Raw genomic sequence first — 144179 nt, 5'->3', positions numbered from 1 at the left:
TATTCAACAGTGGTTGTCTCCTTTTTATTGGTTTACTAGTCAATAAGTTTAGTTTCATTTGGGAAATTTTAGTTTATCAAAACTTTTAACTTAAAGCAAATTTCTAAGTTTTGGGGAACACACACACATGCATCCCACTCTGGACATGTGGTAAAATGGCATGGGGGCAGGTGACCCTAAAGTTGGCTTCATAGAGGTAAACATCACTCATCTCTAGTCAAATAGCATATTGCATTATCCTTAACTCAGTGGTTGGTTCAGACAAGACATATGGCTCAATTAGATTAAATGCTGGGACTTTTGTTTGAATTATTGGGAAAGTGGACCTCCTCATTCCAAGCAGGTGCCAAACTGGTAGATCACAAGCCTAAAGCTTCCAGTCATGGTACCTCAGCTACCACATTGGAAGAATGTGCTTAAGAATGCAGTCAGAAACGCAAAAGCAATGCTGAGAGATAGAGATGAAGCCAGCACTACACTTGAACTCTTAAAGTTCATGAATAAACAAATATTTCTGCTCTTACCCCCATGCAAGTCAATTTGAGTCAAGTTTCTTTCCTCACTAGTGGTATGCCCATTGTGTGCAGTGTGGACTTGAATACTGAAATAGCAGAGGTAAGCTAGGCAATCTCAGAACCACTGAGGCAGAGCAGGAGGCTCATCTGAATTTGACTTCAAGGAAGTTAGAAGGGATCTTGAACAAAGTTCAAGAAAGAAGAGCTCCAAGATTAGCTACAAAGAGCCTCACAATTTTACAATGTGCCATGCAACTTTTATATATATTATCTCATTCGATTCACAGCAACCATGTAAGCAGCAAGGGATCCATACACTATTTTATAAATAAGAAAGTCTTTTTCAAAGATGAAGCAGTCACAACCCCAGCAGACCCTAACCTAAGTTTTCTGACTATGCAAGGTTCCTCTGAAGGCCTCTGCCAGCTGCCCATGGGGCTCCTTTGAGCCAGTTAAGAAAACATGCTCTTTCCAGTCACTCACAGCCCCTTAGGGAGTTAGGCTGGCTGTTATTCTCCTTTTAGTCACAGAAATGACTGTCCACCTCTCATGCCAGTGCCTCTGTATATAGTAAGCCTGCTCACTGTCTCCTGAGGCTCTGGACTCTGTTACACTTACCACATTTCCACTTGGCTTCCTTTTCTCTTTTTCCTTTCATTTAGATTCTGTGTGCTCTTGTATTAGTCCATTTCTATTGCTAAAACAAAATGCTGAGCCTAGACACAAAAAAGAAGTTTATTTCATCCACCGATTTGGAGATTCAAAGGTACAGTGCCAGTATTAGCTGGTGATGAGGGCAGAAGTGAGCAGGGAAAGAAGCATTTATATATCAAGACAGAAATGCAGAACAGGGGAGGTCAGTTCTCTTCTCTAACTTCCTCTGTTGTGGGAATTAACTAAGGTTCCAGAAGAACTATCTTAATCTCTCCTGAGGCAGTACTCTAATGACCTCAACACCTCCCATTAGTCCCTACCTCTTAAAGGCTCCACACAAGTTGTCACCACCACCACACTCACTACCAAGCTTCCAACACATGAGCCCCGGGATAGTCACTTAAACTATACCCAATCCGTGGTGCTCCTCTCCTGTCTCAATGAGTCCATACGCAAAATGCAGTTGCCTAAAGGAAGGATCTCCAGCAAGCTTTTCTATCATGAAATTCCATTTAGAATCCTCAGCTGAAGTGGTAAGAAAGAACCACCTATGGATTTCTAGGCATCCCAACAGTGTTCCTAAAATCATCTCTGTGGATCACTGTGTCATCCATCTACCACTCACTTCCACTGGGTTAAGCCACTGAAGACAATTGGAATTGGAGGCTCATCATGGCCAACTACTGTCAATTTAGCATCCATCATTCTGTTTTGTTTGAGGTATATATTATTATTTCTATTTCAATAGTGGAAATGCCAAAGTCAGAGAAGTTCACATAAGGAAATAGGTTCACATAAGAGACAAATTTAGTTCTGTCTGTTCCTAAAGCCAGAATCTATACACTAGATCTCCCAAACACCATCTTTTAAAAATTTATTTTAAATTTAGTAGAATCCAGCAAAACAAGACATAACAAAGCCAATCAAAACAATGCAGCAAAATTGGTACAGAACTTCAAAGCAGGATATTAGGAAAACAACAATAGCTAGCATAGTATATCTTGTTATCTTCACAATAGTTGTCCATTTCATCGGGTATAGCAAAATCAAAGCAAAAACAAAATACAATGAGACCAATCAAAACCAAATGTTGAATAAAGCAAAACAATTAATCAGAACAAAGCAAAACAGTGAGGACAATATTGCATTTCAAAGACAAGATGGAAGGAAATCCCCCATATTTGCTGTATTGCATACTTCAAACACCACCTCTTAATTCTTGATCCTGTTTTGCCAGGTTCTATCCAGGACACTCTAGACATTCAGAGAAGTGGAGCTTTGATAGGAGTAGAGTAGAATCCGCACCCTCAGCAAAGCTGCCATCTCCGGCAGAAGTGGTAGCTCCAATGGAGGCTCCAATTGCATGGGCTTCACTTTCATTCAGAGTCCTTGCCAAATTATCCCCTCTCCATGACATGCTGGGTGCCTGCAAACAAGTTCCTTCACTCCCTGGATCCTAGATTTCTTGCTTACTGGAAGGGGAGTTTAAAAGTCATTTTTCTTCTTATCTAGTAGTGCTGTCGCAAGGGCAAAGAGAGTTGACATGTGACCCAAGGCCCATTCTTATGAAACAACCTCAGCTCTATTGGGTAAGGATTGTTTGTGTCTCTCTACTCTTACTATGGCTACAAGTACACTTTTAAATTATTGGCCTGCTTCGTGAAGCTACAGATTCAATAAAAGAATGCAGTCATCCTCAAGAATAAAAAAAAAAAAAAAAAAAAAACCTGTTCCCTTCTAAAAACTCCTTGCAAGAATAAAGCTATACTTGCCCATGTCCTTTGAGCTGAAGTCACATCCCCAATTATGTCGACCTCTTCATCTCCTTTGCAGGTGCGAGTGAGGTTAGATCAGGGTTATTGATGCACCGTTCCTATTTTAAATGCAAAACAAAAGAGACATCATTCGTCTTGAATGCAAAATAAAGCTCCAGTGCGTTTTTCAAGCTGCTAAGGCACAATTGGTCTAATATTCATTCTGTAACAAACAGACAAGCAAAACCTAGCAGGCTTGAGGTGTTTGTTTCCCTGTGTATGTAATCAAACAAACTCTATGGAGACATCTGCTAATCTGCTTTTACATGGAATCCTTAAATTTATATAAATAGTGCTGAAAATGAAACCCTTGTGTCCTTATAATATTCTGTCTTATTTATGGAAACTAAACTTCCTTAGATTTCAAAAACAATCACCAGTAACTTAACATCAAATGTGTAATAGCAAAAGTGTTGTTCATCATTTTTGTAGCTGCTGAAATAGCAGTGATCTTTAAAATAGCCTGTCCGCTAAAGCTTTGCATTTGCATAGGATCAAATCATAAATATCTGCTAGAAAGTATATGGCTCAAAGGACCTGTGCCAGCCTTCCAATATCTGCAGTTAATTTCCTTTTCATAATGGGGTGGTCTTTCTTTCCATTTGAAAAAAGAGAGTGACATTACTGAATCACTAGAATAATTGGTCCCCAATTTTCTTTAGATGATTAGATTAATTCTATAGGACAAATATAATTTCCACTAAGCTCTACTGTCTTGTTTCTTCCTTAAAGAAATGCCCATCTTTTTCACTGTCTCCACCCTCCTGACTGCATACAAACACAGGCAGCAATGGTTCGCTTTCTATTAAAGGACAGGTATTTTTTTCTCTGCACTTGAGAGCTCATCCTATCATTCTCAAGGCTTCTTTTCAGTGGGTGCCTGCAGGAAACTCGTTAGTGATACTGGTCGGAGGGAGGAGGTGTTTCTGTCTCTGTGGAATTCCACTTATTTTCCTCCCAGCCCTCAAGGCCAGGCATGCAGCTGAGTGGCAACCAAATTCACCATTTCCTTACAGCAGTACAAGTATTTACTAAGAAAAGGACGGGATAGCCAGTGCTAAACTCAGAACTGTGGAATGAACAAACCTGATGGCCAACTCTCAGCATGCTGAGCTGCCCTGGGTCATGTAAATGTGAGGTACCATGTAACTATTGGCTTAGCTAAGGGGTGAAAGCAGAGAGAAGGGGCTAAACACAACACACACCTGGATCTCAATCATGACTCTACATAATTGCTGTGGGACCTCAAACAAGCAAATTAACATCCTAAACATTCTTTTTCTGAAAACCCATGGCTGACATTCTCATGCTTCCATTGGAGATGAGGTAGTGTGCAAGAGTCGTGTGCTCACCACACAGCACATGGCATCCAGAAAGTGCTCAGAAACAGCAGAGTGAGGCAAGGGGATACTGTGACGCTCTGAGATGAGCTCTGGGCTTCTTGGAACACTGGTATTTTAAAGAATAAGGAGTAAGTAGGTTTTGACTCCTTTTAGTGTATAGATAGCTGGATCAAAGGCATTTTTTGGAGGCTGGGCATAAAGATTTCTTTGTGTTCCATAAAGAAGACACTGAGAAGAAAGCCCTGATTTCTCCCCTGGATCTTTCTATCACCAATAACCACCTCCATCATTCTGATTGACTTAAAAGATACATACTGCTCACTAATATTTGTCTGTTTGATTTAATGAAAAAAGCAAGATTGCAACAAACAAAACTGTGGGAGTATTCCAATTTGAGATATACCAACTAATTTGAATTATCATGAGCCTGCAAATAGCAGGTACTCAGTAAATCCTTGTTCATAAATGACACTGCTTCCTCCACTATTATGGATAATAATGCATGGAATACAAATTAGGTAGAGCATCAATTTAATATAATTACCCTAGATGCTAACATTTTTGCTCCCTGAATCCATTTTTGAGAGAAAGAAACAAATGATACCCCCAATGAGCTCACAGTTGACAGTCTTTTGAGGATGACTCACTTTCTGTAGTTTGGTCTGCAGTCAATTAACATTAAGCTAAAGCTCTTATGCCTTTCCCACTTCAGTTCTGGAAAAGCAGGAATTAAGATACAGTATGAGGACTTGAAGTCCTACTCGACCTCTCACAGAAAGGAAACATTCCACTGTGGCCCCAGGACTGCCTTTGCTAAGGCAGGAAAATAGATCCATGTATTTTCACACAGTGTTGGAGCTAGAAGTGATCTTAGAGGTCATAATCTCTAATCTCTTCTTTCATGTTTGGGGAAACTGAGTCCTACAGAGGAAGAAGGACTTAAAGACAAATAGCAACAAGCACTGGAACTCACCCAAGAATGCCTAATCTCTTTTCACTTCACTTATGCTAGAAAGATCTCTAGTAGTAAAAATGGAAGCCAGCCTAATAAACCAAAGTTACATAGATTACATTGGCTAGATTGCTGGTAAAATAAGGTAGAGGAAGTAGACTCTCCATTTCCCATGTTCTTTGATCACCTAAAGTTTAACCAAATACAACCACCATTTCTATTCAGTGGGCAGCTTCTTTCTTCACTTATGTGAAGGCACCCCAAGTTCTTCTTTCCCTTCAGAACAGCCATTTCCAATACAGGCTCAATTTCCATATATACTCACAGTTTACAAAACATTTCATTATCTTAGTAAAAACCGACCTCCTTCATCCTAAACTACAGATGACTGTAATTACTAGCAATGGCTGGTAAGTCTAGGGACTCTGTGAGAATAAATATCCTACCTAGCCTCCTCTTACATTCTCCATAGCAGAAATTCAGAAACAGTGTTATGGGCTCGCTGTGTTAGAATTACTTAGGAAGCTTTTCAAGTCAAACAGACTTGAAAGTTCCCTTGCTCCATTCATTGATACCCTAATTCAGTGGGTCTGAAGTGGGACCAATAGTCTGTGTTTCTTTAAAGCTTTTCATGTGATTCTGAGAATTAACTGAGCTTTGCAGCACCACACACAAGGCTAATATCCCATGAGGCTCCCATTAATACCTGCCAAATGACCTTTGAAGGGGGGATCTAAGCCCTTTCCATAAAACCAACAATTTTCTACACATATGAGAGTTTTTTTGGTTCAATTGCTAGGTTCTAAAACCTGCAGGGCATTCTCTTGTCATCTTCTCATTTGAAATCATAAAGGAATTAATCTCCTTTTTAGGATAATTTGTTACAAACTGTGCAGGTAGATGACTGGAAGATATTTAATCATTTATAATCCAGCAGAAGTTAGCTTCAGTGTGATGTAAAGGTATTAAAAATTACCTTTGGATCATTTGACAAATAATGTCAGAGAAAGAGGGAGAGAGAAGATGAAAGCTTGGGGAAGAGGGACATTCCTTTGCCAAGACCAAAATAAATTGCACCTACTCTATTATGACAACTGCTTTGCCTGAAAGAGGTTGAAAGGAAGATCATAAATAAAGATGTTCATGGCCAGAGGCCCAGGATCTGCCTGGAAGCCAGTGGCCAATGTTTAAGCACACTGCCTATTCCAAAGTTCCAGTATATATGTAAAGTTCATTACCAATAACTGGATCCATCAAGGTGACCTATGGCTAAGATCAATCTATTCACATATTGGGTGTGGTCAATTATTTTAATCACTTTTACTAGTAAAAGTTATTTTACTAACTAAAAAGATACTTGAAAGGGCAGAGGACAGTTAGTGTAAACGTCCAGGATTCTCATCACATGGTGAACTTGGAATAACATTATGGTCCCAAGAAAGATTCCCAGCCCAATGTATGAACCTTAAACCTGGTGAGATATTTGAGAGAGAATAGGTAAGAGGGTATTTGGTCTACACTTGTGAAAGAATTAGTTTATTTTGCCCAAAGGAGACACCACGGAGGTCAAATTTAGAAGCAAGTTGATGTTACATCATGCATATGGATAAGAGCTGTCGCTACTTGACTGATGACAAAGAAGACTTCTGAGATACATATTTTTTTAAAACCTGCTGGCCCTTTCTTGTCTCTAAAATAATAACATCACAAGAAGAGATGAGCCAACTGGCAAACATCCATTAGCAAGTGGTCCCAATGAGAACTGCTCATGTCCTGCCCCCAGAGACAATGTGACACTCTGCTCCCCAAAATGCCTGTTCAGCAAACCTTCCAAGAACTGTGTGTCAGCACCTTGGTATAGCAACGTCATCCTCATAGCAGAGAAGAGCTTAAGGAATTTGGATGAAATGGACCTAAGGACCTAAAGACAGGGCACGGAAAAGATTCATATTATTGTGTTATGTGCGCCCTTTCATGCACAATCAGGAATAAATGAAGTGGTAAGAAGCAAAAAGTAATTCTTGCCATATTTATCCAGTTGAATGCATGTAAGATGAGGGTTCTCAAGTTATATGAGCTTCTTAAAGTCAGAATGTTAGAGAAGGGGCACAGTTTTAGATATCTTCTTTGTAGGGCTATTCTTTCAACTGACTAAAGAGGAAACTGAGATCAAGTCAGAGGACTACATAAGTAACCAGAGACAAAGCTCACTTGAGAGTTCTATTATCTGAAATGCCCATTTTCTGAAATTTCATAAATACCATGAAAGAAAAAGATACAAGGGGTGAGTAGGTGGATGGATGAATGGATGGATGATGGGTGGACAGATGGATGAATGGATGATGGGTGAGAGGAGGGGTGAATGAGGGGATGATGGGTGGGAGGATGGATGGATGGATGGTAGACAAATCTCTGGCCTTAGTGCATAGAATAAGAGTGAAACACCTACAAAATCCAGCATCAGTTCTTGGATCAGCAGTTTCTGCTTTCATTAACATAAGCAGTGTTGTTTGGGAAGTGTGCAGGTACAGACTGAGATCGTGCCTGAAGAGAGACAATGTTAAAGAAAGGAAAGAGTCTGATGACATTAAAGCAATGAAATTCCAAAGTGAGAAGCTCCTGTGCTCAGTTTCCCAACTATTCTGTTGCTATATATCCCCACTCCTTTATTGATCAAATATAGTCTCATGACTGCACACTGTTAACATCTCCTAAATTTGTATCTCCAGCCTCCACTTCTATCCTGAATTTTAGACACACATCTTAACTGCTTATGCATTTCCCCTTAAATGTACAACAGATACCTTAAACTTAAACTTAACATGTCCTGGACTCTTAATATTTTATCCTCCACACCTGGTCATCCTACCATCTCCCCCATATCAGTTAATGGCAACTCTGCTCTGATGGCTTCAAACTTGGAATCAAAACTAATGTCAAATGAATTCCATTCATTCTCTTATGTTCTACATTAATCCATCACTGTACCTTCTTAGCTCTATTTCAGTGCAACAACCAGACTTCATAATCTCTTGCTACTGATGCAAATCTTTTTCCCAACTACCATGATTTGTTAGTTGGAGTCTTCCAATAATCCCCAATCCCTTTCCCCAGTTTTATCTTGCTTCTCCTCAGGATATCCTTAACATGTATTAGAGGGATTTTGTTAATATATACTATAGCTTGTATGATTCTTCTGCCCAAAAAGAGCTTCTCATCTTACTCAAAGAAAAAGCTAGATTCCTTAAAATAAATCACAATTCTCCACATGACCCAGATGCGCTCAGCTCCAGCTTCATCCTCTCCTTCCGACCTGCCAGCTCATGCACCTTCTTACTCCCCAACATGTCAAGCCTGTCTTGGACTCTTCACCCTTCTGTGCACTCTCCCTAGAGACCCTCCCCGCAATTCCTGCATGCCCAGTTTCACGTCTCCTACATATCTTTATTCCAATGTCACCTTCTCAGTGAGGCCTCCTCAGGGTAGAGTAGTTACAATTACAACATCCACACTAAAAGATTCCTAGCGCCTTCTTTTTCTTCCATACCCTATGGTTTCACAGGCAGTCCATATTCTACCCAGACGTACAAGTTAAATTGCCTCTAAAAGTAGCCACTTTGTCTTTCTTGGTCCTTTGCTTCCTTTTCATGGAAACTACCCAAAGTTATGAGGCTTGACTCTTTCTACGTTTCCCTGGAAATCGGGCACTAAATCCAGAGTAACAGGACAGAATTAAAGATATTGATTTGCTTAAATGAAGCACATTTTCTAACACCTAGTTTAAAGGAGAAAAATTTCTCCCTATGCTGTCAAGACACTCTATATTTTGTAGCCTTGAAGCAAATGCCAGGAGAATGTCATTTCTTTTGACTTTTTTCTCTTTATAATATTTTTATTGTATTTTAATTTACCCTTTTTCAGTATAAAAGCAGAAAAAAATTCTACCGTGGTATGGATAAATAGAGAGCTCTCTCTTCACACGCACATGCGCACACACACACTTCTCACATAACCTTCACAAGTTTATTTATCTCCTCTTTCTGATTCAGAAACATTTACAGCGCTGTTTGGGAAGTGTGCAGATACAGGCTGACATCACGCCTGGATAGAGACAACATTAGGGAAAAGGGTCTTATGACATTACTGTTTTGCAGGCTCATTCCTCTAGGCTCTTTTTGATTATTGATCATACTGCCACATGGACAAGGAACACACCCGTTGACTGGCAGCTCCTGTCTGGGCACCACCATCCAGGCTTCTCCCTTTTCTCTTTTTCATTCTCACACTTACCTCTTCTCCATTCATTAAGGAACATATTGATTCAGGAACACTTGGAATTGACTCTCAAAACTCTTACCTCATATTTTACATCTGTTCTGCTACCTACAAATGCAACTGTGTATCTCTATGGGTTCTAACTCCCTTCTCAGATGACAATAATTATTGCAACAATCTATTGTTTATTGAGACCTCAGACTGTCATACACTAAGAACATTCTAGTTGACCTTACTCCTTAAGTCAACCAAAAAATACCTTCTGAAAGAGTAAATCAGAGGTAACTAACAAATCATGGTAGTTGGGAAAAAGATTTGCATCAGTAGCGAGAGATTATGAAGTCTGATTGTTTCACTGAAAAAGAGTAAATTGAGAACCTTACAGTGAATGGACTCTTATTAAGATTAGGACACAATGCTGATTCTATCACCCATTCCTTCATGATGCATGATGCCGTTTGTTTCCCTCCCACTTTTGTTTCACTTCATTTAGCCCACAGGCATAGCTATAGTTGAAGACCGTGGAGTAGATGGCTTGTACACAGTGCAAATGTATTTCTTACAGTTTTAGAGGCCGAGAAATCCCAGCTTAAGGACCCAGCAGGTTTGGTTCCTCAAAAAATGGTGCCTTTTATGCATGCTCTCACAGCTGAAGGTGCATACGGACTCCCTCAAACCCCTTTTATAAGACACTAATTTCATTTGCCAGGGCTCCACCCTTGAGATGGAATCACTTCCTTAAAGTCCCACCTCTTAACACCGTCCCACTGGGGGTTTCAATGTCAGCTTTCTGGGAAACCAAACACTCAGGCCATACCTGAGTATGACTCTTGCTGTTATTATACTCCAGCCACACTGGCCTTTTTTCTGTTCTTTAAGCCAAGCTCGCCCCTATCTTAAAAGCTCTACATTATTTGTGACCTTTCCCTAAAAGGCTCTTCTCTCAGATGCCTCCATAGTGGGTCCTGGAAGTAGCTCAGGGCCCACTGCTTCTCATCAGGAGCCTGGCCTGACCACCCACACTTCCCACCACTCCCAGGAGTCAGTCTCTTCTACATTACCTCGTGTAACAAAAACCACAAGCAAGCCTTCTCTTCTTTACTGATTTATTTATCTTCTCTGTTTGCAATAGGAGACAATAATAGCATATACTTTTATGAGGAATAAGAGAACATAATTAAACTATCCCAAATATCTATGTGAGTGAACAAAATTAAAAAATTGAGGAATTATTGCTATTGTGACTATCATCACCTCTCACTAAGTAATGTTAAAAATTGTATGGGGATAGGAGAGAATAAGTAAGGAATCTCTCTGGTCCTTTAAGCCTTGATTCTATGATTCTAGAATCTTCCAGACTAGCTGGGCCCTGTACCCTCTCAGGTCAGGGCTGAGACAATGTGCATTTGAGTCCTCCAGGTCTTCCATCATGAGATGTCCCTTTCAGAGAAAAGACGTGGCCATCTGCCCCTGAAAACCTGACACTTTCCTTAAAACTGCAGTTTCAGGCATGGTAGCATACACTTACAATCCCAGCACCCTGGGAGGCTGAGGCAGGAGGATCCCAAGTTCAAACCCAGTCTGAATAATTGAGTACTTAGTGAGATCCTATCTCAAAGGGAAAGGTCTAAAAACGATTGTGAATGTAGCTCAGTGTGAATGCCCTTAACCCTCAGTACTATGTAAAAAATAAATAAAAAAATAAACAAACAAACAAACTGCACCTTAGAAGCACAGGGTGGGCACCTTCACATGCTCACATCTGCATTTGGAATCCTGCTTAGCTTTTAAAAGAAGGAAAAACATTGTTGATGGTGCTCTTATCAGATTGTGGTCCGTTAAGCTGTAGCCCCTCAGGTCCCTGCCTGCAGAAAACACAGTCAGTTTATTTCTTCTTTCTCGCGACCAATCGGACAGACTTTGAGGACCCTTTTAAGACATTTTGGGGTATTGTTTCCTAGCATATGTGGGCAGCATTACTCCTTCCGCCCCCTCAGGACTACTTAACAACATCAGCAAAGCAATTAAGCCCAGTTTTCAGGAAGACGCCAGCGGCTCTGCAGTGTCTGGTTGGGAGTCTCAGCCCAATTATTTCCAGCTAGTTGTGAACTGCAGAAAAGTGGACTTTACTTCATTAGAACTTCAGCTCCCACTGATTAAAAGTCGGCTGTGTTGGAGACAGTAAGGAAAAATGAAACAATTAAACTTGTCATCAATAAAATTGCTGCGTATTCCTCAACACAGGGCTTTACTTCTCTCCAGAGGAGTGATTAAAATGAACTGATTGAACTATAATTTGATTGACTGGAGAGCTTCCATTCATTGCATTGAAACTGAACTTCCACTTATTGCTCCTCTTAGCTTGGGACATAAAACCATCCTGCAGACCTGCCAGAGCCCAGTGACAGATGCCCAGGATCCAGCAGGTGCTGGCCCTGCCTGGGGACCAGCTAAGGCAGTGTGGCAGGCAGAAGGATTCCCTGCCTAAGACAGGCCCTGGTCCTGGACTCTTCACCTTGATGACAGAGGGGACTTTGCCCATGTAATACATAGTAAGGACTTTGAAAACGACAATGTTTGCTGCATCATCCGGGAGCCCTTCCTGGATAAGTCAAGAGATGTGACCTTGTTGGCTTTGGTGACAGAGGACAGGGTCTCAAGTTAAGGAATGCGGCAGCTTCTAGAAAAGCAAGACAATCGATTTTCTGCTGAGGTCTTCAGGAAGGAACACAGCCTTGAGGCACCTTTACTTTTGGCATGTAAAATCCAGGCTGGTCTTCATCTAATTTATAAAACTGAGATGTACTACTTCTGTGTTGTTTTAGACACTAAGTTTGTGATAATTTGTTACAACAGCAATGGGAAACAAATGCACAAATTCAGCCAAAGTCTAGCCAACATAGCCAGCATGAAACACTCACTCTGAGGCTGAGGGTTGGAACCAGATGCCAGGAATGCAGTGGCCTGATATGTGCGTGGTGCAAGTTCTCAGAGGAGAGGATATGGAAAGGACATACCTCATGCCCTGAACATATCACAGAGGAACTCCAAAGGGGGCTCATGGCTTGCAAAGTAGATTGCATTCCTCTTGTTTAGCCAAGATCCTGTACACAGCAGGTGCTCAATAAAAGCAAATCAATTTAAAGATCGATAAAATGTATGTTGAATGAATGAATGAGAGTTGAGTGAGTAAAATTGCCATATTCAAGTTTACAGTGTCAGTTCATTTTCAGTCACTGTGACAAAATACCTGAGATAAACAACTTAAAATAAAAGAGGTTTCAGTCCACAGTCACTTAGCTCTGTCCTTTCTAACCCTGTGGTAAGGCAGAGCATCATGGTAGAGAGCACATAGTAGAGAAAGTTTCCCTCATAGTAGGAGAGAAAGAGAGGGATGGAGAGAGGAGAGAGAGGAGTGGTGAGGAGAGAAAGTAACCTACTTCTCCCAACTGGGCCCCACCTCTAATAGCCCTTTAAAATAGGGATCTAATAGTGGATTAATCCATTTATGAGGACAGTCTCCTCCCAAAGGCCCCACCTATGAACACTGGCAAGTCTGTAACACATGGGTAAATAAATATATATATATAGATAGATAGATAGATAGATAGATATAGATATAGATATAGATGTAGATATAGATAGATAGAGAGAGAGAGAGAGAGAGAGAGAGAGAGAGGATGTGACAGATACTTCCTGTTACCTACACCCATCCAAATTTCTGTGCTAAATGCTTTTTTGGCACTAAACCTCCTATAACTCCCAGCAACTATCCAGACTGAGTATATTATCACTCCCACTTATATGTATGGAGAAGTAACTATAGAAAAATAAAGTGATTAGTCCAAGATCACAGAGGCAGATGTTGGGAGCTGTTGAAGCGGAATACATGTGTAGGGCTGCGGCATGGCAGGGGCTGAACTGAGAACAAGGAGAAACCTGGGGGGCGGGGGTGCAGGATGGCCACAGCTGAGGTTATTTGGTTCCAAACCCAATTAATAGGATGGTAGTTATGGCTGCAGGCATTTTGCTCCTGTAGCAGGATTCACCTGGAGACTTTCCCCTGGATAGTTCTCCTTAATTAGCATAGTCTGTTGCTTGGAGGGGTCTTTGAATCCCTACCAAGGTCCTGCTCAAGTTTGCTGCATTTTCCACTCTAATTCCTTCCTTGTTTGAATACTAAATAAATATGGGCCGCCCAGAAACAGCCCCTGTTTTGGCCCCCAGAGTCTCGAATTCCGCAGAGGGTTTTGATCCTCCTGGAGCCCTAAAATCATACCACTTGTCTCATTTATTTAAGCCTTAGCAGTATATTTAGCCAATCTAGGTCAGGTCCCCAATAGGCAGAGCCAAAATTTAATCTCTATTTGAGTCCAAAACCCAATATAAGGGAATATTACACTGTGGTCATGATTGCTTGAAAATGCTTCAGTGGTAGAAACATTCTAGAGAGTGAGGCAAAAGCAGTTTGAGAGATGTGAATTTCTTCTCAAGATTTCAAAGGAGATTCTAAAATGTCTAGAGATGAATAACTAGGGTGTGTATGCTTGTGTGTATGCCTGCTTATGAACATTTACAGAACTGTGCAGAAACTGTCACTGTGTAATAGACATGTTACCCAAGGAACAAAGTACTGCACACAGCGTGCCATTCATGCAGCGTCCCTGAACGATTGACGCCTGCTGCCATTTTCCACTAGATGAGAAATGTGATTTTAGTATGTCAGGCGACAGTCTTTAAAAAGCCTCCAATGATTCATATTTCAATGTGCATTTAATCCACCCTGGCAAACAGCCTGTGTGGGGCCTCTCCACTGCCTTCTTCCTAGCAACCAAGGCCTTTTGTTATTGCAGCATCAAATGGGCTCATGGTCGCTTTGTGTGTGGGACTCAGGTTCCTGACACCAGGGCCTGCCTCCACTCCAGCTCACTGCATTGAAAGAAAGATGAATCAGTGTGGCCTCTACCTTAGGACTGAGTTCAGTGTCAAAGACCCATCTTATTCATGGTAGTCCTCTAGCACAACAAGTGCATCACTTTTCTCAGAAATAAGGACATAGGGAGAGATTATCCTGGTGTTGGGACTGAGAGAAAACTGCACTGTTCCTCTCCTTAAGTTTGGGTTCCCACCCAGCTTTTGTTCAAGCCACCAAGGGACTCACCCTCTAGCTCCCATCATGGAAACAAAAGGAGGCACACAAAGGAGGGGAGGGGACTTTTGCTTCCTGAACTCCAGGTGACTCTGCACATAGATCTTGTTTCCTCTTTATAGATCACGTCTGTTCTCAGGCTTTCAAACAGCATCTCTATGCCCATGATTCCCAAGTTTAGTTCCCAGGCAAAATGCCTTCATTCAACTGTGCACCCTAACAGCCACTCCCTTCTTATAGATATCTTAAGTTCATCATACCCACCTGAGTGTTCTCCCACATGTGTAAATGGTGTTCTTATCTCAATTTTACTCATCTCAGGAAGTGGCACCTGTTTACCTGTTTTTCTAGGGAATTACATCCCTGTTCCCTTTCTCTACACCTAATATACAATCCATCAGCTTGTCTAGATGATTCTACTTCCTAATCACACTTCCAGCCCATCCATCTCCGTCCCCACTACACAGTGATCTTCAAAATACCACAGAGCCTCTTAATTGTTCACCCTGTGTCTATTCCTGGCCCTTACTCCAAATTTTCACTTCATAATGTTGAGTGATCTGTTTTAAAGCACAGATCACATACTCCTGCTTTTAAAATACTTTTATGGTTTCATTTTTCACTTGATACAAACTCCCCTAGTGATTGCTGTGGCTGCATTGTCCAGCCTGTTCTAACCCTGCTCCCTGTGCACCTCAAGCCTCTTATGCCCTCACAAACTCTGATCCAGGCACCTAGATCTTCTCATGAGCTCTTTTGTCCCCCATGGCATTATCCCACATCTGCCTGGAAAAGTCTCATTCAAATTTTCCCATAGTGATTCTTCTTCCCTGCAGCCTCAGAAACCCAGCCTTGCTACTCCTAGCCACATGGTTTACTCATTTCTCGTTCCACAAGTCCCAGTCCCTTCACATACTGCATCTCTATAGAACTTAGCACAATGCACTCCATTTTATTTCCCTATCCTTTATTGTCCATCTTCTTTTCTAGCCCAAAAGCTCCAGGTGAACTTGTTCTATGCCTGCAACAGAATCAATATTCAGTGACAACTTAGTTATTCAGTGTTTAAACAGTGTCAGTAAATGAGTTAACTGCCTAAGATCCCATAACAGGCAAGTGGCAAAATGAAGATTCATACTAACAGTTGTCTTGCCAAAGTTCATACCCTTAAGAGTGAATCATAATTTTAGGCCTCCGAGCTGGTTGTTGACAAAGTTGTGTGTCTCACTCTCTCCACTCACTGACACTAGTTAGTATTGCTGTGTTACCATTTTCACTACAAGTTTCAGTGTGAAAGGTAATCCTCTCACAGACAAATCTGAGGTAGAAACACAGGCATCCAATAGGAGAGATGTGGGGAGCTGGTATACCTAGGGTAGTGTCTTGGTTACTTTTCTCTCATTGCTGAGACAAAATACTTAACGCCCAAAATTAGGGAAGAAAAGGTTTACTTAGCTTAGAGTTTTGGGAGGTTTCAGTCCATAATCAGTTGGCTCCCAGCCAGGGTGGCATGGCACTGAGGCAACATTTCAAGGCACCAGCCAGAGCAAAAGAGAGGGAAACAAGCCTCTTCTCCTCCCTTATATTGTACACAGGCCACTTTCCCCTCAGGGTGCGTCCAACACTCACAAAATCTTTGTGCCCTCCTCCTGCGCACAATGAGGATATTTACAAAGAACCCTGGTTCCCTGCTGAGTCTCTTAGATAAACATCTGAACTTCTCAAGATGACACAGTGTATCAACAATCCACCCCTAGTCAACTTGGCAACCAGTACAAAGGCATACTTATTCTTAGCATTTCACAGCTTGAGCATTATAACACAGGTTTAACAATCCTTAAGAACCAGCATTAGTCTATCAACATTATACTACATTAAAAACATAATATTTTGTCCTTGGACCCCCAATGACTCATGCACACCACACCCCTTTATGCAAAAGGTATTTAGTCCATCTGCAAGAGTTGCCAAAGTCCTAACAGTTTTACTATTGATGAAAGTTTAAGTCCCAAGTCTCCTCCAAGATGTAAAGCAAATATTAGCTACAAGCCCCTGTACAAATGAAAACAAAGTTAAACACTTCAAACATGCAATGGCACAAGATAAACATTATCATTCCAAAAGGTAAAAACAGAGGGATACAAAGGAATGGGACCAAAGCAAGTCCAAAATCCACCAGGGCACACACTAAGTCCTGGAGTTCCCTGCTCAGCATCTGAAGCACTTTGGTTGTGATCTTCAAAAGGCTTGTGCTGTGGCTCCTTTTCACAGCACTTCTGGTGGTTTTAGCTCCCATGGCTTCTCTCATGGGCTAGCTTTGCTCTCTTCTTGCAGGTTTTCTTAGACAATCAAGGTTTCTGGCTTTTCCAAACTTCTGGGCTGCACCTTTGGCTTCACACTCACAGCTTCAAACATTGTCCTCTCAGGGACATACTGCCTGGGTCTCCAGGCCTTCTGAAATCGAGGTGGAAGCTGCCTTAACTTCAGAACTTGTGCATTCTGCATGTATCAAAAGCCAGCACCACATGGATGCTACCAAGTTCTGCTGCCCATTGGAGCAGTAGCCAGGCTTTCCTCCTTCTTGGATGTAGGGGTCAAGTGCTTGGGTCACTGAGCTTTCTGAACCTGATTAAGAGAAACAAATTTTTTATGTTGCCACCATTCTGGAACCTGGTACAGCTGCCATCATTTTGGAACCTCATGTGGCCTCTGCCACCATTCTGGACATAGCACTCTGCAGCTTTCTTCTCCAAGCAAAGTCTTTCACTTTTACAGTTTTTAAGCTGCAAAGCATGGGGACCCACTGCTTCCCATGAATTCCCTAGGCCATCTTTTTTATTTCTCTGTTCCATCTCAGCAATCAAGGTCTCAGCTCTGTCTTCACAGTTCACAGCTTTCTGGTCAAACTTGCAGTGTTTCAGATTATCCTGCTGGGCTCTCTGCTCTTGATTCAAAACATAAATCTAGCTAAACGCCCCCAACAATTGCCTTGTCATCGCCTCAACATTTGATGACCTTGAAATTTCTTCTGCCAGATTAATCAGTTTGCCACCACTGAATTTAGTCTCAGGCAAAGTCTCTGGACATAAGCAAAATGCAGACAAACTTTCTGCCAAACCATAATACATCATATAGAGTCCAACACCCAATGTAGTCCTTCTCAGCAGAAACCTCCTGAGCCTGGTCTTCTAAGCTCTGACCAGAATCTCCCATACAGAACAGCTTAGGCTGTTCTAGGGCTACCCTTTCAGATGACACCTTTCAACCTTTTCAGACTTTTTCCACAAGCCATTTCCAAAGTCTCTTGAACCACATGGTCAGTTATGGTCATAGCAATGACCTCACTTCTCTGGTACCAAATTCTAAATTTCTCAAGTTGATACAATGTATCAATCATAACAGGTAGCTTTATGGCATATCTGTGTTTTAAATTGTTGCCACCTATGACATGACATACTCACTTAAGACATACTCTGACTCCATGGTTGGCATTAGAACAGACATTTCCAAACATCTTTATATCGCCAGAGACTAAATCCTGAGTGAATGCAGCCATGAATACTTTTGGGCACTTTATGGTCATCTAGGGTAATGCTACAAATAATTTATGCAATCTGTGGCATATACTATTGGCCGACCTGACTTCCACGCAGCTGTGGGATCTCTCAACACCAGCCAGCAATGTACCTCAAGTATGTTTCAGTGTCTTTTCACTTCTTTCTGTACCAAAATGTTATTCAAAACTAAGGGACTCTTTAGCCACTGGCAGGTATATCCCAAAGGTACATGCTAGACAATAGTTCAAAGAACACTTTCAACCTGTGAGGGATGGGAGTCACTAGAATGATACTCTGGCTTCCTGTTTTCCAAAGGACAAGTCTGTGGTGTATGCCACATAGCTGCTCCCAGGAGCCTCAGCTGCCCACTCTGCTGGTTCACTCAATGATACTTTATTTTTCTGTTTGTTACTGGCTTTTTGTTGTTTTTCTCTCTCATTTATTCTGCTCCCTCACTGCTCATTTGAATCATCAACAGTTCAGCTAGTTAAATCCAACTCTGTCTCTCATGCTTTTCTTGAAGGGGAAGCAAAATGAAGAAAGACTCAAACTCCTCTCCCCATCACCCCTACTTAGTTAATCACCACCCTGGAAACTGCTGTTTCTTTGGAGCTCAAACTGAAAAAAAAGCCAAGTGTTAGCTCTGAGTAAATCCACCAAATGAAAAAAATTAGAAACACAGATCATGCAATGGGAAGAAACCATCCCAACCAGTCATCACCTTGACAACGGTCAGTGACCCTGAACTTCTGAGGTCATCACATTCTTTTCTAAACGTCCCTGTCCTCTTAGTGTGGCAGTTGAAACTTTTACAATTTGGCTCCACCTTACCCCACAGCTAGCCTTGCTCTTCTCCCTCCAGTGGTATCCCCTAAGCCCATGCTTATGCTCCTGAATATGGTTTACATCTGAATGTTACCCACAAAGCCTCATGTGATCATAGGAGAGGCTTTGGGAAGGTGACTGTATCATGAGTGTGTGATACTCCTCACTGGATTAATCTTCCGATGGGTTTATAGCTGGACGTGATGTTGGAAGGTGACACCTGATGAGAAGAGGCGGTCACTGTGGGCATATCTTCCTTTGATGCTGCTTTGTTTCCTGCATACCATTCTGTGACCTTTTTCTCCACTTTGGGACCCTAGAGCCTTATACCTCCAATCCCCCTTGCTTGGAAGTCATTTGAATGGGACCAGATTTATGGTTCTTCAGCCTGTGCAACCTTCCAGGGCCCCACACTTAGAAGGGTCCTGCACGTGGCTTAATGTTCTACTTTCTTATTTTTAAATTTTTACCTACTTTTTGAACAAGAGGCCCATTTTGTACTGCACCCTGAAAATCTCATAACCAGTCCTGTTTTCAGAGTTTGTAGGATGAGATTTGACTTTCAACTAATAAGAACCTAACATATAGGATTGTCAAGGAATTAGCATCTCACACATCAGAACAGAATCTTACTTTTTCATTCCTTATCTTTCACAGCAAAACATGTTAAAAGTCAAATTTGTATTATTTTTATCACTTTTGAGAGAAAGAGAAATCGTTGCAAGGCTGCCTCTCTGCCCATTTCTTTAGAAATTTGGGAACCAGGGGCAGAGTTCATCACTTGAGGGCCACATATTCCCAGATACCATTAAATGGGGGTTATATTTGTGAGGTACAAGGAGAAGAATTCCAAGAATACTTTTCCATATCGCCTTTGTTGAGTCTCAACATCTTATTTTAGTATTTTGCAGGTCTTTAAATACCCATGGTTTATTTATGAACTGAGGGTTATTAACTGTTTGAAACTTCATTAAGTCCTTCCCTGGGGATAGTCTCAGCTGAGGTCCTTTCAGATGATCCTTCCCCAAATATCTGTCTAATTTAGATTTAATAGAACAGTTTATTTTATGTTGATAAAATAATAATGAATTAATAAAGCCTTCACTGAGACTTAGGTAACAGATACATAATCTATCGTTGTTAAAGCACCATGCAAATGTTTTTAATAATCAGCCTTTAATATGCAGCAATCCAGACGTAAATCCAGCCTAAACACACATTTGGAAATTCATTTTAAGCAGTTCCTTGGTTTCTTACAGATGGGAAAATCTTGAGGCTAGTTGTACAGTGGGCCATCTGGTATCCTTGACTCCCTTAAAACCTAGAAGTGATGCTAAGACTTTAACTCAAGAAAGATGGAGAATTCACTGTTGGATGATACCCCAGTCCCTGTCCCCAAGATCAGGGACTACAGATTCTTTCCGTTTCTGTCATATGTCTTCAGAGGCTCCATTCATAAAACAAGTCAAAAATCTTTCTAACCTGGGACTTCCAAATCTATGTTTATTTAAAATATTATAAGGACCACTACTGAGTAACTTGCAGAATGGAATGCATTGATAATTAAATTTTATCTGCTGTTTATTTCCTGTCTATCTCAGGCTTACCCTCCACTGGAGTTTTCCAGACAGGAAAACTACTCCAAATATTTAGCCCAAATATGATAATAAAAGCTACCTTTTGTATCCTTTCCCTGTACCTTGCCATTAAAAAGATAGGTACACCGATAGCTAGCACTTCCAGTTATCTTGAATTCGTGTAAGAGATTATATCTTAGATTGGAGTTTTTATGCTCTTAGGCAAGTACTTAGGAGAGCTGAAAACAAGTTGGTATGTTCAATCCTGAGGACTGAATTGGTTGAACATACCAAAAAACGTTCAAGAAAGCCACTTCTATTTGCAGAGACCTAAGGTATAACCAAACCATCTCTGTCATCCATTGACCAGTTTCAGTGTCTGAGGCTCCCACCATCCTCACACTGCTTTGGAGTTAGCTGTAAAACCAAAAGTTTAAGAGAAGTAATGGATTTGAAATCACAAGACCAAGTTTAAGGCCAACACACCATCTTCCTAGCTGTGTAATGGGATGGTCCCTTCCCTTCTGTGAGCAAAAGAGAGGAAGCTAGATTTCATGAACTTGAAATGCTCTTTTAATTTCTGCCTTCTGGCCCAGGGAATAGAGACTCTTGATTCTATTAGTTATATTTGTTTCAGCCCTGATGTGTTTGCTAAATGGGGAAACACCTTGGAAAGCAGAGAGTAAATCAATGAGAGAGCAACCACTACTACAGGCTACTGTAAAGCTAAGTTGATTGGAAGATAAGGTGGTGCCAAGAGGACAAATTGTAACCACAGTGGTGTCCCAGTGAGGGACACCAGAGGTGAGGGACAGAAGGATAGAAGGGGAGAATGACAAAGGATGCCTTAGTCCTTGAGATGGCCTTTTGTACAGGAATGACCTCTGGTCACTGGGAACAAAATGTCCCCCAAGCTGTAAGACTCATCCCAGAGAATCATGGGCATCCAGCCTCAGACAGTTGCTTAAACTCACTTTGCCTTCACATCTTCATCTGGAAATTGAGAATAATACTCCTAAAACTATCGTGAGGATCAAATGAGTTCATGTAAGTAAAATCTCAATGTGAATTTGCTATCATCATCACTATTATCCCCCCTTACCTCCTGCGTTACTATTTTAGGGTTAGTTGAAAGAAGAGCAGGGAAACAAACCCTAACACCCTTTTCCTACAGCTACTGCCCCTTTAGTATTTCTTTTTCCTTCATGCAGATCTTGTCATCTCTCTGTCTGTCAAGCCAGGGCCAATCTCAAGGCACCATAAAAGGGATTTATAGCCAAGCTGGCAAGTCAGCCTGCTGCCTCCAAAGGGGGAATTTTATCCATAAAGACTTTGAAATTCTAAGGAAGAAATTATAGCATCAGCTCTTAGTTCTGCAGTGTCTCCCTGACACTTTTCCAAATGTGTGTATGCACAGATGCACCTGCACACGCAAGTGTTTCTGAATGCATATATACACATAGGAACATGTGTTCAAGACGTAAGTACTGTTATATACATATACAAATACTCAGCAAGAGACACATAAATATATGTACATATGCATTTTTACAGATATATGTGTATACATGTAGATATGTTGATAAGACTGATAAGAGAGACAAACATGCACATGTATGTGTACACAAATAAAATGCCACTTGGTGCAGTCACATTGTCACAAAATATACATTTGTGAACTGGACCATACGTTTGGCACCTTTAAGAAACAAAGAATGTAGAAAGCCATTTCCTAAGACATAATTCTAGCTCAAAGTTGACACTGCTGATTTATGGCCGTGCTGATGGCCCAGAGTGAGGGAAGGAGACAATTCAAAGGAGCAGTGCCCTGCTGCTGCTGGGAAGGTCCATCTGTTGAGACTTGGAACTATGCAAATAGACTCTAGAAGCCAATGGACCTGTTATACACAGGAGCTCTCAATTCCTTAGAGCTCTTAGTCCAACTCAGCTCTCCTACCAGCTGTAAAAAGAAATTCCCAAAAAGTTTCTAAAGACCAAGGGGAGAACCCACCAAGAGTGTAGCAAACTATCCAAGCTGAATTTACCAGGAATGGGGGTGGGAAAGGAGGTAGCCAACGAGCAACACCATGACCCTTGGACTCTCCAGTACAGCCTCTGCTTCTTCTACAAGAAAGCTCCACCTAGGGAATTTCAGCCACATTTCTCCATGATTTCTTGACTTCAAAACTTTCATGGTTCCTTGATCCCAGATGCCTTCCCTCTGCCCCTCAGGTTAGGGTAATAGCTCTAGGACCAGCATCCTCACATGGCACCTGTTGCCTTCTTGATGATGACTACTACTACCTTCTCAAGGAAGACCTCAGAGCTACTACTAAAAGAAAAAATGATTCTAAGTGGTAGAGATGACCAGGATTGCTGGCCCCGTTGAAGACAGGCTGAAGCAATACACATTGCAGGCTCTACGGAGACCCACAGGAAAAGAAAAAACATAGCTGCAAGGGAACTGTGCCCATTTTGACCCTCTAGGGTGACTCACAGAGTGACAGCCTCCCAGAAACTTCCCAACTTATCTGCCATATTTTACCTACCACTGTAGAAAGTCATTTGTGGGAGACCTGCTCCAAGTAGCATATTTATGATAATGGGCTGTTACCAAAAGGAGAACTTGTGGGACAAATAACTTTTGATGAAAGCAGTCTGAGATATCAGCTGCCAGTTTAAGGGACAACTCCTATAAGCAGCCTACTTTGATCCAGCTTTCCTGGAGGCTCGGTGTTCTCTGAGTTCCCTGAGTACAATGCAGAATTTTTGTCTTAATTTCATGGCTACTTGAGGTTTTTAAGAAGAGTTCATTTATTTGTATTACTTATCTTTTTATCCTCAAGAGCAGCATGGAGTCAGACATGCAGCAGATGATTAATGAGTACAAGTTTCATGCATACATTCAGTGAGTGAATGGAAGGCAGCCAGTGTCATGGAAAAAGTATGGGCTTTGGAACTAAATAATCTGGGTTCTCACCCTGATCCTACCATTGTTAACAGTTGTACTTTGATAAATTTCCTAGTTCTCCCTGTGCCTTCACTTCCTATCTGTAAACATGGAACAATAATAGGGCTGTTATAAGGAATAAATGAACTAATATGTGCAAGATGTTCAAATAGAGGCTACTTTATAGTAAGCACTCGATGCATACTACCCATTACTATCACAACAAACAAGTCTAATTTCATTTCCATCTGGACATTATCAGCCATTCTGAAGACTTCTCCACTAAATCAAAACCACCATGGAAAACACAAGAAATAACTGTACTTGCCCTTTGGGTCTTGGAACAACCCCTCCTCAGGACTGAAACACTGCCTGTTTAGGCTGAATGGACTTTATTTACAAGGACCTAGTTAATCAAGTCTATCTGTAATGTAAATGTGCTTCTCATTATGCTAATGCAACCACTAGACATGCAAATCCATAAGCATTTGCATGCCTAATGCAACAGTTCTTGTCCATCCTGTTCTGTTGCTATTTACTATCTAGTTTTTATGACTTATGGATTTCCAACCCTTTAAATTTATATCAGCGCCGTGACATATCTGCAAGCAGCGACAGTTTTATGAGCACTAAAAAAGCTGCAACACACCACCACTAAATACTAATGACATAAATGGTAGCTGTAATGGCCTCTATTTTTATTACAATACCAAACCTCAATATATTGCAATTACCTCTGCACTCAAACCAGACCATGCCACAGTGTACAGGAGCCATGCTGGTGTTGGAGAGAGAGACCAGCAGGAGTTTCCAGTGAGGAGCTGAGGTCAGCAGTAGTAGCAGGAATCTCCTCTGAGCATCCCAGCAAATCAGATGTAGCCATCCACTTTGTCATCTCCAAAAGAGGAAGAACGACATGCAGAGGAAGCCACAAGGTCTACCCAGCCCCACGTTCAACAGAGTCTCTAACCTACTATGTGACCCTGAATGAGCTTTCCCTCTCCGGGCCTCAGACTCCTCATCAGGAGGTGTAGGAATATATATATCTCTGAGGGAGCTTCCAATTCTGACATTCTAGGACTGATGCTATGGAAAATTGAAGCTCAAGAGGTAGCCATTAATTTTCTCCAGAATGAAAATATATCCACCAGGACATTTTTATGCCTGGTTTTATAAGTTCTGATTTTGCATCTTAAAATAATAACACCTTGAATTTATTTTATGTTGCTTTCCATCTAAAACACTTTTCTGCCTGTTAACAACATTCATTCTCAGTATCCCCAGAGAGCCATCCTTTCTACTGCACAATAGAGAAACTGAGGTCCAGAAAGGGAGAGTCACCCAAAGGTATAAAATATATCATGGCCATCATCTGCATTAAAGCTCAAATTTGATTGGTATCCTGTTAGTCCACTCTCTCCAGCAGCTGCCCCCTCTAGGACCTGAAAGCAGAATGACACATTCTTTGTACAATGAGGACAGAAAGGATCCAATGCCTTAAATTCCACCACCTCAGTTTTGTTTATCTCGCTCTTGAATCGCATGTCTGTGAGAAGTATATCCCTAAACAGTTGTCTATCACTATCTCAGGGTGGACCAGTTTACAGCATTTCTTTTCCCTGGGGCAGGTAGTGAAAGCCATCCTTGGTGAGCAGCTGCAGGCTGCCTCAGTTTAGTATGCAGGCCCACTTTCAGGGCACAGGAGACTGGGGTGGGAGATATTAGCTGGTCAGAAAACAGCAAGAATACAACAGACTTTAGAGAAAAAAAGAAAGTCAGTGAGACAAGCTGCCCAGACAAAGGCCAGCGCTCCCTTCATTTGCCCCTGGCCTGTGACCTCTTCTGGGATAGATGGAGTTCCACTGACTGAACCAGGAACTCATGCAGAGAAGGTGCTTGGCTAATGTTTGCTGAATAGCATTGCAACACAATAACTTCTGATCATTATCCTCTAAGGCCAGTGTAACCCACCTAGAATTCAGAGGCATGGCTAGCACTGATTGAAAGATGATGTTAGGAATTGAATTCACTGTTAAGGTCTTAACTCCCAACCTGACTGGAGATAAAAAGTACAGGGAAATGATTGAGGTTAAATGAGGCCATAAGCATGGAACCCTAAGCCAATAACTGATGTCATAAGGACAGACACTTCCATAGAGGAAACACCAGGTGGCCATCTATAAACCAAGGAAAGAGGTCTTAAAATAAGCCAAATATGCAGACTCCTTGATCTTGACTTCTAACCTTCAGATTCATAAGAAATAAATTTCTGTTGCTTGTGCCACCCTATCTATGGTATTTTGCTACAGAAGCTTGAGCTGAGTAAATCAGGCAGGAGAGACTTGATACTATGTTTACCCATGGGCTAGAGAGCTGATGATCTATTGCCCAGAACATATTTGGGTAGGAGTAGAGTCGTCATGCAGTGAAAGCACTCTTGTAAGGTAGTAGGTGTTGGCATCACCCTGAGTCACACTCGGGTATACCTTTATATTCTCTATTTAGAGGCCACGTCAGATGTTCACGGAAGAATTCCATGGGAGGCTTGTCATACATTTCCTCACAGCAAAGAGAAATAATTCACCAACCAATGAATCACTGCTGCTGGTAGCAAATTTGTAATCCTGCTACCACTTGGATTTGTACCCTCATGCCTGGTTCTTCTTTGTGCCTGCTTTTGTACCTCTAAACAAACCATCAGGATATGTCAGTGTTACCCTTCTCTAGGTACTTTGCACAGAATGTTTGCATAGCCTTATACCAATTGAACTGTGATTAACTGGATTTGTCTTCTATGAGTGTTATAGTAAATTAGCATCAACTGGGTGGCTTAAATTTTTTAAAATTGCATATTCTTTCACAGTTCTAGAATCACAAAGTCTGAAGTCAGGGTGGCAGCAGGGCCATGCTTCCTGTTGCCACCAAACTTGAGGATGGGCTCCTCCTTTGTCACCTCCAAATCCTGGTGTCTCCTTTGCCTGCTCTCTGCTTCCATCTTCTCATGGCCTTCTGTCTCTGTTCCCTTTCTTCTTTTAAAGATACCCATTATATCAGATTTAGAGCCCAACATATTGAATACAGCTTATACTATATATAGTTTACTACCTAATTTGCTGTCATTATCCATTTTATTCCAATTTTCAGAGCAGAGACTATGTTCACAATGCCTCACTCAGTAACTGGCACAAAACTCATATCTTGCTCTCCTTCATGTCTCTGTGTTCTTTTCTTAAAAAAACAAAACAAAATACCAGTCATTGGATGTAGATACTACCCAACTCATGTATGATAATGTCTCAAGAGCCTTAACTCAATTGTAACTATAGAATCTCCATTTCTGAGTAAGTTCGCATGGTACATATGGGGAGTTAAGACTTGGACATGTCTTTTTGGAGGATACTATTCAATCCACTACCCTTTCTAAACATTTTTATCAAATTCACTTTTTATCAGTTCACTTTTTTCATTGCCTTATAATAGTCACAAAGCTATAGGTTTGATGTGTTCACTCTATTTTCCTTTAAATCCTTTTGAATGTATTTTAAAAGAACATGAAACATTGAGAATAACAGAATGAACACTTGTGAGTCTATCCTTGGCTCTCACAAAATTTTTTATTACTTCGCAGTATTTATTTCAGATTCTTTTTCTTTCAAAGCATAAAATATCACAGGAATATGTTAGGCCTACTTTGTATGCCTTCAGATTTCACTCTCCTGCACAGACACTGCTACTTATTGAGACTAATATGTATTCTTACTATTCATATTTTTATATTCTTGTAGCATTAATATGTCATATAACATACCTCATACATAATCTCTATGTGCTTTACTCTCACATAAATGCTGTCATGGTACTCTCTTTATTCTGAAATTTGCTTTTATCATCCAACATTATATCCTTTTGAGATTTATCCATGCTGATACTTGCACCTCTAGTTCATTTACTTAACTAAAAGTTGTCGAATGTTTTCTGTAAATACCTAATAATAAATATTTCTGGTTTTGTAGGCCCCATATGGTCTCTCTCAACTCTGTCATGTAGTGAAAGTACCCAGAGACAATGTTAATGAGTAAGAATGACTTTGTTTCCATAATTTTTATAAATATTGAAGAGTAATCTTCACCAGTTATGAAATATAATTTTTAAAAATATTTTTCAACCATTTGCAAAAATAGGTGGTTGATGGTTTGGATTTGGCCCAAAGCTTACCAACCCCTAGGTTAAGTGAGATCTAAGTTGCCATCTAGAACACAGAAAATCTCCACACACTCTCACTTATCTCTCTCATAATCTCTGTGGGTGCAACAGGACCCTCCACCACCTACTGCTTTGGCAGCTTCTGGGCCTTGGAAGGCCTATGGGCAGATATGGCTCTGCCGGGTTCCCTCTGAGTAAAAAACTAAGCTTCGCTAAATGGAGGTCTATATCTGAAGACAATGTGGATATAAAATTTTAGAGAAAGATTGATTCTTCAACAAGGTGTCTTAGACGTCTTCAAAACCCACCCAGCATCACATATAGACAGTTTTCTGATTTACAATTTTTCAACTTAGGATTTTCCAACTTTATAATGCTGCAAAATAAATGATACACATTTAGTAAAAGCATTATTTCAATTTTGATCTTTTCCTAGGCTACCAATATGTAGTCTAATGTTCTCTCAAAATGCTCGGTAGTAGCAGTGAACCACAACTCCTGGTCAGTCACACAATCAGGAAGGAAAACGACTGGTACTCTACAGTGTGCTGTGTTATTAAGCTACAATTTTCAGTACATTTGGATGTACTAAATGTATTTTCCCATTTATGCTATTTTTCACATTACTATGGCTTCATCAGGATACACCTCGTATTAAGCCAAGGAACATTTATAGTAGGAAAATTGCCCAGTAAACTCTGGATAAAGAGCAAGACTGTTGGTACCTGAATCATATCTCCTTATGGGCTGAAATTTTTCCATTAAAAGGCCATCTCCTTAGTTAAGGCATTGTTCTCCAGCACAACAGAGTTTATTGATCACAGATTTTGGCTTCACTCAGGACATTTTTGGTGGGCAAAAAAACTCAGCCCATATGGCTTAAAAATGGAGTATTGTAACAAAAGGATCCTATAGGTGGAAAGTTCACAACTAGAAGCATTTTCATGTACTGTTAGGATGAGAAACTCAATCAGTATCACTAGGACATGGCTTTCCTCTGTATTGCTCAAATCATTTCCTTCCCTGCTAGTGTGATCACTTCCGATCCCATAATGCCTGCTAATAGCTCCAGATCTCATTGGCTTCAGTGTAATCATGGAAATCAGTCTGAACCAAATATTGTGTACAGGAAACTCAAGACTCTGATTGGCCAGTGCACAATCACATGCCTGGAGATAGAGAAGAAATAGGCTCACCTAAAGTTCATTGTTATGAGTAATAAGGGGATATCTTCAATGGAAAACTGAGATCTACTAAAAAGGAGTGAATGGATTGTTGGACAGTCAAAATGCAACAAATATCTATCTGACATGACTTTCTTTTACAGATAAATGTCTGAATGATACTCTCCATGGTCAAGAAAAGGAAAGATAGTCATTGATCAAAGAAGAGAGATCTGAATGGGGGCTCTGGATCATTTCCCAAGGATATGTCACTGACAAGGGAGGCATGTAGTCCTGGGGACTGGAGACCTGAAAGGGACTAACAAAGTTCTTAGCCCTACCATGTTGAGAAGTCTCAATAATGATGGCAGGCAATTAGGTGTGGGGAGAATAACCTTTTCCAGGTGAAAAATCAAGCTTATCCTTCAGGATGCAGCTCAAAAGTTACCTCCTGGATATGCGGTTCTGATATGGGTCAGTTCTGACATGGAAAGAACTTGAAAGTCGTCACTCCTATCCTGACAATAATAAAGAGCTGATAAAACCGAGTATTTTCTTAGATCCATTAAAGAGAGGTTGCAGGGCAAACTGACTGTCCAAAGTCTACAAAGACAGGCAAACACAGAGACACAGCCAAGATCAGCTCACTCTGAGGGAGCAGAAGCCACTGTATGATAGTAAGAAACTTGAATGGTAATTCTGGTGAGGTGCAAGAGTATGAATGTGGATTAGCTTCAGAGTGAGAAAATCATGGGGAGGAGCACATTATCAGTTTGAAAGACACTCATACTTTCATGTCTTTCACCTGCAGGAACCTCATCAGATTCTCATGGTGAAGAAAAAGAAAAATTCTTTGTGGAAAAATAACCATTTTGAAATATGTCCATCACAAAGAACTGTTTCCCAGTGGAAGCTTCATCTTATACAGGCAGAAGGCCAATTACTCAACTTTAGCTACCCTGTCTCACCTGAGGGTGGAGGTTAAGGGAAACAGCAAATGCTTGTGAAGGTCTCAGCTCAGAGAGGCAGACCCCTAAAACCCTGAGACACAACCAAGAGATTATAGAATGCCTTCCCTCCTCAAATCTAAATATCATGGGAACAGGACTCTGAGGTAACAACAGGTTTATTGCAAAAGAGCTGCAAGGCTCAGATTCTATTTAAGAAAAGTCAAAGATAACAGTTCAGACCAAAACAAAACAAAACAAAACAAAACAAAACAAAACAAAAAAAAACTAGAGGAAGCTTCTAGAATTTATGACTAGCAAACGTGAAATAGAGATCAACATCTAACCAGATCAGATCTGTATAAAATCTCACACTAAAGGCCCACTTACCTCAGTTCATATTACCAAATATATTGCATCCTGCTTTAACAAAGATTACTTTAAAATAGCTACAATTAATATAATAAGATCTCTAATGGAAAAAGCAGACAACATACAAAAGCAGCCAGGTAATGTAAACAGAGATGTGAAAAGTCTAAAAAGAATCAGAAGAAATGCTACAAATGAAAAATTCTATAGCAGAAATGAAGAATGCCTTTGTTGAGCTCATCAATTGACTGAACAGGGACAAGAAAAGACTCAGCAAGCTTGATTGAAGTTCAAGAAATTGCTTAGAGTGAAATGTAAAAAGTAAAAAGAAATGTAGAAAAACAAAGTAGAATATTCAAGAATTGTGGAACGATTTCCAAAGGTTTAACAGACAGAAATAGAAGAGAGAACAGGAAAAGAAAAAATTATTTGCATGATCACCAAAAACTTTCCAAAATGATAGGCACCAAACTATACATCTTGGCAGAACAGAGGAACATCAAGCAAGACAAATAACAAACACTCTAAACTTTGGCAATCATATTCAGTCAAAGACAAAGAGAATATCTTCAAAGGAGTCACAGAAAAACAAACACCTTACCTACAGAGGGAAAAAATTACAGTAGTTTTCTCATCAGAAACCATGTAAGCAATGAGCCAGGAGCAGCAGAGAAACCATGGCAAGCAGAGAGAAAATCAAGAAGCTGAAGTGCACCTTCCCATGAGGCCTCCAGGTGTGCAGGCTGGAAGGCAAGAAGAGCAAACCTCTTTTGCCCCCTCGCAAAGCAGTGGGCTGATTTGGAGGAACTTAGGCTGAGATGACAGCAACTGAAGTAAAAATAAATAAATAAAAAGTTAATGCTTGTATTGTTTGATTGACTTTGCAAGCCTAAGGCTACTAGTCTGGACATCTTTTTGGAGGAAAGCAATATGCATAGTAGCAACTGTGGGGCATTTCCTTCTGTCTTGTTTTTGAAATCCAATGTTTTATTCCACTGTACTGTTTTGTTTTATTCCTATATCTAGTAATCTGAGCAACTATTTTAAAGATAACAATATGCAATATAACAATCATTGTTAAACTCCTTATTACCTTGTTTTGAAAACCTATATAGCTATTATTGTTTTTTGTTATTGTTGTTGTCATTTTGCTTTTGTTGTTTTTTGATTTATTTATTTCTTGATTTTTCTTTTTCCTATTTAAAATAAAAATAAGCAATATATGTAATGTAATAAGGACAGTGTCTAGCATATTACAAATCATTTATAAATATCATTTATCATTTATAAATTTATGTATAGCATATACTTACAACATCTATCTATAACACATACATATACATTTACTCAATAAAATGTATTTGAAATGAATTTATATATTGAATTTATAGAGGCTCCCAAATATCTTTTCAATGAATTCCATTCCAAATTTAAAACAATAAAAAGAAAAGAAACCATGCAAGCAACAAGAGAGTAAAGGAAAAGATTTAAAGTATTGAAAAAAATCTTTACCAACCTGGCATTTTATAGCTATCAAAATCATCCTCCAAAAGTGAGGAGAAAATGAAGACTTTCTCAGACAAAAATCCAAGGGAATTCATTGCCAACATATTTTCCCTGTAAGAAATGATAGGAAAAAAAAGTTCTTTAGGAACAGGGAAAAGTATATAGGTTAGATTTATGTGATGAAAGGGAAAGCATCAGAGAAGGGAAAGATAAAGGTAAAATGAAATCTTTTGCCTTTCTTATTACTAATTGAACTTACAAGGAAACATTCAAATCTCTAATAGTAACAGTGTACTCTGTGATTATAATATACGGATTAATAGCATATGAAATTAGTGATTATAGTATATAAAATTAATGAATGTAATTTTGTAAGAGGTAGAATTGGAAATACCCTCTTTTAGAGGATTTGCCCTACCCATGAAGTATTTATTATGTTACCTGAAAGAATATTTAAAGTAGTTGTAAAAATTATATTACAAACCTTAGGGCAACTACTAAAACATTTTTAAAAGAAGTATAATTGATATGCAAAGAAAAGAGAAAATTAAACAATATACAGTACAATACTCAATCAAAAACAAAGAAGAAAGAACAAGAAGGAGGTGCAGAGAATAAGCATAATGATAAAAAGCAAGGTAGCTATCAATTAAATGCTTCAAATGTGAAGAGTGTATGTACATCAATTAAAAGACAGAATTATCAGAGTGAATTTTTAAAAGATCAAACTGCATGTAATTTAAAAGAAGCATACTTTTTTTTTCCTTACTGGGAATCAAACTCAGAACCTTGCACTTGCCAGGCAGGTGCTGTGCCACTGAGCTATATCCCTGGCTCAGAAATTCACTTTATATACAAGTATACATATAAGTTAAATGTAAAATATTAACATACTATGCATTTCAAAATAGTTTTTAGAAATATTTTAAAGGTTCTCACCACAAAGAAATACTGAATATTTGAGGTGACAGATATGCTACCTAGAGTGACCACATTGTTCCTAGCAACATTTACCAACTAAAAAGAAAACAAGAATAAAAATAATGCTTTCAAGACAAAAACGTTTTAAGAAATAAATGAGCTGACCGACACCAAAGCCAGGCAAAGACACTACAGGGAAAGAAAATTATAGGTCAATATTTCTGATGAATCTGGATACAAAAACCCTTAAGAAAATACTAGCAAATCTAAAGCCACAGCTCGTTAAAATAATCATATACTATGATCCATTGGGATTTATTCCTGGCATAAAGGATGTACAACACAGAAACTAATAAATGTGATATCCAATGTTAATAAAATGAAAGGTAAAATCATTTGGTATATACAGAAAAAACATTTAGTAAAATTAAACACTTTTTCATGATTAAGACTATTAAAAAAGGTCAGAGATTTAGCTCAGTGGCTTTAAGCACCCGACTGGCAAGTTGGCAAGTACAAGGTCATGAGTTTGACCCCTGCTACCAAAAAAACCAAAAGACTATTAATAAATTAGGACTAGAAAGACTATACCTCACCATAAAAAGACCATATGTGACAAGCCCAGCGTTAATATCACATTCGGTGTTAAAAAGCTGAAAACTTTCCCTGTAAAATTAGGAACAAGATAAGAGCACACGTTTTCCTACTTCTGTCCTAATCAGAGAAATTAACAAGAAAAATATGTAAAAGATACACAAATCAAGGAAGAAAAAGAATTTGTAATTGACATGATCTTTCACATAAAACCTTACTGTACCTCCCAAAAAAAGACATTCAGTAAAATTTCAAGATATAAAATCAGTACAAATATCTGTTGTTTCTCAACCCAACATATTATCTAAAATAGAAATAAAGGAAAAAAATCTCATTTACTATATATCAAAAACCACAAAGTACTTAGCAGTAAATTTAAATATCCAACACTAAAACCTAAAACATTGATGAAAGAAATTAAACAAGATATAAATAAATGGAATCCAATCCTACATTCATGGATTGAAATATTTAATATTGTCAAAATTCTCACACCAACCAAAGAAATCTACAGATTTAAAGCAACCCCTATCAAAACTCCAATGATGCCCATAAATTGTACAATTATTATACATCAAAAAAAACAAATGTATAATTAATGTCAATAAAGTATATTTTAAAAATTCTAATATACCCAGAAATACTAAAACAATTTTTAAATTTATATAGAACCATAAAAAATTCCAAGTGGTTGAACAAATTTTGAACAAAAATACCAAATTTGGAGGTACCACAGTATCTAATTTAAATATAATACAAAGCCACAGTAACTAAAACAGTTGGGAGTTAAAGAGATCAATGGAACAGAACAGAGTGCACAGAAATAAACCCACACATTTATAATCAAGTGATTTGGAGGTCACTAGTGTGTAATTGAGAAAAGATAATCTGTTCAATAAATGGTGGTAGAAAAAACTACATATCTACATGCAAAAAGATGAAATTGTACACATATCTTAGACAAATAAACCAAAATGAATTAAAGGCTTATATGTAAGACTTGATACTGAAAAATTACTTAAAGAAAAAACTGGAAGAAATCTCTGCAACATTATCCTGGTCAATGATATTTTTAGATATGAATCTGAAAGCACATCTGCCAATAACAAAAATAAACAAATAGAATGATATTGAACAAGAACAAAATCTGCACAACAAAGAAAACAGTTTAAAAAATGAAGAGACAACAGAATGGGGAAAGTGTACATCTGATAATTAATATCGAAAACATATAAGGACTGAACTCAATACCAAGAAAACAAATAGCCTGATTTTAAAAATGAACAAAGCAACTGAACAGACATCTCTCAAAAGACATGCAAATGTTCAATAGGTACATGAAAAGATGTTCAGCATTAGAGAAATGCAAATTGTAACAACAATGAGGTATCACCTCACACCTGTCGGGATCACCTTTATTTAAGCAATGAAAGATAACAGGTGTTGGAAAGGATGCAGAGAAAAAAGAACACTTATGCATTAGTGGTGAGAATGTAAATTAGCATTGACAGTATGGAATGCAGTATGAAGGTTCCCCAAAAAACTAAAACTAGAAATACCACATGACCCAGTAGTTATATATCTGAGTTTATAGCCCAAAGAACCTGAAATCCACAAAATTCATGTTTCAAAGAGCTATCTACAATTCTGTTTTCATCTGCAGTAGCCAAGATATGGAAAAACTCCAAATGCCCAATGAGGCACTAATCTATATGAATGGATTTAAAACATGATATTTATACACATGATATTATACACAACAGAATATTATTCTGTCTGGTTTGAGTACTTACTCTGTGGTACCATGGTCCCTAAAAACTTCTCAGTATTCCCAAACTCTCAAAGGTTCCACCTCCCAATACCATTTCCCCAGGAGCTAAGCCTCCAGTTGCAATGAACCTCTTGCAGTGTACATGTAAGTAAGTCATTGCAGTTTCTAATACCTTCAGTAGGAAGAACCAGGGCTCATTAGAGAAGTGACTAGGTTTAAGACTGGAGCAAAAAATATTCAAGATGGGCCTGGTACATCTTTATGTGCCCAAAAGTAACAAAGTCCCAGAAAATACAAACATTGAAGGCGAGATGTCAAGTGGACACACTGCCAACTCAAAGACTGCCTGGTGCTCAAAGACAGAACAAATTGAGCAACAGAATAATAACCCGATGTATAAAATAAACCGCCAGAGACTATAGTGATATAAACAAATGATTGAATAAATAGAAAAGAGCGGAGTCAGCCTTGCCAAAGCATTTAAAATAATTTATGAATCTGGCAAGGAAAGAAGGAAAAATAACTCTTCATTGTTTAAATGTAGGCTATATAAACTTCCTGTCAAAGAATACAGTATGGAAAGTACTGGAGGTTAACCTTACCATGGAGGAACCTGACAAACACTACCTCACTCAGGTGACGAAGGTCAGGATACATAGTGACAAACATGTTGGTAGAGTATACATTTGATTAATGTGATGAAAAACACAAATATTTACTTCTAGTCTTCTTCCCCCAATTCCACAACTCCAATCAAATCATGAGAAAAATATTAGACAAATTAGACAGATGGGCATCCTATAAAGTACTTGACAGTTTTAAAACTGCTGAGGTCATCAAAAACAAGGAAATTACTGTGAACATCACAGTCAAAAGGAACCTAATGAGATGTGGGAGCTAAATATAATGTGGGTGAGATCCTGGGATCCTGAATGAGAATAAGATGTTAAATAAAACTAAAAAAAATTTTTTTTTGACTGAAGCATGGAAGTTAATGAATCATAATATATTAATACTAACTTTTGATTATGACAAATTATCATGCTAATCTAAGATGTTAATAATAGGGGAATCAGGTCAGGAGGGCGTGTGGGAATCCTGTGCTATCTTTCAAGACCTGTAAGTCTGAAACTGTTCTGAAAAGTTAAAGCTATTGAGAATGGAGTCACCTCCTCCCTGAGGCCCTCAACTTCCACCAAGATATTATAAGATTTTGGGCACCTCTTTCTACCATGATATGGGTGCATCTGTTCAGCTCTACTCCATCTGTCCCTAAGTCACCCCAGCTGTTATCATTTGAAAAAAAGGAGACTTCCATCTTCTGAGAATTATTCTGAAGAAAGCAATCTCTGCTTGCATACAGATGTCCTGGTCTTTTCCTGAAACCACCATGATCCCCAGCTTGTTCCCATCTCAAAGCACATTGCTGTCTCCACTAAGGGACTCGCCTGTCCCCTTTTCACGGGGCATTTTTGGCACAATCCAAGTCAAAGTTCCAGAAACAGAGTCCAGTGCAGCCCATCTCCTCATGCCCCGCTGTCCCCCATCTCCAGCCTGGGACTTGGGGTCTCTCTTGCCTCACAGGGGATCAGTCTCTTAAAATGAGGAACATCATCTTTAGCCTGGATTGTTTTCCCCACCTGAAGCATTAAGTAGTTCTATTTTTAAAGTCCTTGGTTTTTCTGTCTCACTCAGAAGGTGGCTGATGCTCCAGGACTCTGCTCAGGATAAATGCTATATCTTTTGCTCTTCCCTCGCTCCTCAGCTTTTATGCCATTGCCAATACTGTCCTCCCCCTGGTGCTGTCAGGGGAAACTGAGCTCATAACTCTTCCAGGGAAGGCATTAGAAAGAAAGAAATTAAGTTCAATCAAAGTGTCAGGCTTGAATTGTTTGTGTGCTTGGGTGTAGCTGAGAGGAGCTTAATAAGACCCTCTTCTGGGTTTCAGTATTTCCCTCCCCCACCCACCATTATGTAGCCCCTTCTGGATCCTTAACCTTTATTAGGTGACAAGAGGAGCTAATCAAATAAACAAGTCCCAGTAGGAAGTGAAGCGAACTCTACAAGAAGCCAATCATAGAAGCAGCCTCAAGAGGATAGATTTGGCAATGAGAATGACCAGAGACAGACAAAGAGAGAGAGAGAGAGAGAGAGAGAGAGAGAGAGAGAGAGAGAGAGAGAGAGGAGAGAAATCATTTAAATCTCTAAAACAACAGAAGAGCTTTTGCTCGGAGATTTCCCTGACTCTTGTGCTTCTCCTTGGGGCTTCTTGACCTATCCGAACAAAGGCCCAAGTTTATCCCTTTAGCTCAGACCCATCCTCTGGCTTCCGGACCCTGATATCCATCTATCTACCTGCCACTGACATTGGATTTCAAAGGATCTCATACCTAACATGTCCCCCATTGATCTTACCCCCACCCAGTTTCAGTTCTCTACAGGCAGTGGCAGTGCTGCCCATCCTATAGCATGACCAAAAGTTTTGGAGAAATCAGAGACCACCACCCATTAACAATCCTCTCTTCATCTCCGTATCATTCACCACTAAATGCTAAGGACTTAGTTGCCACATTTCTCTCAAGTTCGTCTAATGTTCTTAACTTCACTGGCCCTATCATTGTCCAGCTGCTTTTATCTCTAAGCCTGATGACTGACTGTCCTCCTGTGTGTGCTCCCATCTCTTCCCTATCCAGGCCTTTCTCTTCCTACCAGTCAGCTGCTATCCTGCAGATGTAGAGACAACTGTGGCTCCCTGCTTTAAATCTTTCAGCAGCAGCTCACCGCTTTCGGGGGATCACTGCTTTCCGAATGAAGACCTAAATCTTCACCCCGGCCCCCAGGTTTGCATGATCTGGAGTTCTCTAGCCTCATTTGACCTCCTTTCCCATCCTATTTTGGAGCAACCCTGACCTTTCCTCAGACCTTCTAGAGCTTCCACAGATGAGACTTTCCACAGTAGGGGTTTTGCACACACTGTTCCCTGTGCCTGGAATGCTGTAGGCACTCCAGCTTTGGCCTAATTGCTACCTTCACATCTCAGCTCCAAATCAGATTCCTTTATGGCTCATGGTTTCTTAAGTAGGCATTTCCTCCATAGCATTTGCACCTCTTGGGTAACTATGTAACTCTATGTATGATTAGATTGCGGTTTGCCTATGAGCCTGAGAGCAGGGACTCCTGTGCCTGGCTCAGAAAAACTTAATCATTGTGTTTTACATGAAGGAATGAGTTCTCCTAACAATACTAAGAAGCAGATGTTTATTATTGTGATTTCTATACAATACAAAGATACTCTGCCACTTATCCAGGTTGTACAAACTGTAGCAGGGTCAATATTTAAACAAAATTTAGTTTTCTCTAAAGTCCATACTCTCTATCAATCAGTTCTTCATACTGCCTTGTTCCTCTGTTCGTGGGAACCTAGAGGCTCTCCTGACTAGACACTACCATTTGGGAGAGAAGTTAAGAAACCACATCCAGGGATTGGAAGAATATATAGAAAGAGTACTTACATTGCTGACCACCCAATTTCAATGTGTGCACAAACACACATATATGCTCCTTTTGGTTTTACTAGTAATAACTAACACTCATGGAGTGCCTACTATGTCATTTCAAAAGCTGCTCCACAATCCTGAAAAATAGGCATTATTATCATCCTCATTTCTTCAAATGAAGAAATTGAAACCCAGATAAAATAAATAACTTGCTAAAAAGTACCCAGCTGATTAGAGGTAGGATGCAAACCTATAGAGCATGACCCAAGAGTCCCTATTTCCAGCCATCACTTCAATCTGAAAAACAGCAGTGACTCTCCCACTTACAGCCTAGTGTGGTAAATATCAAATTGTCCAGTCCTCCTCCAGATGAAGGGCAAGCTTGTGATGCAGTCCTCTCTTTCCAGGAATGTGAAGTCTTAAAGCCTAATGATAAAAGAATGAATATTACTATCTTTGATGCATCCCAAAGGTGGGCTCCCCAAGGATCGGTCATCAGCTCCTCTTCCTTGCCTCTCTACTGCATGGCTGTCTTTCTCCCTGCTTTCCCCAACACTTTCCTCTATCTTTCCCTTTGTTTCTGTAAGCTGTCCCAGGGCATGTGAAGAAATTCCTTTTATATTTAAAATAGCCAATTTCTGTTCCTTGCAACCAAATAATCCTAATAGAACATCAAGCTGAGTCTCAAATCAACAGACCCTGGACTGGGACTTTTGATGCCTGGTGTCAGGTTTTCTTTTACTTAGAAATTAATCTGACATCCTAACAAAAAGAGGGCAGTAGCTCCTGACACAGCAATAACTAAAAGAGGTGATGAAGGGTGGGCAGAGTCTTCTAAGACCATGCAGGGACAGAGTGGGGGTGTCGGAACTGCACAGCCCAGGGAGGAAGGGTGGGGAGACGAAGCGCTGGTGCTCACATTTAGAGGGACAAGAATGTCTAAATATGGCAAAGGGCAAGAAGGGACAGCAGACTTTGGCAGCATGTGAGGCCAAATTAAAATGACAAGAGTCAGGTGGGCAGGCTCTCCAGCAGGTACAGTTGATACAAGGGCTCTTGTGAAGCTGCCTTCATTATCCTTGCAGAAGCCAGACAAAAACACAGTGTGCTGCAGTAGGCTGTCACCATTAAGGCAGAAAGTGAAGGATGCAGCCACCAAACAGCCGCCCAGGCATCCTATTGAGAAGTAGATACTTTAGCCAACACGGGCAGCTTGCCCCTTTCTCCTGCAAAGCAAGCTGATGCTAATTATACCTCTCAGATTGTCTCTTCAGGACCATACAGTCACATCCTTTGTATAATCAGATTTCATTATGGGAAGTAATAAGTAACCCTGTTCTCCCACCTTCCGCTTCACCCTGAACACTTTGAACACTACACACAGATGCTGACTCTACTTGGCGGGTATTGAATCACGACCTCCAGGCCAGAGCCCAGGCCAGGTATCAGGAGCAATGGTTTGCAAAACTGGGCATGGCAGAGGAAAAGGTGCTCAACCCATGGCAGCAGAGATAGAACAGAGGAGCTGAGGAGACAGATTTACCCTTTCAGGTGACCAACTCTAACCAGGCCACATTTCCTAACAGCAAGTCAGCTATGTACTCATCAGTGCACTAACTGCTATGAGTACAGCAGCCCCATGATCTAATCACTTCCCAAACACATGAGACTATTAATGTCAGGGTGACACTAATTCTAGTAAAACAGATACATGTCTCTAGTCTTAATTTTTTTAATCCTTCTCTCTACTTTATACTCTTTAGTTAGACTATAGCTAGGGAGGCTCCATGTCTGGGCTCTTCCCTAGAACTCATGGTGCAAAGGTAGCAGTGGGTATGCATGCAGTGACTGAGAGGCAAGGATTGTCAAGTGACTCTTTGATTGGAAACACTAGGTTACCCACATATTTCTTTTGCAGCATCAGGGTAGTTGGCAGCCTGAGGACACATCTTTCCAACAACTTTAGACTACCTTGCTGCCCCACCCCACCCCCCCCCCCGCACGCCAGCCACCCACCACTGCATTCTCCTCTCTTGGGAACACACAAGGAGCTTGTGCCTCTGATCCTTCAGCCTTCATGCTTTTCTCTGCCCTCATCTTGCCACACATCTCTGTTCCAAAGCTTAGTTACACTCCCAGGGATGACATCCTGGCTGCTTGCACCTCTGCCTCTGACCAAAGGCCCTTTGCTCCTTATTCTCTCATTCATGCTTACGTGTTGCAGGATAGCTTCCACCAGAAAAATTCATTATTCACAGCTAACTGCAGTTTTCCCTAGCCCAATATTGTGATTCAGCTGAATTAATTGTTCTTAAAACAGATGATAACAAGTAAGAAGCCCAGCCCTTTAGCATGGGCTGAAAGTCTAGTTTTTCTAGCCCTCATCCTTGACCTCATGGTTACCAGCCTATTTCACCTCAGTATGACTATGGCTTCTGAAGGGTGACTTTTTTTTTTTTTTTTTTTTTTTTTTTTGGTACTAGAGATCAGACTCATGACCTCACACTTGCCAGGCAAGCCCTTATGCCACTGAGCTAAATCCCCGGCCTGGGTGACATTATTTTTGATGGGTGACATTTGTTTAAAGGCTCCCTCAAACTTCTTGAGCTGTTGAATGTCGGGGTCACTGAGGAGATAGCTCTACCCTGTTGGAGGAATATGATTAGAGTGATGGTTGCCATTCAGTCATTCATATATGAAGTAAGCCTCCAGCTTCCCAGGGCCTCCTCCAAACTCTGGGAATAAAGTGAGACACACAGCAGAGCAGCTCCCTGTCCCTAGGGAGGGAGAGAAACAGTAAACCCATAAGTAAACATTTCTTAGGGTTATGACTACTATATAAAAAGTCACTGAGGCAGTGTGATAGAGCTCAGCTAGCAGTAAAGGAAGCGACTTGAATTAGAGTCATCAGGAAATGATGGCATCTTATCTTAGATTCAAAAGGAGAGAAAAAGACACTCAACAAGTGGAAGGTAGGTGAGAGTTCTTTGTTCCCAAAGGATCAACATGTGAAAACCTCCAGCATAGAAGACAGCTTGGAATTTTCTAGAATTGAAGAAAAAGGCAGATATTGCAGTAGAAGAAAACAGTAGAGGAGATCACAGAGGTCAGCAGGTCCCAGTCATGCAGTCCTTGTGGCCACTCTAAAGAGGCTTGGTTCACCATGGGTTGTCTTACATGCAGCACTCAGGGGAGACTGAGAAGCACATTTTGGCCCATTTGGATTCAGAAAGGCCAAGAGAAGATTCATGTCACAACACCAAGAGCTGGTCATTAAATGTTTTACTCTGTGTACTGGAGCTAGAAATCAGGATTCTGGTGATAACTTCAAACTAGAAACTCTGCCATGAAGACATTACCACCACTCAGAAAGTCTTGCATTCTGTTGACCTCTAGTTGTCATGGGTCTGTAGAGGTTGTACAGTTTCACTCCTCAGGGGACAGGCTTATTTCTGCACTCAGCCTGGATTCCAATTTCTTATGACAGAGATAAGGACACATTTTGGCAATCAAGGAAAACAGCTGAAAACTCCAGAGCCTCAAAGAGCACCACTGTCAGTCACTGATGCAGGAGATGATTTAGTCCCACATGCTGGCAAACCTGCCAAACACGTTCCCATAAGGAAAGCATCAAAAGTCCAGAGGAGGAAGAAGGAAAAGCACCAGACACTCGGATCTCGGATCCCACGTGAGGATGAGCTGTGAGTCGGCATCTACAGCTCAATTGGTATTGCTAATGTGCTCTCTCTCCCTCAGCATCTCCAGAATCAGTAAATAATCCATCTACCTGAAATGAACTCCTTCAAGAAGAAGAACATTGCTGAGACCTAAATTGACCAACTTTGATCAAGATGAGTTAGTAAAATAGCAGGCTCCTCATCAGCTTCATTTTAATACCATATTTGGTGCTGCTCAGTCATTATAAAATCATCTGAACTTCTCAGCAAAGTATGCATTGGGGAGTTTATTTTTTAGTCTCTCAGAATACAAAAGAGTCTTTCTAATACAAGATCTGGGCAGATCACACAGCTTCCTTTTAAATGAGGAGAAAGAAATGCCCAGTTGCCTCTCTTTTGTTAGTAATTCCCTCTTCCCTCTTTGAAAGTTTCTCTGAAAGTGTGCAGTAATTTCTGATGATGGAAGAAAGGGCTCCTGACGCCTCACCTGAGTAAGCAGGTTACTGCTGGCTAGCAGAGCTTTCCAGAGATCTCTTTGTTGGGCTGCACTCCCAGCTGGACAGTGAAGCTACGGAATAGAAGGGATTTGGGGAATCCTTGATTTTCTTTAGAGGAAAATAGCTGAGCCGGCTCCACCTCTATGATCTGCAGCAGAACTTATAACTGTGAAGGGATTGCAGAGTTCATTCTGCTTTCAGCTAGAACAGAACCTCAGTGGTCCTATGACTACTGTGAGTAGGGACTTACCAGCCCCTCCACTGGCTAAGGCTCCAGGTGGCTACCATTTGCACCTGGCAACCTGCTAGACTTCACCAACTCATTGCCACCACGGGATACCACCATCACTAAGGCCTTCAGTACCTATGCATTGCTACAGACTAAATGGCTTGTTCCTGGATTCATGGAGCAACCAAGCAGTATTGAACAATATTCCTAGATGCTGGAGGAAATGGGAAAATGTTCTTTAAGAAAAATGTTCTTTAAGAAAATGCCTTTAAGAAAAATAAAATATAGGACTTGACCTGTAAGATTCTCATAGCATGCTGGGCATATTGGGATGGGGCAAACAGTATGCAAAGACAACTTCTGTTGAGGGTCGACCCGAGACAACAGTTACAATGCAATTCCATCCTGAAGTTTAGGAGTTTTTTTGATGAGGACCTAGAGAAAGACACAGTGCTAAGCCTGCACTCCAGAATCTCACAGTCCAGTGAGTCCCTCGAAAGTACCATATTTACTTAGGAAATACTTCTCATGCTAGCTGTATTCCAGACACTCTGCTAGGCACTTGGAATATAATTATAAACAAAATAGACAAGGCAGATACCCTTGTGAGGCTCATAGTCTGGTGGGTCAGGCAGACATGCCCACAACCAGTAATCCCTCCATCCAACTGTCCACCCATTCATGTGATCAATCATCTATTCAAGGAACATGGAAATAACATCTCCTGCCCTTGACACTGTGCCAAGTCCTGGGTACACACTCCTAGGAACACAGAGTCCAGGGCCAAATCCTCACGGAGCTTAGCACCCAGAAGAGTGGTGGTCGGGGCGTAATCTGACAAGCAGAGTTCAGGTTGCCAGCACAGGGGAGGCCTTAAAGAACAGGTAGAGCTTAAGCAGAACCCTGAGGTCAGGTTGAAGTCTTCTCAGATGAGAAAGAAGTCTATCTTTGGTCCCTGACCCTATGCTCCTTCCCAAAACTCTTCAAAGCTCAGCAAAGGAAGCAGTGATGTCTGTCTTTAGGCTCTAGACTGCAGCCACACAACTGGATCTAGATCATAAGAAAGTGCTCCTCCTTGATACCAGCCATACTGTCTCCTCACTACTGTTGAAGTATAGGCAATCATGTCCATGTACAGCAACACATCTTCCCAGTGAGAAGACCTAGCACCAAGCCCAAATGTCCACTCACACATCTAATGTTGACTTCTTTATTGTCACTGCTCACTGCCACCAAGTGTCACACATCTGGGACTTCTGAAATGACTTGAGCTCAGAGCAAAGTGAGAAGAGGTAGGAGTAAGATGTCCAGGAAGGTTCCACTGCCTGCTCAGGTCAAAGAGGACCCCCACGTTAGTATTCTTAGCAGTGTGTGGGGATGGGTGGGGAAACAAGGACTGAGTGCCAGGTACACTTTGGTTTGGTTGGTAACACCATCACAGGGCACTTTCTCTGTGCCAGCTATCTTGGGAGGCCCTAAGCCAAGCATGGTGAAAAGCACGGTTACTGCATTGGAAGGGAATGCCTTCCAAAGGGACACAGAAAGCAAACAGGACTTGTGCTCCAGTGGAGGAGCATGAAGACAAGCAGAGGGTATATTCACCCACAGCGCCCCATGCAAGTGCTGAGGCACAAGCAGCAACAGAAGTGACAGTAGAAGGCAACTGGGGCATAAACTCTCCTACTCGGTGGCTGATGGAGGGGCAGGGAAGGAATAAGTGTTCGGATCCTCTTCCCATATGTGCATTCATACTCACGGACTCTGTGTTCCTCCTCCTTCCTGGTTTCAGTTTCCCCCTCCGATGTGGGGGTCCAGCTAGGTATTCCCTTATGTTCTGCTTCTATGACAGTGTGACCCTCATATCTATTACTCTTCATTATTATTAACACTTTTTCAGTATCTAATCTCTTGGCCAGTGCTGAGCATTTTAAAATACCTTTTAGCAAAGTTTTCCCAACTACTCTGCTGTGAAGACCTTATTGCCCCCACTTGAAATGAAGAAACTGAGGCTCGTGAGAGGATGACAATCTCTGTACAGTGAGATTCAGAAGCTTTTGTACTGGTCCCCTGGGCAACCTTTCTTTTATCCATGGAATAAGCTCAATAGAGAGAGGGCCTGAGCCTTCCTCTGGATTTGGGCTTCAATTCCAGGAGATGAGTCCCCCAGAGTGGGTAAAGTTTCCTATTTTGTTTGAATGCCTTGGGGAGTGACAGAACTTGACCAAGCTCCTGCTTGGAGGTGTGTGACTGGGTGAGGGGAAGGATTAGACTTAGGGACAGACCTGCAATTGGAGGAAAATGTCCTGTGAGGTTGCACCAGGCCTTATCTGCTGTCAGCTGGCCACTAAAAGCTAACGTAAGCCCCAAGGGAGAATCTTGCCTCTTACCTCTGCCAGCAGCCTCCACTATCATCCCATTAAGGTAACAATTAAGAAGCCAGCACAGGCTCCACTCCATCTAGGTTATTATTTTCTCATTAAGAGCTTATTTGACCCAATGCATCTCGGAAGGTGTGGGAAGGCACGCTTCCAGCTCCACGAACATGGGAAGTGGCTAAATTGGCAATGCTGGGCAGAAAGCAGGGACCCTCACCTACCAGGCTCAAGGAACACTTGGCACAGTGTGGAGAACCAGGCAAAGAAGCCAACTTGTTGGATGTTAGGCATCAGGAGATGCCTAACATCCCCTAGGCCTAGCTGAATGCTGAACTCTGGGAAGAATATATCCAGTGGACAGGTGAGGAAGAAGTAACCAAGGTGATGCAGGCTGGGGAGGAGAACTTCAGAGAGTAAAGCTGAAGGAAAGGATGGTCCTGAACCCCCTCCAGCATGGTGGGGAACCTATGGCACGTGTGCCATGGCCAGATGTTTGTTGTCATTGGAAGCTCTAAAAAAGTTCAGCATCACTGCGCTCGAGGATCAGATCTAAAATAGTTTACATTAAAAGAAAGCAGGTGGCATTAAAAGAAAGCAGGGCTCCAAGATCTGCAAGGATAAAGAGAATTCAAAGCATTAAAGGAAGCCATCATGAGGTACAATGGTCCTCCTCCCCTCCAAATCTCTGGTTTGGGCAGCAAGGTGGTACAGATCCTTTTTTCTCCAACCCTGTTGATCTCCAACACACTAGTCAGAATCTGAGGCCCTCCAGTCTGGACCCAAATTTTTCTACAGTCCAGCCAAATGTGACTCACTAAGCCCCACCTCCCATTTCTTCGCCCCAGAGGAGAAGGAAAGGAGGTACCTGCTGTCCTGTGTTAGGCCCTTGAGAGGAGCTACCCACAGCCCAACACAGGCTAATGGGAAGCTCGGGCCTGAGAATGAGGGCAGTTTGGGGGATGTAAACCCCCAGAACCTTTAGGGCAGAGACACCATTTGGCACTCTCAAGGGCTTGCCAATTTGAGCTACCACTGCCCTGTGGGCACAAAGCAGAGTGGGGAACAAGTCCAGCTCCAGATGTCTCTAAACAAGATGTGGTTGGAGAACAAGGAAGGGTGGTGATCCTCAGACACCAGTGCTGGTACTGTGTGCACAGGCAAGTGTCCTAGAGGGAGCACCTTGAATTTCACAGGTATTCCGTAGGACAGAATTTTGAAAAGAAAAGATACTTCAATTTCCAGGACAAGAATAGCAGGTGTGGAGATCCAAAGATAACAATGGTAAATGTATCCATCAAATGGCAGAGGGAGGAATCAGCATGCAGAGGGAAAAAAGGCTGCAGCTAGACTAAGAAGGGTCTCCAGTGCCAAGTTCAGGCTTTGAAGAGACAAGGACTCTCCTCCAAGAAGGCAATCAGCTGGGCCAGGGCAGAATTCAGGAGAACCTCTCCTTCCCATTCCTCACTAAGGCCCATTTGCTTTGACTAATTTCACCCTCAATGCCCCAGAGCAGGGATTCAATGTGCCCCAGTTCCTCATGCACATCTACCCCCCCAAAACACACACACACACACACACACACACACACACACACACACACACAGTCCGTGCTCCAATCAAGATCACAAACCAAGGCAAAAGTATCTGCCCGCTTCAGGTCCAGGCACAAAGAATGGCTAGATGTACAGAACAGAAGGGGCTTTTTGGAATTTGTCCCTGTCTTTATAGAAATAGGCAAACTGGGGCCCAGAGAGAGAGAGAGAGAGAGAGAGAGAGAGAGAGAGAGAGAGAGAGTGAGAGAGAGAGAGAGGGCATCAAAGTCACCTAGCTAGGACACACCCTGCTGGTCCCCTAACTGCTAGGACAACAACCCTATTGGTCCTGCCCTCAGGAAGAGGGGAGAATACACACCCATAGCCTTGTGAGCTCTGGAGTGATGCAGACTCTGCCTCTGTGCTGCATGACTACACAGCCCAGCCAGCCTTGAGCCTCCCACCTGCAGGGGTCTCTGCTTGCCTGGAGGGTGGGCTCTGCACTGAGGTTCTGTAGGCTTGAGGTCCTTCTACCACCATCAAAGAGTCCCCAGCGTCTCCTTCCCCATAGAAAGACCGCAGGCCATGTGTTTCTTTATGAACAAAGAGTAATTTTTCTTTTCAATTCCTTGAGGACTCTCTGTTCCTCCTCATCCACACTTCTTTTGGGACTGACTGAGGAAAAAGGGAACCAGCCATCGGGCATGAAGAAAAAAGCATTCCTAGCCTCACCACAAAGTTCCCACATATCCCCAAGGACCCCAGGCCTCTGGGGCTCCAGGAGTCCCCTGAATTGCAGCTGCAGAAACAGAGCCTGGATTTCAACCCAGAGCCCCTGCCCCACTCAGGAAATCTCTAAGTCAGGCAAACCGCAGAAATAAATCTGAGCAATGTTGCTTATTGTGCTCTTATCATTCTTCCTCTTCCTCTTCCTCTCTTCTTCCTCCTGAAGCCAGTAATTCAACCCTAGATCTCAGGCCAGGAAAAAGCCCCTCAGAGGGACTAGAAGCAGAGGAACCCCATCGACCAAGGATCCTGCCCTTTGTCCCGGGTCGCCACCCACCTGCTCCCCAGCACCCAACCTCCCTGCTGCAGCCCAAGTGACTGGATCAGGCTTCCAGACTTAAAACAAAGTCGTTTATTTCAATTTTGCTTTCACATTATATTCCGATACAATCAAAACTCCTCTGGAACCTCTCCAATAAAAGTCCTGCAAATGAGTGCGATCACAGGTCCAGGGTGCTGGGTCATTGGCAGGGTACTCGGGATTCAGAGGCATTGGTATAAAACATACGCTGCTTCAGGAATTGCAGAGCAGACGAGGTTGGGGGACATCCAGGAGCAGAAGGCGCAGGGAAGCTGCCACTCGGGCAGGCTGGTTTTGGGTTTCTGAATAGGAACGATTCCTATGCATTTGGAATCCGAAAAACCCAAACTTCACTCCCAAGCCGGGAGCCCCATTTCTTAGGTTTGTGCCAAACAAAGCAGGGTGCACAGCCGAAGCAGGCCTGCACAGGCCTGGCGAAGGCAGGAGCTCAAACCAGTTTCACGCCGGCCTTTGCGCCCGGCCTTCCTGGTGGAGTTGATGAGTCCTGCCTCTCTCAGCCTCGCCCTGGGCACCCTCAGTCCCCAGCTTCACCATTGAAGCCTGGGAAGATGCGGAGTTCAGAAAGCTGTTTCAGAAAAATAAAAGTCCCGCTTTGACTTTATTGGATTAACGCAAAATTAAATCTTGGCTATTCACACATATGGTACAGGGAAAGAGGACGTGTCCGGATGATCCTCCTGGGCGGTTAGCAGGGCCACAGAGTACGAGGGCGTTGACAAGCATCAGAACACCAAGCAGCCTTAGACTCACGACCACTCCGAACAGGACACAGAAATAACGGGAACACAGCCAGTTTCCACTGCGAAGAGTTCTTTGTGTACAAATGATATATATTTATGTATATTTTAAATCAGTCACCAGTAAGGTGAGTCCTTTCTTGGCTAACGGGCAGCTGAGGATACAACATATCTTCAGCTAATTAACTCGAAATGTTTTAAGAAGAGCAATACTTGTCAGATTTAAACTACTTTCCCCATTCGGAAACAAAACAAAAAACTCATCCCCTCTCCAAACTGAAAAAGGGGAAGGAAAATGATTGGACTTCAGTACGTGGAAGGATTCAGAGGGGAGGACAGAGGAAATATTTCACATTATATAGTTAAATACAAAGTTTCTTTTAAATAAATCGCTAGGAACATGAGCATGGGAGTAAGAAACAATGACAAGGCAGTCTCTTTTCTTGATTACTGCAACTGGATTGGGGGAGGCGAGTTGAGTTTATTTTTGGAAACGGGAGTGCGCAGAGCTAAGCAGAATTTACTTCTAACAAGGAAACACACCAAGTCGTCCAACCGCCGGTGCGCACCTGATTACCCGACGAGGGTGGGGAACGAGTGGGAAGTTCCAAGCGGTGCGGCTTTCTGGCCTTCTTACTTTCAGTCTTTGTCTCTCGCCCGCCTGCCTTTGCCCTCTCCCGGCCTCCATCCCGGTTAGGAGCCAGTCAGAGGGGAAATACGAGGAATCCGGAGAAGGTCGAGTACTTCCAGCCCCCCATTAAGTTTCCCCGCTCCAGCTTGAGGTATGCTCGGTCGCCTTTCTCCATTTGGATTAGGACTCCGTTGCTGGCGGCCTCCCTGGTCACGTCCTGGTCCCCAGCGAAGGCTGAAATCACCGGCCACCCGTTTAACATCAGGCTCACCTGGAAAAAAGAAAGACCCGGTTTAGAACGGCGCGACATGGGGAGGGGGTGGCGCGGGCGGCGAATGCGGAAGCCGGTAACTTCAAAGGCCTCAGGGAGCGGTCTAAGGGAGAGTGCTGGTATTTGCAGCTTACAGCAGGAGGTGCGGTGGAGACTAGAGGCCAAATAATTTGGGTGAGAGGAAGCATCTGCTCCCCAACTCGGGAGTGGTCTTCGACCCCAGTTTCTCAACTGCGCGCGCGCCTAGAGAACCCAGCTGCATTATCCAGTTTAGCGAATCGCAGGTGGCTGAGACCTTACAAGTCTCTCCCGCTTCCCCCAAACCCAACGAGAAACTCAGGCAACTCTCCTCCCGAAAAACCAAAACCAAACAAGAAAAGGAGGTTCCCCTGGTCCTAGCTGCTGGGACGCGGTGGAGAAGCCTGGAGAACCTTAGCGAGGCTTCCACCTGATTAGAAAGCGCGCAGCGAGGTACGCGCGGCTACATCTCCAAAACGCTGGCTCCATCCCTGCCCAGCTCCAGCCCGCGCCCGCCGCAGCCTGCTTTGCCCTTGCGGTGGCCTCGCCAGACCAGAGCCAGGTCACTGTCTCCAGTGGCAATTTCGGCTTCTGTCTGTGCTTAAAGGACATCTGGGCGTCTTTGGGAACACGAAAGCACAGAGTGCTGACCGGGACAAGGCTGGAGCTAGGAGAAGTCGCACAGTGCAATCTCGCTTTTCTCTCTCCGCCCTTCATCCTCCAAGGCGCTAAGCTGCTAGTTCAAAAAATGGAAGTCACCCATAAAAAGGGATGTCCCCAGGCCACCAGATTAGAGGAATGGGACCTTCCCGGGGATGATGGCGAGAGAGTACAACACACCTCTCAGTCCCGGGGCTGCGGCAAGGGGTTGAGGGTATTGGTGGTGCCGGGGATAGCCCTATGAAGCTTACAGAAGATAGGGCTGTCTGTGTGGCTAGCAGCAGATGTCACATAAAGTCTCGGGAGTCCCCTAAGAGAGCCGGGGAACCTCTTCCAAGGGGCCCAGAAGGAGGAAGTAGAACCCTCTCTGGTGATGGAGGTGGGTCGTGAGAGCCAGCAACTGAGAAAGCAAGGGACAGTCCAAGCTGCAGAACTGTGAGACTCTCCTTTCTGTCCCTCCAAGCTACCCGGGTACAAGCAGCTGCCACTTCTGTCCCCCACCTCCACAGATCGCGCGCACCCCCGCGGTAAGCAGTCCCCTGCCAGGGCCAGGCCCCGACCTGAGGTGGCAGCTGACCTGAATAGTCTGTCTGTTGTAGACTTTCACCACGTGGAAGTTAAAACTGTAGATCCCTTTGCGTGGGGCGATGAAAGTGCTGCGTTCGGAATCAAAGTTGTTCCCGATGTTCACTAGCACCTATAAGGAAATGAGAACGAGGGGAGGAGACCCGAGTCAGTCCCAGCTGCTTTCCCCGCACCTCCGCGCCTCCGCGGAGCTCTTGCAGACCTTGGTCATCCGTCTTCCGCCGCTGCTTACCCCGTACCCCACATCCGATGTGCACCCCGAGAAAAGTGAGCTCACCTGGTCGAAGTAGATGATCATGGTACGGTTACTCATTTCAGACGGCTCGTGGTTGGTGCTACGGATGGCAGAGAACGCCACCTTGGCGCTGCCGGAGCGCACGGAGATGCCCAGGGCTGTGCCAGTGGGATCGGACGTGGGATTGGAGTCACACACCACCAGGCACTTGCCCTCCAGCACGATGGGCTCGGTCTCATTCTGCGCGCGGGCCGGGCCTGCCAGCCACGCAGCGCCCAGCAGCAGCAGCTCCACGACGCCCCGCATCGCGCCGCCGGAGCCCACCCCGCCCCCCGCCCCGGGGGCTGCTCGCGCCAGCCACCCCCCGCCCCAGCCCCTCTCTGAAGCCCCCTCCTCAGCTCGGGGCGCAGCTCGCCGACGTCTTCTGGTCACTCCTGCTGTCACTAGCGCTCCGGGACAAGCGTCCCTCGTGGGATGCTCCGGGAACCCCGCCCGGGCCTCAGGGGTGCAGCGGCTGCCCAGCCGCACTTGGATGCATAGCCGCCGCTGCTGTCGCCTCCTGCCCGCACCCGCCGCCGCTGCCGCCGCTCTGAATTATTGATGCAGCGGACGCTGCAGCCGGAGCCGGGCGGAGAGCGCGCGCCGGGCACAAAGGCGCGGACCACGGCCTCGCCCCGCCCCCGCCACCAAGACCCGCCTCCCTCAGCAGTCCCGCCCCCGCCCCGCCTAGGCCCCGCCCTCCAGCCAATCCTGGCGCGCCGCGCTCCCCGCCGGGCCAATGACGGCGCTGTCCGCGCGCGGCCACCTGACCCTGGGCGCCGTTGTTATTAGGCTCGGGAAGGCTGGCGGCGCGCGGCAGCAGGGTTGGGCTCTGGCCGGGAGTCGACCGAGGGAGCGAGGGCAGGGAGCGCGCCCGCGCGTGCGCGCGCTCTCGCGCCGGGTCCGTCCGCCGCGGCCGCCGTTCGCCCGCCTAACGCCTCGTGCCCAGGCCTTGCTCGGCGTCGTCGGCCCTTCCTGCGCGCCTCCCTCGCCGGCCCTCAGGTAGGCGGCGGCGCGCGCCAGGGTCACGAGCAGAATCGCAGAGGGCTGAGCGGCGTGCGCGTGGGAGCGCGGGGTGGAAGGGGAGCGCCCCCAAGCGGGCGCGGGGAGCGGGTTGGCGGCAGGGGCGAGCGCGTGCTGGGGCATCCCGGGTGTGGGGTGCGCGCGCGGGGCGGGGCCGCGCTGGGGCTCGGGGTGGCGCACGAGACGCGGTGGGGACCCGGCCGCGCTCCGACCCGGGCAGGTGTCTTTGGGTGTGCGCGGTCCTTTCCCGGCCCCGCCGGGCCCGGCCCGCGGCCGCCAGGACTAAGCTGGGCCTCTCGCCGTCCCCCACCTGTCGAAGCTCCTGTTCTGCGGACTCCGGGGTGTGATGAACCTTCACTCATTCATTCATTCATTCATTGACTCGATCACTTATTCGGGGTTGGTCATATGAAGGGCCCAGCGTTGGGCTGGCCGCCAAAATTGTGGTGGAAGCAAAGGGGATGAAGCCCCTTACAGACCAGCGTGCAAGAAGGTGACAAATACTGAGGCGCGGCACTCGGGCTCATTTACTTACTACTGCTTTTTCTCTTTTGCGCTTGAAATATTTTTCTTCAGTACTTTTTACGTACTCTGCGCCTTTTCTGCATGCTTCATATCCTAGAGTTCCTGTACATTATTGCTGCGAATATAGACACCATGTCCTGTGATTTATGGGTGACCTTCCAGGGTCATCTGGACCATAAGTGAATTGTCCCACTCGTACAGTCACCCCCCCCCACACAACACACGTATTTACAAGCGTGAGAGTCAAAATTCAGCGCCAGAGAAAATTGAGAGATTGAGACTGAGACTCACAGAGATGGTCGGAGGAAGGGCCCATCCTAGCCTGGGTGTTGGAAGGCAGAGATCTGAAGGATGAACTCGGCCAGCAGATCTGTCCGGTCAGATAGTTCTGGACCCTGGCAGAGGCCGGCCAGGATGCTGCCTGCCGAGCTCTTCTGGTCTGGTCGCTGCCGCGCCACACTGAAGCTGCTGTGTCCGCCAGACTATAGCGTGCTGCAGGGGGTACCCAGCGCGAGGGGCACTGGGAGGCGGGAGTAATGGGGCTGCTGTACCTTCCCTCCACGTCGCGGGGCTCATCCAGGGCAAATTCTTCCGCCTCCTTTGGTATGCTCTCCCCAAGCTAGTCCTCAAATCCCCAACAGCCACGCCTGTCTGCTTCTCTGTCTCCTTTGTTTCTTCCAGACTTGATAGGAAATGCTATCTCTGACCCCACCTTCATTCTCAGGCCTACTGAATCACTGAGTGGGCAGGTGAAAGGAAAGGGGTTGTCACTGCCGAAGAGGCAACAGTAGGAATGAAATGAAAATCACAAAAAATATTTTTCTGACTCTTGTCTTTGAGACATCACCAGAAAGCCCTGCCAGCTGTGATTACATCTAATGTGAGAGCGTGAGCTAATATAAGAGGTGAGAGCTCAATCATGAACCTACACCCAATGGAGCAGCCAGGAGTGGCAGCTCTCTCCATGGGAGGCACCCGGAAAAGCACCCATGGAGAACAAGTCTTATACTCTTCCACACACATGTATGGAGTGCCAGTCATGTCTGCCCAGCTGCAACCAAGAACAAACCTGGAACCTGTTTTCTCAGAGCAGCCAGCAGGGCTGAGATTACCTTCAGGGAGGTGGTTACCTCCTGTTCTTCTTCTTGGTAAGATGATGCCCATCCCTGAGCTGTCATTTGTATTTCAGTGACCTCCATCTTGTCAATCCCTCTGTGCCTTTCAGTCAGACCTGTCAACCTACAAGCCTGTTGGATCTTTTTGCTTATATATCCTTGAGGTATGACTAACCTGCCAGGTCCTGCTTTTCCTATCCCAGTGACAATGGCCATGCCCACATAGATGTGCTAAATCTAAGGTGCCCACACCTAACCTGATTCTATCTATATGTCTTCCTATTTGAGCCATTCTCTTAAGACTGTTAGCAATTTATAACAGCTTCATAGCATATCACCCAGGGATTAGTGAAGGATCACCTGTTTGATACTGTTTATTCTTTCATTTAATGAATAACCATCAAGCCCTGAAATATGTAGCCTCCACATTTCTTCCATGAAAGGGAGATTTTCTATCAATCACCTCCCCCCCCCATTCTCCCACCCTTTTTCATGGAGTGTGTATTCAAAAATAATGAAGAATAATTATGTGTTAATAGTCCCAAATTGTGAGGACTAAAGCAGATTATGTATAAGAAGAGGAAAAACCCATTAGAAACTTCAAAAGCAATCAGGTTCATTTTTAGGCTTATGTTTTGGAATGAGGATCCTTTTAGCTGCAAGAGACAACACCAATTCAAACTGGCTTTGAGATTTTACTTGTTAGATGCAAAAAGCCTTGAGTAAATCTTGCCATTGAAGACATGGTTGGCCCTGTCAGTCAAAGTTACCAGCATCTCTTTCTAGTTTTAGCTTCATTTTTAGACACCCTGTTTCAGTATGCTAATACCTTAGAGGTAGTACTGAATCCTAGCAAGAAAAAGAAAGCACTTTTTTTTTTTTTTTGGTCGGAATTTTCAGTTGGAGTTGCAGAATGATTCTTATAGGGGCAGTTGTAGCTGCTTACTGTCTTTGAGGATGGAGAATGGAATGTTTGGTTGACTAACCTTCAGTCTGGTTTCCGTCCCCTGGGTAAGGGGTTTGGTATTAGCTGTACATGGTCTGAAACAGAAGGACTCTTCAGAGGAAACTAGAGAAGGGATGCTCGGCAGACAGAAACCTCGATGTCTCCCTCAGTCCTGCTTGCAGGTTTAACTGCAGTACGCTCCACACAGTGAGGATGGTGATGAGGATGATGGAGGAATAGAAGCCATAGATATACAAGTTTGTGATCTTCAGGACCTCAGCTACGCAAGACCTCAGCAAAATAGGAAATCAGGTCTCTCTACCATGATGTTATCTGAAGTTAGCTTTAAGTCTGTATGTACCTTATATAGTAAGACCAGATAAGTCTAAATCATCATAACATTTTAGTCTAAAAGATTTTTTGGCAATAGTCTGTTGGAATTGTTTTTTATCTTTTTATTTTTTTAAGTTCTTAGGAAGGTGAAATTTTCAGTTCTTCTGAACATATACTTAAAATTCCTAATTTTGAAATGTATTGGCTGTAGGGTTTAACTTTCTAAGGCTTTTCAGGGTTGAAATGCCAGTATAATATTAAAAGTCACTTCTCTGAATCTTTTAAAATAACAAAGATTTAGGGAACTATAAGATTACAAATAATGAATTTATACTGTTGCTATTACAGCTTTTCCTTTTGGCTTTCAATGCAGTGTGACATTTTGGTGAAGTCGAAGGGTTTTTTTCCTCTCCTCATGCTCTGAGTGTCCCACCACAGTGCATTCTGAGAAGTGAATGTCGCTGAAACCTCCGCGGATGTCATTTTCATGGCAGCAACGCTCACTTCCTACCCTGCACCCCAGGAAAACGCAGCAACCTCTGGAGAATAAGAGTGTTTTCAGGAAGAAGAAAATATTCCCTCACAGGATGTGAAACAAATTCACCTTTTTATTAAATCAAAATGAATTTGCTGATGTTTATACACATCAAACAGGATTTATCACTTTCGTTGTGTTCAAAGGCCCAGACAGTGCCATTCCCTAGGGCTCGGTTCATTTGTTCTTAAAGCAGAAGAGATGGTCACTTTGTTCTGAGGATTGTTAAATTTAGGATATCAAAGGGCAAGGTCATTTCTAAAGCTATACTATAAAATATAGGAATGATTGTAAATTGTACAAAGTATGAAATACAGTAATATTTTAACTTTGATCAGAAACTCTACCTTACTAGGTGTGTATTTTTTGCTTATTCACATTCATGTTAAATACAATGCTTTTGCTGTTTAAATTTTAAAAGTTATGTTTAAAATTTAATCTTGTAATTGAATCCTTTTATTAATGCATGAAAAAACAGGATTTCTTTATAACAGAGCCAGGTTTGTGGGAACATTTTGTTTCTTCTTTAAAATTTTTTCTTTTGATCATAAAAAATCAAAGAACACATTTAAAATATCTTTAGTTCTTATGTTAATACCAAATTATCTATTTTCTTAGTTTGTGTGCAGAAGGAGGTACTATCTGTCTTCTCAAAAGATGCTGACACCATTTTCAAAATGACGCCTTGAATAGGCTGTGGTTTGTGCTGGTAAGAATTTTGTATGAAGCTGTTATTCAAGTAGAGGGCATTAAGATCAAAGGAGAAAACATTCAAAAAAAATTTTTAGCATTTACACAACTGCATGGGAGAGAAAGATAGATAATATCAAACACTAGTCAGAATTTTTCTAAGAAGTAATCATTTGTGTGCTGTTTAGGATGGTTGGCAATAAGGACAAACCAAGGTTTAGTCAATTCACCAAACATTTATGGGGTGCCAGAATATACAAGACTCCAGCCTTGATGGTTGGTGGGAGTAAGCAATACAGACGTGAATAATATCCACTTGCTCCTCTTCCTTTTGTTCTACTAAGAAGGCTTCTTGAAAGTGTCATTTTGGATAATTCTTTGTATTTGTTTATCTTATCAGAAGACAGCCAAAATCTACACATACATGTGAGATTAATAGATTAGGGACTATTCGAACAATTAGTACAGGTACATACTGTACTTCAAATGCGTTGATATTTATCAAAGAAATTCTGTGTCATCTCTGGGTGGCTGGATTAATATTTGTGGAAAGTTATTACCAATTTTAACAGGAATCTCAGGGAAATTTTCTGTATTTCATAATCATTGATGATTGTACAAAGACTTCCCACAGTTTAGAAATCTCTGGAATGAGGTCTTAGAGAAAAATCTTCTAACTAGGGGATTTATTGAACCATGGGCTTTCAAGTCACCTGAAGGACAATGAAAGAAAAAAAAAATTGTAATAGAGCTTACAGTGAGGAAAATGCAGAAAAATAAGGGGTGATAAATTGTAGTTTTAGAAATTTTAAGGGGAAATATCTCCAAATGCTATTTTCTATTAGACTTGCAGAATTGTCAGAGAAGTGTGCTTAGCCTTTGCATCCACATCAGGCCTCCATGACAGACACGTAAACGGCACAGTCTTATGCACTGAACCATCCTACCTACTCTTCTTGCTCCTGCTCTGGTGGCCAGTTGGGTCTGGCCAAGGAAACATATCAGCAAGAGATCAGAAATGAGGGGGGAATAGAGTATATTCTTCCTTCCGTCCCTATGTCAACCAGGTAGTGTGATCCCTGTATAAGGTCTCCTTTCAGGATTCTATCTCTTTCCCAGCAGACCTGCTTCTCCTGCTGAGCTCCAGCTCACACTCTAGCAACACTCTTTCCTCCTTTTCTATTTTCTGCCTGGGAGTGGGAGGCTGTCAATCTGTGACTTCTCAGCATCTCATGTTGTGCCCTCTGAGACAGCCAATACCTTTTCTTTAAAATCTCTCTATTTGAACAAAGTTTAATTCTATTTCCTCTTGGGAACTCACAGATACACTATATCAATAGAATAGCTTACTTCATCTTCAGAACCAATACATTTGATACATTTCCTGGGACCCATTTCTTTTCTGGAAAGCATTAATTGTGTAATCATTAGTTGTATCATACAGAAAATTTCACTATGAATGAAACCTGAATTATTACCAATTCAGATTATTTCATGACATCACCAAAGTTATGTACCTCAAACAAATGTATTCACCATAGATTTTAAGAAATAACTACAGGTAAACATAAGTTTAAGTGGCAGTTTTAAGAATATAAAAGTTAAAATATTAGAAATATTTTTGAAGTAGCAGATGCTAAAATTTCCAAGTAAATTTCATCCTATTCTTGTGCAGCACAAAATATATTAATATATTAAGAAATGACATATTATTTTATGAATTCATAAGCTTATTTTAAGTATTTAAAATATGAAAGCATTAGCAAAATGTATTTGATTATTGGGAAAGCAAGACAACTGCTAATATTTTAAGCTTGTAAACTTTTATCTGTGCATATTCTAAACAAATAAGGATTTTTATTATATAAAATATGTGATATTTTAGATTTTAAAATAACAGATTGGAAGCAAGTGACAGTAAAGTATATTTTACTGTTTAGACACTTGTGAACAAATTCTTTTCATCATTTAAGTTAGCTATCCATTTTATACCTATTGTCCTGTAATGTTTGAGGCCCTTAACAAAATAGTACTAAAGGCAACATAAAGCAATTAGAAAGCAATCTTTAACAAGTAAGCCATCTATATATAGCAATAAAAGATAGAAAAAATCAATGAAAATATCTACTCAATTATTGTGTTTCCTCATCTAGAAGACTGGGTGAATTCCTATTTCCTCTGGTTGTTGTGGTAACATACTATATGCTGTAACAATTTGAAATAATTATAGGTGCACCAAAATTTATCTAGGCTTTGTCACCATTTTATATAATACCTCACTTACAATGAAATTCGCGCCCATATTTAATGTATCAGTATCAAGATAGTAGGATATTTTTGAGATGATATTTCAATAGCCTTTTTAGGTAACAACTAAAATTCTGGAGTACCATGCACTATTGAACTATTCTTATTGAATCAACTGCCTTCTTTTTACAGAGGCAAAGGCAGGGTAAGTTCCTCTGAGACAGTGCACACAAGACAGTGGTCATTGTATAGTGGCTCTAAAACCAGAATGGAAGGAAGGGCTAACGTCCCAATCCTGTGCTTGTCAGATAAGAGCACTACTCTTGGTTCCCTCCTTGACAAATAACAAGCATCTACCTTAAAGGCTTATTGTAGAGAATGAGATCATCCATGCAGTTATCCTTAACTTGGCATGGGCTGACCAACACCTGAGCTCTGCTGTCCTCAGGTATTCAGGTAGCAGGAATGCCACAGTGTGGTCCCAGGTGTGTTCTCCACTGCTTTGAGCTTGCTCCAGGTGTGTCCTGGGACCGGGTGAGCTCACTCTTGCTCAGACAGTGTCTGTCTTTAATATTGATAGGTATGCTCCACTGAAAATTCTTGCCCCCTAATTTAAAACAAAGACTACTTGTCTACCTCGGTAACAGGATGGGCACAGTTGGCACAATTTCACAAAAATACCCCACACTTTTTTTCTGAACTCAACAAATGTGTATTGACTACCTACCATGTGACATTTTATTTGTCATAGGATGTAGATGTGTCATAGGTCAGTGAACAAAGCCAGCAAAACATCCTACTGTCTTTAAAAAGGTACCTGAGAAAGAAGCTTTGTGGCAATCACATTTTTCTCTTTATAAATCTTACTGTTCTCTTCCTATGTTAAATCACATTAATCAGGGTGACCACCTAACACAGGCAACTACACAATTATAAGGGTCCATGATTTTTTCTTTTGAAATATCCTTTAAAAATACCTCACAAATTAGAATTTGGTTATTTTCTATATGACATGTAAATTATTTTTTCATTTCCAACTAGTTTAATTGGAAAATTAGTATTACTTATTTTATGTTGTCATTTCTGTTCTAAGTGACTTCAAGGATTTTGAGCTCAGCTGCCTGTAAATTAAAGGTGAAAACAGTTTTGATTTTGCGTTGGTATATGTTTCACTTGAGAGTGTTTTCTAGGCATTAGTCTATGAGAAGTTTTAAAAATAAATTTTGATATGGCCTTTATTCCTTTTTAAAAAAAAATATTCAATTTTAACATGTACTCTCTGAGAAGAACTTGATACCTGCCTGACTTCCTGGTTGATCATTCCTTCCTTCCCTCCCTATATAGTGAATCAAATCTTGCCAGTCTGATCTCACAACACACAGTTACAGTCACAGTCTGTATGCACACCCACTCTGGAGATCTTTGTTTTCTCTCCTGTAACCGTTTGAACACCTTTTGTATCTCTTTTCTCAAAATGAGTACACACTCCTTCCCACCCCGCTTGGGGAGTGGGGAGGGACACTCTGACATTGTGCTTGTGTAAACATAATTGAGAGCTTGCTCTGTCTCTTGTATCTTCATAAATAATTTTTTTGTATAATGCTGGGACAGTAGTTCTTTAAATAGAATATTCTTCCATGAAAATCGCCCACAACACTGAGAGTACACCTTGCCAAAGCGAGTCTAAAATATGTGGTGCATCTTCAGCATTGTCCAGAAGCTGAAGTTAGGCATCTCTGGAATATCAAAAACAAATTTACAACAGTTCATTAGTGAAAGGAATCATGAAAACAGTGTGCCGCCATTACCCGGAGAAGAAACAAAGAGCGCAAATGTGAATTTCTGAAGCTAGAGGCCTTCAGAGGGCTCGCATTTGTTCTATAGAAACTCACTTGTTTTGAACCAGTGGTTTTTTTACAGCATGTCTCACTGTGAAACCAAAAGGCTGTTTACACTCTAGTCAGAAAGTATGTCATTGCTTCAGGATGATGCATGTTAGGGACAAAGAATGAAGCTCATAAAGAGATGGGATGTGGTGGTCTGAAGAAATGACCCTACTGCAAATTTTATTTTTCTTTTGTTTCCTCCTGACATTGTTGCAAGATGCAACCACATTTTTTACTAGAAGATAAATGTGGAGACCTAATTCAATATGATTATTCTAACTTATTATAAAGGAGTACATGCTTGCTTCTGTCCAATGAGATGAAAAATATTTGGGGCCTTTCATGCTATCTCCATTGCCCACTGAAGTATTTCAACCAAAATATATTTCTCCATGTTTTTGAGACAATTTCCAAATGATTGTCCTCAAAAAGTATGATATTAAATGTGGGAAACATCCAAAATTATTTATGATGTATTTTTGAAATTATAGTATTTCTATAAACTGTATTTAATAGAAGAGACCTGGGACAATGTATATCAACAAACTGCTTTTTTTCCTTTGATTAAAATTATTATTTCTTTTAACCTTTTTTGTAATTCTGGTATTGTCACACTCACATATCTCAGTAAACGTATTTTAATAGTTTTCTCAGATGCTTAAAGGAGAGTTTCCTTTTAGTGATATTAAAATTCACATAATTCTATTGGTATCATCAAGGCATGTTTTTCCTCTCATTCAGTCTTGCAAATTGCACATATGGACGTGTGTAGAAGTGCCTCTCAGACAGGCCCTTGTTTGCTTTCATGCAAATGTTTGTGATTAGAAGTGGAAATCTTTTCTTTCCAACACAAATACATCTTTCAAAAGTAGTTCTCTTTTGTGAATAATTTTTAATGTCTAAGCAACAAGTATGCTTTTATTATGTGCATTTCTCTAATCAAAACATCTTTGGAGGGCTGGACCCAAAGGTATTTAAGAAAAGAATCAGGTTAATACCATGAGAAAAATATCTTGTTTGTAAACCTTTAACCATTGATAAAACACCCTTAAGGAGCTGGCATACATGTGGGTGGCTGGATTGAATAACACATTTGACAACTGGCAAAACAAAGCAATAGCCTATATTTACAGAATACCATTTACTGCAAACCAATACACCTTTCTTAAACAAATTCAATTCACCTCAACATGAAACTTTCAGATGTGTTTGGGTGTCTAAATATTCTATAGCAGAGGTAACCTGATCGGTCCAAGATCATCAGCTGGCAGAGGTGGGGTCATTTTCTGTCTCCTGACTCTAAAAACTTGTCCTCCTTCTCCTACAACACCGTCCCTCAAAAGGCGTTCTACTCACTTAAATTACAGTGATATAGTGATGTAGCTAGTGATTAGTTCGCTCTAGTTTAACCTTAATATGACTGGATTATTTTTGTTTAGGCAATGAGATTTAGTTCAAAAACTTCTTCTAATTATTTATTAGTGTATGTTTATGATACATACTGGTTACATTTGTCTTAAAAATGATAAACGTCTTCAATTTTTTCTTCTTCATCCTCCTTTGTCCCTAAATGATATTCCATATGTATTATTACTGCCAGAAACAGATTATAGACTTTTCTATAGGTGTTAACATGACAACCATTACATTTCTACTTTTAAAAATTGTTACAGAGATGAACAGAAAAAAAGAAGAAAGTAAAAGAATAAACTACAAGTAGTTATATAAGTAATACATTTGTGATCTGACATTTGAGAACTGAAAAATAATGTGTTACTGATATCACACTACTTAACATCTCAGTTTTATATAAGATAAAATGCATATGGCTTAAACTTGGACATAACATAATGACAGAGCATCTATTATCCTCACCATTCACACCATTCAAATGTTTTAACTGTAGGAAGAATGTCTGCTTTATACTGAGTTAAATGACATTGTCTATTGTAGATGTGTGCAATTTACCAATATGTCCTTTTAGAAAACATATTCAGATAACATGCTCAAAATCGTGACCCTGTGCAAAGTGAGCCAATGGGCTTAAATGTATAGACTGTACATTCCAATTGGAGATTCAACAAGGTTGGATGATCTAATGAATAATTTTGTTTCCTTGTCATATTTAAAACAATATATCCAATATTTTTAAATCCCATTTCACTGACATATGTTACTGTTTCTTCTCCATCACTTAACAAAAGTCCTTCATTCTGTTAACCCCTCTTTGTGCCTATCTGTTTGTTTTTTACAGTGACAGGGTCATTGTTTTAACAGGTCATAGGAGATCACTCAGAAAAGAGCATCCTTTTTGTAAACACCAACATCATTTTCCTGTATGTACTCTGAAACATTATTAATTTTCTTTAGGCAGTAGGTTCAGATTAGTGCTTCTGAAGAGTTCCATTGTATATTATACAGATAGGGAGTCCCTCAAAGATCATGTTTTGGGGGAGAAACAGCAAGATGCCAAAGTTTAACCTAATCAACTACATTCTAAAACTTCACCATGACTTTGAGATATGTAAGATTTTGTTTCAGATGTTATTTGTTTTATTTTCCAAAATACATACTTATCTTCATTTTATATTGGCCCATTCACATGAAAAATATGCCTGAAGCCAAGCATGATGATCTTTCTGTCTTTAATACCAGCACACTGGGAGGGGGAAGCAGGAGGATCTTAAGTTCAAGCGCAGTTTCGGCAGTTTAGGGATTTAGGATGACTGTGTATCAAAACTTAAAAAAAAATTTTAAAGGCTGTAGATGTAGTCCAATGCAAAGGCCACAAGAATGTGGCTAACAAAAAGCATACCAAAGGTATTTTATTCGTGCCATCAAATCTGTGTCTATAAAATTATTAGTTTATAATGCTTGATATTGGCTTGACTATTAAATTACATTTCTTTTGTTTAAAAATTCTATAAATTAGAAATGTGGGAAGTTATTATTTAGCAGACCAAAGGTAGTTCAGAGAATGACAACCAGAGTTAAAAATGAAAGCTACCTAAAATCATATCCTGTCTTCTCCGCTTAATGTTTATTTGCCAAATAAAGTTCAGTTTACTCTGAATTTTATTCCAGCAGGCATAAAGTTATAAGGAACCTTGGTTTTAATATAATTCAAAAAAATGTAGTTCTGTAGGTCAGAATACCAATTTTATCCTCTTTACAAAATACAAAGAAGACTTTGTCAACCAGAAAAATCTAGAACCTGGCAATTCAAATACCATTCAAAGCAAATATTTAATCTAATAACTAGAATTAAATGTTAGGCCCCAGGGTAGCTCAACATCCACTAAGCAAGTGTTAATAATAGGATGAGTCCTCTGTATTCAGAGCAAAGAGAATGTAACATATTTACATATATAGAATCTGACTTTGGCTGTCTGAAAGGGCTTACACTGTTTCGGCAAGCAGAGTTTACTTTCAATGCGTCAGACATCTTCACAATATTTTATACTTTGCAGATTGCCTTTCATAGCTAACTGTACAAAGTACCATGTTTATTTCAGTTGATCCTTGAACTAATCTTATAAACAAGATACCTTTATCTTATTTTACCGTATTTTCTTTGATGAGGAAAGCAGGGGTAAATAGACTGCCCCATGGAAATTCATTCAGCAGAGATTTTCCTGTGCAGTGTGACTCAGAGGCTGTTCTTAACCAGGAGCAGCACCTGATGCAGGAGTGCCCCACATGTGCTCACCACCAGCTGCCTGAGATGGCACAATGAATAGTAGTATCTACAGTGCAGATTGCAAAACTGATGTCCAGGGACTTAGGTAACATACTGAAATTGTGAGGCGATCACATCAGCACTGGGGCTGTCTGTAGTCTTGACACTCGACAAGAAGAGATTCTCTTTCCTATATGACTGCCACCACCCAGAGAAGCTGTGCTTGATGCATTTGTTTCTGGTTTGGAATTTAGCACTATGTGAATCTCTTTTGTGATGTGTGCCCCCTCTAAACCGTGCCCCTGTGACAGGATGGCATGTGACACTTTTCTACCTGGTATCCCTCTGTCCCCACCCGCCACCCCATCAGAGCTGGCCTGATGAAAAAGATGATGTTTTGGTCACCAGTGATTGCCTTTTTCTCTGCCTATTGTCTAACAGGAACACGCCTGCCTTTCTCCTTTTTTAATTAGTACCCTTATATTCTAAAGCACCTCCCTACCATAAAAATAGAAAAGGAGCTGTGAGTCATTTACACTTTAGCTTAAATGTGCTTCATAACTTTTCCCAAAGCAATTTGTGCTTAACTCCTCTTCTCTGGCTGCAGAATAAAGGTCTCTGGGTTGCACCGATTCCTAAGCCAGTGAGAATGAGCTGAGAATTGTTGTTTTAAATATGAGGACCACTAGAGATCTATTGCCTGGAGATGCGTGGACCCTCAGCTAAACACCTGTCTCTTCCTAACTCTCTACCTGAACCAGGTGAAGTCCTGTCCTTCAGCCTCATTCAACTTGTTGGAGATCCGGAGAATATTCTCCATCCTTCTGTGATTACCTGTTCTTTTATTTTTCTATGGCCTGCAACATGGGGACTGAACCTCAGTCCCCTCAGGAGCAGCCACGGATTTAAAGTGCAGTTCTTCTGCTACCTGTGACTTACTGGTATCCAGAAAGTCTGCATATTATCCACACATGTCCGTGTATGCATGTGTGTAAGACTGCAGACTCTGAGATGGGTATTTGCAGAATACCTGAAAAGTTTCAGAGTCTTACTTTAGCCCTCCTTGGAGACAAGGGTTGAAGTGCAAGTGTTTTGTTTAGGAGATAAGTCTGTGAAATGCTGGTAAGAGACAAAAGTGAGATAAGGAAAAAAGACCGTCACAGGATGTATTAGTAAGCCATAATACAGTGGGCAGCCCATCGGGGCCCTCTGGCAGTAATACTGAGGCTTGTGCCTCAGCTGAAGATTTCACCTACAAGTTCCCTTCAGTCAGTGGCGGGAGTTACTAATGTTCCCTCAATTCCAGTGTGTTTCTTTGGGTCATAGAAGGTCATAGAACTTTAGTTTCAGAAAACTCCTTCAGGCAGAGATGCAGACATCTGAGGTAGACATTACTGGAACCCCTGGAAATGGTGAGATCAGAGGGCTGTGGGCAGAGCTCTCCTATCCCCCACTGAATTGTGTTAGGTGGTGGAGGAGTGCAGAGGGCCTGGCATGATGTGACTGTTTTCAGTGAGGGCTTTTCTATCAACACATGACAAAGGATTGAAATATTCACATCGTCAGAGCAGCCTAGCATCACTGACAGTTGTCACAGATGTAGAAAACTAACGCTAAGTAGGAAAAAACTATAGCAAAGCAGTTGATTTGACTAAACAAATAAGGTCTCCTGGGGTCATTGGTGTGAACTGTGTATTATTAATGTCTGATTACAATGCTACACAATAATGATTATGTCAGTCATTATGTATCAGATTAACTCTGTCATAAAATTTATGACAACATTAAATTTCATGCACATGCCTGGCCTTCATAATTTATTGCTTATGTAGCATGGTTATGACTTCAAAACAAAATCTCTAAGACTGTTGATTTGACAGCTAGATTGGTTATCCATGAGTGCAGTTTCTCCACTGTTTTAAATTGTTCATGTCACATGGTAGTGGTCACTAACATTGCTGCTAACACTGCCACCAGCACAATTTCACTTGCCCAGTCATTGTGACTGAGAAATTACTCCCTTCTCTTTACATGTTCTCTTCCATGGGTCATTGACTGATTCAACCAACTTATATTTGACTGCAACCATGTAATCATGTGTTGTAGTGCAGATCCAGCGGTAAAAAGTACCTAGTTGATACGAATTTAGACATGAACTTGGACCTTATTCCACCCTCAAAGAGGTCATACTCTACTAAAGGAAGACTCACACTGTATTGTAAATACTAGTTTAAGAAGAAAGCAAAAGTGAATAAAGGACTATATATGTTCTGTTTCCCAAGCTGTGGAGTAACAAAGCTGTTCCTGTGTTGGATTTCCAGAAAACATGTATAAAACTACTATTCATCATTTTATGCTTTCAGAAATGTGTAGCATTGTACAGTAATACTGCATGGCCTTAGTTTAGTGTACAAGCTAAGAATTGGATAAATGAAAGCCATTCACTGGCAAAATCTAAATGTTTTCTTTTGCCAAGTGCACAGAGATAGTGCCTTTTTAGAATCCAAGTCTAAAGTTGTCGTCATAGCTGAGGTTCAGACGCTTCTTTTAAAAAACAAACTAGAAGAATTTTATCCTTTACATCAAAAGCAAGTATTATCCAGATTGAGGCCAAGCCAGACATATTTTTGAAGTTTTTAAGTTTATATAAAAAGGAGGTATTGGAAGCTCTGGCTTGCCTTTGCTTTGATTGAACTTGGCAAGAGAAGTCAGGATTAAGGATGGAGAAAGTCAACAGCAGACAGACTAGGGAGAGGGGTAGTATCTGTCAAGGGTCCAGGGACATTCCCAAGATTCTAGTGTGGATCTGGCAGGAAGTTAGGTAAGTCAAACCACATCATACAGATGCTTTAACATAGAGACAATGTCAGTATGAAAAGAATTTAAAAAGCCTAATTCTACTTTTTCTGAAGAATAATGTTTCAGACAACCAACCTACAAATGTTTCAGATGAAGATATAATTTAAGGTTGTGGTATATCCAACAGAAATAAAATAATCCTGCAAATAGCAGTCAATTCATGGCAGTCAGCTTTGAAACAACCTCATTCCTGCTTCTAAATGAAGCAGCAATCAGACACAAGATACCAATTTAGACAAATGCATCTACTAGCACATCAGTAGTAATAGATATGAAGGATGGGGACATGCCTAAAGTCAATGCCATTTTTCTTCCTCCATCCAAAACCTATGCTGCGTGATATTTTTTCTATATTATACACACACACACACACACACACACACACACACACACACCCCACATGCTCCTTCAGGTTGTATCCTCTGACCATCTTGGAACCCTTCCCTGCTTTCCACATGTGGCAGGACAGCAACCCATCCTTTGCATCTCCTTAAATGTTTCTCAGATCTCTGTCTTCCCTCTCAACCCCATCACATCTGCTGCAGACATAGCCCTTCATGGGACTCACGGGCTTCTCATTTCTGTTCTTCCTCTTCTCCCTCCTCAGTCCATCTTTTGATCCATGTCAGTGGCTGCTCCTCCTTTTCTGGACACTTTAGAGTTGGCCTTAGCTCACTTTCCTAGCCTCTTTTCCAAAAGGCTCACCTTCATTGATATGACAGGCAGATTCATATCTTCATTATTCCTTACATATTCTTCTCTCTGCCCACCTCACTGCTTCCTTGAAATGTTCTAAAACTCTTTCAACAAAATTGATCCCTTCTGTATCTGTGTTCCAAAACCAAGTTTCCATTGAAGTGTTTATCATATTGATCACAGTCATTTACTTGCCATCTTGATTAACTGTGTAACATCTAGCACAGCAATTTAAAGAGAGTAGATTTTCAACCATTGATTTTTTTTAAACTTATGATAAACTTATCATAGTTGAGTGTTTTGGGATGCCAGACTCTCGGGGTCAAAAAAACTTTGCTTGATTTCTATATCACACATTGTTCTTAGAGTCAAGCTATCTAGCAACCTTGGCTCAGTTGATCAGGAAAGAAAAGAATTCAAGGCTGTTGAGTTGTTCTGGGATGCCAGAGAGGGGAGAAATATACAAAATCTCTGCAGAGAACTAACTCTGCTCTGTAGTTGGTGCAGACTCTACCAGGTGCAGCATTCACACCACAAGCCTGACACTAGACTCTGCTGCTCCCTCTGGAAATAGAAGTGGGCTGCATTCTTGCTGCTACTGCAGCCAAAATGGGTTTGCTGAAGTCCTGGCTAGTCCTGTGTCATGCCAAGAGTCAAGGCCAGGTGAATGGCTGCAGCTGGATCATTGAGCCCTACCTGAAAGGGAGGCTAGGAAAGTGAGCATCTGGCGTCCATGGAATTGTTCTCTGCTTCCTATCAACCCTCATGAGATAGGGAAATCCCCAGGCCCAGGACTGACTTATTTCGGTTAAATAGTTCTTTCCACACACTTATGAAGTCCTGACTCTGTCTCTGGATTTGGGACATGCTTCCTACCTTGGCCTCTTCATGTCCAGGATGTTAAGAACTCCCTGCTGTTGCCAGTTCTGGAGGGCTGCACTGTCTCTTGTAGTTCCCTAGGCCCTGCCCACTTTTAGTAGTCATTCCCTTTATTCAATTATCCTCAGGTTTCTCAACTAAGCACAATGCTTTTTTCCTGCCGTGTCTTAGATATATGCTGAGTGGAGCTCTTAGTTAGAGCATAGGAGTACTGAGAGAAAGTTCTGGAGGCACTTGTCATCCTTTTTGTACCATCTGTTACCCTTGGTACCACACAGCATCTGAACTAATATCCTTGTTGGGGATTTCCCTCTCGCATGAGGGTTGGCAGGAGGCAGAGACCAGCAATTCCATAGGAATCAGATAGACAAGAGGAGCGAATGCCCTGTTGCTCCTTCCTTTCCTGTGATTCCCACTGGAGGTTCCCACTGGCCCACCCAGAGACAGGAGGGCCAAGGTATATGTACAAGATGAGCTGCAGAAGAAGAGTGGAGGGCAGATGTGGAGAAATAAGCAGAAGAGATGTTGCACATGTGGCTACATCAATATGTCACTGGCACTTTTTCTTTTTATAATTTAATGTCTCCTTTGGGGATGTCGTTTTACATTTTCAGTACCTCAGCCCATAAGATCGATGGACTTAAAATGTTCTTCTCATACTGAATTTAACAAGATGCTATTTTTCCCTTGTTTGCTATTTAGAATGTTGTGTTGTACAGTTCAACAATCTGCACCATTAATGGTTAGCAAATGCCAACCAGGACATTTTTCTCCTTTCTGGGCTTGGGAAAAAAGAAGAGGAACTGTAACCTGCACAGACAGCATGAAGATCTCCCTTACTGAATCTTCCTGCAGAAATACTCTCTGTGTACTGTCTCAGCACATGAGATTCCCTGTGGCTCGTCACTGCCTCCTTCTTAATATCCAGCCTTCTAAATAAAACACATGTAGGGGTAGTCAATAAAATAAACCCCACGAAATTACCAGCAGTCACAGGTCCATGCATTTCCTCAAGGATTCTTGAAATGTAACCCTTCATCCTTTTAAAGTACATGATGTGTTAAACGCACCAATTATTTAGTTTGGGAAAGAAAACTGATGGGAAAGCTTTATCATCATCTTCAAGTATAGGACGTGTTTCTTCCTAGAGAATGGAATCCAAGTGTTTTTCCTGTCCTCACTCGGGATTAAGTACAACATAAGGAATAAAATAGAAATAAAATAATAAAATGGTTGCACCTTGAAATCATAATATTAAGTGAAATAAATCAGGCACACAAACTTAAATATTTCATGGTTTGTCTTATATGAGAAAGAATACAAATAAAATAAATATAAAGAACAAAATAAAAGATAATAAGAAGTAGGAAGATAGATCTTTTTCAAAATGGGAAGGGGATCAAGAGGTGGAGGCAGGCAAGAGGGAGAGAGGATGAAAAAAACAATTAAAAATACGTTATTACATGTACCAACTTTACACAAGGAATGTAAACATCATAAACCACAAACATGTACTAATAAAAATAGTGAAGAAAGCATAACACGTAAGTCTACCACTGGGCAAAATCATTAACTACAAAACCTGTTTTACAATGAAGTATTGAATATCTGCAATAAAAATGACTTTAATAAAAGTTTTTACTTTGGAATGCAAACAAAAACAAATGTGGTGGCGCACACATGTATAATCCCAGCCCTCTAAGAGATTGAAGCAGAAGGACCACCAGTTTGAGTCACACCTGGGTATCATAATAAGATCCTGTCTCAAACTACAAAAGAAAAAAAGCTGGGACTGTAGAATAGTGCAAAGGCCGTGGATTCAAACTCTAATACCACCACCACCAAAAAATGCAAATGATAGAGAAACACACAAAACTTGACTTCCATACTCTGGAAGTGTGACTAAGCTACTGTCTTAGTTACTTTATGCTCATCACTGAGACAAAATACCTGATACCCAAGTTGGGAAAGGAAAGGTTTATTTCTTACAGCTTTTGGAGGTTTCAGTCCACACTCAGTTGGCTCCAAGACAGGTGGGCATGGCTGGGCTGCAGTTCATGGCAGCCGCAAACAGCAACTAGCAAACAGGAACTAGCAAAGAGAGAGACACACCTTCTTCCTGCCATTACATCACATCCTGGCTCCACCCCTATGTGGGTGGAGCACTGACACCATTAATCCAAGCACTATACAATGAACCATCACAAATGAACAATGCAAACTCATGAGGCCTGGGGGACACAACATAAACCATGACAGCTACTTATTTTTAAAGTTATTCAGGTGCTTCCACATTTACTACCTAATATTTCTTCCTTTGTTGTTGCTACTTTGCCATGGAATTCACTACAATCAGTTCCTTTAAATATTTTTTCCTTGGGCTACATGTTGCATATTAATGTAAATTTTTGTCATGTGAATTGTCTTGCTTAATTTCCTTCAAATATCCTGCTGCCAGCTGGATTCTTCAATTTGGATTTCCCAACAGCCAACATGTGGCACATTTATATGTGCAGTTTAGAACTAGCATGTGCAATACAGTGGTACCTTGGTTCACAAACTTATTTTACCCTTTGGGGGAAAATGGCTATGTTTGTGTTTGTTTGGGGAAGGTGGCTGTTGTTGTGTTTGTCACCTGATGTGGAGTTTGTGAATGGAGGCAAAATCTTGTATTGCCATCTGTATTTCTCCTTCACAGCTGACTGCCATCCTTGGGTTACTGAAAAAGATGGCATAGTGTTCAAGACTTTGTCCCTCATTGTTCATGTTGCTCCCCAGTCTGTGTCCCATTGCTTCTCAGCCTCTAATCACTCTGAGCTGCTTGATATTCCACACCATTCATGAGGAGCCCACAAATAGACACCATCATGCTTTTGCACACACTTCTCCCTCAGCCCAATGTGCCCCCCATCCCATCTGGTCTGGAAAGTTTTCCTCACTCTTCTAACCCAAACCCAGTTACCCACTGTGCATACTGTTTCTTGTGACAAGAATGGGGCAGGACATCTGGCCAAAGGCTGCTGACATAGTCCAGCAGAGAAGTGGTGAGGGAGACTAGGTGATGGCTAGAGAAATGGAATGGGCAGCCAGCAGCATGGGTACCATAGGGTTGCCACCACTAGTCTGGGGCATACTTTATGTAGAGTTTTCTGGAACTTGTAATGGGTTGGCTATTAGGGCAAGAGAAGGGGAGGAATCCAGAGATCTCTAACCAGAGCAGGCAGCTCCTTCAGTAGGAACAAATAATAAGGAAAACTAATTACACACCTATCATCCAACTTCGGCAATTATCAATTCCTGTGTCAATCTTGTTCCTTTATACCCCAACCTCTTTCCTCCCCCTGCCCACCCTCTCCCACATGACGGGTTATTTTGAAGCAAGTGACATATTTTATAATTTCACCTGTAATTATCATAAGCCTGTATTTCTAAAATTAAAGGGCTTTTTTTAAATACAAGTGTAATACCATTATCACTTCTAAAAACATTACTGAAGGATTTAAACAAAAAACTAATAATATTACTTTATACCACTGGATGTATAGTATGGTGGATGTTCCACGATTAAATTTTCCTGACTGCTTCCAAATGTGTTATTTGTTGTTGTTGGTTGTTTGTTTAAATTAGAATCTAAATTGGCTTGCATATAGTATTGATTTATTGCTGTTTCCTAGCTCTCTTTAAACTCTTCCAGTTTGGTGGTTGTCATTAGTAAAGTAGCTGCTGCTGAAGAGACTGAATGTTTGTTCTGTAGAATGTCAGACTTTCCTGATTGCATCACTGTGATGCTTAACTTATTCTTGTGTCTCCTCTATTACCTGAGAATTAGCTTTATCAGAATCAGGAGTTTTGTTGCTGTTGTTGCCTGGGGAAAGGTCAGCAAGATGGTTTCATAGATAGGTTTTATACATTCTTCAAGAAGATCATCATTCTTATGATCTATTTTTTGTGATGCTAGCAACCATTGATGTTTATTACCTACATTTATTCATTTATTAGGACCTATAAAAGCAGCAGTGTTCTCATGGTATCATTTTTTCCTTATTTACTGAATGAGATGTTCTGGAAAGAGGACAGTTCATACAGAAAAAATAGTAGAAGCTGTGTGTTTTCTATTTCCCCTCACATACCAATTTTCAAAATAATGCATTGTTCTCTGGCATCTTCCAAAGGTGATAAATGATGAATGTGTTTACTTTTTATCATTAATATTATTAAGAGGTTATTGCTAAATGTGTTTATATGTTGATTGCAGTTACATTTATTGATGTTTAAATTATTCTGTCTTTGGTCAGTGGATCCCTAATCAAGTCAGCTCTGAACTACTTTTTGATATGACTAATTCCTTTTACAAGCTTCCTCCTTTCTGGGATGTTCCAGGTTCATCTTGTATATTTCCTGCTGCAGATATGGAAACAGCCATTTCTCTTAGGATTTCTAGATTCTTTTCAACAGGGAATGTTTAGAAACCACAACCTGGGAAGTAAGCACACTAATTACAACTCAGCTGGTTATTATTTACGGTGGACAAAGACAGAAAATGTGTATGTCTGATTTTTAAAGAAACTGCATATTCTGATATGTCCAACTGAAATTCAGGATAACCATGTTTTTATTTATATCCATAAAATACTCCTCTTCTCCTGTGATGAAAATCTCAATTCTAACAATCCCAATGTAATTACCAGTTTTCTCCATTTCATACTACACAAAATCAGCCTCAACATAATTAGACAAAAACTAAATAAACAATAAATTAATTAAAACAGTTTGGTATTTTTTTTCTCTTTGTCTTTCAAGTACATCCCACCAGGGATGTATAGTCAAATTAATGTATTATAGGGTCACTAAGAATAGTCGTCTGTGTGTGGCTATTCTACCAGCTGTTTACCTAGTTAGTTTTACTTGCTTTATTTTCCTTTACATTTTTAATAATTCCTTCTTATATTTAATTTTATTTTCTAGTGGTGAAAGTATTTACCTGGTTCCAATGTCAGATAAATCTACAAGCAAGGTATATTAAAAGTCGGACATTCCTCATTCTTTTTCTCTATCATATTAAAGTATGTTTTATCCTTTCTCTTTTTGTGTGAGTAAATGCATCCACAGGCTTGTGTTCCTCTCTTTTCTCTTAGAAGAAAGAGAGCACGCAGTAAACACTTCCTCCTCCTCGTCATTCTCATGTAGTGTGGTATTACTTCTTAGTGGTAAATACAAGTCTTTGACTTGGGCTCTGTTTCACCATAGGGCAAGGAAGCTTCCAGCAGTCATCTGCAGATTCTCATTCCTCTCTCATGTGCCGCATCTGATCTGTCATGGTTTAATTTCAAAATCCAAGGCCCAACCCCTCTCACCATTCCCCTGCCACTCCCACCAGAGCCATCCTCTGTCACCCAGCTGTTGCAGTGGCCCCTTGTGGCTGCTCGCCCACATCCCCACCCCACCCCGCAGTGCCCTCAGGTCTGCTCTCCGCACAGCATGACCTTTTGGAACCAAACCAGATTATGCCACACTCCTCAAAACCATCCAAATGGCCGCCATCTCTCCTCGAATGAGAGCCACTGTATTTTGCTTCCCACCCTCACCTCTGGGAGCTTGGGGAGCACCTCCTGCTCTTCCTCCCCACATGGCTTCCTTGCTGTGCTTTTGCATTCAGGCCCTGACACACACCCTGCATTCTCTCCCTTCTTGTTTCTGCAGTGCTCCCTTTCTCACCTCTTTCAAGAAGTTGTCCAGGGGCACCTTCATAGTGAACTTTAGTTTTTCTCCTTCTAAAATTGCAACCTGATGCATCCCCAGCTCAGCTTTCCTTTGGCTTCCTCTATTTTCCCATCCTGTTTATGATCTTCTGTCATGCTATGGGATGCTTATTATTCACTCATTTATCATCTGTGTTCTCTACTGGAATGTACATTCCATAGGATATGGATCTTTATCTGTTTTGTTCGCTGATAGATCTCTACTGCTTAGAATAGTACCTGATACATAGTAGGCATATAATGAACATTATTGAAGAATGAATAATAACTTTCTTAACTAAAAAAGTTACCAAGCCATGACCTAGTGACAGGAATATCTGGAACCACACTGACCATCTGACCCACAGGAGACCAGGACCCTTTCCCAGTGACCAGAACATTGCTTCTCTCTTTGCCATTGTCTAGTGGCTCTGCACAAGAATTGATGAGGGTCATGTAGTACTTCCTACTATCACACAGCTGAAAGATAGTAACAGCTTACTATTTATATGGTTTGTTATGTTAATGTAAAGTTGGCACATACTATTTAAGTCATTCGATCAGTAAATACAACAATCCAGCAGGGACCATTTTATGATTTTGCTGATTTTAGAGATGAAACCTGTCGGTGTCGATCCCGGCCGGCAGGAAAAAACACACGACACGAGTAGTCGGCGGATAGCCTCTGATTTATTTTCTCTCTCCGTACGCCCTGTTCCGGGATCTCGGATCCCGCCTGAGGGAAGCCTCCTCTGGTCCGTTCCCTACGGCTCCTTGTGTGCTTCTCTCAGCAGTCCCTCTTCTTGGTGTGTGTTCTCGCCCCAGGGGTGGTGTCAGCATATATATGGACACATCGACCAATCACATCAAAGTAGGCAAGACGAGCTGATTGGCCAGCGTCAGCTGTTGCTGGGCAGACTAGCTTACAGGGCGTGTTGTTTACTAGCTAGGGAGCAGGAAATGGGCGCCATCTTGGCATACTCGATGGGAGGGGTAATCTAGCTCAGGCTTCACTCCTCACCACAGGCCTCATATCACTCGGTCGACGGGAGGGGCAATCTAGCTCAGGCTTCACTCCTCACCACAGGCCTCATATCACTCGGTCGAGCTCCCAACATCTCCCCCTTCTTTATTTATTAAGATAGGGTGGTCTGTGGGTCCATGTGAGGTGTCTGGGAGTGGGCCTATTTCGTAGGCCGAGGCATGAGAGAATGTAGAGGTCTATACCCTGCTGTGCATCACCTTGTCTCGTACATATCCTTGCGCCAGGACCATGCTCAAGGTGAGTGGTTCATTTTTTCGCAGGGCCAGGCTTTTGTGAACCGAACCTGGATGCATATAGACATTCATTCCTGCCTTCCCCTCAACCCTCGAGGCGGATGGCACTGCAGTACCCTTGGTCTCGCATCTCAATGCCATAACTCTCACTCCCTAGAGGACCCTCGGAGTAGAGCCTGTCTTAGGTTGATCAGGAGAACTTCTCCCGTCTTACCCGTCGTTGGCTTGCCCACTCAACTCTTAAAGCTTATATCTTGGGGGAGACACGGAGGGGTCAGCCGAGTGACATTTGAGGAACCGCGTAATCACTAATTACCAACCATAATCCCCGTTCACTACAATCACTAATAACTATTTTCTAATTATCAATGGGAACACGCCTTAAGCGTGGGGTCCTTCTAGTCTAAGTTCGCAGCCGCGACGGGGAAGGAGACGTACGTAATAATACTAGAACATCCGTAAGAATAATGGCGAGGGCAGCCACGTACTGGTTAAAGGAGCCGTGCCTTTCTAGCCTGAGCCCAGAAAACGCTAGGTGTGGAATCCCCTTGACTCTGGGCCAGCAACATCATCAATGTCATATGTGTCTTTTGGGTCGCCCTTATCGACCGCAGGCACCTAAGAGTCACGAGAGTGACAATCACAAGAGCAAGAATGATCCCATACGCAAGAAGTGACGAAGGTTTGAAGAAGGAGCCTATCTGGCTTAGGACATCATCAAAAAAGGAGGCTGTAAGTATAGGCACCTCTATCTGATCTAGCTGCCGGATAGTCATATCCAGGCGCACGCTAGCGTTCCAAAAGGAAGAATTATAGGTGGTGAGAACATAATCCTGAAATTGCCTGTAAGCCGAACGGTTGACCTGGATGGGGGTAACGCACAACTGGGTGAATGCCCATCTGGCGTCACATAAATTGTTAGCCACCTCCCAGAGTCCCTGGACTTCCTGAGCGATTAGGTCGATCTGCTGCTGTAACGCCATTATGGCGTTGTGCTGGAGGAGGTTGACTTCTTGTTGCTCCCTCAGCGCCAGGGAGGTGGTGTCCGTAAGATTGGTAAAGGCCTGAGCCGTCAGCGTAGACTGGGTCAGAGCAACGGCAGCCGTCACAGCCGTCGCAGTCAGAGTCACGAACAGTGCTGTCAGGGCCGCTGTGATCCCAAAATCTCTCTTACGTCTGAGCATGGGTAGTTGGTCCTGCTGATAGACGGGATGAACCCAAACAGATTCGTTAAAGGGAACCCACATCAGTGGGGGTCGAAGAGCCAACATAGCATACGGGAAAGACCCATTCCAGCAGTTCCCTGTAAAGCATGGTTGGTTACTGCACTTAAAGGAGATGTCAGCAGAGAATACCCATAAGTAGGGCGGTTTTACGCATGCAGCCTCAGAATTAAGGGTGACATTGGTGGTTCCATTAGAGGCAGAAGCGTTAATAGCGAGCATGGGTCTTAAGTCCATGCAGGCTCCGGTGGAGAGGCACAACCAATTTTCATTAAGGGGGAAGGGGAAGCTTATTGCCCACTTGTTGTTCACTCTCAGGTAGGACTCCCACCAGGTCAACGCGAATATGTTGTTACTACCGGATGGAGGAGAGAACCGGGACCACCAAGACATGTTTAGATGAGTCACTCCCACGCCGTCGACAGTACAGGGCTGCCATGAAAGTTGTGACAGGTCCACCATCTGTCTTTTTCGGCTTGGGGACACACGGTATGGGCATGTGGGGAAATCGGGACGGGTGTGCATGGCTGCTCGGGGTTTGCAGGTTGAGTTAAAAGTGATGACTCCGCCGCTAAGTGTGCCAGCTTTAAAACATCCAGGCGAATGCAGGGATGGGACAGACAACCTCACCGTCAGGGAGGTATTGTACCATTTTACAAGGAGGGGCAGGAAGCTAACGCAGGATCCCCGGTGACACGAGGGGTTACTATTAGTGGAAAAAATGACCACGTCATTGGTGATGGGAAGGTCAAAACGTATGGGTCTGATGGTTAACGGTATATCTGGTATGCAAGGCAATCTGGCGGAGCAGTTTTTTGCATACAACTTTGGGAGAGAGGGGGCTGTGGTGGAGATAGCGGCTAGCGCTGGCGGATGATGTATTGCTGCCCACACCAAGTCTGCTCCTATTTCAGTAGTGGTGGTGAGCATCAAAACCAGAAGGAAGGGGGCTGCCGGAAGGCGGCGTGGCCTAGCCACTCTGGCTGCACCGTACCCTAAAAGAGAGCCAATTACTATCGAGAGCATAATCATTACTGTGTCCCATAAGTCATACGGTATTCCTCGGTCGAGCAGCAATATCCTGGTCGGACCGATCTTGATTAGGCTGTCCGCTGCCGTTGAGTTTTGGAGTGTCTCCTGCATTATGTTTCGTTGGATTCGCCACACGCGTCAGCCGTTCTGGGACCCACAATGGTTCTCGTCCTGGTTCCTGCGGGAAAACACAAACCGCACCTCGGTTCCAGCTAACTACTGGATCCGGGCCCATCCATTGTCCCGTCAGGACATCTTTCCATTTCACCCATCCCCTATTGCCAGGAGATGGATTACAATGTTCCATGGCCGGGGAGTGATTGTTGTTATTCAGGTTCAGAAAATTGTATGTGAACAGTGCCATGGAGAGCCGTGCCTTTGGGGGCAGGCCCTGACTTATTCCCCCTTTTTGTTTTTGTAGAATATCTTTAAGGCTCCTATGAGCCCTTTCAATAATTCCTTGACCTTGGGGATTGTATGGGATGCCATGTTTTAATTGTACCCCCATTTTTTCACAGAACTCATTAAAGGCTCTGCTTGTATAAGCTGGTCCATTATCAGTTTTTAATATTTTTGGTTTGTCCCATGCGGCCCAAGCTGTCAGGCAATGATTGATTACATGAGACACCTTTTCGCCAGTTTCAGCAGTCGCAAATATAATATGAGAGCAGGTGTCCGTAGAGACATGAACATATTTAAGAGATCCGAATTCTATCATATGTGTGACATCCATTTGCCAAGTGTCGCCAGGAATCAATCCCCTGGGGTTAACTCCCGTTGATACGACGGGTGTGTATGTGGCGCAAGAGCCGCATAACCGTACGATGTCCCGCGCGTCAGCCCTGGAAATGTGGTACTGGTTGGCTAACGTCCTGGCGTTGACATGAAATCTGTCATGAAACAGACGGGCTTGTTCTATTGAAGATAACATATTGAGTATCCACAACGGGCGAGTGGCCACGTCAGCTGCCGCATTGCCCTGTACCATGGGCCCTGGCAGGCGCGTATGTGCTCTTATGTGAGTGATGTATATTTTGTTGTGTCTATTTATCAGCAGAGTCTGGATAGACAAAAACAAATTAGTCACTTTGGAGGTTGGCTTAATCGGGCCCGCAGTCTCAAGGACCTGCATGGCATTAACAACGTATTTTGAATCAGAAACAATATTAAGGGCCCCTGGGAACTTCTCGAGGACGGTTTGTACAATTTGTAACTCTACCACCTGTGGTTGATCTGGTTCAAATTGTATGCTGATCGGAGGCATACCTGAGACCACATAAGCCCCTATCCCGGTTTTTGACCCGTCCGTATAGATCGTTGTTGCAGGAGTAAGTGGTGTGGACGCGGTGATTTTTGGAAATATCACCGGATGTTGAGTAACAAACTGTAGTATGGGGTCCCTGGGGAACTGGTTGTCTATCTCCCCAAGAAAAACACATCTCAGGATGGCCCACGTATCTATACAAGCAGTCAGGATTTTTATTTGAGAAGCGGTATAAGGTACCCGAATAGCATGGGGTGCAGAGCCAAAATGTTGGATAGCCCTGCCATGTGCCTCCAAGGCCAGGGAAGCGACCGTTTCCGGATAATGTTCGATAATCTTGGCAGGTGAGACCTTAGGGTGCACCCACAAAAGTGGTCCCTTTTGCCAAATCACTGCCGTAGGTTGAGAAACGGTCTGCAACAAGCAGACCTCAAAAGGCTGTTCTGAGTCAATTCTCCGCAATGCAGCTGTACTTAGGGCTTCCTCTATCTTTCTCAGAGCAACTCTGGCTTCCGGGGTGAACTCCCTGGGGGAGGCAATATCCGGGTCTCCTTTCAGGAGGTCGAACAGGGGCTTTAAGTCCGAGTTAGGGATGTGTAAATAAGGTCTGATCCAGTTTATATCTCCCAGTAGCTTTTGCATGTCATTCAAGGTCCTTAGGCTATCTGTTCTGATGGTTACCTTTTGTGGAGAAATCGATGTGGGGGAGACTTTGGTGCCCAGGTAGGTCACTATGTCTCCTCCCTGAATCTTGTCAGGGGCAATATGTAAATTTGCCTTTCTCAGGGCCCTGACCAATTGGCCAAGCATATCCTCCAACTCAGTCACATCTTTTGCACTGATTAGCAAATCATCCATGTAATGAATACATCTAATTCTGGGGAAGGCTTCACGCAAGGGGGCCAGTAGAAAATCAAGATACATCTGACACATGGTGGGACTGTTGGCCATACCCTGGGGTAATGTAACCCACTCGTACCTCTGATCAGGACTCTCTTGGTTAATGGTGGGTAGGGTAAAGGCGAATCTGTGGGTGTCCTCTGGATGCAGGGGGATTGAGAAAAAACAGTCTCTAAGATCTATGGCATAAACTGGCCAGGACCGAGGGATGGCTGAGAGGGCTGGTAGTCCCCTCTGGATCGCCCCCAGGGGCTGCATCTGTGAGTTGACAGCCCTCAGATCATGGAGCAGCCTCCACTTGCCTGATTTCTTCCTGATAACAAAGACAGGGGTATTCCAAGGGGAGGTTGACGGCTTTACGTGTCCCGCCTGAAACTGGGTTTTGACTATCTCAGTTAATGCTAAAAGCTTCTCCTTGGGTAAGGGCCACTGAGGCACCCAAACTGGATTTTGAGATTTCCAGGTGATCTTAATTGGAGCGGGCAGGAGAAGTTTCTCAGTGACCCCTAGGAAAAACCCAACCCGTGTCTACCTTCCCTTTTTTCTACAGGTACGGGGGATGTCCGGCCCTGCAGGGCTGCGCCCAGGCCCTTGCCGGGGACATATCCCTGATTTTTGAGTATCCCTTTGGCTTGGGGAGAGCAGGTGGATGTAAGAGTGACATCCATCTGGGTGAGAACGTCTCTTCCCCACAAGGATACTGGCAGCTGCAAGACAAAAGGTTGAAAATGTCCTCGGTGACCTTCCTCATCACCCCAAGGCAGGGTCACGGCACTAACCTGGGGGGCAGCCACTATCCCCAATCCTTGGAGTGTGTTGTCAGCTGTGTTGGTAGGCCAACTAGGGGGCCAGTCTTTCTTGGAGACGATGGAACGGTCTGCCCCTGTATCTAGGAGTCCTGTTATCTTTTTTCCGTTAATCCTGAGCGATAGCATGGGCCTTTTATCAAGAGTCATATGAAGCCCTTCAAAAATTTCCTTAGAGGAGCCAAGTCCCTGACCCCCTCTAACCCGTTGACCGGACCGGGGTCTCTCATGGAGACTGGGGAACAGTAAAAGTTGTGCTATCTTATCCCCTTCATCAATTACTATGGTCCCTATATGAGATTGTACCATGATTTTGATGTTTCCTAAATAATCTGGGTCTACAACTCCAGGGATCACGGTAAGGCCCCGGAGGGCTGTGGAGGACTGTCCAATCACTAAACCAACTAGCTTGTCGGGTAGTGGTCCTTTGGAGGTGGTTTCAACCACCTGAACGCCCATATCGGGTGTTAATAGGAGTCTGGAGGCGACACAGAGGTCCACGCCTGCTGGCCCGGGGGTGGCCCCTGTGGGGGGGTGCCATCTTGTGTTGTCCTGTCTAGGGAGTGGGGGCCCGTCCGTAAGGAGGGCCCCCTCTGGCCGTTTTTTGGCTCCGTAGTCTCCCTGCCACTAATACGGTTCCCCTGGGCATCAAAAATAGATCTGCAATCTTTTGCTTTGTGAGAACCTTTACCGCACCTTTCGCAGGTTCCCGTTCGTCTGTCTGATTCCTGTCTCTTGGATATAAACTCCCCCTGTCCGGTCTTGGGGCAGTTTTTCCTTATATGGCTGGGATCCCCACACTGGAAACATCCCCTGGGCTTACCAGGGTGATTGGTCTTCTGAGGCCCTGTCTGTTGTAAGGCGGCGGCTAAAAGGGCAGCCACGCCTGAGTTGGATAATGGCCCCCCTATTTCTCTACAAATTTTAATCCACGCCTCTATGTTTTTACCTTTATGGGGTGCTATGGCTGCCCTGCAGTCCTTGGTGCACTGTTCGAAGATTAACTGTTTAATAAGAGGAGCAGCAGCACTCGGATCTGAAAAGAGTCTGTCAGCTGCCTCCTGCATTCTGGCCACAAAATCCACAAAAGGTTCTGTGTTGCCCTGAACAATTTTAGAGAGGCATTGTGAGGCCACCCCTGTGTTGTTTACCTGCTTCCAGGCGCGGATGCCTATGTTATGTATCTGTTCATACACATTTGGAGGGAATCTAGTTTGATCTTGAGCGTACTGACCCTTACCCATAAGCATATCCTCATTTTGCCCCCTATGGCCCCTAGCCGCATTTTTTTCAGCCTGTTCGGCGGCAAACTCAGTATACCAGGCGCGCCAATCCAGAAAAGCCCCGGGGGCCAGGCAGGCTTTAGCCAGTTGGGTCCAATCACTGGGCGTCAGAAAGCCACCGGCAGACAAATTCTCCAACATAGTTATAGTGTAAGGAGCAGTAGGGCCAAATGTGGCAACCGCATTTTTAAGCTCCTTAATTTGCTTGATCTCCAGTGGTTCCCAGTAATTGGGTCCTTGGCCTTGCGCTAGGAGCACCGGATAAAGCCCACATTGTTCATACTCATTCGCCCCTTGAGGAATCTGTTCCATTCTAAATGTCCATCTACGAAAATACCTTCCCTGGGACCTTGGCATTTTTTCACAGGGTGGTGCCTCCCCATGAGATGTCTGTCCCTCCCTATCACAAAATTGTATCTCTTTGTAACATGGCCGACCAGTCTTTGGGGCACAAGATGGCGGGTCGCCAGGCAGACAAGATGGTGGCCCTACATGTGACAACGGTCCAGGCCACTCCCTCCATGGGGGGGGTGACGGAGGATGGCCCCAGGCCGCCATCTCACCACAGGAACCGGTGTTTGGGACCTCCCAGGGTGGCGCGGAAGGCTCTACGGCTTTCCGTTGGGGAGTGCTCAGGAGTTTCCTTCCCTTCTCTAGGTCTGTCTGCATCTTGACTAGGTCTCTACGTAAAGCTGCAAAGGGATTAGGGGGGTCACTTGCCTCATTGTCCTCGCCTTCCGAGGTATCTGAGCCCGAGGAATCCGAGGCAGGGGGTACCTCTCTCTTGCCTCGCTCTCGCGAGCGCCTCCGCACGCTCCCTGCGACGGACCCCTCTCGGGAGGACTCCGAACGGGCCCCTTCAAAAGCTCGGCGGGCCTGAGAGAGCCCATCTGCGCTATCCTTAGCCCCATTCCTCTCCCCTTTGAGGCATGAATGAATCATCTCCCAGAGCGGCCGAACCGAAAGTGGGAGTCGGCGCTCCTCTTCTGCTCTTTCTAAATCCTTACCTAATTTCTCCCAGCAAGGTAGGGACAAGTGCCCCGTCGGCAGGAACCAGGGTGCCGCCTCATCTACTTGTTGGAGAAACTCCGTAAGTGTCTTGGAGCTCATTGATATACCTGAAATCTTGAGCAGGTCTTTCACCGCTCTTACCAGTGACTTGGAACTCTTAGTGGGTAAGTTGCCCATGCCTGTCACTGAGGAGTCCGTTCTCACCGTGTGAGGCTAACCTGCCACATACACGTGAGCTTGAGGGGAGTCTAAAAAGCCCTGTAGGTGCGCGCCACCCAGAGCCCAGGTTTATCCCCTACTCACCTGTCCTGCAGAGCAATACTGGAGCGTCGTCCGCCTCGCCTCGGGGGTGATCAGTTCCCCGTACGGGCCACCAAATGTCGGTGTCGATCCCGGCCGGCAGGAAAAAACACACGACACGAGTAGTCGGCGGATAGCCTCTGATTTATTTTCTCTCTCCGTACGCCCTGTTCCGGGATCTCGGATCCCGCCTGAGGGAAGCCTCCTCTGGTCCGTTCCCTACGGCTCCTTGTGTGCTTCTCTCAGCAGTCCCTCTTCTTGGTGTGTGTTCTCGCCCCAGGGGTGGTGTCAGCATATATATGGACACATCGACCAATCACATCAAAGTAGGCAAGACGAGCTGATTGGCCAGCGTCAGCTGTTGCTGGGCAGACTAGCTTACAGGGCGTGTTGTTTACTAGCTAGGGAGCAGGAAATGGGCGCCATCTTGGCATACTCGATGGGAGGGGTAATCTAGCTCAGGCTTCACTCCTCACCACAGGCCTCATATCACTCGGTCGACGGGAGGGGCAATCTAGCTCAGGCTTCACTCCTCACCACAGGCCTCATATCACTCGGTCGAGCTCCCAACAGAAACCATTGAAGCACAGACAGATTTTTAAAAATTTCTTATAGCTAATAATTTATAATGGTAGAGTTAGGACCAGGCTCTCCAGTAAGTTTGGCTCTAGAACTCAAGCTTTCAGCCAGTACTATACACTTAGCAGTAATAGCAGTGTTCCTTAGCCCTAGAGCAGTGACGGTGTACCTTTGAGAGACAAAGTGCCCAAACTGCAACCCAAAACCCACTTATTTATTGCAATTAAACATGAAAATTGAGATTTTAGTTTAGAAAAACTACTCATGCACTTGGCTTGCTTGCCAACAGCAGACGCTGTGTGCCCGCTGTGCCCCACGCCGCAGGTTGACCACCACCCCTTAGAGTCACAAATGGCTATGGAGCAACTGAAACGAGGCTAATTCAAGTGGAGCTCAGTTTTTAATTATACTTAGTTTTAATTAGTTTCCGTTTAAATAAGAATATGCCATTACTGCATGGAAGGTTCAACTCTAAGCCACTATCCTCCTGCTTTTTAGGTATGACTGACAGAGTATCAAGAAGTTGTATAAGTGTTTGTTGCAATTGTTTTTTAAATCCAAAGGTACGTCTCTATGGAATTCTAAGAAATGGCTACAGCCCACGAACTTGAAATCTTCCAGTGTTACATGAAACATATGGCTCTCTAGTTTTCAAGCATTCTTAGAACAAAAAAAAAGAACCTGAGCAATATGTTGTCCAGATACATTATGTTCCCTTTTGTAGAAAGAGGATCAAATTGTACACACTCTTATTTGTCCTTAAGAACATACTTGTAAAGATAAAAATAAAGTTAATCACAAAGGTAGAATAAGACATTGCAGGTTCATCTGAAAATTGGAAGTTACATTTCTATTGATCTTTAAATTACAATTTTTACTTTTAAAAACTGAAAAATGTATAAATCAATTTTTTAAAAAGATGAGAAAAACTGATCAGATAAATTTAACTTTTGGAATTAATCACTGGTACATTTTTCTTATGAAAAATGTATGTAAACTATGTAACTAAATTTCTGATAAATAAGTATTTTAAATATAAAAAATGAAAAATGTATATCTTTTTTCTCTGTAAAAAATATTTTTTAGTTATGCAAGTGATATATGAATTGTGTTAGTTCTCTGTGGCTGTGAAAAATACCTGAGAAAATCACTTTAAAAGCGAAAAGATTTACTTCAACTTATGGCTTCAGAAGTTTCAGTCCATGATCTGGCTCTGTTTCCTTGGACCTGAGGTGCAGCAGGACATCTTGGCAGAAGCACATAGCAGAGGAAAACCTCTCGCCTCCTTATAGCAAAGACACGGGTTGAGACGACACTGGCAGTTTCTTCCTTCTTTCCGTGTTGTTCTGTCCAAACCCCCAGCCTACTGGGTGGTGCCACCCACATTCATTCAGAGTGGGTTTCTCCACCCTTTGTGGCCCACATGTCTTATCTCTAGAAACACCCACACAGACACACCTAGAAGTGGGTTTGACTAATTTCTCAGACATTTCTCAGTCTAAATTGACAATTGTTGTTAACCTTAACTGTGGGAAGCCCTGTAATTGGCTGCCACCTTATATCTACAGACAGCAGCCATCTCAGTGTCCTCTAGGAGTTAAGTCTCCATTTGGTAGTTAAGTTTCTCTCCTTGCTTAGCCTGTTGGGCCCATTCAGGGATTATGCTAATCAGCTCACTTTAGGAGCCTGCGTGTGCTCACGGGAGCGGGAGCGGGAGACTTGAATTACCCTATAACCTTCAGTCTGGCCACTGTTGCTAAGTTACCTGCTGACATCTCAGAACCCAACTCCCTCCTCCCCCAATACCCTACATATTCCTTACTCTTTCTTTGAATAAACGCGACTTGATCAGAATTCTGTCTTGTCTCCATTCTTCACGTCTCTTGTCTCTTCTCATCCCCACTCCCCCTCTAGCGTCCATGCTGACTCACCTGTGGCTGGGACACTTAACATGAATTCTACCTTTTAAAAAAACACATTATTGATGTACCCATTATTTATCTGTTTCTCCAAACAATCTTTTTCCTTCTCAGAAAGCAACAATGTTCTAAAGTTAGTGTGTATCCTTCCAGGCCATCTTGTATATTTTTTCTCTTATATGTATATAAAACACATGATTTTTTGGCATGGAGTGTTTTTAACCTTTACATAAATGATTTTAATATGTATTTTGTTCTATAATATTTGTTACTTCTTATTGTTTTTTAATTCTGTTGTGTCATGTGAAAATAGCACAGTTTAGTTATCCATTCTTTGCCTGATGTCCAGTTTTTTGCTACTTCAAATCACATGGTAGTAAATGTCTTTGTGCCTGTACATCTGAGCAAGTTTCTCTGGGCAGATAGTTTTAAGATCACAGAATCTGATCATTTCCATATCACTATGTACTTTGAAAACACCTCCAATTAGTTGGGCCATTTGCTCTCCCTCTGGCAGTGTGTGAAAGCATTCATCTCTCACACGTATACCAACATGTGATACCAATTTAAAAACTTTACCCATCTGAAGTAGCTACCTTACTGTGATTTTAGTTTATGTTCTCCTAATTATAAATGAGTTTTCACATCCTGCCATGTTTATTAGCCATTTGATTTACTTTTTGTGACATTCTAGAATATGCTTTTGTTACACACTTGTTTATCTTCATTGATTTGTAGGAGTTCTTTGAATGTCTGGTGAACAATCTTGCTTACCAGGAATGCTGCAAATATTTACTCATGGTCTACAGCTTGTTTTTAACCTTATGACTTAATTTGTCATGCAACAGTTTTAAGTCTTAGACTTTAATTTTGGCTTCTAGCAGACTTGTTTCCTTCTTGTTGAACTAATTACAAGTCTTACTAAGTATTCATGTAGTAGATTCTAGAAGAGATGTAACAAATGTGTAACCTTCTGATTTGTTGGCTGATTGCTACATCTGAAAAAAAATTCTTTTGTGCCTATTTATAGCATTTTCCTTAAGGAACAAAGTTTATTTTTATGTCATTGTGAAATGTTTTGCTATAGTGGTAATGATTTTTTAATATCTAATAACAGAATGTTGACAGTGGTAAAAGCCTTGGAATAGATTTTATAGCAAGAATTGATTTGTTTTTCATTTCTTATTCTTTGAAAGAGTTTGTCCATGGCTCTTTTTACTGAACTTTTTTAATTATTGGGACTACTATCTAAAATTATGCTCAAAATGAATTTCATATGTTTAAAAATTACTTCAAATAACATCGCTCTTCAGATGGAAATCATGGCATACTGAAGCCGGTTTACCGGCTTTGAGACCTGGCTCTACCGCTTGCTGAGTAGAAGTAGGAGGCAAGCCACTTCAACTCCTTTTTCTCAGTTTTATCAGCTATAAAATGGGGTGATACTAAAGCAAGCCTAATGGGGTTGCTGAGAAAATGAAATGAGTCCTAACTCATCAGAAGACTCTAAAGCGGTACACAACTTATAGAGGTTGCTGGTCCTACCCCTCAGATGTCTTAAGATTCTTATAAATGAGAGGAAACATTGTACATATACTGCTCTCTGAAAAAAACATTCAAGTTAAAGAGCAGCTGTCTTCTCTAATTGTCATTTCATATGCCATTAGTGATTTCGAAAAATAGACAAATATTAACACTGCTGAGCCCAGCTGATCAATACCAAACTGTCTTTTATAGATTCTCCATTACACACTTTAAACTACCTAAGCTCAGGGCTTGCTTACTCCAAATGCTTAAAAAGCAATTTGAAAGCAAACAAAAAGCCTCACAAAAGATATATACATCTCAAAAAGCCTGGTCCATCACAAGTGTGACTGTATTCCTGCTCCCATAAGTCTATGTGCTCCGAGAGGACCAAGGCAGGGTAAAATCCACTTGTTACTTTGTGTTTAGTATCCAGCTGGTGGTCCCTTAATCCTTTGTGTAAATTGACAACATGATGTTTTGATACATGTTCACGTTGTGGATTAAATCACACTAATTTACAAATCCCTCACCTCACACACTTACTACATTATAAGGTAAAAAAATTAAAATGTAATCTTTCATTGATTTTTAAATATACAATCCATTATTAGTCAGTCACCCTTCTGTGCAATAGAGCACCAAAGCTATGCCTCCTAGCAAGGGCTATGTCCTTTGATCAGCATTTCTCTTTTCCCCTGCATTCCACCGCCCCAGCCGCTGGTTACTGCCATTCTGCACTCTGCTTCTAAGTTCAGCAGTTTTAGATTCCACATATGAGTGAGATCATGTGGTATTTGTCTTTCTCTGCCTGGCTTATTTCACCAAACACCCTCTAGGCTCGTACACCTTGCTGCAGTTGACAGGATTTCCTCCTTTATAAAAGCAAATAGCGTTGCTGCCACATTCCCTTCACCCCTCCTCCGGTTGGGCACAGGTTGTCCATACGCTGGCCCTTAGGGATCGTGCTGCAGTCAGCGTCCGAGTGCAGGTCTCTAGTACACTGATGTCAGTCCCTTTGGATGTACACCCAGAAGTGGGACCACTCCGTCACAAGGTGGTTCTACTTTTAGTTTTCTAAGGCATTTCCATACTGTTTTCCCTAATGGCTCTTCAATTCCTACTCACAGTACATGAAGATTCCCTTTCTATACCCTCACCAACACTTGTTATCTCTTATCATTTTATACTAGCCATTCTAAGCAGAGAGAGACTTTGTCCTGCCAGAGGCCCTGGGCCTGCCTACCTGGTTTTATGCACAAGGATGTTTTTCTGTATCTCACCATCCAGGGCTGATTTCATTTCAGATTCAGCCCCTTCCTGTCCCACTAACTGGACAGTAATTGACATACCCTTTCAACTGGTTCAGTTTCTTCACCCCTAAGGGACAGGCAATCACGAAAGACTGAGTGAAGTTGGCATGTAGTAAAAGATTGTGGGCTTTTAAATAATGAACGTGTAATTTCACAAGAAATTACATTAGGGGCTGGGGATTTAGCTCAGCAGCATAAGTGCCTGCCTTGCAAGCCTGTGGTCATGAGTTCGATCCCTGGTACCAGTAAAAATACAAAAAACAAAAAACAAGAAAAAGAAATTACTTCAGTGACTCCAACCGGATATTAAAGTGAACACCAACATACACATGACAGATCCTGAACCAAATTAATTAATTTTAGCAGGTCCACACTCTCTCCTTAGCATGGTAAATCATTTTATAACAAATACACTTTTCCTATACCTTAACTCCTTCATTCAAGAAGGATGTAATAGGGGCTATGATGTTTTGAGAAGTGTTTGCTGAGCATCAGTGCCTGAACTAAAAGCATTCTCTCTATTTTTCCCTTGTGAGTGCAAATAACTGCTCTCACCTTTTAACCCCTAGCAGCAAACCTGCCTGCAAACAATAGCTTGCAATCCCAGCATGGCACCCAGTGTTGGCATAAAGGATTCTGTGAGCAGAGCACGGGGTCAGTCTGCTGTTGGGTGCAGGCTGCTTTTGTTGGCATAGCCCTTTTGTGTAGGATGTAGTCCTTGTTCTGCCACCTGTACCAGACTGCACACTATGTATTTACTGGCTGTCCTTGAACTAATGGGCTCCTTTCCCCTAGCCGTAAACGGGTTGGTGTGAGAGAAGCTTTTCCCGCTGAGAGACTCACTTCTGCAGTGACTCCTCTTTGTTAATCTTCTGCAAAATAAGGCTGTTTTCTGTTGAAGAGAAAGCAGTCATTAATTTTTCATAAGAGCAGCAAAGTTGTGAATAGCGGAAGACCTCTTGAATAAAGAGCTTAGAGGTTCCAAAGAGAGGCGAATAACAAAGCTGGGTGGGGGTGGAAAGTGTTTATCACTGTTTATCATCCTTCCCCCCCTCCTTGTTAAGAAGGAGGAAGCCATTTACTGAAGCTAACAGTTCTTCAAATTTAAGGAACCTTCTTTTTAATCCTTATCAGTGCCTTTTTAAATGCATAAAACAGTGACCTTCAGCTTTGTCCTATATTATGTGAGGTTGGTTCCTAAAGACTGCTTTAGTTTTTTAAATTAAGGCAGATGCTGTATGTATGCTACTCAATTCTAGCATTAGTGTTGTCCCAAGTGTGGCATTTATGTTCTTTCATTTCTTTGGTGTAAATAAATATCAAAGTAGGAAGACCAGTGTGAACTCTACAAGGAATAATAAACTAAAATAATATGGCATCGATTTTGTTCAGGATGTCTAAGTGTGTTTTTATGATTGTGTATGTTTATAGCTTTTTTTTCCACACAAGTGACATGAATTCTGGGCAATTAAAAAGGGTATGAATTCTGAGCCATTTAGAAAAGAATCTCCTTTCTGAAAGCCGAGCATTTTACCAAGTTGTGTCTCTTAAGGAGATTTCATAATTCTACTTTAAAATGGAGAGTTATTGCCATTTTTATTGTTTTACAATATTATTACCACAACACCACATTAGGGGACTTTATTTTGGCTGCTAGAGTGCTATATTTGGATAGAACAATCTAATGAAGAAGCACAAGGCGATTCCTTTACACTGTATGCCTTAGTCACTTTCTCATTGCTGGGACAAAATACCGCATGCTCACAATTTAAAGGAAGAGAAGTTTATTTTGGCTCCTGTCTTCAGTCCACAGTTAGCTGGCTCAAATGCAGAAATGCCATGATGGTAGGGTCTGCTGAGGAAACCTACTCACATGATGGCAGCCAGGAAGCAGGGAGAAGAGAGGAGCTCGGAGGGAGGGAGCCACTTCTAGATCATGCCCTAGGTACCTACCTCTTCCAACCAGACTTTCCTTCCTACCACCACGTCAGTGACAGGGCCCTCATAATCCAGTCACCTTCCCTACATCTGAACACATGAGAATTTGGGGAGGGGACATTCTGTATCTAAACCATAATATTCTATCCCTGGCCCCAGACTCATGCAACTTTTTATGCAAAATGCATTTAGTCCATCTTCTTTGATACACCAAAGTTTTAACAGTTCCAGCCTTGCCAAAATATCCAGGTCCAAAATCTCCTCTGAGACTCAAGGCAAGTTCTTAGCTATAAGCCCCTGTAAAAATAAAAAAAGAAAATTAAACACTGCCAACATACAGTGGAATAGGATAAACATTCCTTTCCAAAGAGGGAAATAGGCAGGTAAAAGGGAATCAGAACAAAACAGAACCAAAAACCAGCAAGACGAACATTAAGTGCTCTTCTTCCCTGTCCACCCAGTAGGACAAATATTAAATCCTCTCCCTCAGGGTCCAGCGCCTGAGACAAGTGGTGGGAAGATGTGACTCTCAAGAGATTTGGGCCACCTAACTCCTCCAGCATTACTGGTTACAGCCCTCGTGGTCTCTCTCTTGGGGTGGCTTCACTCACTACCTACTGTTTTCATCAGATATTCTACGTTCTCGGCTTCTCCAACTTCCTAGGCTTTCCCTGTACTTTTGGCTTCACCTTCACCACTTCATGTGCTCCGCTCTCATCAGTACACTGCAAGCCTCCAAGGCCTTCTGAAGTCTGGGTGAAAACCTCCTTGACCCCTTGCATTCTGCATGCCTGTAAAATGAGCACCTACAGATGACACCAGGGTACCACCAACTCAAGCAGCATCCAGATCCCTTTGGATCATGGGTATAGGGGCCTCTGAGGGCCCAAATGTTTGAGCACTGTGAAGAGAATCCCAGGGATAATTTCCTAGGTGGCCATTCTTGTCCAAAGTGCCATAGGGCTCTCTTCACAAATAAAAGCTTTGCAGCTTTATACTCTTAAACCTGTGCTAGATGAAGTAATTCATATTCCTAATATGAATTACATCTTTTCCATTGTCCCAATGCTGAATAATTATTCTTTTTTTAATGCTAATTTTTTAGCACCAAGGATCTCCTCTGCTCCAATGTATAGGCACTTGTTTTCTGAGGTAGCTGAAAACTTTTCAAATAGGCTTTTTGGTCCTGGTTTTCAGCATAGATCTGACTAAAGCCACTGACAGTACCCATGCCACAACTGGAGCATTGGACTACTATGCAATATGCTCTGTCAAATTAACTTGTCCACCACCCTTAATCTTAGACTCCCACAAAGTCTCAGAACATGAGCAAAGTATGAACACATTTTCTTCAAGAGCATAACACTCATGGCCTCTGACCCAACTGCCAGTGCCAGTGGAGTCGCTATTGAAACTTCTCGAACAAACTTCTGGTCTTTTTTTATCTGCCTTACTGTCAGCATTCTGATATTCCAAGATCCAATTAGAATCTTCCATCGAGCTCAAATTACAATATTCTATTCCTTTAGCTGGCATCTCCTCCAGCCAACCAGCTTCAAAGGCTTTGAAACCATTTGGTCTGGTAGTCACAGCAGCAAACTCACTGCTGGTACCAAAATCTGTCTCAGTCACTTTTTCATTGCTGGAACAAAATACCTGACACCCACTACTTAAAAGAGAGGTTATTTTAGCTTACATTTTCATGCCACAATCAGTTAGCTCAAATGCAAAGACAGCATGGTAGAAGGGTCTTCTAAAGAAAGCTGTTCACTTTGTGGCAGCCAGGAAGCAGAGCAAGAAGGGAAGAGCTCAAGAAAGAGCTCCACGTTTCCAGATCATGTTCCCAGTGACCTGGATCTTTGAACCAGAACCTAACTCCTACTAACAAGTCAACCACAATACTTCCATAATCCAACCACTTTCAGAAAGCTCTTCCTCCCAGCCCATGAGAATTTGGGGGCACATTCTTGATCTAAACTGTAACTGTGTGTACAAGCTTTTTTCAGTCCCTCCTACCAAGATTGCCTATACTGTGGCTTTGGGTCTTATGAATGAGATATCAAACTTTTCTCATCCTGTGAGGGTTTGAGACAAGGGCCCCAGAAGCCTAAGAGCCCTGCAATCACAGACCATTGTTCTATGGAAGGGTGGAAAGCCCCATGTGGGCAGCCTTCTACTCCTGAGAATTGCTGTTCTCAAGAATTCAGTAAGATTATAGACTAACTTCTCTGTCTCCTTCTCTGCATTAGTGTTATTCTCTTCAATGTTTTGTTACCTTATTTAAATTATTCACATAATACATAAATACCAGCTCCTTGAAAAGAAAACATTACAAAGAAGTTAAAGTCACCTTCAACCTCTCACCCAATACAAGTTCCTATTTCCTTTCCTGTTGCCAGTGCTCTTTACCTTTCCATAACTATTATCAGTTTAGTCTGTACCCTCTGAAATATATTTTATACATCTAAGCATAGTACATGCAAATAATAGCATTAAGCAAAAAGAAAGGACTGTTTCAAAAAGCACCCCCCCATACAGGTATAATATTGAGTATATTTTTCTGCAACTGGCTTTTTATTCATTAGTATTTCTTGAAGCTCTTTTTATGTTAAACCATCTGTATCTACTACATTAGTTTTAAATGTTTTATATTATTTCATGGTGTGCCTGTGATACACTTTATTCAGCTTTTTTCCTACTCGGGAATTTGTTCTTCCAATTTTCTGCTATTGGAAATGTCATTGTAGTATGTGACTTCTTATACACATGAATGTCTCTCTGGGTTTATACCTACAGGTGAAGTTGCTGGGTCACAAACTGTTTAAGACTTATGGTTTAACAGGTAGGGTGAAAATGCTCTCTGCACTGGTGGTTTCCATTTATCAATACTGCATGGTACATGGTTCCTTTTCCTCACCAACTCTTAACATTATCAAACATTAAAATGTCCTCTGCTTTAATAGGTGCAAAATGGCATCTCTTTATTTTAATGTATATTTCTCTTTATACTAATGACATTGAACCAATAGCCATGTTTATTGGCTATTGGTATTTTCTCCCTGTGACTTGCTTATTCAAACACTTTGACCACTTTTCTGCTGGGTTGTCCTACTGATTTGTAGAAGCTCTGCATATGTGGGGTATGTGTGCCCACTGCACTGTGATCCTGTTGGATATGCACCATCTCCCATACAATGGATTGTCTGTTAAATTCATCATATTTCTTCTCTATCATTTTTGATCTAGGTCAATTTTTCTCACTCTTCTTTTTCCCAAATTTCCTTGTAAACATGCTGAGTTATCACTATAAGCTTATTGTACACTAGTTATTTTTCCAAATAACCATATTAATTTGAGACTTAGAGCTGAAACTGTCATGATGACTTCTACAGTCTGCCAGTCACATTCACAGAAGATTCTTAATTGAGAAGAAAATAGTAATTTCTACTAAAACCCATTGCTTCTGCTCAGGACCGTAGAAGAGCTTTAGTGTGAAATATTTCTTCCTTGTGTTTATCTGGGGTAGGGGCTCAAAGTTTGAAAGAACGTATGTATGAAGATGATGAGTACATTCATTACATGTGGGAAAGCTTTTTGCTTTGTTAGTCTTTTTTATTAAGGTATAATTGGGAAGGGAAAAACCCAGCTCAGCAACTTACCTGCTATCTACTATTCACAAACTGTGGGCCCACAAGTCCCAAGGCTATATTCCAGACTTTATTGTATGCTTTAAATTGGGATCTGTCTTACAACAGTTGCATTTAATTGGAAGATTATTAAACCATGAGCAAATTCAGATTTTCTCACCCAGGAAATGGTGCCAGTGTCCAGCCTAAATGAGGCCACTCTTCCCTTCATTGTCCTACCAGGAGCTATCTGAGGAAGTTAACCCAGGACAGAACTGTGATTAGATCAGTGTTCTCCAAACTTAAAGGATTTGGAAACCACCTTTACAAATTAGGAAAGTCAATCTTGATTGTCAATTTGATTGACTTAAGAGATGCCTAGAAGATCATATAGCACACTTCTGTTGTGCCTGGGTAGGTCATGAGGATGTAATGTTGGACAAAATATCTAGCCCCTGGCTTCTTCTTCCCTGCTACTCTCTGCTTCCCAGATGCCACAAGCCAGGCAAATTTCCTCTGTCATACCTTCATACTATGGAGGGTTTCTGTCTTGGAGTCAGCTGGCCATAGACTAACATCCTGAACAAACCCTTCCTCACTTAAGTTATGTATGTCAGGTACTTTTTCTCAGCAATGGAAAAGCCAATACACAAATATTACCTTAGTAACTTTCCTGCTGTATTCCTGTGTGCTTCATATTCTTTTTAAGTCACCTACTTTTTAATTATATTTATTAAAGAAGACACATTTAACCTTTATCACTATCACAAATGGAAAAGTTTCATTTGTCATATGTAGACAGTAACCGTGAAAGTAAATATAAACACAACAATTATGTATTAGTAAAATACTCTGAGCCTGAAGTCTGAGAGTGGAACCTAGTTTTAAAGGAAGATTTAATACCTATCACAGAGAAAAGAATTAAATATATAATGGTAAATAGAATAGAAAGAATTGGAAAATGAATAACTGTATTCCTATGAGACTCAATGCTGTGTCACCTATAATCATGTTGGGAATCACCCCATCTCATTTAGGAAAGTATTGACATGGACAATGGATTAGATTATTGCAGTGAAATAGAATGTCTTCAGTTTAAATGAGTCTAAAGACATTTCTTCCCCACAATCTGTTTCCTGGTCAATTCTGATATCATGTTGTCTCTTCTCTCAGAACTCCTTAGAATATAACTGAGCACACACAGCAACTTCAGATGAATTGATTGTTCGGAATTCAGGTGCTCTGTGTTCTTGCTGGTATGAGGTCATTGCTTCTTATCCATATCACAAACTCTGCTGAGCTGCCTCTTTTACTGCAGCCTGCTTCACAGATATAGTGTTTCATCGAAACCGTACAAGAGAAAGGAGGGGGACCCAATAAAGTCAGTGGAACTAATGCATATTTGGGGAGGAAAACAGCTGGTTAATCACAGTAACATGCAAATAGGATGTCATGGCTACATGAAAAGTGAAACTGTGTAACCCTGGGGTCCGTTTAATTTACCTTGGGGTCTGATGTCAACTTGTACTCATTGTAATTTTAAATTGTTTTCAAATTATGCATGTAATTAGAACCATCAAATGATACAAATAAGATATTTAAATGAGTGCATTTGCTCCCCAGCCCACTTTTTTCCTCCAGTTAGACCTCCACAGGCAGCTACTTTTAGCCCATTCTTTTTATAATGGGGATGAGCCCACAGTTCTGAATAATATTCTTGTATTTTTATTTGGTACTTTGCCACCTTTCAGCAGTGTCTTGCAACTTCTTCCTGTGTTAGATGAGAGTTTAACTACTACTACCACTCTTTCCTTCTCCCCATTCCTTCATTATGTTGAGAGTTTAATGCCAGTCTGATTGCTAATCCTTCAGAGGTAACCTGGTCATTACTTGCAGAAGCTTTCAGGATTGTCTTTTGACTTTTATGACTCTGAAATTTCATGAGGTACAAGATTTAATGCCTGACTATTTTGAATGTTCTAAAAAATATCAGCTCAATTATTTCCAATTATTTCTTACTGTTTCATATCTTTTGATGGATTATAAGTTGTATTTTTTATGTTTTTACATTTTTAAATGTCTGATTATTCATTGCTAACATACAATTAATGTTTGCAAAACTCACAATTAGTTATAATAGTATTTTGATACAATTCAGTGAATTTTCTGCATATCAATCATTTCATATGTAAGTAAAGCCCACTTTAGTTCCTTTCCAATCTAACCTTTTATTTCTTTCACTGAACTTGTTCCTTTGGATAGAAGCACCAGTGCATTTTTAATAGAATTGGTAAGAATAACCATCCTTGTCTTGCTTCTTGTATTGGGGGAAATCTAATTTTTCAACGTCAAGTACGATGTTAGCTCTATGCTTTTTATAGATATCCCTTATCATACAGGATATCCCTTATCCTTTTAATTTCTATTGTCATATTTGAGAATTTCTCATCAGGAATTTATGTTAGATTTTATCAAATTCCTTTTCCGTATCTATTAAGATGACCAAATTTTTTTAGTTTAATAATATAGTACATTGCAATGTTTAATTTTTTAGTATTAAACCAATGGTACATTCCTAACATAAGCTCTTCTTGGTCATAGTATATCTTCTCTTTAATATATAGTTGAGTTCAATTTGTTAAAACTTTGCTTAGGATTTTTCTGAACTGATAAAGGATATTGATCTATTTTCTTCACTTATAATATCTTTGTTTATATAAATATTTAGGACATTGCTTGCCTCACAGAATAAATTGGAAAATATTTACTGGTTTTTAACTTCATGGAAGAATTATTAGAATTGATATTATTTTTTCCTTAAGATTTGATATAATTCACCAAGGAAACAGTCTATCTTGCAATTTCCTGTGTGGGAAGTTGGGAAAGATTCTCAAATTTCCAGTTTCCTTTCTTTGAAAGATAAAGCACTATTAGATTGTCTAATTCTTCTTTGGCAATTTTTGTCCATTTAACCTAAGCTGTCAAATTTCTTGGCATAAAGTCTTTCATAATATCCCCACTACTATCTTTTTCATGTGTAAAGAATATATACTGATGTCCCTCTGTCACTGACAATTTCTTATTAATTTAGTTATTAACAAAGATATATTTTTGTATGTCCTTTTACTACTTTATTTTGGTAGTACTAGGGATTGAATTAGTGCTTCACACTGAGCTATATCTCAATCTGTAATGATTGATTGATTGATGAGGTCACACCAAGACACTAAGTTGCCCAGGCTATACACTTGAAATTGTAATCCTTGTGCTCAGCCTCCGAGAGTGCTGAGTTTTACTTTTTTAAAATTTATTTGTTTTAAATTTTATTTAAAGAAAAACTAAACAAAACAGAAAATGGGTAGAAATAGTACATACTTTCAAAAAAAATAAACAGTAAGAAATCACTAGTTGGTGGTTACATATTGTCCTCTTACAAATAGTTGTTCAAGGTACAAAAGTGAAACATACAAAGTGAGGATTCAAACAGTGAGACTGCAAACGGTTCTGTTCAACTACCCAACAAAAACTTAGTAAAATGGTTGTCAATCCCATACACTTAAACATACATGCAGTTATCCAAATCTTCATTTATGTTAAGATTAAACAAACCAAAGCTGGGTTTTACATTATAACACTCTGAGATCAGCATTGAGTACCGTAGTGTCTCGTTTTCTTCAAAGTATTTGTTCATTTCATCACGTATTATAAGATCAGTTCTCGTAAACTGTTTATAGGTTCTACATATACATGAGTCTTAACATATATTTCTATCCTTTCTAAATTAGAGGGAGAAACAAAACAAAGCAAGACAAAGCAAAACATATTCCTATAAACACATGAAACGAAAAAGACATATAAAACCACTGTACAAGGGGTTCTACCATGGTTACTGTGTTGTCTCTTGTTATCTTCAATAGAATTGTCTATAGCATCAGACATAATATAATTGAATACAGCAGTACATAACAATATTAATAAAAACACAGCTTTGTAGACAGTGTAAAACTTCAAAAACAGGTAGTAATCAAACCAGAATGGGTATCATAATGAATCTTGGCATCTTCAGTGTAGTTGTCTGTACTCTCAGACTTGATACTATCAATCATAACAGTTTTGAATAAAATCTGTCGATACCAAACAACAATCAAACAAACCAGATTTAACTAAGATCTGTCATGATAAAACAGTATAAGTTATACAGGGCTCCAGATTAAGTTAATAGGATCCTGTTATTTTCGGGATAGCTGTCTGTGCCCTCAGATCTAGTGCAAGTAGACAAACTGGAAAGAATAAAATCTATCTAAGCAGAGCGGTGCGAGTAACATGGGTTTTAAATCCTGATACACTATTAACAATATCTTCTGCCATCTTTTTTAAGATTATTCCTCCCCTTTCACTCCCCCAGGGTGCAATGTTTTAAATTTATTTTAAAGAGGATAAAATGGAATAAAATCAATCAAAACAAACCAGTGTAAGAGATACGGGCCTAAAAACATTATGAAATCAACAATAGTTACCATAATGCCCTATGAGATCTTTAAAATAGCTGCAGATAAGTTTGGACATAGTAAAAATCAAACAGAACAGAACAGAATAGAAACAATAAAGACAAGACAATGAATGCAATAAAGGACTTCACCACAAGCCAATAGTAAATCCAAAATTGCTACCATAATATTTCTTGCTATCTTTGAAATATCTGCTCCTGCATCAGATTTCACATAATCAAACAAAACAAGAGTGTAAAACCCAACCCAACAAAACAATGGAAAAGATATGACTTCAAAACAAGACCATAGCTACAACCCTTAGAAGGAGATCCCCCGCCCCCGCCATGCTACACTGCACACCTCTATCCTCTGAACCTGTGATCAGAACACCGGCCCTAGACCTGCAATGTTACTGAAACCCCAAAACACTACAGGCATCCGACTGCATTTCACCTCCATAGCTATCATCACAACCTGCATTTCTCTAGATAAGCTGGTCGCTAACAGGGGTGGGGGAATGATACTTGCAAGGGGCCAGGGTCTGGCTGTTCCAGTCCAGCAGGGGTGCACACATGGCACTGTTTCCCAGACTGGGTTTGCTCACTGTTGTGTCCTTTGTTTTCTCTACACCCCGTCTGTGAATGGCGCTGACTCACTGGGACAGGCTAGGGTCTGCACATGGTGCTAGTTCCCAGGCCGGGTTTGCTCGCTGCTTTGTTCTCTCTGAGAGTGCTGAGGTGTGTACACTACGCCTTAGCCATCCTTTTACCTTCACCCTATTTGTGTCAGTGTAGCTTAGGTATGTTTCTTATATCCAACAGATACAGGGTTCTTGCCTTTTTAAAATCCAGTATGACAATCTCTTCTTTTTAACTGGGGCAGTTAAACATCTATATTTAATGTGATGGGCAGTGAGATTAGAGTTACATGCTGTGTATTTTCTCTTTTTTCTATTTTCTAACCCTTATTTTAGATTAATAAACTTTTTAAATAATTTCATCCTGTCTCCTTCATAGGTGTATTACCTGCAACTGTTTTAGTTGTTATTTTAGGATTTATAGTACATATACTTAGCTTATCACAATCCAGCTTCAACTGATTTTATGCTATTTCTCAAGTAGTAAAATAATTTTGGCACAATACATTTTTATTTTTTTCCTCACTACCTTTTTTGTAATGATCATCAAACATTTAACTTCTGAAGATGTTACAAACCTCACACATTATATTTTTTATTTGAACAATTTTGCTTTAAAAATTTTTTAAATTAGTAGCAGAGTTTACGTATGTACCCATTTTTAGTGCCCTCCATTCCTTTGTATAGATTCTCATTTGCATCCCATATGGTTTTCCTTTTGTTTAAAGGATTTTCATTAACATTTCTTGCAGTGAAGTCTCCTGATAATGAATTCTTTTAATCTTAAAAGTCTAAGAAAAAGTCTTTATGTCTCTTTTATTTTTGAAAGATACTTTCACTATATTGAGAATTCAAGGTTGACTGATCTTTCCTTCCAGTATTTTTTAAATGTTACTTCAGAGTAAGGAGTGGTAGCTCATGCCTGCAATCCCAACACTAAAAGGCTGGGGCAAGAGGATCCAAGTTCAAGGACAGCTCGGACAATTTAGCAAGACCCTGTCTCAAAAAAGGAAAGAGCCTTGGGGATGCAACTCAGTGCAAAGGCCTGGGCTAACTCCTCAGTGCTGTTTAAAACAAAAAGTTGCTTCAGAGCTAGGGATGTAGCTCAGCAATCGGCATGTACAAGGCCCCAGGTTCTATCCCCAGGCCCCCAAAGTTAAATTGCTTCACTGTCTTCTCATATAGATTATTTCTGTCTGGTAATCATCAGTTATCTTTAGCTTTTTATCCTATAACTAGGCCTCGCTATCTGAAGCTGCTTTCGAAATGTATTTTTATCACTAGTTTTGAGCAAGTTGCCAGTAGTATACTTTACTATAATTTCTTTCATATTTCCTGTGCTTGCAGTTCAGGGAGCCTCATGGAATTTATGGTCTTACCATTTTGTCAGAATTGGAATTTGTTTTTTCTGTTTTGCCTTCTTTCTCATCTTCAGAGATTTCAGTTTCCTGTGTACAGGCCACTTGAAGTATCTCACTATTCTCAGTACTCTGCTTGTTTCATAAAATTCTCTTTCCCTTTGTCTTAATTTTGAATACTTTCTATAGTTATATCTTCAAATTCACTAAAACCCTTTTTCTGAAAGCTCTAATTTCCATCATCCTATCCAGTGTAATGTTTATCTTATACATGGTAGTTTTCATTTCTAGTAATTTGATTTTGGCCTTTTCAAAACAATTTTGATTTTTTTGCTTGACTTTTTGAAGACACAGAATGCAATTATAGTAATTTTTCTAGCATTTTTTTCTGCTAATTTGATGTTAATTTGGAACCCATTTTGATTGATATATGTCCTGTTACAAGTCTAAATTTCCTGCTTTTTTTTAATATCCCAATTTTTGACTGTGTGCCAAATGTTAAATTTACTTTGTATTGCTGGATATTTTTATACTCCTTAATTATTCTCAAGCTTTGATCTGACACAGTTTAGTATCTTAGAAATAGTTTTATCCTCTGTCTTTGATTTTAATATTTGTTAGGTGATACAAATCAATGCTTGTTTTAGGGGTAATTATTAACCCATAATTAAAGCAAATTTTTGTGTGTATTCCAGTGACTTTCGAGGTTTTCCAATCTGACTGCTGAGTTTTTGTAAGCAGAAAGCACTGTTCTGTAATTCTTTTGTATGGTTTTCCATCTGTATCCATTAGGCTTCACTAAAGAAGCAGATTTAATATAAAACACATGTATAATTGTACAAGGGAACTATTAGCCAGACTTACAGGTTTCGAAGTGGAAGAGTCCCAGTGGCCATCTGCCACATCAGAGGTGGAAGAATGCAAGATAGTTGCCTGTGCCTGGAGGGCCGAAGGACAGGACGAAGGTTGAAAGCCCAGAGCTCACTACAGAGTCTGGTGCAAGTCTTAAGTCAGAAAGTCATAAGGTTTGCACTGGAAGAATGAAATATGAAGACTCTGCACTGGGAGCCTAAAGGAACTAGAAACAAATTTCCAAAGATAATGACAAAGACCAGAGCTCTTCCTTCTTCTTTCTGTTTTAATTCTGTCCAGGCCACAAGCCTATTGGCCAGTGCCACCCACATCTGGATGGATCTTCCCTCCTTGGTTTATGGCTTACGTATCAATCAGCCTCAGAAATCCCAGAGCTTTGCGAATCTGCTAAGCAGTCTTTACTCAAGTTGACATAGCACAGTTAATGATTGCCACCTGACCTGGAATATTTCCTCAATTACATGGGTTTTTCAGGACTCACTGTTGCTGGAACAAAATACCCAACACCCACAGCTTAGAAGAGAGGTTCATTTTGGCTCACGGTTTTAGTCTGTAGCTTGCTGGCTCAAGGGGACCATCTTTGGATTCCTGAAGCTCTTGTCTTTGAGGACCTTTCTCCTCACCAGTGCTGTTATCTATAAACGCTGTCAGCCTGGGCCCCCTCAAATTGCTACCCTTGCCTACCTGACTCTGGGAGTTTTGTGAGGTCAACCTGGCTTTGTCCTTTCTGTGCTGTGGCTGGTGGCCTCTCCCCGGATAGGCAGCTCGGTAACCATCACATCTCCTTCCCTTTTTTCTAGGATTGCTGCTTTTTGTTAGGCAGTGCCTAGCTCTTACACACTGTTGTTTTATACTTTTTGCCCAGTTTTTCATTATTTTAGGTAAGAGGAGTGACTGTTACTGCATTTGGTGGAAATTTAGCATTTATACTTACTTTCCCTGGGCTTCATTCTGGGGAGGAAATAAAACATGTGCTTATTCCACTGTTTTGACATAGAAGCACACTGCCCATTTTTAAAAAGATGCTGCTTGTGGTATTAGAGCCTCTACTAATAATTTAGCTCATGACTTTGTGCTTATTTATCCAAATTTATATTCTTAAAATGGACTTCTATAAATGTTGAATGAGCAAGTGAGTGAATGGTGGTGTCTTATTGGTAAGGTTCAACTATAAAGAGTCAACACTGAAGATAAGAGTGGTTTTAACTTGGGAAATGGAGCTTGTATTTCAGGACATTGTTCTTTTACACTGAAGTTTTTTGGCTGCTGTTAATATTAGCACTTGCCCTGTCTCTGTGAATACATCTTTAGAATACAATCACATACTTTCCTGCTAGAATGTCTGTAATACTTGGGGGAATTTTATTCTTGACCATTTGTCCTGATGGTTTTCTAATATGATCTTAATGTGAAAATTATTGTGGAATAACCGAAAAACAGATCTTTTCAATCCACCAATGGTATTGTTTTATTTTTATGTAATACCAATTTAATCCTCTAAAGCATCCTTACAGTCCTATGCATGATTACAATGGAAATAGATATATTTTAAGGTCAAGTTTCCGTTTTACCTTTTTCTCTCTCAAGTGTGTAGAATTCTACATATTCACTTAAATGTTCAGAAGCTGAGATATTAGAGTAAGAAAATAAAAGTATGTCTCTTTGCTTATAAAAGCAGCAGAGCATAGTGATTTTGGGTATTATAGCATCTGATTATCTGTGTACAGCTCCAGCTCCTACTAGCTGTGTAACTTTGAGAGAGTCACTCAACCTCTCCAACCTCAATTTTCCCATCTGTAAAATGGCACGGTAATGATTCCTTCTAAAGTAATTAAGATGATTAAACTAGATATTTCATTAAAGTGCTATAAATGATACCTGATACATGGCAAGTACTATATAAGTCTTAGTTTAAAATAAAGTGAAATAGAGCAAAATAAAGATAAATCTTAACTCCATTTTTATCATTTATCCACTCTGCCATTTCAGAGTATCCTGCTCTGTTTTATCAGAATATATCATACATTAATAAGTTTCCTTTTGGGAACCAGTTATACAGTGTCAGTAAAGAAACTTTCCTAATTTCCTTTTCCAAATTCTCTATTTAGCAGTGATGCCTGTCTCCCTACTTACCCCATAATGTCATGTTTATCAAGTGTATGCCCTTAATACTTTTATTTCTAGTCAAAACCTTTAGTTTCCCTGGATTCAGCTTTAAATTCTGCCACTGAGCTGCACACCCCATGCTGCTAAATTCATGCTAAAGATTTTCCATCACAATATTTGAAATCAGTGCTCATCTTTGTTACTATTATCTAAGACACTTTAACACTATTAGTATGTTTCCCAACCTTGTTGAGTTTCTTTCTAATTTAATATCCCTATTTCTTGTAGTATTCCAGTTTCACAGGTATCTGTGGCTTACAGAAATTTTCTCAACTTGTTAGAAAGATATTTGATTTACCATTTTTTTTCTGTTTTTGAGTTTATATATCTGCTTTATTGTTATTGTATAATTTTCAGTTTAGCATCATCTGAGTCATTATCATCCTAGCATGTCATGATTTTGATTATTAGGATGGTATTATAGGATTTTAATCAGCTGTACATGGTTGACCATATTTTGTAAATATATGATTCCATTAATTGCTTTTGGAAATTTAAATTGACCTCTTTTTTAGTCATTTTGGTCTAGTGTTATCCTTGGGAGATTTCTGTGCATGAATTCATTGCCTATCCTTATATTTATTTCTGGCTGAGTATTTGAGGTAAGGTAGAATTATAGACAGGTTACAGGAACAAAGATGAGTCTAAAATCCAAATCTTCTCATTAGAATTATTGTCAGTACAGCCCAGACCTGTGTCACATCAGGAGACATCATCAGGACAGCCATCAACAGGACATCTCAAACACACGCTGCGCACAAGTCCACCTGCCTCCCCCACACTGGGCCCAGCGCCGTTCGCGCCTGTGTCTCCAGCGAAGGCTCTGTGGGCGTCTGACGAGAGAGCCTTCGGCATGCAGGCTCCGCTTCATCACGCAGCAGCCTGAGTAATAGAAATTGCTTATTATGAGGGTCGGAAGAAGTGGAGATTAAATAAAGGCACATTGTGACCAGTCATAATTTCTAAACAAATCTTCCTGACTGATCTGGGCCTGACACTTCCAAAGCTACTCTTATTACTGAACATGAGTATGTAGAAACACTAAGTCAAGACAAAAGCATGAAAGTCTTGAATGTTTTGATTTAAAATTCTCTATTTCCTTGTGTATGTGAACACTTTTTTCCTTTTATCTAATCTGACTTTGTTGAGTTGCTATTGTGGTCCTTCAGATCAGTTCTAAATATTTAGCAAAATAAGAGGTTCTCTTATTTGTGTGTAGTAGTGGGTTTTGTTGGCTCTTAAGGCATTATCTTTTATGAGTCCTTAAGTGTTAGGAGTGGGAAAACCATCTTTCTTTTAAATTTAGCAAATAGCATTTATGTGCGTATGTGCTTATGCCACATACTCACACTGTAATAGAAATACGACAGAAAAGCAACCAGTAAGCTTTTAACACTGTCAGGCACGAGCTTTTTCCCTGTTATTCCCTCCTGAAGAGATGGTAAGAAGAATGAGAGGTCTCTCTGGGTCTGGGGTTATAAACTTGCCTTGGGAAAAAAAAGTCAATTCCTTTTCAGTCTCAGGACCACTCTGTAATAAATGTGAATCTAAGCGGTTCCTCAAGTGCTTTCTAAGCAATATTTCCATCCACCACTGTACATATATCTTTTTATTTAGTAAGTACCAGTAAAAGCCAATCCGAGTACAGTGCCATTTGCATGTTGAACAATTTTACTCAACATGGAGTCCAGGGATTGGACAGGCCTATCCAGTAGGCAAGAGACATAAACAGAATTGATTTTCTGTATCCCACGGTGAGTTCCTCTAGACTTAGAAAGCAGGTGTTTTTAAGGTGGGTATGAGATAAAGCCCACAAGGCCTTGCTGTCGCCAAGCCCTAGGCATGCTGACAGAGAAAATAGATGCCATCCTTGGGGCATCAGGGCCTCTTTGCTACTGGAATGAGCTTTATTTTAGGATGGTATTCATGAGAAGTTATTGCATTTACCATGATATAAAATGTCAGACTTTCATCCTTGGGCTAGAAGTGATTAAAGCAGGATTTATGTTTGTAAATATATTTTACTAAGCAAGTAATTAGGGCACATGAAAGAAAAATAATGTAGAAATGTACAAAATGTGGGCTTGGAGTAGATCCAGGTTCGAATCCCAGGTCTGTGTGCTAAGTGACATTAGACTAATGCTCTAGTGAGCTCTGAACCTTGGCAACTTTTTCTGTAAAATGGGAGAACCAAGAGTTAAGCACAGTTTTGTCATACTAAGTGAGCTAATACATGCAAAAAAGTTCATGCATAGTAGGCACTAAATAAATGCTAATCTGCATGATTTTTACTTTTAAGCCTAAGAAAGGAATTTTCATGACTGAAATATCAAAAGTAGAGATGCCAAGGGATGCTTTGGCTTTAAAAAATGAATCAGAGAGTACAAAATGAGGTCCTGTCTGACAACTGAATTTCGTGTGACAATTAGAACATCCCAGCACAGATATATATGCATCTTAATATTCAAAATATTTAAAGGTACCAAGAACTTTTCTGTATGTTTTTTCCAATTATAACAAAAGAAATCCTCATCCCTTTCTGCCCATGTCTCTGTTAGTGCTGTCACTTGCACTTGCTCTGTAGTCTGTGGATGTGTTTCTCTTCCTAGTCTGACTCTTTTTTTAGATCTAGTTGTGAATTCTTTATTCTCTCACATAGACATATGACGGTGGGGGGGGGGGCGTGTTTATTTCCTAAATTTCCTGAGAAGTCTTTCTTGCCAACCTCAATAGAGTGGGAAACTCAGCAAGGACAGTTTAGTTTGTCAGTTTCATTTCCCTTTCAAGTCACATTCACCAGTACGCCTAGTGTGCAGCATACATTCATCAAGCATTTTGATTAGGATAAATGATAGATGCTTCAGAAGTTTGGGACAGAGTGGATTTTTCACAGGTGGGAAAAAATCCTGAGTCCTCAGTGGACTTTTACAGCCATCTCTGTTGTGGACTCAACCCTCCCTTCACCAGCTGTTTGCCAGGTAGCTGCCTTGAGGCTCCTAGAAGCCACCCCATCCATAAGCATGGCAGGCTGAAGGTACCTAGGAATTAACGTCTTTGGGGGTCTCTTAACCAGCCACCGCTGTGTATAGGGAGCAAATGAAATGAGGATGTGCTGTGCAGTTTCCTAGTTTCCCTGTGAGAGTGAGCTATAGCCGCCCACTGTGCAGCTGTGGATCCTACACCCTTGACTGTCTGGCCACCTTCCCTTCTGTCTCTCCCTCCTCCCCTCACCGACCCAGGCACCTGTTCCTCCAGTCAACCCCTTGCTCTCAAACTCTGGCTCTGGGTCTCTTCTGGGGCTTTAACCTAAGACTGCACACTTTTAAAAGCAGAAGGGAATTTGAAGGCTGCATTAGGTTTTGCCCAAACTATTACATACTCTAAATCAGCAGGCACATTGTAGCAACCCTCTGCTTTCCCTGCGTTTGGGATCCTGTCCACTTAGAGCACTGCTGTGACGATACAGAGCTACCAGGGCATAGTTTATTGGGGAAGAGGGCTATGTCCACAGCTACCAGTTCTCCCCCAGCCTTCCTTCTGCAGGATGGCCAATTTGTATTGGAGGAGGGAGATGGCAGAGGTGTGGTCAGCATACTGTGAATGTGTTGGTTTCTAAGCACGAGGCCTCCACAATGCTCAGTCCTACTCCATTTCCTCTCCTTACAGACCTGACAGACAAGTGCTTTGTGTTTTCCAGTAGCAGCTGAGGTAAGCCAGCCACCATACCTACCAGCATGTCGGAGAAAACATCTGCCTCTCAGAAGGCTTCCTGCTAATGGAAAATAAGCATGGTCCGCACAGCCTCTTACTGAAAACCGGTTGGTAGTGTGACAACCTGAGACTGAGACCTCCTATCCAGCCAGGCAGATCTCTTGAAAGTATCGCCTTTACCATATTACCCAATTGTGCTTATCTTCTTCCTTGTTTGGCTTTATCACCTTTCTGATGTTTTAATGCTCAGCACACCAGCAGAACCTATGTGGAATCTGTACCAATAGTACATTAGCATTCCAAAAACATGCAATCCTAGTAGTAGACAATAAATTTGATTTTATACAACTGGCATCCTTTATACTTTTCTCATAAGGCAATCTCTCAAGTGTATCTTTATTTTTCTTGAAACACACACAAATAGTTTGTAGGTTGCATGATGGGGTATTTTGCTCAGCAAAAAGGACTTAGACCAAAAAGCCATGCTGATGTTCTTATTTACAAAGGTTGTCGTCTGGGGAATTAATGTCTGCTTGTTGCTCAGTAATTAGGAAAATTTAGGACCCCTAGTGCTCCAACATCTTGCATTAAAGGTTGTATGTCATTGGTGTTTTCATGAGAATTTGCTGGATTTCTGTCATTAATAACAGGCATAAACCCAGCAAGCAGTATAATGTGCATTACATTTAATCAATTTGCTGTTTGTATTCATTATGCATGTCCTCCATTTTGAGTCATGAAAAATTGAAAGGCCACTGCAAACAGAAAGAGCATCATGGATTACAAATGATGTAACAAAAGCATAAGCACTATTAATTGGTCAATTGTGCCTGTCACTACATTTAAAGTGATTAAGGCAAAAAGATTAGAAAGGACATGAATGTACTTGGGAAATAAAAGCCCAGGAAGATTAGGGCTCTCTTAAGCCCTTTGTGCCCAGATAAATGCTCAATACCCAATGGCATTTATTCCCAGTTCCTTTAACAAAAATTTGTTGAGCACCTACCATGTGCCAGGCATTGTACTGAGGAAAACTGAAAACAAAGTAGTGAAGTCCGCAACCCCAGAAGCTTCTGTTCTATTAGGGAGGAGGAAACACAAAATGAGTGAATAACGTGCCGTGTGGTCATGTTAGGTCCATGGTAACCAGCAGAAGGCAAGGAGGGTATGGAGAGCGATGGTGGTAGAAAAGGAGACCTCTTTGGGGCAGGACGTTTGAGCAGAGCTTTAAATGAAGAAATAAGAGAAGTTGTATGGATATCCAAGGGAGAGTGTTTTATTCACAGCTTGGCCCAACACCCCACTCCCATCCCACTACTCAAGAGGAAAACACTTATGTAATGTGGCTCAACTGATAATTTCCTACTTTGCGATCCTGGAAAAATGAAATGCATACTATGCTTTGTTGAATTTTGTTTTTTTCCTGGGGTGGTAGTGTGCAGTCTAATACTTTCTCGTGGTGCCAGGCAGCAGAATGAGCTGCAGTTCTCAGCCAGCCACGTAACTCTGGGGAAATAACCTGCGCTCTGTAGTGTGCTGCGTGGCCAGCACTATGTGGATATGTGGATCCAATAAATTGCATGAGATATTCAACCCTTCATTATTTTGCCGCACAGCTGTGAAGCTTGTCCCCGCCCCTCTACCTGTACATTTGCTGTCTCCTGTCCTTAGAAATTTGGATCTCAGCTCCCAGATCACCTTCTCAGGGCCCCTTCCCAACCATGAGGGCTGAACTTGCTTCCTGGGCCTCCCTAGAATATCTTCCTGCTCTGTTTTGCTCACCGCATGTCTTGCCACCTGAACTGTGTGCTGTCTGCTTCCTTGTTTCTTACCTGCCTCCCACATTTGAATCTGAATTCTGTGAGATGTCAGTTGAGTTCACTGCTTTGTCAGAATGCCCAGAACTGTGCCAGAACAGAGGCCCAGGAAGTTCAACTTGAATGAATGAATGAAGAGTCACCCAACCAATCAGCCAAAACTAAGACTAAAAACAGCAGTTAGATTTCTGCTTTTGTATTGAGGTAGTTGTTTAAAAAATTTTTTTTCTGAAATTCCTGTGGTAAAAAATAGTATTCTGAGCACTGTTCACCACAGTAACTGGATAGCACTGATATTGGTGCTTCACATAGCTATAACTCAATGCCATGCATTTCTAAATAATGTAATATACCTTTTCAATATATTGACTTGCTTCTGCTGACTAAATGCTGTAATATTGTCAGTGACTATTAGCAAGCAATGCAATGTTAGTCCAGAATGAACTGTGGCAAAAGAATATTTCTAGCAATCCTGCTTCTTTAGAACTGACAGTCTGCGATGCCCTGCTTAATATATAGCATCTTAAAAATTCAGTAGAAGAAGGAAGTGGGGTGGTATGAAAGTAACAGGCCTCCAAGCCCTTTCTGAGTATATTCAATATCTAATTCCTAGCAGATTTTTGAGTACATTGTGCCAGACCTTGTAGCAGGTGCTGGGGATATGGGCTTGAGGAGATGGTATTGCTCAACTCTGACACTCAGCAACAGCAGACCTAAAATGCACCTGAGTGTTAGAATCACCTGAGGGCTGACTATGCCTATGGCTGGACCCTGTTCCAGGCCAACTGAATCAAAATCTCTGGGCCTGGAGGTGAACACATTGGTCTGTAATTTTTAATCCCCCTGTGCTGTTCATGAATATCCAAAGCTGGGGCCTACTAGTTCAATAAAGGATGGTGCATAAAGAGCAAAGCCACAAAGCAATGGGACAATGGCTGTGACAACTGGCAGATGCAAGCTGGAAAATGATGACGTTGCTCTTCAGTGAATAACTACAATGCAGAAAGAAAGGCTTTCAGGCTAAATCAGCTGGTGTAGTGCAAGAGAAATATTCTGCATCTATTTATTACTCTCCAAAAAGCAGACAAAAATAGCAAATATCATTCATTTAATGATTATTTTCCCTACATGGCAAGTGAATGGTCTTATTTTTCTACATAAACCAGGAATTGAATGTTGTATACTTAATCAGATAAAGAATTTTCATTAAAACACGGTGTCTTTCTTAATTAGCAGATACTAGAGATGGGTAAATTTGAGAATGCACAGGGTAACATCAATAGGAGAAATTAGCATGTACTATAAAATTATTTTAGAAGCTTAGAATCTCCTGAAATGCAGTGGTGTGGGTAATCTAAAACTCTCTCCATTAGACATTCTGTGCCTGTGATACTAGGGTATGAAAGTATGTAGGCTGGAGAAAAATACTCATTCTGGGTAATTAACTGACATTTATATTATTCAGCTGGAGACTAAGCTTTGCTTCCTCCACCCTATTCCTTGAACAGAACAGGAAAACTAGAATGGTTTTATAAAGGCTAAATTATTATTCTGGAAGTTACTTCTGAGTATGCTTGGAAAGTTGTCCCTGTGTTTTGCCTACTGATAAACTACAGTGTTTTTTAAAGATGATGTTTGCAATTCAGTGAGCACTTTACAAAAGTAAGCAAATATGTTCCAAGAAAGTCCTAGCCCTCACACTGCAGCTTTGACGACTCTAACACACTCACACTCTGCTTTCCTCGACAAGAAAACATTCACATGCAGGCCAGCAGCAGGAGGGGGAGCAGCCACCCCACTACCAGGGACTTGTGCTGCCAACCCCACCCCTGAATGCCAGGGACCTGTGCTGCCAACCCCACCCCTGAATGCCAGGGACCTGTGCTGCCAACCCCACCCCTGAATGCCAATTCCCAACAACTGATGATGATCTCCAGCAGTGTTCACAGTCACAGAGGAGTCACCTACTTGAATCAGTAAGGAAAGTGGTATTTTGGCAAACACAGGGGATGACCTGAGAGGGCAGCAGGAGAGGGACTGTGAGGATCTAGCAGGAGATGAAGGCAGCCAGCAAGGCCAGGCCTCAGGAAGGCCCACAGGGTGTAGGGCTCTGTGGACATGCTTCTCTGTGGAGCAGCAGGTCTCAGCGCTACCTGCATGCTGGAGTCACCTGGGTGCTTTAATAATGCCAGTACTTGCAACCCAGGCCCAGAGACTCCTAGCAGCAGTGAGGAGAGTGAGGCTGTGCCTTGGGGCACTGTTGAAAGTGCTTCCTGGTGCGTGCACCTCCAGTGCAGCACTGAAACTTCCAGATAAGTGATGGCAGTGGGTGACAAGGAGACTAAAGTTGGTGACATGTCCTGGGATCAGCAAGGGGCAAGGACTGTAAAGAGAGCATTAGTAGGAAAAGACAGAGAAATCTATGTCCAGTCAAATGCCACATCCTTCTGTTCATTCCCTATTTCCTGCCTTTCAAAAAAGACACTGTGCCTGACCAGAGGACTCAGACCTAGCCTTCACATAAATACTCAGCTTTCAGGTCCCTCCTCCAACAATGACATTATGGAAAGAGTAGCCATTTGCAAGAGAAACAAATGATTAAGAGAGAGTGAAAAGGTCAGCCTAAGTGGTGCTGGGCAGTTCTACTTGCACAAAAGTAACTGTTGGGGAAGTTTGGGGAACGGTTGGGTATCCATAGGTGTCATAGCACAGTGGCCAGGATCTAAGGATCTGGGGCCTTTCAATTGGGGCCCCAGGATCTGGGGCCTTTCAATTGTTATCCCTCTGCCACCCTGAGTTCTGTCTCCACCCCCTACAGAGCTCCTGAAACAGATGGGTGAGGGGCGAATAGGGAGGCGAAAATCCAAGCCAGGTGAAAATCCAACCCCAGCTCTGACTCACAAGGGATTTAAGGGTAAATTACACCACAGGGTTTATCCAGCCTGGGACAAAGATGTTGTGAGGCATTTGTGTGCCATGTGGGTTAGTCATTCGTTAACTGTAGGCTATCAGCAAGTCCCAAAGTCCAAGGTCTTGGGGAAAAGCTGTCAATCACACCATACATGCAAGCTAGGAGGGAGGTGCACAGTGCTGATCACGGCAGCCCAGGATCTGGGCAGGGCCTGGCAGCCCAAAGCTTTGCTTGGCACCTGTATTTCTTTGGACTAACCATAAAGTCTGTGCCTGTGTTCCGCTCCTCTGAGAAGACAGACTTCCTATTAGTGATCTCTTCTTTAGTGTCCATTCCCTTATCTCCATTGGCTCTTGCTTCTTTTGCCACTAGAGTGGAAAACCTGGGGGGTAAGGAAGACATACCTGAGGGAAGTGAGATGAGGGTCTTTTGACTTTGACATGTGCATCAGTTAAGAAGCTGGTGGTGACTGGAGACAAGAAATCTCTCCCTCAGGAAGGGAGACTCCTCTGGGCATGACCAGAAGCCAAGCTGCAGGTGCTCAGTAGCTGTGTCACCAACAGCGCCAGGGCTCTTACAGACTGTTCTCCATTCCCTCGGCCCTACCTGGGTCATGGCAGCAGATCTTGCAGAGGCAGCTTCACACAGTCAGCTCCTTGTGACATGTCATCACGATCATGTCCAAAGGCACAGAGAGAGGCTGGCTTCTCCTCAGACGGCATTTTTCACTCGACACCGAAAATGTTTCCGGATTCCAACCACAGACTTCGTTTACAGGAGCGGCTTGGCCATGACTATGCCACGCTCTTATTTCTCAGCTTAAGGCTGGCTGGGAAAGCTGAATGTGTTTCAGCCCTTCCCACCTTCCCTGCCAAACAAGACTGCTGCTGTTCTCAGAGCTGCCCTTACTCACTCTCCGTCTCTCCCTCTCCTTCTCCCTGCTCCCGGCCTTGCTGGCTGATATCTCTGGATATCAGCACGACTCTTTGCTCTTGGGCTTGGAACTGAGTTCAGGCATCAAGAAGAGACAGGAATAGGGAGGGAAATCAGGGTCATTATTCCCTGCCAAAGGCCACAGCATTTCCTCCAAGTCCATACAAACCTCACCCTTATTACCTGTTGTCTTCTCTTTTCCATTTAGATTCCACCTGGAATTCATCTTCCCCAGTGTTTCGTTTGTTTGTTTGCTGTTGTTGTTGTTTTGAATCAGGGATCGAATTTGCACTTGCCAGGCAGGCACTAATACCGCTGAGATATATCCCGAGCCCCTTCCTCCTAGTTTTAATTGTGAAAATTTTCAAATGTACTAAACAGCTAAAAATAGCTTAATAAATATTAGTATCCTTCGGCTGCATTATGCCACATTTTGATATATAAATAGATAAATATATAAATAATTCATTGTGCTGTACAATTTTGATTTTTTTCCCTGAACCATTTGAGCATGTTAAACATGTTGATATTTCACTCCTAAATACTTCAACGTGCATTTTCTAAGGCCAGAGACATTCTCCTGATATCCTAAAGCTAACATTAACTCAGTAATACCGCCCGGTTACATTCTTTTGCTAAAAAAAAAAAAAAAAAAAAAACACTTTCTTGATAATCCCTAGCATTTAATAGTGCTTTGCTGCTGACAAAGTGCTTTAATTATTATTTCATTTAATACCCAAAATTGTCTCCTGAAGCATCTCTGTCTCTGTCATCCCTCTCTGTACCTGTCTGTCTTTTGTCTGTCTGTCTCTCTCTTCCTCTCTCTCTCTCTCTCTCTCTCTCTTTCCCTCCCTCCCATCCCAGATATTTGAACCCAGGACCTTAGCACTGAGCTACATCCCCATTTTTAAAATTTGTTATTTGACACAGTCTTGCTAAGTTACTTAGTTGTAAAAAGATGGTCTTGAATTCCTGTATCAGCTTCCTAGAACGCTGGAGTTATAGGCATGTTGGCACCATTCTGAGCTTTGTCTCTTATAGATGAGGAAAGTAAACATCAGAGAGAGTAAATGATCCACCAAGATCACACAGCTAATAAGTAGCATGGCTGACATTCAGGCAACCTGCCAGCTCTACATTCCATACCGCTGGCCTAATGTTATAGCTCTATCTGCCCAAATTATTGGTTTTTCTAGACTTCCGGCCCCCTGACACTTCCCTTATATTTTCCCTTTCTAGCTTTCCCACCCACCAAAAGCATAAGGACTCCTTGTCCAGCTTCACCTAGAGATAGTGTAAGTGTGCTAGTGATCCACCTGGACCACTGTTTGCTGAGGAAATGGGAGGCAACACATTTGGACATTGCATTTAATTTAAGTGAATGTGATGGATTGTGTGGTATTTCTTAACTGCATTATGCCTGGTTTTCCTTTCATTCCATGGCCCAGAGAGAAGAAACCTTCCCACTCCAAACCCTTAGATTCCTCCTCCTTATAGGGAGAACAGGCTTATTCTATTCCACAAGCATGTGAGACCGAGTGTCCTTGAAGCCCAGAAGGACAGAATCTCTCATCCTTCTTGGCTGCCAGATCTGCCTCCCTGGGTCTCTGTGACCAGTCCATTTCTCTCCTTCACATGGTCACTGCCCCAGTCCAGGCCACCTTAACACTTGCTAGGAAATCACAGAAGCCTCTTTACCTGGCCCCATGGAGCTTAGCATCTCTTTCATGTGCCAACCAGACCTCATGGGGCTGCCAGGCCACAGTGCTAAGTGCTTTACTTTGGGCTGTGCAACATAAAGTGCGCTGTGGCCTTTGCAGTTCTTCTTGTTTCTGGTGACTTTGCTCCCCACCCCACCCCAAGTTGAGGCCATGCCCGCTGTTAAGGATTAAAAACTGGTGGTCAACTTAACACCAGCTGAATTAAATCAACATGGTGCTGAGTGTAGCTGGCCCGCCTGAGGAAAGTTGCCAACATAAATAGAGACATAAAGAAGAAGAGTGGGGCATTGTGGGTTTCTCTAAGTGTTGCTGTTTTGAGCCATTGGTTCTCCTGGAGGAGCTTGTCATGACTAGCCTCCCCAGTGTGAGTTCGTCGGGATTCTGTGTCACTGAAGATGGCTGTGGTACTTTTCAGAGCAGCCCTAGTTCTTATTTTGAGTGTGACTTCTCAGCTCTCATGTAAACCCTCAACCTACCAGCACAGCTCCTTCACTCCATTGGCATAGACTTTCTAGCTTCCACTGCTGACCTTTGGGCTTTCCCAGCATGGATCTGTAAAAAAGACTGGTGTGAGTCCTTCTTATGGGCTCTAGACCTCCAGTTGGACTTGTGAAAGGCATTGTCATGGGCTCTAGGTCTTCATCTGGATTCATGCAGGACATCACTGCGGGATCCAGGTCCTTGGCTGAATATTCCAGGTCTTTAGTGTTGTGGACAGATTTCATGCACTTTCTTGTGTTTAACTGTGGGTGATCGTCATAAATAATAGTATAAATTCTGTGTCCTGATTCTAATTGTTCTCTCACAACCCCTGACTACAACACCCACCTTGTTTTCCTCCAGTAAGTCCAGGTCCCACCCAGCCTCTGAGCCTGTGTTCTCCACCTGCAATGCTCTGGGGTCCCCTTCCCACCCCAGATGCCTGCACAGGCCTCTGCCCCCAGACCCAGTTTGAGGACCAAGCCATGTGTCCCACAGTTACATCCCTGCAGATGCTTTCTTAGTACCCTGCCCTTTCCCTTCATGCTCTCCAGCATCTTCACACAGTGAGTCCTCAGCAACCCATTCCGTGACGGCAGCCTCACAGTGTCCCTGGGGAACAGGGTGAGACACAGAGGAGGAGTACACCCAGGGTCACCCAGGTAATTAGTGTCAGAGCCAAGACAGGGACTAAGTCATTCCCACCCTGCTCACTGCCTTGGGCCCAAGACCCACAGGAGGGGTGACAGGCATCTTTCCAGCCTCCTGTCTGCTCTGCATTGTGCATGCTCAGGCATTCATTTAGTCGCCACCTTCACTATCACCATTACTTACTCATCAAGTATTTATGGAGCATAATTACTTCTGTATCACATTGTACTGATCACAAACATACAGCCATGAGCTAATGGTTTGCTGCCCTCAGGGAGTTGCCACCAGGAGTTGAAGTGGACAAGCCAAAGCAAATGACAGGAACACAGCAAAACATGTGACTGTAGCCATAGAAGAGCACAGGAAAAGCAGGAAGCAGAATGAAAAAGGAGGCACAGGGACAGAGCTCCCAGGGGGCAGAATCCCAATTGCATGCAGGTGTCCACCCTCAAGTCCCTGTCCCAGACCCTCAGGAGAAACCTCCCTCACCCTGCTGCCAGGGGTGGGACCCAAGGAAAACGCCAGCTCTTTCCTAGATGCCTCAGGATGAAGCATGGCGCACCTTTCGGGGTAGAGAGGCAAAGGTAATTCCTCCAGGGAGGCAGGGGCTTTCAGTGATGGAATTTTGCTTTCAAAGGTACAAAACAAGACAGCCTCTCTTGGCCCTCTGGATGTTGTCATGTCCATATGTCCTCCCTGTAATTGCTCCCAGCCTCAGGACAAAGCCAACAACATGTTCTGAGCAGAGATAGGGGAAGAACTGTGTTCCTAATGATACCACCGAGCTGCTAGAGCAACCAGTCCTGGAGCTTTGACTCCCTATTCATGAGAGATAAAGGATTGTTAATTTGCCTGTCTTTATAGCCAAAAAGAAAAAAATCACCAAAACTGACACAGTGAGTCTGGTCATATCTGCTTCTCTCACAGCTCCTACCATAGATACCTCAGCGGCTTGTGTGGGATACCAGGTGTGTGCTAAGAGACTTCCCAGGGGCAGATCTGCAGACCGAGTTTCCACTGCATGTGTGGAGTAAAGGGAATGATCCCAAGGTCGGGGGGATCCCCAGGGTGGGATCCCCCACGATGGGGTAGAAGAGGGCAGGAGGATTAAAAAGAAGATGTGAAGCACAGGAGCCAGGAGCTGACATTTCCTGGTCTCCTGCTCTTTGGTCTCTGGCTAAGGGCTGCCCCAAGGAACATAAACATGAAGGTACCTCCTAGAGGAACAACCTGCTCACTACAGGAGGCTCAGGGTCAGTGAAACCAGCAGAGCAAGCACAGAACAAGTAATGAGGAATTCACCAGGGCCTGGGCAGGGTCCAGCAACATGGGCACCAGGTCCACGCCAGTTCTTATAATTAGCTACTGAGCAAGCAGCCAAGCCCAGGAGTCCCCTGGCCTGCAGACACATTTACCGCATCCCCCTTGGGCCAGAGGGGTATTTTCCCTGACCTACACAGAATGACCAATGGAGCCACACTTCTTATTGAAATGAAAAAACCTTTGCTTTCAAAATTATTATTGTACTTCATTATTCATCTGTAAATTCTTTTTGGAACACATTGAAAGCCAGATCATAATTTGATGATGAAATATTGATTATTCTCCTACATCTATATGCAAGGGTCATACTATATAGATAGGATGCCCACAGTGTCCTATCGTCTACTGTCAGTCTGTTTGAAGATGAATGTTCTCTCCAGGCAAATTTTGATAAAATACTTGTGTCGATAAAAAAAGAGACACTAGTGCCAATGCAAGTCTGTCGAGGCATATGGGTTTGGGTTGCTGCTCTTCCTGGAAGAAGCTTGCACCGGGAGGGGTTTCCAAACACCAGCAGCTCCCAGCCAACTAGCTTCTCTCTTCATTTAAATCACGTAAGTGGGAAATGTCAAGGGAATGGTAGGTCAGCAGGGAGCTGCCCACTCCAGCTCCAAACTGAAAAGGGAATGAAAAGAAAAGCGAACACAACTTGTAAACAAATCTGGGAGAAGCTTTATTACCATCATTAGCAATGTGTGTGCTCTCTCCAGCTTCTGAAAAAAAATAAAATTAAAATGACAGAAGAATCATCCCCATGCTTCTTAGGTCTTAGCAAATAGCAGACTGGATCTCATCTTAACAGTGGCCCCTGGCTATGCCTGCCCAGCATTTATGGCCACCTGAAACTCCAGTAATTAGCACTCCTTAAAATCTCATTCACTGTCTGCTTTCCCTGCCAGAAGGTAAGGCCCAAAGCTCAGGCATTTTTAGCTTTCTTCCCTGCTATATTTCCGATGCCTGGAGGTTGAATTAATTTCTTTTTATTTTTCATTCATTCATTCATTCATTCATTCATTCATTCATTCATTCAACAAATGAAAAAACTATGGGATTCTACTGGGTTTTTGGATGCTTCAAGACATTTGAGGGATTGGAGGGAAATACAGATAATAAGTACTGACAATAAATACTTACTAGAAAGCTGTAATTGCAGTGGGGGGAAACGAGCAAGGTAAGAAGAAGGACTGGCTGTGCAGAGGAGGGAGATTCCAGTTTTGAGTAGGGTGGACACACTGGCCTCACTGGGAAGGCGAATGTGAGCATGATAGGGGCAAAGAATTTCCAGGCACCTGGAATAGCCAGTGCAAATACTCTAAGGCAGGAATATGCCTGGTTTGTCTAAGGAACAGGAAAAATAAAAAAGAGTTGCTGGAATGGAGTGAATGGAACTCAGTAAATAAAACCAATGAGTCTAAGGCTTCCAGGGGCCCCTTTGCCCCTAAATATCCATCACACAGAGGGAACCCATAAGAAAAAGCTAAGTAAAGAAAAACACAGCCCTCTGGATCCAGCCACACCTGAAACAATTTCTACCCAACACCTTTTTAGTGGTGAAAGTGACATGGGCCCTTCTCAAAAGCCATTTGTAGCTGAGTCTTGGTAAAACACCAGAACTCCAGTGTGTAGGGCCCATGAGGCATTGTGACCCACTGTGGGGTCACAATGATATCTGTAGGCAGATGTAGGGGCAGTGGAAAATCCAGCCTCAGAGGGCAAGACCTGGAATCCATCTGTGCAGAGGAGCCTGCATACATAGCTAACAAGTGAGAAGAAAACTCTCAATTTTGCAATTTTCAAGTGTCAGGAGGATATTGCACCGCTTCTCTGAAGCCTGGCATCAAAGACAGGCTCTTCCGGTCTTCCATCAGCACATCTGCTGTGTGTAAGCTTAGCCTTTGCACTTGCATGATCCAGAACTCACAGCTGAGAATGAGAACTTTGGGAGTCAGCAAGGCCCATCTGAAGGGCCTGACAGACCCTCCTCCAATGACCAAAGGTAGCCATACAAAAATTCCATCCAGTTCAACAAGTGCCTCCAGCAACTGTTCTTCAAGACACTGGGACACATAGCTGTCCCCTGAAAAGGCAGGTACACTAACCTAGAGGGCAGATGGCCCTTTCGCTCATCCTCTACGCTCAAGACACTAGGGGCCAGGGCAGACCCCGCACACACACACCAAGAGGGGAAAGACAGACATTCGCATGCCAGTATCTGCGTGTGACTACTTACTCAGCTCTTGGAGCAGGAATTTCCTATGTGCCCAGAACTGTTGGGGCTCTGGCCCGGCAACTGTAAAGATGAGCAAGATGCCAGTACATGTAGCGCTTTGTCCTATCAAGAACATAAAGGTGATAAAGTGAAATTAATTGTACAAAGGGTGATTTCTGAAACTGGTAAGTGCAACAAGGAAAACACATCAGAGTACTACAAGAGTGGGGAGGGTAGAGAAAGATAGATAGAGACAACAAGAAGGCTGAGCTGAGACTCAAATGGGGGAACAGAGCCCCTCGCAGAGTTGTGGCGAAAGTAGGTTCTAGCAGACGGAGTGGTGGGTTCAAATGACCCCAAGCAGGCGTTAGCTCGGCACAACTCAGCATCAGAAATCAGGCTGCGAGGTTGGAGCTCAGTGAGTGGAGGGGAGGTTGATGGAAGGTGAAGGTGGCTGAGTCAGGCAGGCCTGCAGGGCCGCATTCGCCACGGCAAGGAGCGGAGGTTTTATTCTAAGCGTAGCTCAGGCTGCCAGCGCCTGTAGCTCATGATGCTGATGTGCTCCCGCTGGGATATTTTAGTGTTCTCCCCTGAACCAACCATTGGGTCCAGACAAGAAATGCACCAGCAGTGCAAAAAGATAATTGTAATTTCTTAAGATATGAACAATGACACCTTGTATTTTTCTTAAATAAAGTTTGCCAACAAGTATGGTTCCAGACAGAAAGTAAAGAGGAGCCACAATAAAGAAGGGAACAACTCGGTCCCCAACACCCAGTGAACGGTAACACCAAGGAGGGAGCAGTTGGTTCCAGGTGGAGGTAGGTGAGAAGGGGAGAGCAGGCCAGACAGAGACAGAGGGCATCAACCATCCCAAGGTGGGGTATAGGTGGCCTTTTGAGAGCATAGGATGTGGTACAGCAAGTGACTTGGGAGATGAGGGCAGAGGATGGGGTGTTGGGAGGCCCTGTGTTAAAGCTGTGGTTCCCAACATGGCACTATTGGGCATCAGTGGAACTTTTGAGAGGTGCGGCCTATTGAGAGGCCCTTGGATCATTGGAGGTGTGCCCCCAAAAGTTAATATGAGACCTCCCATCTCTTCTCTTCTTTTTCTTCTTCAGGCCATGAATGAGCATTTCTGCTCTACCAAATGCTCCTACCCTGATGTGATTGCTGCCTATCTTAGGTATTTTGTGTAGTAATGTGAAGCTATCTGATGCCTGGCCCCATCAGCTTCTGCCTTTGTGGGGTGCTCAGCCTTTAGCTGGGGCAATCTTCCCAGGGTTCTGCTTAGCATCTGGGCTGTGGCAGTCACTAGACTGCAGAAAGGGGTGGTACCTGGCTTATAGAAAACCACACACCTGTCCTTGCCTAGCTGCTGCAATGTCTGCAGGTAACTGGAAAAGCAAGAGGGAAGTTCATTTCTCTGCAGCAGAAAAGGTCAGACATGCCCTTCATTCACTAAGCTCATCCATCAGTCAGGGGAGAACGGGGCTCTGAGCTTCCCTTAGCAGGAGAAGAAATCCTCTGCTGCGCTGAGGCCCACAGAGCTGCTCCTGGATGGTCCATGATAAAAGAATGTCCCTGCTCCAGATCTTGCTTCCTGGACACTTTGGTGAAGCTTTCTGAGCAGAAAGGGCTAGGAGGAGCTGTACCACAGCAGTTACAGGGGAAGGTGCCTGGAGAGGTATGACAGGGTTACAGTGAAGAGAAGGGGCCCTGATTCTGGACATCTGTTCAATCCCAACACCACTGTTTATTCACCGTGAGATCTTGGGCCACTCACACAACTTCCATGAACTTCTGTTTCCTTCTCTGCATTTCAGGGTTGGTGACAGCACCCAACTGTTTGTTGCTGAAAAGATTCCTTGAAGATTATACAAATAAAAGAATTTAATCAGTGCCTGGGCTCCCCGTGCATCTTGCTATGTGTGACTTTTATCATTTTTTATTAACATTATTGTACCAGCCTTCAATGACCCTCATTGATCTTTTCTTCCTGCTGTTCACATGCTCTCACAGTGAATGCAGTTGATTTGTATACTAATAGGAAATGGCAGAAATGACATAATGTGACTTCCAAGGCTGGGTTGTGAAGATAGAATTGTTGCTTCCCCCTTTCTCTTAGATGACTCACTTTAGGGGAAACCTGGTGTCATGTCAAGAGGACACACAAGTTGCCCTCAAACAGTGAGGCCCTGAGGCCTCTTGCCAAGCCATCATTAACTTGTCAGCTAGGTGAGCACCGTCTTGGAGATAGAACCTCACTCCCATCAAACCCTAGATGACTGCAGTCCAGAAGACCTCTTGTCTGCGAGCTTCTGGGAGAAGCAGAACCACCTGCTCAGCAGCTCCTAAATTGTCAATTCAGAAGTGCTCTGAGGTCATGAATGTTTATTTTCTTTCAAGCCACTACATCTTGGGAAGCTTTGCTATACTTAAGTATATAATTAACATAATCATTGTTCTAGAACTTTAAAGTGCCCACTCCTCTGGCAATGTATCCAATCTTCTTGCCTTTGCATGTGCTGCTTTGCAGAGCCCAGGAAAGGCCAAATTTTCTGCACCAAGAAATCCCTGGATGAGAGACAAAGCTCTTCCCTGGTCCATTTTTAGTTGTCACCAAGGAGCTCTCCTGATGCCCCTTGGGCAGGACAGGGCCTTTCCTCCAAATGCCCACAGCAGTGCCCAGTGCCATCCTTTCCCAGAGGTCTCACCAACTGGCCTCCTGATTCTGGAACCCATCATGTTTTATCCATGCTTTGGCTCACAGGAAGCTCAGACCCACATTTTCAGTGTACTAAAGATGATTTCCAAGGCTTTATGACAGAAAGATGTCAATCCTACCTCTTAATCTTATTTTAAAATTATTCAGCAATATTCATATTCAGTTTTCTTACCCTTAATTGATTTATGCCCTTATTTCATGTATTTTGTGTATTTTTGTGTAGATTATCACACACCCTTTGTGAGATGAGGCAGCATTAAGCAAGTCACTGAAGGCCTTGGTGTAAGATACAGACACCATCTGCTGACAAGAGGCCGTATCCTCCAAATAGCCTTGATCTCCCCTGCTCCTGCTCCTCCCTTCTCTGATGGTGACACCACTTTCTTCTGTGACTGAGGATAAAGTGAGTAGCTTTCTCAGCTTCTCGGCTGCACATCACATTTTCAACCACTGTTCACTTGTCCATGACTGTTTTCCAAACTCTAGAGTGAGACAGACCAACAAGCTGTCCTGGAAAGGCCCAGCGGAATAAGGAAGGGTCTTGCTGGCACATGGTGTGATGCTACAAGACCAGCCCAAGGTGCCCACTGCAGTGAAGAAAGCCTCTCAGCTGCCACCAAAGCAGGTAAGCAGTGCAGTGGCTTGAGCATTTCAGCTGGGACTCTGCTAGCAAACACAGGTGAGGCAAGCAGAGCCCAAAGGCACAGCTGGGTAGCTTCCAGCCTAATCTTGGATGGAGTCAGGGGAGGGGGTTACATTCCTTGACGGGTTCAAACAAAACCTCCAGGAAGTTGTATACTAGCAGCCATCATAGCATGAAGACAATGTCATTAAGATTATCCAATAGACTTCCTAACTCTAGGTTTATGCCCACTCAGCATACTTCCAATTTTAAACTGGCTTCTCATATCAAGTGCAACAGGGAGAGTGTGTCCAAAGAAAGGAGGCCAGCTGACTACTTCCCCTGGCAGTCATCTTTTTATTAATAAACCAACTTCTGAGTCACACACACAGTGCCTCTGGTCACTCTTGATCCTCATCCCTGTGAAGGAGATAGTGAGGCTTATCAATTCCATCTCCTGAGTGTGAATTAAGCCAAATAGCAGAGAAGTCTCAATGGTCCCTCTCAGTAAATCAGAGCTCAACAGAATCAGGTCAGAGCTGGAAGGATGCCGAGAACCCATTGCAAGTAATGATGCCTGCCCCGAGGTTCACAGAAGTTATATTGGGGTCTGTGAATCCATGGCAAAAATTCAAGAACCTAAGGGAATCCACACATTAGTCAGTAATGAGGCCACACAGACTAACTAAGGCATCAGCCACCTCATTAACCTGGGAATCTTAATGCTGTTTTTATTGCACAATCATTTCTAACTGTCTTTTATTAATAAAATTGGAGAAATGAATTTGTTATTCCTTAATAAAGACAGTGTGTTTAGTTGACAAAATCCTTACAAATGTAGGGATCAATAAGTGGTGAGACTACTAAAAGATATCCTGGTCCTACGAAGTTTAAAACCACTGAGGTACCACCCTCTGCCTACCATTTTACAAAAGAAGATGCGGTACATGTAAGTACCAATTCCTCAAGAAAAAGGAATTGTTATGTATCATACACACACTAATAAAGAAAGAGACTATAAGATAAGAGCGAGGAGGAGGAAGAAACAACCATACGGCCAAAATCCATACTTTTCCCCAAGCTTCAGATTTTGCTTGATCTCTACGTTATTCCATAACCCACCAGGCCATGGCAGCTAAAATACGAGGACTAATCTGTCTAGAGGCTGTTTACTTTCACCCCAATCCATTCAGCCCTCCATGAACAACAATATGAAATTGTCATCAGTTCATCTTCTAGTTTTGACATGGAAGAGCAGGAGGTTCAATATTTCAAAAAGAGAAGAACAGGGGTTGGGGGGAGAACATTAATACATTATTTGATCTTCACGACAATCCAATGAGAAAGTATAATTTTCCCCTTTACAGAGAGCATTTGGAGCTATTAAGAGTTCAGCCAAAGGAACAAAAGCTCAGAAGCAAAGTCCAGTTCCGTGCAAGGTTCATGTCCTGGCCCATTCTTCTAACTCTCTGTAACCATAACCAGACTCAGTACCATGGACAGCGGCAAAGCCTGGCGCACTCTTTGTGGGAGTGTGGACAGATAGTGCTGAATCTCTGAGAAGAGATGTAGCTACAGAAATGGCCGACTGAATAGGAATAGGATGAGGGCAAAGAAAGACACATCATAGAAACGTCTTTATATCCAAATCAAACTGCTATTTTTAGAACCATTTTCTATCCTCTGCAACTATGCAAGGTAGGACAAGTATTGTATAATGCCATTCCCAGGCTGCCACCCAGAGTTTGTATAAGGCACAGATGACCCATTAGATGGGAAAGTTATCTGGAATTCGTAAAAACCACTTTTAAGGAAACAATTACAACAAACCCCAAATTTTAGTGACTTAACAGAACAGATGCTTGTTTCTTCTTGTTTATTATGAAGCGTGTCTCCAAGAATGACACTGATACCACATTCTGCATGATCTGGTCATCAGTCTAGAAGAGGAAAAATCACAGATACCCCAGGGAGAGCTTCACAAGCTGAGTCTGGCATGGCGCACATCACTTCTGCTCACACTCTGTCGGTTAGAACCCAGCCCATTGGAGAGCTGGGGTGTCATCTAGCTGTGGGTACAGAAAGATGAGAACGGAGTCTTGATCAAGACAAAGCAGCTTCCTCCTCTTGAACAAAGGTGGAGACTTGCCACAATCACAGTGAGTGTGAGGTCCATTTGAGAGTTTAAGAAATTAAGATCCAGCCAACTAAAAGTATCTCAGTCTTTAAGCTTGTGCTGGGTGTAGCATACCTGAGCCATCCCTTTAGGCTGTTTTAGATTCTCAATCTGGGCTTTCCTCATCCTCCATGGTACAAAATCTGGGGAGAGGATCACAAGAGACAGCAGTCAGATCATTAGATTCCCCAGGAGTCTGTATGCATATAATATAGATTAGATAGATAGTTGACTGATAGACAGATAGATATAGATAGGTAGCTATAGATAGATATAGAGATAGATAGATAGATAGATAGATAGATAGATAGATAGATAGATAGATCTCTACTACACTGAAGATTCTAGTTCATCTACCTAGCCCAGGGATATTTCCTCTTGAATTGAGTTTTTGACAAGAATTAGGATTCTTTCCACTGCAAGTGACAGAAATCCATGCCGCATGGTCTTAAGTGAAAAAGGAATTGTATTTTCTTATGGAAGTGTAGGGAAAGGTCTACTTTGAGGCACAGCCCTATGTAGACTCAGCCCTATGTAGTTTCATCAGAATGTCTGGGACCTCCATCTCCCTACTCTGATCTCCACCACAGAGCATCCTTTTTCAGGCAGGTTCCCCTCATGGCTCAAAGTGGCTGCCAGCAGCTTCAGGTCTATCTTTTTTTTTTCTTTCAAATCAGCCACACCAAGAGAACATTTCTTTCTCAGTAGAAACCTCATGGTGAATGCTTTAGGCACTAACCATCCTGGTTTGGGTCATTTACTATATTGGTTAGGGTTTGGGTTCTCTAAAGGAAAAGAAGGGAATTTATCAGCTAGGCCTAGAGAATCAGAGATGAGAGAATCCACAGTGGCTGTGTGCACATTGATGAGCTGAAGTGTGCAGCATCTGCTTCGTCCATGAAGCTGTAAGCTGAGGGAAAAGAAGGTCGAAGACGCAGTATCAGCCTGAGATCATAGAAGCTCCCTGGAAAGTCACTGATGTGGGTAGTTAGAAGAAATGGGAGTCTGAGCCCCACAGGCAATGGCAGTAGCAAAAGACACACTCATCCAAGCAGAAAGGAGCTTTCCAAACACAGGCTGGCTTCCTCCTCCCCTCCCTTTCATTCCATCCAGGCTATAAGGCTATTGGTTGGTGCTACAGCAATTGGAATGAGCCTTCCCTCCTCCCTTCAATTTGCAGGCCTACGTGCCAGGCATTTCTGGAAATACCCCAGACAGAGACATCGCTGGATGAGTGCTTTACTAATCTGCTAGGCATTTCTTAAATCCAATCAAGTTGACATATTATGATTAATGGTCAGAGAACCCAAGAATGTTAGAAGGATCGTGGAGCACTGGAGTCAGCCTGCCTTGGGTTGAATCTCAGCTCTGCCACGCAAGCTGTGTGACCCTTTCTATTTAGAGACCCAGTCTACTGTGTACACAGAGTTTGCTTTGAAGATGAAACAAAACCAGGCAGAGAATGTGCAGTGTCTGCCACCCAGGGAGTGGCCCCTAGCACCTGGAGCAGACAGTGGGTCTTGGTTTGGGGTCTGCAGAGTTTCTGCTCACCCCATTCCTGACACGGTGCCTGGCTGCTTCAAGAAATGCCCCCACTTTGCTCTGCCCCCCAGTCACCTAGCTTCCCACTCCACCTTCCCACTCCTGGCTTTGCTGTTTTGGAAACCAAATGCAGATGATCCTCATCCCTGCCCTCTTGTGGCAGCTGAGAGGGTGACAACCTTTCCACCCACACCACTACCTTCAGCCAACAAACCACAGAGAAATGGTCACAAAGTTCCCACTGTTTGATCACTCTCCTTAGGGTCATTGTTTGTGATATGTCACCAAGAGCAAGCAAATCCTTACACTGTCCATCCGTTCTATCAGAACTTGATTTTATCTGCATCTGTCACCATTGACTGCATTTGAATGGTCTTAGTCTCTATCTTAAATAGAAGATGTGCGCCTTAGCTGTCAGATCCTGCCTTTATTTGAAAATGTAATCTTGTTTAGAGCAGTGTAGATAACTTACTAGATTTAAGTACTCCCCATGTGTCTTTGAGAGAGAGAAGGATCAGAATCTCCTCTGCATACGGCCCTTCTTGCTGGAAGCCGAGAGCTGGCTGGGTCTCACCACCCAGCATACTGGACAGAAGCATCGTCTCAGACAGCTGCATGTGGTAACCCTGTGACCAGAGAACCTCCCTCTGGGTCCCTAGGTCTCACGGTCAGCTCCCATGCACTTAGCCCAGGGGCCTAGGCTCCTTGCAAGGGCCTTCATCAAACACACATTTCTCCAAGTTCTGAGGAGTTTTCAGGAAAGACCATCAACAGAGACAAATTTGTCCAAGGTATTTGTGCCAAGGAGCTTTGAGTCCTTCATCCTGTACCATAACTTCTCTGTCTCTCAGAGCTCTTGGGCCAGTTAGACCATAGGGTGAGGAGACGTGTTAGCTCCACAGTGTGACCTTCCACAGGCCATTTCATTTCTCAGACCTCCTCTGAAGCCTCTTCAACTGAAAGATGGAAATGATGTGATAGGACTGCTGATGTCTTTGTTTGTTTTCAGCTACTATAACAGAATACCATAGATCAGATGTTTTATAAATAATAGAAATGTTTGGTTTATACTTCTAGAGGCTAGAAAGTAAGGACTGGGGATTTAGCTCAGGGGCATAAGCACCTACCTGGCAAGTGCTAGTTCATGAGTTTGATCCCCAGTACCAAAAAAAAAAAAAAAAAAAAAAAAAAAAAAAGTCTGAGAGCTTTGCACCAGCACTGGTGAAAGCCACATACTGTGATAGCACATGACCAACATCCAGCCTCCATGCTGTGACATCTCATGTCAGAAAAGCCCCTCTCACAACCTTCCCACAAGCCACTGTGAAGAGAGCAGCCTTCACACATTCACGAGGACAGAGCCCCGAGTACCTGGTCACTCCCAAAGGCCCTGCCTCTTGACGCTGTTACAGTGAGAGATGAGTTTTGAAGAAGACGTTCAAACCATAGCAGGACGAGTGCTCCAGAGCTGCCCCCTACAAATTTGTCACTATACAGTCAGTCTGGGAACCACCCCCGCTTTCAGAGGGGAGGACACAGTGGCTCAAAGGCAGAAGTGACTTCATGGGGTCACAATAAAGTCAGTGGCAAAGCTGGTTCAGAACCGGGAACCCTGATACTCCACCCAATGCCTTGAGTCTCTCTCTCTCTCTCTCTCTCTCTCTCTCTCTCTCTCTCTCTCTCTCTCTTCCCCTCCCTCTCTCCCTCTCTCTTCTTTCCCTCTCCTCTTCCGGCCCATCTTCTCCCCTATGGGCACAACTGTGTTCCCCTCATTCATATTTTGAAACTCTAAACCCCAGGTAAGAAGACAGTGTGTGTCTGGAGAGTCTTCAGGAAGTAGCTAAGGTTGCATGGGATGTAAGTCCTAATCCAACAGCACATCCGTTCTTGTAAGAAGAGGAAGAGAAAGTCCCCCTCTGCCCAGGATAACCCAACCTTGCTTAGTCAGTGCCTTGACCTTGATCTTGGACTTCCAGTCTCCGGAGCTGTGATAAATACATTTCCATTGTTTAAGCCATTGAGTCTGTGATTTTTTGTTATGACAGCGCAGACTAGTATTTCTCCTCCCCTCGGCATCACCACTCAACAATCCCCCACTTTCTTGTTGTGCTGCGCCATCTTCTGGGCACTGTCGGAATAGCAGGCACAGTGCTCAATTCAGAGCTGTCTACTCAAAGAACTCCATACACATGCAGACACATGCACGTGCACACACACACACACACACACATACACACACACACACTATGTAGAAAACCTAGGTTGACAGCTTAGGTATCTCACTACACCTATGCTTGCCCTGTCTCATACCAAATACGCCCCCACTTATCTCAATTCCTGACATATGAAGCCTTACTGGGGCCCCAAAGGACACATCTCTGTCACCCTCACTCCCAGCTGTTCACTCCACAGCTGGAACGGGAGAGGCGCTCACCAAGGGTTCATGGAATGACTGAGAGACTGCTCTTTCCTACCAGTGGGTTAACTGGGTCTCGCTCCAGGGGCCCTGAGCCCAGAGGTGTAAGCGCCCTCCTGGTGGAAGCCCAGCCTGCAGGCTCACAGGACTGTGTGTTATGCCTGGGTGACACTCATACCCCGGCACATAGCATTCAGCCACCCAGTCAAGCTGGGCTAAGAAGCAACTAATTGGGAGCCTCATCTTCCATCTCAGAGCGGCCTCAAACCCAGCTCTGCAGAGCGACTCTGAGCGGGGACATATGTCTCCTGCTTTGTCACTTGGCAAAACAGCTCAGAGGAAAAGTAGACCGTGACTGCCCCCATAATGCCTGGGCCTCCGGAGGAGCAGCCCTCTGATGGGACTAATTAAGATGAATCTGTCTAAAGGGAGAGGCAACCCCAGCTTCAGCTTCTGACCCGCAGGCTTCTCTGTCTCTCCAGTTCCTAAATCAGCCCTGACACAGCCCCCAGCCTGCACTCAGTGCAAGCTGGGTTCATCCCCACCATGGCCCTGCTGAGGGGAACGAGACTAGAGCAATGGCCTGGGCACAGCACCCAAAGGGCCTCAAGGGCACCACCCTGAAGGTCCTGTCCACCTTCCCTTTGCTTCAGGGTGCCCTCCTGCTGCTCAACACTGCTGCACTGCTGACCTTGTCTTTATTTAAAATGTTTAATGTTTCACTGGTTGTGACTTTTGGTGTAAATTTTGACTTTTTAGTGTAAAAATATTGCATTAATGAATTCAATCCCCAGCACTGAAAAATTGCTTTAATGAAAGCAAGAACTGAGACACGGTAAACATCACATTCTTAGCAGCATTCCTCACAATTGCCGACAGGTGAGAGGAAACCTTGTCCACCAGGGGATGAATGGAGGAGCAAAATGCAGCACAATGAAATATTATTCAGCCCTGAAAAGGGAGGAAATTCTGACACATGTGACAACATTCAAGGAACCCTAATTCATTACGCAAAGTGACTTAAGCTAGCCACAAAGGACACACGCAGTGTGATTCTACCTGCTATAGCTTGGCTTTGGAGGGTCTCTCCCATGTGTTGACAGCTTGGTGATGAGACTGGCACTTTTGGGAAGTTGTGGAACCTCTGGGAGGTGAGGTGATTGGCCCAGGAGGGGACATTGGGCCCCACCCCTTCCTTCCAGTCATGATGGACCCTGCCATCACAGGCCCAGAGCCACAAGGACAAGCAACCATGGCCTGAGACTGAGTCCTAATACAGCTTTCCTCCTCCTGGGTCAGTTTAGCTCAGGCACATGGAAAACTGACACACTCATTGAGCACTACGGTGGTCAGATTCATAGGGACAGAAGTGGAATGGTGACTTCCAGGAACTCAGGCAGCAGGGGATGGGACAGATGGAGACGTTTTGGCATATGAATGTAATGGTTGTACCACAATGTGAACAGGCCTGAGAAGGGTCTCCCCAAAGATTACAGGTAAACCAGAGACCCAGAAGCCAACCTCCAGCTCTAAGCTAGGAGCTTAGTCAGGGACGCTTGCCTGCCTGCTTATTCCCAAGGTACGACACTGCTGTCTTAGAGTGGAGCCTCACCCCAAAGGGAAGGGTCTGAGGGGACCTAGAAATCCAGGGCTCCAGCCTCTCTCCTCACTGTGAAGATGGGCTTCGAACCTGATCTTTCAGAAAAAGCCAGGACAAGGCTGTTGGGCAGGTGGGTCAGTAAAACAACGTCAGGTCCAATTTTTTTTTATCTCCGTAGCCATGATAGTGGCTGCTACTTGTTCCCTGTCGCTATCTTCCCTCCTCCTCCTCAGTGACAGATCCTAAAGATTTAGCTGGGCACTGGCTGCTTCTCTAAAGAATTTAGATCTATCTGCCGCCAAAACCTGGAAGCTGAAGTAGCATGTGTAGCTTTAGGAAAAGATGTCCATATAAAGAACACATTCCTCCTTTCTACTGGCTGGGAAGAGAGGTGTGATGGCTGGAGCACTGGCTACCATACAGGAAGAAGCAGTGTACTGTAATGGGGAGCACAAGATCGCAGGAGGCTGAGTTTTAGCATGGGCAGGGCCAGGCCTGCCCCAGACACACATCTGCACACTTTTTTGAGAGGTTGGGTCCCTGCCTGACACGAGGCAGGGACCCAACCTGGAACATACAATTGCCTGAACCTCCCTCTCCATGAGAACACAAGAAAAGGCTCACCCTCCCCACCATGTAACCTGGCACAAGCAGCAATGTGTCCAGTGCAGCGGGCCGAGATGCTGGACCTCACACCTGCCACTTCCGTGGTGAGCGATGACCTTGTCTCAAGCTATGCTGCTGCTGAGTGAACTTGGCCACTCTCTTGCCTCTCTCCCCTTAAGTTACTCTGGGAAATACAGATAAAGCTAAATGAAGCCCAGGGCATGAGTGCACATGATAAACAGTACGCTACGCGATGTGTTAGACCGGACGCTTGTGACCCCCAAGTCCTCACACTGAATTAAGATCCTGCCCTGCTCCAGGACTGGGAGGCAGGGCTTGTGGGCGGGGCTAGGCTTGGCACCCTGACAAGGAGAAATTGTGCTCCCTGCCTGATGGGGGCACAGTCAGATAACAACCACCTGCACCCGGGAGAAGGACACATCCAGTCCTGACCACTTGGGCACCCTGAGGTCAGGCTTGCAGCCTCCAGAACTGGGAAAAATAAATACTTGTAATTTCAGCCACCCAGTCTCCCATATTTTGGCTATAACATCTCAAACTGCCTGGCATGGTTGCACACACCTGTAATGCCAGTGCTAGAGAGGCCAACCCAGGAGGATCACAATTTCAAGGCCAACCTGGACTCTTAGAAAGACAATGTTTTAAAATAAATAAATAAAGCCTAACAAATGAAAACATAATTTGTATTATTTGTGAATGGGTGGCTGTTAAAACCAAGTGGTCCCCCAAATCACAAGAGTGTCTTGGCCCTGGTCCTTTCCTTTATTTCCAGTAATTCTGGCTGAGAAATCAGTGCTGTGGGCTCTCACAGGAGGGATGTGGCCAGCATGTCCCCTGTCAGGTGCTGAGTCTGCCCCACCCTGCACAGCCACATCACTGCCTCTCCCCAACCTGTCCCTCTCCTCCCCTATGGCCACCCCTCAGCTTCTGCACACCCTGCGTCCATCCCTTCTGCCAATTAGTCAGTCTCCTCTCAGGCTAAGTAGAAGTGAAAAGGTTCTGGGAAAGTTTCCAGAGTGGCCTCTTGAGCAGATATGGCAACAGATCCCAGTCCCAAGGACAGGAGAAGGAGGGGCTGGACGGAAAGAAGGGTGCAAGGACCGTGGCCCCTGTGGACAAGCAGATGCCAAAACAACCCCTCCAAAACTATGACCAAAGTCAAGCCTGTCTGTTTTCAATGCACTTCCTGTCTGCACTGTCCCAGTGAGGACATGCAAGCCAGAGACCTCCTGGGTTTGCCTAAAGTCACCCAGCAGCAAGAGGCGTGGCCATCAAGTTCATCCTCGGCTTCTGATTCCAGGACGCTGTAGAGCCACCTTTGATATTCCTCAGAATCTGGAGACTCCTGGAACATGACCCTCGGCAGTGAATGGGGAGGGACAGGAGGGACACCCAAGCTGAAGGCAGGCAAAGTGAGGGCTCCTTCCCACCCCCCTCCCAGACACCGCCAGGCTCTGTGGGGGCCCACGTCATACCCACAGCCCTGGTGTCTTCTGACACCAGCACCCCAATATTTCCCTGGGCACTATCCTTCCGCACAGGACGCATGGGCAGAGAGTGACCCTGTGGAGCAGCTTAGCCCGGCAGAGTGTGAGCAGAAGGGCACACAGATGGCGGAGCCCCAGGAAAGGAGGCACATAGCATGCAGCTCCCCCATATCTGCCCTGACGTCTTCTGCGCCTTCTGCACTGAGGGCCTCTCCAGGCCCTCCCCACAAACAGTGCTCTTGCTCGGGGTTCACCAGAGCTAGCTGTGGGAGCTGGCATGCAAGTGTCCTCCTGAGAATCTAGCTGGGAGGCATATTTCAAGGGTTCCAGGCCCAGTGTAATACAATACAAGCCAGGAGCAGTCACCCAGATCTGTCTGTCTGTCTGTCTGTCTGTCTCTTTCTCTCATTTTCTCTCTTCCTCCATCCCTCCCCAGTCCACTTCCCCAGATCTTCCTGGCCACATCTTATTGAATCCCTCACATGCAAGTCCTCACTGTGGCCTCTGTTTCTGGGACCCCAGACTTCTCCTCTGGGCTCCCCACTTAGGCTCTCACAGTCCCTGTGATGCTCACACAGCCCGGCTGGGACAGCTAGGGTCCCCACAGTGACACAGCCAGCATCACTACCTTCCATTTAGCCCCTCATGTTATTCTGCCCTGCTCCAGCTGTTGACCCTCAGTCTGTCCCATGTCCCCAGCTGCCCCCATTCCAGGACCTTTGGGGTTGCTGTGTCCTCTCCTCTTGAATCCGCAGAGGCTGGCTTTTCCTGTCCATCCTGAAGCTTCACTCCAGTGACACCCTCAAACTCCCAGGCAGATGCAGGCCTGGGGAGGCCATCATCCCTGGAGACCACACTCTGGAGCCTAGTAGGTCAGGCAGAAGCCACAGATCCAGAGATGCAGGACAGCAACTCAGTGGCAGGAGTCAGGCAACTTCAGGGCAGCTGGGGCATAAGGCAGCGCAGGGGGACAATGAGAGTCCGAACTGGAAAGCAGGGGTGCCAAAAGCCGGAGGGAGCAGAAGTGCTTCTTGTTGAGAAACAGGGAATTCTGGACAACGTTAATGATGTCCAAGTCACGGCCACTCCCAGGACAGCCAGATCACCCTGTAGGGCAGGATCAGAAAGAAGAACCACAGGACCGGCTCCAAGAGAAGAATAGGGAAGCAAAGAAGCAATGGGCTTGCCACCTGCACAGCTCTACAGGGTCACCCAGGGTCAACATAGTTCCTGTGTTGTGCCCTGGGTTCTGCGGACAAGACGGTGATATGGGTGCAGCTGCAGCCCGTCAGTGCCACCCAGCCCTGCCTGGAGGTCTGAGGCAGTCAGTTTCAGTTTTCATCTAGGAGACATAGAGCGCAGGGAGTGTCCAGGGCACAGGGAGTGTCCAGGACACAGGAGCCCAAGTCACCGCTCACTTCGTGGCCCTTTCCTTCTTCTGATGGTGTCATTGTGTATTCTCTACATGCATGTGATTGTTCACAAGCTTTTATGTGGATGCATCCTTGCCACAGTCCTGGGAGCAAATGTTGTTATTAATATTAGATTTTACAGGTGAGGAAACTGAGGTGAAGAAGTTAGAAAGCATGTCTAGGGCTGGAGGTGTAGCCCAGGGCTAGAGCACTTCAGTAGCATATGCAAGACCAAGGATTCCATATACCACAGGAAAATCATGTCCACAGCTACCCAGGCAATGTGGGACAAAGCCATGATGTGCACCCCAGCAGCCAGGCTCCACCATGCCCTGAACCACTGTTCCACGTGGCTCTGAAATGTACTATCACTTCCACCACTGAGCTCAGTGCAGAACTCAACCGGTTCCCTCCCATCAGCCTCTGGGGTTCCCAGGTTATGGCTGCACCTCTCCAGCCTCCCCAGCCCTCTGCTCACCCTCTCCTTTGCAGGAAGGACCATGCCTTTGCCTCTCACTCCCCTTACTCTCTCCTGTAGGCAAGGAGCTGGAGACATCTGGGAATCTGCTCCACAACATGCTTGGGACATCTATGCTGGGGCCTCCCAAGCCTCCTGCTGCTCCGGTGGCCCCAAGGCAGACATTTGGAGCTTCTTCACTGAATCCAGCAGAGAAGTCGCTGCACCATCGCTGACTGCCATCACGCTGTGATTAGTTAATCACTAAGTACATGGGGCTTTTAATTAACTGCCAGCCTTGTGCAGGCAGCTGTCGCACAGCCGCATCTGATCATGGCTCCTCAGTCCAGGCTGATGCAACATTTAGTCACACGCTGGATACTTAGCTGTTCTGATGCCGAGGGGATGGCAGCTGCCATGACTGCAGCCCTAAGGAAGCCACCAGCCACGGGAAGGAGACAGAAAACAGCTATCAGCCTCAGCCTTCAGGTATGTAAGAGGAAGAGGCTGGCGAGGTCTCCACAAAATCTGTAAGTGAAACGAGCATATGGAATAAAGAAACCCAAAATCACCATATAGCCAGACAGTGCAAGGTTTCAGGTATGGCTGGGTCCAGGAGCACAAATGAAATTACCAGAGAAGGTAGGGTTTAAGCCATAAGAAGAGCTGCATTTGCATCCCTGACAGATAAGCTGGACATAGGTAAAGATAAGATGGTGATGTTTTCACTCCTTAAAAGGGACCTTGCCTTCCTCTGGACCTCCAATAATTCTGGCCCATCTTCTAACACAGCCTTACCACTTTTTATTTTAACCATCTGGACGTGTGACTGCATTATCTAGTAGATCGGCACTGTGATCTCCCAGACTTGACAGTTCTGCATCATGAGGCTGTGTTGTGCATTACAGAATGTGTATTTACCTCCCTGTCTTCAACCATGAGGAAGAAGTGGCACTCACCATGGTGACAGCCAAGAATGTCTCCAGACTTTGATAAATGTCTGCAGGGTACACGAATCACCCCAACAATAGAGGTGGAGCCAGAGGAAACAGCTGGCCTGGGTTGAGGCCCGACTCTTGCTAGAATTACAGCAATGCTTCAAGTTCAAAAGCAAGAAGGAGGAAGTGACAGTGAGCCCAGCCCTGGAGGATGCAGGGAAAGCCAGTGGGCACAGGCTCCGTGCATCACACTGCGGGATGATGTCTACATCCGGTCACTATGTGTATGCCATGTGTTGCTACAGTAAAATACCAGACACAGCTAACTTATAAGAGAAGATGTTTCCTCCGCTTATGTATAGTTTTGGAGGTTCAGAGACCAAGATCAGGCGGCTTCATTTGTTTGGCCTTGCTAAGTGTGGCAGATGGTGATGCATCACAGCAGGAGCATGCATATAGCAAATGGTCACCTAGAGCCAGAGGAAGGACAGAGAGAGAGAGGAAGAAGGATCCCCTCAAAAGTACACTCCAACGACCTCTGCTAGGCCCATGTCTTAAAGAACCACAGCTTCTCCCAGTACTGCTTCCCTGGGGCAGAGCCTCTCCATACGAACTTCTTCTAGGGGACACTTGACATCTAAATCAAGCAAACCAAGCTCCTCTGGGTCACCAAAATCCCCGATTTGAGACTGGAGCTCAGTGGGTGCTATAAAGTTGAGCAGAGGCAGGGGACTCAGATCACAGAGAGCCTGGGGACACCAGTGTCCAGCCCAGTCTCCACCCTGCTGCTCCAGATCATTGCTTACCACAATAAACAATAAAGCTCAGGTCCCCGATCCACACTCATCCATTACACACCTGGCCCCTGCCAGAGGACAGAGGTGTCACAGCTCAGTGTGGTGAGGCCTTGAAACAAGGAATGATAAAACAGCTCTGTGAAGCGTGTCTTTCCTTGTTTCAAAGCAATTCTGGTCACTGCACTGAGCAATTGATCACCGAAGCATGCATCTCCTGTTTGACCAAAACTTGGGTCCTTTGATTGCCATCTCCTATTTCCCCATCCATCTTCCTCCCGAGACTCTGCTGACCACCACTCTGCTCTCTCCTACTACAGATTTGACCTCTGCGAAGCCCAGGTGTGATTGAGATCATGCGCAAGGTTGCCGCAGGCTCACCGTGCTGACTGTTTCCAGCCCCATCACTGGAAAGACAGCAGAAGCCTGGGACTCATTTAATTTTTGTTTTATTTTTCATTTGGTTTTCTGTTGACATATACTACACATCTGTGAGGCACACTGATGTTTTGATCCACGTATGCATTGGGTAATACTAACCCAGGTATTGAAGACATCCATCACCTCATACATTTACAATCTCTTTGTGGTGAGAATGTCCAAAATCCTCTCCCCTAGCTGCTTTTGAAGTATGCAGTGTGGTTCTGCCATCCCATTAACCCTACTGTGCAGCAGAGCACTGGGGCTTTTCCGCCCATCTACCTGTGACTTGGCTTCCCTCCCCCAACCTCTCTTCCCACCACAGCCTCTGGTAGCCACTGATCTCCTCTCCACTTCACGGCCTCAGCCTCTTCTCATCTCATGTGCCAGTGAGGTCAGGTAGGATTTGCTTTTCCATCATTTGCATTCTTGACCCTCCACAACGTGAGGCTATTGTTTCCCTTTCTCAGCCTCACGCTCCCCTCTGTGCAGCGAGAACAGGACCCACTGTCCTGAGAAGCAGGACCTCAGCAAGCAGCATCAGCTCTGCAGACTTTGGTTCCTGCGGCTATGGCCTCGGGTCTGCTGGTTCATGGAGAAAACAGATGACAGAACATGTGACAGCACCCAGTGTATGGCCCGGCAAGGAAGATGGTGCACTGGAGCCAAAGGCAGCTCTGAGGCCATGAGAGCCTGCCCCTTAGGGCCCGCACCCCCACATACCCTCCCTCTGCCCCTAGTGCTCATGTAATAGGATCCAAAGGCAGAGCTGTGACCCTGTGAGCATGGGCACCTAGGTGTCCCCTCGCCACCCCCACACATGACAATCCACGCACTGGGCTCTTCCAGGAGAAAGTCACAAATAGGCTTTCTGTGCAACAGATAGATGGTCAGCTGCCACCCACCATGTTCCATGCTGTCATCTTCCTTCCTGCAGCCCCCAGACCACCGCCCTGTCTAGTTGGGTAAGTTTACTTACAATTACCAGAATTGGGCTAGGACCCACTGATCTGCCTCATTGTGAGGCAGAGCTGTTTATCATGGCCAGGCCTAGGATGCCCCCAGCTGATCAAGTCACCAGACTCTGGGGTCAGCCACCCTCTGGGTGACAGAGAGTGGAGGGAACCGTCATCACCCTGGACAGCAGGAAAAGCCCTCCATGAGCCTAAGCCACCCCCAAAAGCTCCTCCAGGCTAATTTCTGCCTCCTGGCTCCATCTCAGATGCTGATAGCCCTAGAGGAGAAACTAGGGGTCCAGATGCCTGCTCCCCACCTCCTGCTCCAGCTTCTCGGGGCCATCCTCCTGTGAATGCCAATATGGCTCTTACTCTTGGTCACCCTAGGCCCAAGTGTTTGTCGGTGTTGTATTTCTCATCTACCATTTATTAAGCACCTACTGTGTGCCTGGCACAGTGTTAGATAAATTATCTAGATATTTCATTGCATGTTCACAGTTGCTAGAATTGGAAACTACTACTGGCTTCATGTTACAGGTGGCTAAGCCAAAAAAGCCTAAGCCACCTTCCCGGGGGTCACAACCGGTACATGGTAGATTCTTATGTCTTAATCATGATGTTATCCTGTGGCCTGAGTTCCTGCAACTTCTCAAAGCCCTGGGTCACCTCTTGAGCACCTCCTAATGCCCTCACCAGTGAACAAGGCTGATGTTAGTGCTTCTTGACAGAGGAGGAAGCAAAGGTCTTGGAGAACTGTCCTCCCTGCAGTCATATGGTATCCCTACAGGAGATAACACAAGAAAAGGAGTTGAGCAAGTTAACCCCTAACACCCAGGCTGCACTCTGCCCACTGCCCCACCCAAAGGTCTCCCCTTCCTGAAACGCATGAACAGATGCACAGGGAGCCTTCCACGGTTCCCACCCTACTGGCTCCCCGTCCTCCCAGGAGAAGAGCAAGAAGCACCAGGCTTCACTGGCAATAAGGTCTTCAGGGCAGTCAGCCCCAGTGTGCAGTGGGGAGAAATCTGAGACACTGAGCCTGGGAGGAGTGTGGACCAGGGCTCCGTCAGGTGTGAATCCAGCTGCACCACACAGCAGCCAGCCAGACAGTCTAGGGCCTGCGGGACTGCATGTCTTTGGACTTTCCACTCCACGTCCATAAAGAGAATACGAATGTCAGCTTTTTAGGAACAAAAGTGGGAGGGAAACTTGATCACTTTCTAATTTTTAGTGGTTAGAATTATTACCTAATTCAGAGGGTCAAAAACTTAAGTGGAGCTATACGGGAATGCACACCTGTAATCTGGGAATGCACACCTGTAATTGAAGCACTTGAGAAGGCTGAGGCAGGAGGACTGCAACCTCAAGCCAAGTTTGGGCAACTTAGAGAGACCTATATCAAAACAAATAATCTTAAAATGGGCTAGGAATATAGTCCAGTGCCAAGACTCCAGGTTCAGTCTCTAGTACAATAAAAAAGAAAAAACAAAAACAGTCCTGAGGGGACAAGGCATGAGGTGGTGTGGCTGGCCAGATGGGACTGTGGGAACAAGTGTCACACACCCTGAAGGGAACAAGTGCTATTGAGGCACTGTCATATCAGATCATTTTTCTATTAAAACAAATTAGAAATCTGAAGTCCTGTGTATGCGAAGTCCTTTGATTTTTATAATGTTTCACATTCTAAAATGCTTTTATTCACATGTTGAAAGAAATATACCAGCCTGCCAAATCCCACTTGCACCAGTTTGCATGCAAATCAAGCATTGTCCTCTTCACAGTTGAAGGGCAAAAGGAAAGAGCCCAAGTTCACCCAGCAAACAAATCAGACTCAGGTAGGCCCCATCTCTCTGCCCTCTGGCTGCTGGAGCTCCACGGCTAGGCTGCCACCTCTGGGAATTTCACATCACCCTAGGGCCATCCAGACCAAGACTTGCACCTCTGGGAAGCCAGCAGGCTCCTTGGGGCCCTGCAGAGTAAAGGAAGGACATTTCCAGGGCAAAGCCTACTGTGGAGCTCTGAATATGTAAATCATACTCCACTTGGGAGCACATCCATCCTGCTGCCTAACTGAGACATTTGTTTGGAAAGTGCTGGACAACTAGGGCAGATGTGGTGCTGTGAGAGTCAGTTCCTCCAGCCTTCAGTGCCCTGCTGTGATTCAGGTTAGTGTCTTGTGGCTAGAACTTGGACCAGCCTATAATCCCATTCTATGGGAGGCTGAGGCAGGAGGATCACAAATTCAAAGCCAGCCTGAGCATCTTAACGAGACCCTCTTTCAAATGAAAAAGGTTGGGGATATTTGTGCCTTCTAGGAAATGGATGGATGATAAATGATAGATAAGAAACATAATAGATAGATGATATAGATAGATAGATAGATAGATAGATAGATAGACAAGGGTATTAACATGCCAGAAAAATCAGACAAAATAAAACAGCTGTCCCATCTCTGCAGGACTATGCAGCACCAAAGCAGAAAACTTCTGTGGATTTCTGTCTAGGGGCCCCACTATGGTGAGCCAGGGTAAGAGATGTGATCAAGTCTTTTTTGCTATCAAAGCCTCCTTGCCCCCTGAGAGTGAGCCCTGTTTTTCAGAGTCCTCTTTCTCAGCACCCCACAGGGGAGGGGGTCAGGAGAACTGGTTCTCAGCAGACTTAAACCACCTGCTTCCCCCACTCCCTGCCTGAATGTCTCCTTCAGTTCCAGTTCCTGGCTATGGCAGGTTTGGAGGAGACAGGACTGTAAGTGGGCAGCTCTGGGACTAAGCAGGGCCACATACCTTTATGTCCAACTAGGTTCAATAAAAATCAGGATTTCTAGCTTCTCTTGAAAAAAGTCAGGAGATTCAGCCATGTTGAGCTTACCTTCCCACACAGCTACAAGTGACAACTGCCATCAAGTGGCAACTGTCGTCTTGGAAAAGACACGTGCACGTCACTACATTCTATGTTGTGTGCTCCCCGGCAGACCCACCAGCTTCCCCACACCAGGGGACCTGTCTCTCTCACACTTGAATTGGAGATCACTGATCTGCTGCAATGGACACAAAAGGGAAGGACAGAGTGTCCAGGCCTCCTGGGTATGGGCGCAGTTACCAAGGCCTCCACTATTTTGCTGTGACCTGGAGCAGAACTTTGGGGCTTTCTGGGATTTGGTCTCCTTTCCACCTATGAAATGAGGCCAGGTGCTTGGTGGCATCTCAGGGCATTTCCAACTCTGACACTGATCACCTCCATCATCTCCTCTTGCAGTTAAGACTCCTCTCCTCAGTTCTTGTCCTTGAGGTGAGCCAGGAGGAGCAAATTTGGGGATGGGCTAGCCAGGGGGAAGAACTGTGCATTGATTTTAATAAAGGATCGGACAAAATAAAATGGTCTTCTGTGGCCACATTTTGTATTTCTTCTTTTCACACTGCTGTTTCTAATATTTCAAAACCATAAGAAAATCATGTGGACCAATTGTCTTGCAATTTTGTTTCAGTAAAGACAATTGGAGGAGGGCGGACAGACTGCTCACCCATGCTAATCTGCTGTGGGGAACCTAGCGGGCTTGCGGGTCTGCTCATAGGAGCACACATTTGCTTACCCCCGAAGTTTATTTCCTCCTAGCCCTCAGCACAATCCCAATGCTTACAATCCAGGGCCTTCCAGAAACATCAAGCTCCCTGCTTCATTTAATACAAAAGTAAGGGACCGTTAAGAGGTGACTTAGTCATGGGAGCATGTCGTTCCACAAGGAGAGCTGTCACTTGGATTGACCCTGTTGTTGTGACCGTGGGTTAGTTATCAGGAGTGAGTCTGTTACAAGCTCAGACCCCACCTGCCCCTTCTCTCTGTCTCCTGTGTGCTCACTTGCCTTCCCACCAATTTAAGTCACATAGGAAGGTCCTTGCCAGAAGGAAGCCCTCATCCTTGGACTTCCCAGCCTGAAGCACCATAAGCAGGGTAGACTTCCATTGTTTAAAATTCACTCAGTCTGCATAGCCAGATAAAACAGTAGCAAATAGACCAAGACAGATTTCCAAATCAGTGAGGCACGCCTAAAACTTCAACCTCCAGCTCCAAACCACTTCTCCACTCACTGTCCAGGACCCCCTCCACACACATGTTAGACACACCAGGTTATTTTCTCCTCTCCGCACAGCTCCATGTCTTGACCTGGGCCCTTCGCTCCAGCTGGAGTGTGATGCCAAAGTCCTTAAGGTCTAGCTTAAGTACGAGTCTTCCCTGTACCAGCTAACCTGACTTTTCTGTGGCCTACTGAGCCTCACTGTGATTTCTGCTGTCACTTCTGCACTCTTACCATGTCCCTTGTACTCGTTACTGAATCACACAGAAGACTTTTCAGTTAACAAAACACAGAGCTCAAACTGAGTTAATCTCACAGCCTAAAAAACTCAGACCCTGGCTCTACACTGCAGTGAGCTACTTTGAGTGGAGTTCATCCTCAAGATAGCTTCCCTCCCTGATCAAGGCAGATGACCACCAGGCTTCATATCCAAATGCCCCAGGACTCACAGAGGAGAGGGTTCACCATGTGCCTGGCAAAGGTTCCACCATGAGCAGGCTCCTGCATCAATCATGCTGGAAGAGGAAGTTTTAAGCAGTTGGGGTTAAAACAAATTGCTGATTTGCTGTAGTGTTTATCACTCAAACTACAACAGAGGAGCAGTGGAAGGACATGGGGGAGACCCAACAGTGTCCACAAGGCTTCGAGGGTACTTCCCCACAGAAATACTGAGCTCCCCAATGGAATGGGCTGGCTTTCCTCAATATCTGCATCGTCTTCTTCAGGGGCCCATAACAATGCCTGGGATAAAATACACCTCCATATGCATTCCTCAGTTTCAGTTCCCCACTGCCCCATCAATGACCATCTAGGACCTCATTGGCCTGATCTCTTGTAAAATGACAGTAATGGCTGACAGCTGAAAGAGACAACTGATACCTTGAACTTTTAAAAATTGAGTTCTGGGAACCCAACTCCCAGCCCAGACCCTGGCAGGACCTGCAGCTGTACCTGCTGCTCTGTCCCAGACACGGGAGGAAGCGGAACCTGGGGTGAAGACCCTTGAGATGGCCCCTATGTATTATCTATGCCCCTGCTGCTAATACTTCATCAGTGCCTTCCTCCAGCTCCTGCTGAAAGGGGACAGGCCATGTGACTGCAGCTTACCTACCTCTGCCGCCCCTGCTATCACTGACAAGGTCAGGGTGGCAGCTGCCCCAAGGAAAACCAGATCTCGCCTGAAGGCACAGGTATCAGATTCTCTGGTTTTTAATTTGAATTTTAAAAACGCAAATCTTCATGGGTAGCCTGAAATGTCATTAAAACAGGAATGTGAGTAAAGTGATGCAAGAGAAGACCCAGTGACAGGGAACCGGAGAGTACATGAACTTCAGAATAAAAGGAGAGAGGCAGAACCATGGACAAGCAGAGACATGGAAGAGAAAGGGACACAGAGCCCCAGGCTAACAGTCTATCTCTGATTTTTGTCCCTCACGGGCTGGCTATATCCTTCATTCATGGGTTTTCAGATAATAGTACAACTTCCTAGTGGGCATCTTTGGGGTGCGCTTCCCAGCTCGGTCCAATTAGTATCAACACTTTCATTTCGTCCTGGGCAACTCCCTCTTTCTCAGCTGTTAGGCAAGACTACCCCCAAATCCCTACCCCCAAGTTATTCTCTTACTTAAACTAGTCTGGCTTGGTTCCTGGTCTCTGCATGGAAAAATGTTTTGACCAGCGCAGATTGCTACAGGGACTCATTCCGGCTTTAACTCATGCATTGACTCCCTTACTGGTTTTACCTACTCAGAGTCTCATTCCTGTTCACATTTACTTGCTACTTTTTATTATTTCGAAAACCGATGGTTAAACATCTGCTCCAGGCCGGACAGGTTCTGGACTTAACATGACAGCTGCTGTGGAGATGAAGCAAGTGGGCCCCAGTCCTCCTCACAGGTCTCATGATTACAGCCTGGAAGAGACCAGCTCAGTCTAAGATGCACATAAACACCAGTGGGTGTTATGTATTCCATAGAAAAGAGGGATTTGAAGATAAAACTTAGAAAATGTTTTGTGAAAAGAATGAGTCTTTAAAAGATAGTAGAACTTGAATTTTGGAAATCAGAAAGAAGAAAAAATAAAAGACTGATGTCAGTTTTAACAGAAACAGCCAACTGTGTAATGAAAGGCTGTCTCAGAATTAAGGGGCCAAGTCACTGGAAGAAAATTTCTACTACTGGAGAAATAGCTTATATCATAGTGTGATTCTGATGCATGAGGCAGACCCCACCCCAAAAGCCCACCAAGATTATTCCTGGGCCAGTTACCCAGATCCCCGTCCGTCTCTCCTTCCTGTTCAGGATTTACACTGGCTTTCATGTTCCTTCTA

At 43.2% G+C, this 144179-nt stretch overlaps 2 protein-coding genes and 1 long non-coding RNA gene across 3 annotated transcripts; 1 reads left to right on the top strand and 2 right to left on the bottom strand.

Annotated features, from left to right (window-relative positions):
- Nucleotides 1-48007: 48007 nt before the first annotated feature.
- Cbln1 (cerebellin 1 precursor) lies at nucleotides 48008-51480 on the bottom strand. The gene is made up of 3 exons (XM_005007117.4): nucleotides 51180-51480; nucleotides 50895-51014; nucleotides 48008-49639 (listed from the first exon to the last, which is right to left on the bottom strand). Exons 1-3 carry the CDS (start codon nucleotides 51441-51443, stop codon nucleotides 49442-49444), a joined length of 582 nt encoding a protein of 193 aa, XP_005007174.2. The 5' UTR covers nucleotides 51444-51480; the 3' UTR covers nucleotides 48008-49441.
- Nucleotides 51481-51951: 471 nt separating this feature from the next.
- LOC101788611 (uncharacterized) lies at nucleotides 51952-139416 on the top strand. Its single transcript, XR_010046932.1, has 5 exons — nucleotides 51952-52178; nucleotides 122555-122734; nucleotides 122818-122956; nucleotides 134752-135159; nucleotides 136723-139416. It is a non-coding gene; the product is annotated as an uncharacterized LOC101788611 (long non-coding RNA).
- LOC134475721 (uncharacterized) lies at nucleotides 74994-83989 on the bottom strand. The gene is made up of 2 exons (XM_063247152.1): nucleotides 83428-83989; nucleotides 74994-78038 (listed from the first exon to the last, which is right to left on the bottom strand). Exon 2 carries the CDS (start codon nucleotides 77969-77971, stop codon nucleotides 76097-76099), a length of 1875 nt encoding a protein of 624 aa, XP_063103222.1. The 5' UTR covers nucleotides 77972-78038; nucleotides 83428-83989; the 3' UTR covers nucleotides 74994-76096.
- Nucleotides 139417-144179: the final 4763 nt, after the last annotated feature.

The sequence above is a fragment of the Cavia porcellus genome, unplaced genomic scaffold, assembly GCF_034190915.1.
Source record: "Cavia porcellus strain 051 isolate PalLab524CR breed Dunkin Hartley unplaced genomic scaffold, mCavPor4.1 scaffold_4, whole genome shotgun sequence".
Classification (NCBI taxonomy): Eukaryota; Metazoa; Chordata; class Mammalia; order Rodentia; family Caviidae; genus Cavia; species Cavia porcellus.
The sequence above is the reverse complement of the archived record's forward strand: the minus strand, read 5'-3'. Positions and strand labels throughout refer to the sequence as shown.

What these genes read in the sequence shown, in the direction of transcription:
- LOC134475721 (XM_063247152.1), bottom strand. Translation starts at nt 77,971, where the DNA reads ATGCAGGAGACACTCCAAAACTCAACGGCAGCGGACAGCCTAATCAAG.
- Cbln1 (XM_005007117.4), bottom strand. Translation starts at nt 51,443, where the DNA reads ATGCGGGGCGTCGTGGAGCTGCTGCTGCTGGGCGCTGCGTGGCTGGCA. An exon ending in TGATCATCTACTTCGACCAG is followed by an intron (nt 51,015 to 51,179) that starts GTGAGCTCACTT and finishes ATTTCCTTATAG; the next exon opens with GTGCTAGTGAACATCGGGAA. An exon ending in ACAACAGACAGACTATTCAG is followed by an intron (nt 49,640 to 50,894) that starts GTCAGCTGCCAC and finishes TCTTTTTTCCAG; the next exon opens with GTGAGCCTGATGTTAAACGG.